This window comes from Oncorhynchus gorbuscha, linkage group LG08 (assembly GCF_021184085.1).
Source record: "Oncorhynchus gorbuscha isolate QuinsamMale2020 ecotype Even-year linkage group LG08, OgorEven_v1.0, whole genome shotgun sequence".
Taxonomy (NCBI): Eukaryota; Metazoa; Chordata; class Actinopteri; order Salmoniformes; family Salmonidae; genus Oncorhynchus; species Oncorhynchus gorbuscha.
The window spans coordinates 67,753,738-67,879,884 of record NC_060180.1 but is presented as its reverse complement, the minus strand read 5'-3'; the positions used below and the strand labels follow the sequence as shown (position 1 = coordinate 67,879,884).

The window sequence follows — 126,147 nt, the reverse complement described above, 5'->3', positions numbered from 1 at the left end:
GGGCATGGCCTTAGCTGGTGAAGTGAGGGCTATTGGAGAGCGAAATTGTCGCAGACACCAAAGGCTGCCTTTGGGAATCTCGCTCAGTCAAATTGGGCCCGCTCCGCTCACATATTCTGGTCACCACACATCAGTATCATCACAGCTGATAGGTGAAGGCCTGAGGGGTACATGTGATGTGATGGGTATCATTTAGAAACACCATAAGCATTGAGATATTCTCTATCCACTGGATGTGTACCAAACTCACTAAAAGTGGCAGTAATAAAGCCTCTCTTGAAAAAGCCAAACCTTGACCCAGAAAATATAAAAAACTATCGGCCTATATCAAATCTTCCATTCCTCTCAAAGATTTTAGAGAAGGCTGTTGCGCAGCAACTCACTGCCTTCCTGAAGACAAACAATGTATACGAAATGCTTCAGTCTGGTTTTAGACCCCATCATAGCACTGAGACGGCACTTGTGAAGGTGGTAAATGACATTTTGATGGCATCGGACCGAGGCTCTGCATCTGTCCTCGTGCTCCTAGACCTTAGTGCTGCTTTTGATACCATCGATCACCACATTCTTTTGGAGAGATTGGAAACCCAAATTGGTCTACACGGACATGTTCTGGCCTGGTTTAGGTCTTATCTGCGGAAAGATATCAGTTTGTCTCTGTGAATGGTTTGTCCTCTGACAAATCAACTGTACATTTCGGTGTTCCTCAAGGTTCTGTTTTAGGACCACTATTGTTTTCACTATATATTTTACCTCTTGGGATGTTATTCGAAAACATAATGTAAACTTTCACTGCTATGCGGATGACACACAGCTGTACATTTCAATGAAACACGGTGAAGCACCAAAATTGCCCTCGCTAGAAGCATGTGTTTCAGACATAAGGAAGTGGATGGCTGCAAACTTTCTACTATTAAACTCGGACAAAACAGAGATGCTTGTTCTAGGTCCCAAGAAACAAAGAGATCTTCTGTTGAATCTGACAATTAATCTTAATGGTTGTACAGTCGTCTCAAATAAAACTGTGAAGGACCGCGTTACTCTGGACCCTGATCTCTCTTTTGAAGAACATATCAAGACCATTTCGAGGACAGCTTTTTTCCATCTACGTAACATTGCAAAAATCAGAAACTTTCTGTCCAAAAATGATGCAGAAAAATTAATCCATGCTTTTGTCACTTCTAGGTTAGACTACTGCAATGCTCTATTTTCCGGCTACCCGGATAAAGCACTAAATAAACTTCAGTTAGTGCTAAATACGGCTGCTAGAATCCTGACTAGAACCAAAAAAATTTGATCATATTACTCCAGTGCTAGTCTACACTGGCTTCCTGTCAAAGCAAGGGCTGATTTCAAGGTTTTACTGCTAACCTACAAAGCATTACATGGGCTTGCTCCTACCTACTCTCTGATTTGGTCCTGCCGTACATACCTATACGTACGCTACGGTCACAAGACGCAGGCCTCTAATTGTCCCTAAATTTCTAAGCAAACAGCTGGAGGCAGGGCTTTCTCCTATAGAGCTCCATTTTTATGGAACGGTCTGCCTACCCATGTCAAGACGCAAATTCTCAACTTTAAGTCTTTACTGAAGACTCATCTCTTCAGTGGGTCATATGATTGAGTGTAGTCTGGCCCAGGAGTGGGAAGGTGAACGGAAAGGCTCTGGAGCAACGAACCGCCCTTGCTGTCTCTGCCTGGCCGGTTCCCCTTTTTCCACTTTTCTGCCTCTAACCCTGTTACGGGGGCTGAGTCACTGGCTTGCTGGGGCTCTCTCGTGCCGTCCCTGGGGGGGTGCGTCACCTGGGTGGGTTGATTCACTGTTGTGGTCGGCCTGTTGGGTTTCCCCCCTTTGGGTTGTACCGTGTCGGAGATCTTTGTGGGCTATACTACGGCCTTGTCTCAGGATGGTAAGTTGGTGGTTGTAGATTTCCCTCTAGTGGTGTGGGGGCTGTGCTTTGGCAAAGTGGGTGGGGTTATATCCTTCCTGTTTGGCCCTGTCCGGGGGTGTCCTCGGATGGGGCCACAGTGTCTCCTGACCCCTCCTGTCTCAGCCTCCAGTATTTATGCTGCAGTAGTTTATGTGTCGGGGGCTAGGGTCAGTTTGTTTATCTGGAGTACTTCTCCTGTCCTATTCGGTGTCCTGTGTAAATCTAACAAATTCTCTCCTTCTCTCCTTCTTTCTCTCTCTCGGAGGACCTGAGCCCTAGAACCATGCCCCAGGACTACCTGACATGATGACTCCTTGCTGTCCCCAGTCCACCTGGCCATGCTGCTGCTCCAGTTTCAACTGGCCTGGGCCCTAGGACCATGTCCCAGGACTACCTGACATGAGGACTCCTTGCTGTCCCCAGTCCACCTGGCCATGCTCCTGCTCCAGTTTCAACTGTTCTGCCTTACTATTATTCAACCATGCTGGTCATTTATGAACATTTGAACATCTTGGCCACGTTCTGTTATAATCTCCACCCGGCACAGCCAGAAGAGGACTGGCCACCCCACATATGCTCTCTCTAATTCTCTCTTTCTTTCTCTCTCTCGGAGGACCTGAGCCCTAGGACCGTGCCCCAGGACTACCTGACATGATGGCTCCTTGCTGTCCCCAGTCCACCTGACTGTGCTGCTGCTCCAGTTTCAACTGTTCTGCCTTATTATTATTTGACCATGCTGGTCATTTATGAACATTTGAACATCTTGGTCATTTTCTGTTATAATCTCTACCCGGCACAGCCAGAAGAGGACTGCCAACATAGCCCGGTTCCTCTCTAGGTTTCTTCCTAGGTTTTGGCCTTTCTAGGGAGTTTTTCCTAGCCACCGTGCTTTTACACCTGCATTGTTTGCTGTTTGGGGTTTTAGGCTGGGTTTCTGTACAGCACTTTGAGATATCAGCTGATGTACGAAGGGCTATATAAATAAATTTGATTTGATTTGATTTGATTTGAGATATTAGATACAGTAGGAAATATTAAAATTAATTTAAAAAAATGTTGCAACTGATTGTTTGTATACTAAAAAGCAAGACACCATTTCGAAGCTAATGTTATTGATGCAGATGTAACATCTAAAACTTCTACTTCAACATTATAAGGAAAAGTCACTTTGCATACAATGAAAGACATGGAGTTCATTGACCCTCAAGGTTGAAAACCCTACATTTTTGGTTCTCTATGGCTTAGTTTTCTAGAGCATTGCACTTGTAATGCCAGGGTTGTGGGTTCGATTCCTGGGTCCACTGATATGTAAAATGGATGCACGCAGGACTTTAAGTCATTTTGGATTTTTAAAAAACTGCTAAATGGCATATATTATTATACATTTCCATTTGTCACGACTCCTACCGAAGGTGGCTCCCCTTCCCGTTCGGGTGGAGCTCGGCGGTTGTCGTCACTAGCTGCCACTGATTATTTCCTCCCCCTCCTTGTCTGTTTATTGGTTACACCTGTTGTTAATTTGGTTATTAGTTGGGCTTTATTAGCCAGCCGGCCCGCCTGCTCTTTGTGCGGGATTGTTCTATGTGTACTTGTCGTGCACGCATGTATGTCACGGCTGTTTCGTGTACGTGAGCTGTTTTTTTGGATACCGTTTAGTTCTCCTGTGGTTTGGGGTATTTGTGTTGAGTGGCGTCTGCTTTTTCACCTGGTCGGTGTATTAACCCCTTCTATCTGTGATATTACTGTGTGAAAACGAATGCAAACAAATATACTGGAAAACCTGTTTTGTCTGTAATATGTTTAAATATATGCAAAGTTTTACCTAAAAAGGGCAAGCCCCTATGAACTCAAACCTGACAACCAAATGTCAAGGACATGTTATAACAACATTCCCTTTGTGCTGCTAACACTTTTAATTTAAGTATCTTTGGTAATATCTTCAAATTGGCATGTGCGCAATCTATGGTGTAATGTCCGGGGTGTAGTGGAGGAAGGAGTCAGACGCAAGAGACAGAGAGTTCAGAGTAGGCACGTCTTTAAACCTCTACAGGATCGGTGGGTAACCCACGGAACGGTTGAGCTAACATAGGCTAATGTGATTAGCATGAAGTTGTAAGTAACAAGACAATTTCCCAGGACATAGACATATCTGATATTGGCAGAAAGCTTAAATTCTTGTTAATCTAACCACACTGTCCAATTTACTGTAGCTATTACAGTGAAATAATACCATGCTATTGTTTGAGGAGAGTGCACATGTAACAGTTTTGCTTCCGTCCCTCCCCTCGGCCCTACCTGGGCTCGAACATCTGCACACATAGGACAACAGTCACCCTCGAAGCAGCGTTATACCTATCGCTCCACAAAAGCCACGGCCCTTGCAGAGCAAGTGGAACAACTACTTCAAGGTCTCCGAGTGAGTGATGTCACCGATTGAAACGCTATTAGCATGCACCCCGCTAACTAGCTAGCCATTTCACACCGTTTACACACAGTTATGAACTTGAAAAGTTAATAATAAACCAATTAGGCACATTTGGGCAATCTTGATACAACATTTTGAACATAAATGCAATGCTTAATTGGATCAGTCTAAAATTTGCACATACACTGCTGCCATCTAGTGGCCAAAATCTAAATTGCGTCTGGGCTGGAATAATACATTCTCTTGCATTTCAACGATGATGATACCAAAAAAATTCAAAACGCATGTTTTTTGCTTTGTATTATCTTTTACCAGATCTAATGTGTTATATTCTCCTAAATTAATTTCACATTTCCACAAACTTCAAAGTGTTTCCTTTCAAATAGTATCAAGAATGTGCATATCCTTGATTCAGGTCCTGAGCTACAGGCAGTTAGATTTGGGTATGTCATTTTAGGTGAAAATTGGGAATAAAAGGGGCGGATCCTTAAGAGGTATTTAAATATACATTTTCTAAAACGCATATTCCCATCGAAATGCAATGATTATGTTCTTCTAGTGACAAAGAACACTGTCTATGTCACAACCTGATGCAACGGCAGAAATATGTCAGACATGTTACGCAGACTATGCAGGGTTACGCAGTATTTCCTTTTTCAAATATAAGAAACCGGTGCATAAATATAAGTAATATAATTTTAAAATCCCCTTCAAAATTTAAACTAGAGATATATAATTTTTGCATGGGCTGTGTCTCAATCCACCACATCCTCCAATGGCAGCCTTCCACATCTGTGGTGGAAGGTGGCCGAGCTACCTGTTTGTCAGACCATGAGACATCCCAAAAATGGGGTTTCTCACAAAAACGGCTGTAGCATCAGAACGGTTTGGTCTACAAACTAATTTGACCAATCCACAAATGACTCCTCTGGAGGCAACCCCTACTTGGAAGTGCAGATGAAGTTTTGTGCCTACACCACAAAAGGGGTTAAATATGTGACAAAACATATATATACAGTACCAGTCAAAATGTTGGACACACCTACTCATTCCAGGGTTCATCTTTATTTTTTTAAATTTCTACATTGTAGAATAATAGTGAAGACATCAAAACTATGAAATAACACATATGGAATCATGTAATGACCAAAAAAGTGTAAAACAAATCAAAATATATTTTAGATTTTAGATTCTTCAAAGTAGCCACCATTTGCCTTGATAACAGCTTTGCACACTTTTTGGCATTCTCTCAACTAGCTTCATTAGGTAGTCACCTGGAATGCATTTCAATTACCAGGTGTGCCTTGTTAAATGTTCATTTGTGGAGTTTCTTTCCTTCTCAATGTGTTTGAGCCAGTCAGTTGTGTTGTGACTAGGTAAGGGTGGTATACAGAAGATAGCCCTATTTGGTAAAATACCAAGTCCATATTATGGCAAGAACAGCTCAAATAAGCAAAGAGAAACAACAGTCCATCATTACTTTAAGACATGAAGGTCAGTCAATCTGGAACAATTCAGGAACTTTGAAAGTTTCTTCAAGTGCAGTCACAAAAACCATCAAGCGCTATGATGAAACTAGCTCTCATGAGGACCGCCACAGGAAAGGAAGACCCAGAGTTACCTCTGTTGCAGAGGATAGGTTCGTTAGAGTTAACTGCACCTCAGATTCCAGCCTAAATAAATGCTTAACAGAGTTCAAGTAATAGACACAACTCAACTTCAACTGTTCAGAGGAGACTGCATGAATCAGGCATTCGTGGTCGAATTGCTACAAAGAGACCACTACTAAAGGACACGAATAAGAAGAGACTTGCTTGGGCCAAGAAACACAAGCAATGTACATTAGACAGGTGGAAATCTGTCCCTTGGTCTGATGGGTCCAAATTTGAGATTTTTGTGTCTTTGTGAGACGCAGAGTAGGTGAACGGACAATCTTCGCATGTGTGGTTCCCACCGTGAAGCATGCAGGAGGAGGTGTGATGGTGATTTGCTGGTGACACTGTCTGTGATTTATTTAGAATTCAAGACACACTTAACCAGCATGGCTACCACAGCATTCTGCAGCGTTCGCCATCCCATCTAGTTTCCGCTTCGTGGTACTATCATTTGTTTTTCAACAGGACAATGACTCAAAACACACCTCCAGGCTGTGTAAGGGCTATTTGACCAAGAAGGAGAGTGATGGAGTGCTGCATCAAATGACCTGGAATCCACAATCACCCGACCTCAACCCAATTGAGATGGTTTTGAATGAGTTGGATCGCAGAGTGAAGGAAAAGTAGCCAACAAGTGCTCAGCATATTTGGGAACTCCTTCAAGACTGTTGGAAAAGCATTCCTTATGAAGCCGGTTGACAGAATGCAAAGAGTGTGCTAAGCTGTCATCAAGGCAAAGGGTGGCTACTTTGAAGAATATCAAATCTATTTGGATTTGTTAAACACTTTTTTGGTTAATACATGTTTCCATATGTGTTATTTCATAGTTTGATGTTTCACTATTATTCTACAATGTAGAACATAGTAAAAATAAAGAAAAACCCCTGAATGAGTAGGTGTGTCCAACATTTTGACTGGTACGCTATATCTATATATTTCCTGAGCTGTCTTAGATTTCCTAGATATAGGACAGACACTAGAACCTAGATATAGGACAGACACTACAAAACCTTATTCCTTATTATGCATTTTTTGACAGTCTTATTTTTTTCCATGTATGAATCTGTTTTACAAATGCATTTCTATAGGATTTGGTAGTAAAGTCCAAATTCAATATTTTATCAAATATTTTTTAAATATATATTTTTTACACTTAAAGGATCCTAAAATTCTAAATCAAATCAAATAGCTAAATGATCCATGGGATGACCATCTTAAAACAATTCCATACGTCAGTTTATAACCCCCCTAATGTCTTAGACTATAGAGAATGAATCATGGGTTTTTCAGTGGAGGTTGGCTGTTCATAAAGTACCTAAAATGCTTCGATACAACACAATGATCAATTTGTAAAGGATATGAATATGACCAAGTCTGGTGATCAGAGAATCATCATTCATAAGGCTTTGCATATTGCTGCCGTGCCCCAAAGCAAGGCAAGTTACCATGAGCTAATTCAGTAAATAAGCATTTAAAGAAATAAAATATTACAGTGCTATGCAGACATTGTTGTTGGGAAACGTTTTCTCTGTAGGCTACAGTACATGTGTCTCATGTGGTCCCACCAGGAAAACGAGGTCTCATGGGGACATTACAGCTGAAATAAATGAAAAGAGACAACATTTTGAAGAAGCTGAGTAATATTATGAGCAATTCAATCATTTCAAACTAATAAAGCAAAAATCATCATGATATGCTTGGAATGTCCCTCTAGTTATACTGTGAACAAGGTCAGATCTAAATATCTTTAGGCAGTGGTTCCAACTTGCCCAGTGGTGGAAAAAGTACAACTATTTGAGTAAAAGTCTAAATGTATTTTTTAAACTTAAAGTATCGAAGGTAAAAGTACAAATCATTTAAAATTCCTTATTAAGCAAACCAGATGGCGCCATTTTCTTGTATTTTTCTATTAACAGAAAGCCAGGGGCATACTCCAACACTCAAGACATCATTTACAAAGCATGTGTGTTTAGTGAGTCTGCCAGATCAGAGGCAGTAGGGATGACCAGGGATGTTCTCTTGATAAGCCGTGAATTTGACCCTTTTCCTGTCCTGTTAAGCATTCAAAATGTTTTGAGGACTATTGGGTGTCAGGGAAAATGCATGGAGTAAAAAGTAAATTATTTTCTTTAGGAATGTAGTGAAGTAAAAGTTGTCAAAAATATAAATAGTACAGATACCCCAAAAACCTACTTAAGTATTACTTTAAATTATTTTTAATTAAGTACTTTATACCACTGAACATGCCAGATCCTAATGAAAAATATTTATCTAGGGATTCACACCAATCTATAATTCTATTGAACTTACTGAATATTTTAAGATTTGTATACATTGGTGTGCAGAATCAGAACCTGTTGAAAACAAAGACACACAGGGTTCGATGGAGAGGAATTGTTGCCAGTCCCTTCAATAGTGTTAATCACCCATCCATTGAGCGGAACAGATTGTAAGCGGTGGAGTTTATTACAAATGTTTTTTTTTACCCTTGTTTTACCAGGTAAATTGACTGAGAACACATTCTCATTTACAGCAACGACCCGGGGAATAGTTACAGGGGAGAGGAGGGGCATGTCAGCCAAGTGAGTAATAAAAATGCCGAATTCAAATGATGCCCCAACAAATAACAATCAGGTTTAAAATACATTGAGACATTTTGAAATTCATACAAAATGTAGTCTGTTAATGCCTTTCAATTAAGACAAGTTGTTTAAAAGCTACTAAACTCTACTACTACTACTAAAAGAAATGTCCCTTTTTCAGGACCCAGTCTTTCAAAGATAATTTGTAAAAATCAAAATAACTTCACAGATCTTCATTGTAAAGGATTTAAACACTTTCCCATGCTTGTTCAATGAACCATAAACAATTAATGAACATGTACCTGTGGAATGGTCATTAAGACACTAACAGCTTACAGACGGTAGGAAATGAAGGTCACATTTATGAAAACTTAGGACACTAAAGAGGCCTTTCTACTGACTCTGAAAAACACCAAAAGAAAGATGCCCAGGGTCCCTGCTCATCTGTGTGAACATGCCTTAGGCATGCTGCAAGGAGGCATGAGGACTGCAGATGTGACCAGGGCAATAAATTGCAATGTCCGTACTATGAGACGCCTAAGACAGAGCTACAGTGAGACAGGACGGACAGCTGATCATCCTCGCAGTGGCAGACCACGTATAACAACAACTACACAGGATTGGTACATCCGAACATCACACCTGCAGGACAGGATGGCAACAACAACTGCCCGAGTTACACCAGGAACGCACAATCCCTCCATCAGTGCTCAGACTGTCCACAATCGGCTGAGAGAGGCTGGACTGAGGGCTTGTAGGCCTGTTGTAATGCAGGTCCTCACCAGACATCACTGGCACCAACGTCGCCTATGGGCACAAACCCACTGTTGCTGGATCAGACAGGACTGGCAAAAAGTGCTCTTCACTAATGAGTCGTGGTTTTGTCTCACCAGGGGTTTGGTCGGATTCCTGTTTACCGTCGAAGGAATGAGTGTTACACCGAGGCCTGTACTCTGGAGCGGGGTTGATTTGCAGGTGGAGGGTCTGTCATAGTCTGTGGCGGTGTGTCACAATATCATCGGACTGAGCTTGTTGTTATTGCAGGCAATCTCAACACTGTGCATTACAGGAAAGACATCCTCCTCTCTCATGTGGTACCCTTCCTGCAGGCTCATCCTGATATGACCCTCTAGCATGACAATGCCACCAGCCATATTGCTCGTTCTGTGCGTGATTTCCTGCAAGACAGGACTATCAGTGTTCTGCCATGGCCAGCTAAGAGCCTGGATCTCAATCCCATTGAGCACGTCTGGGACCTGTTGGATCGGAGGGTGAGGGCTAGAGCAATTCCCATCAGAAATGTCCGGGAACTTGCAGGTGCTTTGGTGGAAGAGTGGGGTAACATCTCACAGCAAGAACTGGCCAATCTGGTGCAGTCCACAAGGAGGAGATGCACTGCTGTACTTAATGCAGCTGGTGGCCACACCAGATACTGACTGTTACTTTTTATTTTGACCCCCCCCCTCCCTGTTCGTCACGTCTGTGGAACTTGTACAGTTTATGTCTCAGTTGTTGAATCTTATGTTCACACAAATATTTACACATGTTAAGTTTGCTGAAAATAAGCGCAGTTGGCAGTGAGGGGACGTTTCTTTCTTTTTTTGCTGAGTTTATATCGAGAGAGAGAGAGAGAGAGAGAGAGAGAGAGAGAGAGAGAGAGAGAGAGAGAGAGAGAGAGAGAGAGAGAGAGAGGGAAATGAAATTCTCAATAATCATGTACGCAAATATTGTTGCGTATGTTACCCACGATGCAGTGCGGTCGTACATAACTAGCCTAGGCTAGCTAGCCATCTTGACAAGAATGAGGGAGGTAGCTGTTCGGAATTTCAGTTCCCTGAAGTGTAAACTAGAGACGATTTATTCTTGGAAATGGGTTACATATACCTTTGAAACGAGTGTTAGTATTGAATCGTTTTAAGTTCGTAAGTCAAGAGGGGAGAGGTGACTTGTTCCGAGAGATGTCTTACATACTTGTCCCAACGTAAAGGGAGTGTTGTTGTAGCCAGCTAGCTAGTTGAGTGGAGAGGTACGGGCCCGCTTCACAGTCTAAAGTAGCTGCCGCAGCTGGGCAACTATCTGCGACAGCCGCCATCTGACAACTGCGGGGTCCGGACATTACTTTACTGAACAGGCCAGTACGGACGGATCAAAGCTTTGGATCAGTTATCGAAGTACTACTTCTATTGGCAAACGCTGGGCTTGGAAGGGTTGGTCTTCAATGTTATGAACTCGTAAAATGCAACAGGAGACGAGAGGAGGAAGGAACAAGGATGACTCATACTCCTCTTGATAATAGTTTAAAAAACTTCCATCGATGCAAATTCGCTGTTTCAGATAGCCAGTTGTCAGCTGATATTAGCTAACTCACTTGCTTTTAACGCGAGACATTTAGACGGGAGTTGTGAACGCAGGCTCTCAAAATGTCTAAAATGCCGGCTAAAAAGAAAAGCTGTTTTCAGATCACAAGTGTGACACAGGCTCAGGTGGCGGCCAGCAGTGCCACGGACGACACGGAGAGCCTGGACGACCCAGACGAATCACGGACTGAAGACGTGTCGTCGGAAATATTCGACGTGTCCCGGGCTGACTTCGAGCCGGAGGTATGTGATCGAAGTTCGTCTGAGGAAACCCTAAACCATGTAGGGGAGCAAGAGGCACCTGGCGTTATGGTCCCACCGCGTAGTGTACCTAAAGTTGGGCAGATACCTGCAATGTCGGGGCCTCCAAATGAAGGTTTTGCTATTCGAAAGGCAGGAGTGGCAGGCTCGCCTCATGTTAGCCAGCAAACACTGGGAAGTGGTTCGTCAAGCGGCCTCCCTATTGCTCAGTCCGGGCTCATGCCACAGCCTGCCCCAGTGGCCAGTTGGGGGGCTACAACAGTGTCAGTGAGCACATCCCAGCCAGTAGTGACTAGTTTAACCCCTACTTCTGCTATGTCATCGACAGCAAGTTGCAGTTCACGTTTCAGGGTCATCAAACTTGACCATAGTACTGGAGAGCCCTTCAGAAAGGGCCGATGGACTTGCACAGAGTTCTATGAGAAAGACTCGGAGGGTAACACTGTGGTTAACAGGACTACGGATAATATTAGACATGCCAATGCGTTTGACCCCAGTGCTGACAGGGACAGTGGGCTGGGGTTGACGGGTGATACGGTGGTTGCACCGTCGACTCACTCCGGCCAGGGCCTAGACTCCATAGTGGATGCTGCTGCTCTTAATGCCTTGCACGTTCACCCAATGGACACACTGCAGCAGCAGCCTCACCACCAAAACTACAACATGGGGCAGCCTGGAACGGCCACACACAACACTTTCCCCACCAACAACCTCATGGCTGTCCCAGGTCAGCAGCCAACGCTGAGTACTATCCAACCTGCTGCCAACCAGAACCTCTTTCCTGTGGGGCTCAACGGTCTTCCTCAAAGTGGCATTCACATACAGAAATCCCCAAGCATGACCCCTGCAGCCCAGACCCAGACGCTGGCTTACCCTCCCCAGCAGCAGGCCATGCTACAGCAGCTTCCACTGGGACAGCACCTGCCCAACCAGCCCCCAGGCCTGCCCCAGAACCAGGCAGACTACTACCAACAGAACCAGCCGGGCATGCAGGCAGTGGCCTCAACCGGCCAGACCCTCTATGTGGGACAAACTGTGGGTCAGGGCCCTTCACTGGTCATGACTCCCGCCACTGGGGTTCCGATGCTGGGGCAGGTAGGGGGAGATGGCAGCCGTGGGGGGGGGGGGGGGGGTTCTTTACCTGTCAGTCAGCCAGCTTCAGGCCTGATGGGTGGAGGTGTGGGAGGTGTTGGGTCATCCATGGTACTGGGCGGAAGCGCTACTCTGCAACAGCTTGTAGGTCAGTATACCCCCACGGGTATTCGTCAACCCGTCGGCCTCCACCCTTCGCCCCCTGGCACCCAAAACATGCCCACCATTGTGCCCAGTGCCTCCAGCGCCACCACATTAGCCCCCACCGCCATGCCAAACCTGACTGCCTCCTTGTTGCCCGGGCAACAGGCCCGCGATGGCAGGGGGGCGCAGGGCCTCCCGGCGGCTGGGTTCAGCCATGTGGAGGAGGGCCAGCCTCCCGCCTTCTCTGAGAAAAACCTGATGAAGATCCCTGAGAGCCTGCAGCTGGCCAACAACCCCTCTGTGAACAGCCTGTTTGGAATAGCCATAGACGAGGACAGGTAAGCCACCACCTTTCACCCTGTCACAGTTCACCATTTATCATATGGAAGGGAATAACCTGGCTAGAAAGTCAACTAAATGCTGTCGGGCCACATACTGGAGACTCTTAGGGGCAGGGCCATTCAGACGCATGACTAAGGCCTAGCTAATAATAGCTATTGCGAAACAATAGCTCAATCTCATATGTTGAGGTTTAAACCATTTTGGCACTGTTTCTCTCTTTTAAGCAGTACAATTAAGGGCTTGTAAGTAAGCATTTCACTGTAAGGTCTGCACTTGTTGTATTTGGAGCATTTGACAAATAAAGATCGATTTGAATTGGCAGGCTTTTATAGCAGTGTGGAAAAATATTGCAGCTGTGGAGTGGTTTTATGAAGCGAGGGGGGGGCATAAGCATGTGTGTGTGTTCATAAGGGGGAGGGTCTGTGTTTGAAGTCATGGCTGCATGTAGCATCCAGTCAGCCAGCTCCCTGGACATGTAGATGGCCTGGAGAAGAGGAGAGAGCAGCGGGTGCGTTCTGGAGACCTCCCATGTCTTTCCTCTTGTCACGATGACGTCTTGTCATCAGTGGTTTGGTTGGCGTGGCTGGACAGACAAACGGGGCGTTCTTCCAGGGCTCTGTTCAAAAGTAGAGCACTATGTAGGGACTAGGGTGTCATTTGGGATGTAGCATAGCTATACATGGGAGCGGAGGGGCACACAGGCAGGAAATATGTTTCTCAGTAGGTAGACTCTCGAAAGGGAGCTGGAGTGTAGCCCAAGTAACCCCCCCCAACTTAACACCTGGGTTAGATAGCAATGAACATACATTACTAACTCCTTACTGGTGTACAGAAGTGTGTGTACTCGTGTTGCTTTGATGTATTCTGTTTTCAGTTGTTAGTCTAAATACAATGTTGCTGATTTGACCCAGGCTAATCTCCAGCTATCCTAATTCTGTTGCCATCACACGTTAAAGGTCCAATGCAGATGTTTTTATTTCAATATCAAATCATTTCTGGGTGTCGATTAAGTACCTTTACTATGATTTTATTATGTTGACGTGGTCAAAAATAAACAAAAATAGCTTCTTAGCAAAGAGCAATTTCTCAAGCAAGAATTTTGCTAGGACTGTCGGAGTGGGGGTGGGGAAAACTGAAAAGGGGCTGTTATTGGCAGAGGTTTGGAACTCTTTCTTATTGGTTTATTAACCACTTTATCGCCTGATGTCACCAGGCCAGCCAAAACTCCCGTTCTTCCAAAAAAAGCCAGATATTTCAGGTGTTTCTCCCCCCCCCCCCCCCCCATAATTTTCACTATTTCACAGTACACGCACATCACAGGAAAGTCACGTTTTTGACTGCACTCTGCCTTTAAGGCAATTTCTAAGTTGATGGCCTCTGTAACAAACTTGCAAAATAAGCTTATAGCCAGCCACCTTCTACACTGGAGGCCAGATATTCCTTTTGTCTTAGTCCTCCTGTGTGCTTGACCTTTTTATTTGTTATTTTTTTTATATTAGCTCTTGACCTAGAAAAAGGCTTCCTCGTTGAAGTATGGTGGAGGCTGGAGCTGGTGTTTTGCCACATTTCATGCTATCAGAATTTCCATTCACTTAGCTAGTAGACCCCACTTAGGAAAAGGTTCTGAGGGGATGGGCCAGGAGTTGGTGCAGTGTTGTTGGGTGTTTTTTTTTGGGGGGGGGGTAAATCTAGCCAAGTGGATTGCTCAGGGACTGTTAGGCTGTATGATGTGTGTACATTTGATACAGGAGTCAAGTTTTTTTTTTTTTGATAGGCCTACAAACAGATATATTGATGTATTGACTATAGTCTGGCATAGGAGCTTTACAGATGGTGAACTTTGATTGAAAATAGTCAATTTAGTGTATACAGTTTAGGAACGAGACTTCAATTTAGGATGTGATCATCTGCTTTTTTTGAAGGGGTTAGGATTGTGGGGTTGTTAGGGGTGAGAGGTGTCACTCACACTTCCTGTTCATATGCTAAAACTTTCAGTTCCTGAGTTGAGTGCTCGTCGGGGTCGGCAAGCATAAGAGGAAACCGTGAAGTGCCTCAAATCTCTTGGTGGTTTCCATATACCGGTTTTATAGACTGAAATATAGCCTAGACTAGTCAGTATATATGCAGCAGCACAGGCATTTTGTTTTCGGTCACATGTCCTAGATACCTACAATTGTTTGACCCTTTTTGTTGATTTACGAGCCCAACTTGCCTTACTGGCTTTTTCAAAAAGTAGTTGTGTGTTTTTGCAGCACATGTTTTACTTTATTTTGAAAGCTCTGGTTCTGCTCTTTGTTGATTCATGAGCTTAACTTTCCTTTTTGGCCTTTTGAAAAATAGATTTTAGTTGTGTGTTTGAACATGTAAGTTACACAGTTTTGCCTTTCCTAAGTTGCTGTGTTTAAAAACGTCAATGCAGAACCAGAAATCACTACTAGTTGTCACGTTCTTCTGCCATACATACTTTTTTCACTCTCTGTCTGAAACTTAATTCAAAAGCTTGTTGTCAGTCGTCCACCGTCCCTTGTCAGGAGCTGAGTGGTGTATGAAACTGCAGTGTCTCAACCAAAACCACACTGTGGCCATGGCTGGCGAGACTTGGCTGTAACTTTGCATCTGTTTCAGTGCTTCCAATGCAGTCGTATAGCTGTGGCGCTGTGTCACGGCAAAACCATTTTCACCACGGCCCAAAAATATGGAACATGAAAAACCATATTGCTGTTGAAGATGCTGTAACAGTCCACATGCATTTTTCCTCTGTAAACGAAACAAGTAATAAAATAGGAAAATCTGACAACCCCGTAGTAGAATAGTTGATCTATTTACCTCGTCGGCTTGTTGTGTGTTCTATGCCAGATAAATATTCAAGTTACGAGTGCCTTACGGAAACAATTACCTGACTCGAATATAGGCTGCAAAATATATAGGCTGAATATAGGCTGCTGTGACCTTTTTTTAGGCTCCGTGCTTCACATTTCTCCAGAGGAAATGCTCTTCTGTTCTGTGTATTACCACTCTAGTGTCTTTTCTGCCAGCGCGGAACATCCCATGTTGCAGTGTCTAGTGCCAGGCCCCTTGACTGACTGACAGGCATAGAGAGGCAAGGCAAACTGGCAGTTGTTGCACATCAGTTAAGTGTTGAATGACATTGCCATAAATGTTTAATGCTTTTCGACCTGTCCCCAAATTAATATAATTGGTTCAGAGTTTGTTTTGATATTTTAACCTGCGTGTCATGAATGCGTTTGGTGTGGGAAGACCAAATACATTTATGCGCAGGCGCGCAGCCGGTTTGGGTTCCGTGTTAGACGTTTAATGTATGCCTGATGGTCGAAAAACTTGTTGCAGAACATTTTGCAGCTTTATGCGGTGTTGTCAGAGTAACAGACATTTTAGGGGAAGATGTTTAACTAGATATACTTGTATAATGAACTGAGGCTATTTGCTTACAACAACAGTTTAACAACAATTGTAGCCAAATTGACCTTATGGTGTCAGTCAGTCTCTGTAAATCACCTGGTGGATGGAATGTGTTTTAGGTCGAAGTTAGCTGAGTTGTGCAACTTGACTCAGCAGCCCACTAGGAGACAAGGTGTGATTGACACTGAAATGAGCCAGTGTGGACAAGGAGGGATTGACACTGTGAAATGAGTCAGTGTGTGGACAAGGAGGGTGTCTGGAAGGGGGGTTGACATGGGTGTCTGGAGGGGGGGGGTGTGTGTGGACAAGGAGGTTTGTGGCTTGGGTTTGAGTGTGTGTGGAATGTGGGTAGAGAATGGGGGGTTGGGATGAACTTTTAAAAGTTTTGAGTACAATAGTCTGTTAGGGGAAGTATATGCATTTCATGTCAGGGTGTGTGATAACGAGTGGCACTTGGCCTTTAACCCCAGGGTGTCCAGTTGTATCCTGAGGGGCCTGGACCACCGCTGATCACTGTGTCCTGACTCGCCTGCAGCCTCTGCTACTCATTTACAATGTACCTGAAGACATTAGCCTGCATCCAGCCCCATGTTCTTCACTTTCATTCAGCAGGCCCTTTTGGCTAAAATGGGTGAACGGAATTAGCCTACCAATGGTGATCTTTGCATTCATCAGCCTCAAGTCCCGCTGCCTTTTTTAAAACATTTTATTGCTATTCTAAAAAAAAGGTGCATTGTTCCCTGCCGGTCTCTCCATTGTCGTATTTAGGTTCCCTTCTCAGTCATACAGCACTTTGAGATATCAGCTGATGTACGAAGGGCTATATAAATACATTTGATTTGATTTTGATTTGATCACCTCTGCCCCAGGTACCGATTCCCGCCATTGTTTACAGAGAAAGGCACGTCAGCCCTAGCTTCAGAAAGAAAGGCGCTTCAGAAAGAAATGCTCCTCAGCCCCCTGATTTAATATATTTACTGTATGTCACAAAGGGCTAAAGCAGAGGATGTTATTTATGCACAGTATTTAGGTGAGTGGTGTTTTAAGTGATGTATGTTTGAATAGTCAAGAGGCCTTTCCTTTGCTCCACTTTCTTATCTGTGTAACTCTGAAAGCGCTGATAGATTGTCCAGGTAGGTTAAAGCAATGTCACAAACTTCATATCTGTAACTTTTCTGCCTAGCCTATCCACATCCTTACAAGAGTAAGGGAAAACACGACATGGCCTACAGGACACACAGTGAGTCCAAGAAACCACAGTTCCACGAAAGTCAGTTCCCTCTCCATAGTTTTGTTTTCCATCACCCCTGCTTCCTGATTTAAGGGCCTACAGTACAGGGGAACATTCCCAGAAGTGTGGCCATATTTATGAATTTACAGAGTGGGCATTGAGCCCCGTTCTCTTACTCCCCAACACCCCACTGAATTAAACCTGTGGCGCAGGGGGACTCTAACAGAGCGCTGGAATCTAAATGGTCTTGACCTAGTTCTGCCCAGGCTCTGATGGATGGGACAGATGGCCTTATGAACACCAGGAGAGATTGCTTCTTTCTAGGGCTGGGAATTGCTAGGGACCTCGCGATACGATATCGCCATACTTAGGTGCCGATACGATATGTACTACAATTGTCACAATTCTATATGTTTTAAGATTCAGTGTTTCTAACATATTGCTCACCATGTCTGCTGCAGAGGAACAAGAGAAATCTGACTGTTTTGATCAGTCATGGAAATAAATTGCTAAAAATATCTTTGCTCATCATTTTCAAAATTGTATAGAGAACAAACTATAGATGAAAAAATACTGGCGTTTTGGTGGCAATACAGCTGACTAATATCCCAATTTATGTAACTGAATTGATTCCCTCCCCTTCAAAGTCCCTATGGCTTTTCACATGCTGAGTGAATTAGTGAGGTTGCTCCGAGGTCTAACACCCTGCAAGCAAACCAACCAGCCACCAGGCTCACTCAAGGCGGTTCTGTGTGTGCAGGGGTGTACAGCACTTTAGTGCGTTTTGCCAGCAGCTCTTCATTGTGCGTCAAGCGTTGTGCTGTTTATGACTTCAAGCCTGTCAACTCCCGAGATGAGGCTGGTGTAACCGAAGTGAAATGGCTAGCTAGTTAGCGCGCGCTAATAGCGTTTCAAACGTCACTCGCTCTGAGCCTTCTAGTAGTTGTTCCCCTTGCTCTGCATGGGTAACGCTGCTTTTATGGTGGCTGTTGCTGGTTCGAGCCCAGGGAGGAGCGAGGAGCGAGGAGAGGGACGGAAGCTATACTGTTACACTGGCAATACTAAAGTGCCTATAAGAACATCCAATAGTCAAAGGTTAATGAAATACAAATGGTATAGAGGGAAATAGTCATATAATTCCTATAATAACTACAACCTAAAACTTCTTACCTGGGAATATTGAAGACTCATGTTAAAAGGAACCATCAGCTTTCATATGTTCTCATGTTCTGAGCAAGGAACTGAAACGTTAGCTTTCTTACATGGGACATATTGCACTTTTACTTTCTTCTCCAACACTTTGTTTTTGCATTATTTAAACCAATTTGAACATGTTTCATTATTTACTTGAGGCTAAATTGATTTTTATTGATGTATTATATTAAGTTAAAATAAGTGTTCATTCAGTATTTATTGTTGTAATTGTCATTATTACAATTTTTTTATTTTTTTATTGTCCGATTTAATCTATCAACTTTTTTGATCCTCCAATAATCTGTATAGGCGTTGAAAAATCATAATCGCTCGACCTCTTCGTTCAACTATCAGTCATGTTGTAGCAAAGTTTACTAGTAGTTTTTCAACCAATTCAGGCCTAGGAATCAACAGCTTACCATGATATGGCTGTTATCTAGGCTACCTCAATCGTGCTGATGGGCATGTTGCTTCAGGGGTTGAGGTCTGTTATTTTAGGAGAAGGTTACAACCAGTCATAATTGGGCGAACGTTACAAGTCAGTCATAATTGGGCTAAGGTGTCCTTTCAGAGTCGGGAGATTTACAACTTGAAAACAGGAGAGGATAACCGCTCCAGTTCATCTGTTACATTGACGATGGTGTTCTAGAATCATGTGATCTAGGCCTGGCCGGTATACTGGGGTAGTTTGAAATACCGACGGTATGATTTTCAATATTGTCAACAACAACAAAAAAGCCCTGCATGCTTTTACCAGGTAAGTTGACTGAACATATTCTCATTTACAGCAATGACCTGGGGAAAAGTTACAGGGGGAATGAATGAGCCAATTGTAAGTTGAGGATGATTAGGTGTCCTTGATGGAATGTTGGGTCGGATTGTGAATTTATCCAGGACACCAGGGTTAACACCCCTACTCTTATAAGTGCTAAGGGATCTTTAGTGACCACAGAGAGTCAGGACACCCATTTAACATCCCATCTGAAAGACTGCACCCTACACAGGGCAACGTCCCTTATCACTGCCCTGGGGAATTGGGGTATATATATATTTTAGGCCAGAAGAAGAGGTGCCTCCTACTGGCCCTCCAACACCCCTTCCAGTAGCATCTGGTCTCCCATCCTAGGACTGACCAGGACCAACACTGCTTAGCTTCAGAAGCAAGCCAGCAGTGGGATGCAGGGTGGTAAGCTGCTAGGAAATGCTATGCCACTGCTTAAGTTAATTTATTTGGCACATCTTAGATAGTTATCTCCAGCTCAGGACTCCAGCTATGCATTTGGTTTGCTAACTTGCTAGCTATGTGGCTAATGCAAGATCAATCTTCTTGGTTCCGGCAGAGACGATCAATCCCCTCCTGGATCAAGATCCCTGCTGCCTAAATGTGTTTTGTGTGTACAGGAACAGTATGAAGGTATGCCAGTCTGGATATTGCCCAACACTAATCTAAGCCCAGCCGAGCCCACAAACGACCTGCAGCAACTCTCTCTCCTCAGCTTGACCGGTGATGTAACGTCCTCTTTTTACATGAGTGTGTGTAAACAGCTAATTGAGCGGCATCGGTTGAATTATTTGAATTACATTTCTTTTTCTGTGAGCTTAATGCGACATTGCGCAGTTTTCTCGAGATAAATCTGATCAGGCTGAACTGTTGTAGTTTCCAACAGGCCAATATTCTACATGTTTTCTGCACTAAACTGTGGTAATAAATGACAATGACCATAATCCATTGCTCACCTACTTGTCCGGTCTGGGTGTTTTCTTATCCGCCTGCTGTTCTAGGTGAATGTGAGCCAGACACGGAGGGGAAAAAGAGACAGAAGAATGCTTGATGGAAAGGGATAGAGAGTAGTTGCTTTGCGGTATCTACCTGAAAATACACGAGACAAGTTTATGAATAGTTGCTATTCAGCAGTCATAAAATAACGACTTAATTACTTTGAAGAACTACTAAAATATATATATATTTTTGGTTGTCAGATCGCATAGGCAGCAGCTCTATAGAGATGAGATGATTACTTGGAATGAAATAATAATAAAGTCATCAAATAAAACTGAAATATTCCATTAAAGTCATGTTAAATGATGAGCCGTAATGGACAGATGCTACCAACAGGAGATTTGTAATCCTTGTTTTATTATGTTACAGCATTGAACCCACCTAGTGCCTTTTGTGGAACACTTCATTTTTTAAATCAAAAACGATATAAAAAAATGTGAACCGAACAGACCTCAAAAAGCACTAATTGCTCCTCACTATTAGTACTGCATGAGTTTATGTATGTTGGGTTTTGTATGAAGCGAGACAAAACGTGAAGGTGGAGCTCCAAAAGTGTTGTGTGACAAAGAGAGTTTGTGCCAGAGATTTCTAGGAAAAGAGCCATGGCTCAATGTTCAGATATTCACACACATGCTGTACGGGAGGGGGGGGGTGCACACGTGTAGTTCAGTTTATGGACATGGGGCTTTGAGGGGGGGCATCTCTCTGTCCTCATGGAACATGGTGTGCTTGTGGCCTCCAGGGCCCCATGGGAGGGAATGGTATCCATTTGAGCTCACCCCCTATCAACACAGTGGTTGGCAAAATAACTCCTTTCCTTCTCTGCAGAACTCAACACTTAAGCCATTTTATAGTTTTTGCCTCAGTTGCCTGTGCTGCATTATACATATTTTTAAGAGTGTGGGGTTAGATGTACATGTATTGTTCTCTCAACAGGCACTTGAACCCCCCCCCCCCTAGCAAATTTTATTTGAATATTTGTGAATTACGTACTGTGTGCTCATCTTGAACTTGTGACAGCAGATTTACTGAAACACCTTCAGGCACAGCCTCTGTCACATCTAGTTAACCACGCACACAGAGTGTTCTTCTGATTTTAAGTAAATTTAACAATACGAGACGGGTTTCTCGTTTTCTCCTGTATTCTCTGATTCATCCCCTCTCCTTTTCTCTCCTGTTTTCTTTTGACTTTGGTTGACACAGGACCCCCTCCATGGTGTTCTACCGGGCCTTCCAGTCTGGCAGCAGGCTGCAGGACTCTAAGGCCCACAGTGATAGGTACTGTACTGGACTGGATGGGACAGGCCTTCCTGTGTGTGTTTATGGTGCAGTGCATAGCAGCTCAGTAACAGTGAGCTTTCCTTTGTGGATGTGCATGGATGGAAACCGCATGGCAGTGGGAATGTTGGCCAGCCAAACCTCTCACACTCAGCCAATAGGCCTACATCAGTACATTTACGTTTTAGTAATTTAGCAGACACTCCTATCCAGAGTGACTTACAGGATCAATTAGAGCAAGTGCCTTGCTCAAGGGCAAATCAATAGATTTTTCATCTAGTCGGCCCAGGAATTCGAACCAGCGACCTTTTGAGTTACTGGCCCAACGCTCTTAAGTGTCAGGCAACCTGCCTCAGTAACACTAAGACCTACTAAAGTGCATAAACTGTTGTTCCCTGAACCTCTACTGACTTAGTCATGGCCAAAGGTTTTGAGAATGACACAAATATACATTTTCACAGTCTGCTGCCTCAGTTTGTATGATGGCAATTTGCATATACTCCAGAATCTTATGAAGAGTGATCAGATGAATTGCAATTAATTGCAAAGTCCCTCTTTGCCATGCAAATGAACTGAATCTCAAAACATTTCCACTGCATGTCAGCCCTGCCACAAAAGGACCAGCTGACATGGCTGGAGATCACTCTGATTGAGTTTGAATAACAGACTGGAAGCTTCAAAAGGAGGGTGGTGCTTGGAATCATTGTTCTTCCTCTGTCAATCATGGTTACCTGCAAGGAAACACGTGCCGTCATCATTGCTTTGCACAAAAGGGCTTCACAGGCAACCATTTTATCGGATCATCAAGAACTTCAAGGAGAGCGGTTCAATTGTTGTGAAGAAGGTTTCAGGGCGCCCAAGAAAGTCCAGCAGCCTCCTAAAGTTGATTCAGCTGTGGGATCAGGGCACCACCAGTAGAGTTGCTCAGGAATGATAGCAGGCAGGTGTGAGTGCATCTGCACGCACAGTGAGGCGAAGACTTTTGGAGGATGGCCTGGTGTCAAGAAGGGCAGCAAAGAAGCCACTTCTCTCCAGGAAAAACATCAGGGACTGACTGATATTCTGCCAAAGGTACAGGGATTGAACTGCTGAGGTCATTCTCTCTGAATCCCCTTTCCGATTGTTTGGGGCATCTGGAAAAAAGCCTGTCCGGAGAAGACAAGGTGAGCGCTACCATCAGTCCTGTGTCATGCCAACAGTATAGCATCCTGAGACCATTCATGTGTGGGTTTGCTTCTCAGCTAAGGGAGTGGGCTCACTCATAATTTTGCCTAAGAACACAGCCATGAATAAAGAATGATACCAACACATCCTCCGAGAGCAACTTCTCCCAACCATCCAGGAACAGTTTGGTGATGAACAATGCCTTTTCCAGCATGATGGAGCACCTTGCCATATGGCAAAAGTGATAACTAAGTTGCTTGGGGAACAAAACATTGATATATTAGGTCCATGGCCAAGAAACTCCCCAGACCTTAATCCCATTGAGAATTTGTGGTCAATCCTCAAGAGGTGGATGGACAAACAAAAATCCACATTCTGACAAACTCCAAGCATTGATTATGCAAGAATGGGCTGCAATCAGTCAGGATGTGGCCCAGAAGTGAATTGACTGCATGCCAGGGCGGATTGCAGAGGTCTTGAAAAAGAAGGATCAACAGTGCAAATATTGACTCTTTGCATCAACTTCATGTAATTGTCAAAAGCCTTTGACACTTATGAAATGCTTGTAATTACACTTCAGTATTCCATAGTAACATCTGACAAATATCTAAAGACACTGAAGCAGCAAACTTTGAAATGAATGTGTCATTCTCTCAACTTTTGGCCACGGCTGTACACTGGTCAGTATGACACTGGTCAGTATGACACTGGACCGAGTGATGCTAGAAAGGAAGGTACTTATCAGTCATAATGTGAAGTCCTTTAGGGTAGCCTAGTGGTTAGAGCGTTGGACTAGTAACCGGAAGGTTGCAAGTTCAAACCCCTGAGCTGACATGGTACAAATCTGTCGTTCTGCCCCTGAACAGGCAGTTAACCCACTGTTCCCAGGCCGTCATTGAAAATAAGAATTTGTTCTTAACTGTCTTGCCGAGTTAAATAAAGGTATTAAAAAAAATTACACAAAAAAATAATCTGATTATTCCTATTGAACATGACACATCCGATACCTTTCCCCATCTCGCCTACGTACAGAACAGATGACTTGCCAGTATATTATGACCTCCCCTACCCCTTTCAGACAGCTAAGACGGAGGGTGCATTCAGGGGAGCATCTATAAAAATGAAAAGGGAACCACGTGCCTTCAAAGTATTCACACCCCTTGACTTTTTACACATTTTGTTGTCTTTATGAAGTGTGATTTAAAATGGATTACATTTTTTCATTTTTTATCAATGAGTTACACAAAATACTGTATGTCAACGTGTTTGAAAATTCTAACATTCGTAAAACAATTATGAAAAAGAATGATCTTGATTAGATAAGTATTTAACCCCCTGAGTCACGTTAGAATCCCGTCTGGCAGCGATTACAGCTGTGAGTCTTTCTGGGAAAGTCAGGAAGTTATAAAACACATCTTTCCATACCTGGATTGTGCAACATTTAATTTTTTCTTCCCACATCCTTTTTCTAAACAACAATTTTCAGGTCTTTGCCATAGATTTTCAAGCAGATTTAGTCACATCCACTGACTTCTTGGTAAGCAACTCCTGTGTAGATTTGGCCTTGTGTTTTACGTTTTTGTCCTGCTGAAAGATGAATTCATCTCCCAGTGTCTGGTGGAAAGCAGACTGAACTAGGTTTTCCTCTAGGATTTTGCTTTTGCCAAGCTCACGTCAGTTTCTTTTTATCCTAAAAAAACTCCCTAGTCCTTAATGATTACATACCCATAACATGCTGCAGCTTCCACTATGCTTGAAAATATGGTGAGTGGTACTCAGTAATGTATAGAATCTGCCCCAAATATAACACTTTGTATTCAGGACAAAAAGTTAATTGCTTTGCCAACATTTTTGCAGTACTTTGGTGCCTTGTTGAAAACAGGATGTGTATTTTTATTCTGTACAGGTGTCCCTTTTGACTCTGTCAAGTAGGTTCGTTTTGTGGAGTAACTACAATGTTGATATAGACGGTTTTCTCATATCAGTCATTAAACTCTGTTTCCTCTGTCAATTGAGTTAGGAAGGACACCTGTATCTTTGTAGAGACTGTGGGTGTATTGATGCACCATCCAAAGTGTAATTAAGAACTTCATGTTCAAAGGGATATTCAATGTCTGCTTCTTAAAAAAAAAATGTTTTACCCATCAACCAATAGGTGCCCATTGCGAGTCATTGTTAAACCTCTTCTCATTGTGGTTGAATCTGTGTTTGAAATTCACTGCTTGACTGAGGGACATTATAGATCATTGTATGTGTGGGGTAAAACACTGTCCATGCAACTTATTATGTGACATTTTAAGCAAATTCTTACTCCTGAACTTATTTAGGCTTGCCATAACAGAGGTTGAATACATGTTGACTCAAGACATTTCAGGTTTTTGTGGTTTTATTCATTTGTAAATATTTTTAAAAACATGAATCCCTCTGATATTATGGGTTCTTGTGTGTAGATCAGTGACAAAATATATTGAATGGATTTTAAATTCAGGCTGAAACACAACAAAATGTTGAAAAAGTCAAAGGGTGTGAATAGTTTCTGAAGGCGCTGTACATGGAACCATATCTGAGGAGAGGGCAGCACCAGATTGGAAATGAACGCACATCGTTAAAACAGCTGAGGAGAACTGCACACATACATATGCAGTCATTTCAAACACCCAACCTCCCACAATGCTGTGTGCCTGAGCCACACTAGTACTAAAGCATTGATTGGCTGGCTGACTGAGTGCTTTTTAACCGGGACGCTGCAGTAACATGCACTGCATCCGCCTGGACGAGTACATGTGGATTTCAGTTGTGCTGTGACTGTTTGGAGACGTTACTGTTACTGCAATCACCTGGAATGTCTATCTCTAGTTGGTTTCCATCACCACCAGCAGCACCACAGGATGGCGAGGGAGGAGGGATGCCCTCTGCCCAACTTTCTGGTTAACTCCCTGTTTCAAGAGGTGCTCCGTAGGCACACACACACACACCCATGAGTGCCGGGTTTCCATGGCAGAAGCACAAACAGGCCAGGCTCAGATCATCTGTAGATCTCAATGGTTCCCTTGGCGCGCTGAGTCTGTATTTCATGTCAAAGTTCCCCCTTAGGAGGCTGTAAAGATTAGTCTGCACTAACTTTTTTGACTTTTCACATACGCTGCTGCTACTGTTTATGATCTGTCACTTTATTCCTAGTTATCTGTACTGTACATATCTAACTCAACTTACCACGTACCTCTGCACATCAACTCACTACTGGTACTCCTTGTATATAGCCAAGCTATCAATACTCTGTACTGGTACTCCTTGTATATAGCCAAGCTATCAATACTCTGTACTGGTACTCCTTGTATATAGCCAAGCTATCAATACTCTGTACTGGTACTCCTTGTCTGTACTGGTACTCCTTGTATATAGCCAAGCTATCAATACGCTGTACTGGTACTCCTTGTATATAGCCAAGCTATCAATACTCTGTACTGGTACTCCTTGTATATAGCCAAGCTATCAATACTCTGTACTGGTACTCCTTGTATATAGCCAAGCTATCAATACTCTGTACTGGTACTCCTTGTATATAGCCAAGCTATCAATACTCTGTACTGGTACTCCTTGTATATAAGCAAGCTATCAATACAATCTGTACTGGTACTCCTTGTATATAGCCAAGCTATCAATACTACTGTACTGGCTATCAATACTCTGTACCTTGTATATAGCCAAGCTATCAATACTCTGTACTGGTACTCCTTGTATATAGCCAAGCTATCAATATACTGGTACTCCAAGCCAAGCTATCAATACTCTGTACTGGTACTCCTTGTATATAGCCAAGCTATCAATACTCTGTACTGGTACTTGTATATAGGCTATCAATACTCTGTCCTTGTATATAGCCACGCTATCAATACTCTGTACTGGTACTCCTTGTATATAGCCAAGCTATCAATACTCTGTACTGGTACTCCTTGTATATGGCTATCAATACTCTGTACTGGTACTCCTTGTATATGCTATCAATACTCTGTACTGGTACTCCTTGTATATAGCCACGCTATCAATACTCTGTACTGGTACTCCTTGTATATAGCCACGCTATCAATACTCTGTACTGGTACTCCTTGTATATAGCCACGCTATCAATACTCTGTACTGGTACTCCTTGTATATAGCCAAGCTATCAATACTCTGTACTGGTACTCCTTGTTATCATTACTCATTGCCTATTACTTTCATTCCGTGTTTTACTTTTCTATTATTTCTCCTTTCTTTGCATTGTTGGCAAGGGCCCATAAGTAAGTGTTTAGCTGTTATTTCACACCTGTTTTTACAAAGCATGTGACAAATATTATTTAAAAAAATAAGTTATTCAACCTAAATTTGAAACAGATTGTGTCCTGTCAACATGATTCCATAGAGATTTGTTCCGATGTCTCTCAACATCACGCTTCACCGTTTCCTCCTAATGTTTACTGTAATGTACTATGGATGGATGCCCCATTGCCAATTCTCCAGACTGGTGTATCTGTTCAGTTGTTTTCTAGTTCTGAAAGGAGTATGCTTCCAGTCACACATGGTTTTGAAAAGCCTTTCATACTAGTAGCAGGTATGTACTCTCAAAGGTGTTAAGGTAGTCAAGTCAACCTGCAGGTCCTGAACATGTGGACTGGCCTTGCCTTTTTGAGCTTCGCACTGGTTTTATCGTAAGCCAAGTTGAGCCAAAGGCCACAACTGGGCTTTTCTCCCTCACTGAAGCTCCAAAGTTACTGATCCTAGTGACACTGAGGCAACAGTGGCCAGGGGCAAGATATGACAACTAATTCCAGGTTCCCACTCAAGTCTTCATCAATGTCAGAGCGCTTCATGACTGTCCACTCTTCGGTGGGTAATGCGTCTTAGATACTTAATACACTTAATACCTACTCTTGAACCCTTGAGGTTTGAGCCGTCTCGGTCGTTCTGCTCGGAACACCAAACCCCAATTTGAGCTACATTAAGCTCTGTCCGGTGCTTGAGAAAAGGTCAGCTTTACAGAGTTGCGTAAGATGGGCGATAAGAACCCTTTTTTCCCCCCAGCGGCTTTTTGTTTGATCTCAGCCCAACACTTTTGCCCCTGTGGGCTCTGACGAACAGAGGCGAATTGACACCTTTACCCACGCAGAGCCGGAGAAGTAGCTTTATACCACCGACGGTACATGTTCGAAGTCAGTGTCTCGAACAAAGAGGGAGGCCTATGTGGCTTAACTAGAAACTATTGGCTTAAACTGTCAGAACAGGTTTGGGCGAACTTGTAACATCACCTGGCCACATTTGTTTTGCCTTACAACAAAAATATCACCACTTCTAAGTGTAATTTTGCTTCTTGGACAGTTTACTTTTCTTTCCTTTTTCTCTAATTTATTTGTTTTCCTTTCAGACACTCAAAGCTGCCATGGGCTTTGGTAACTAGTTTTGTTATTTTTCTTGGCCTATGTAGCAGTGTGTAACCAACCCTTCATGATTCAACACCAGCTTAATTCAAACCAGCTGATTTTGTTAAATCATTGGATGGACGAGATGCTTTTGAAGAAAGCTGTGACTGTTCCACATCCAACCATAAACGGCTGTAAGCATCACACAAATATTGTTGTTAGTGTCACAATAGATACTCTATGCACCTTCTCAGATTATACCAGGGGTGTCAAACTCATTTTGCTGCTGGGGCCAAATTCAAGACCTTCAGACCTTCGCTGAGTTTCGGGTGGTCGCACTGCAAGAATTATGCCAATGGAAGGATTTTGGTTTAGTTTTTTTCTATATAGATGCATAGGCCCACCAGAATGTCAAAAACGGTACGTACCGTATTAAAATAGGTTGATTTGAGTGGGCACTGCCCAGACTGATCTATGGTCTGCTGGTTTGTGGCAGCTCTGATCGGTGCTGAATTCCACCACGGGTGCTGATCCAGCACTAGCTATCTTTGGCAATCCCTCAATCCTTTACACTGAATAGCAGTATCTTCTATTCACTGTGTCTAATGGCCAGAACAGACTGTCCTCGTCGTGGTCAACATTGACTCTACCATCCCTCAACCACCAGTAGCTGGTTTTATCCAGGTTCATCTTGAGCAAACCTGGAAGAACCACATGACTGTTCTATTTTGTCCTGTAACCCAGGCCTGTGCTATGTCACGTTTGTTCCTTTCTGAGCAAATGAATAAACAAACTCTCCTTCAGTCTGTCCCAGCATCTAAATTAGTAATGCTGGTATTGCCCGTTTACGCCCAGTTAGGCAGTGTACATACTGTACACTCGCTAGCTAGAGAGCCCAATGTTTACATTAGTCATTTGGCAGACGCTTTTATCCAGAGCGACTTTCGGGAGCAATTAGGGTTAAGTGCTTTGCTCAAGGCCACATCGACAGATTTATTTTATTTATTTTTTTCTCACCTACTCAGCTCGGGGATTCGAACCAGCGAACTTTTGGTTACTGGCCAAAGCGCCCTTAAATGCTAAGCTGACATGTTTAATTCTGGTTGTTTTGATGTTGTGTAAGATTTTATTAAAGTGCCAAAGGACCAGTGACACCAGTGGCGACAACAGTGTTTGGTTTAGGCATAAGTCACATGATTAGGTCACATGATTAGGCCAGTCCATGTTCGCATTCATTCATTTAATTTAAGAATTTCAACTGATTTTAGTTTTTGGTCTCTCACTGGCATGGGACCAGTCTGGAGATATTTGGACTTGGGGCCCACGGCGAGGTCTGTGCTTTTACAGAGCAAGAGATCCGGTCAGACTTTTATTTTATTAAAAAAAAAAAAAAAAATTTACTTGCAGGAAACTTTTTTTTTTATAGAAGGCCTGTGTGTACACCTGGAACTAAACAATTAAACACACATTGAAGTTTGTGTTTTGCCTGCTTCAAGTTTTTTTTTGGCCTACGTAACAACTCCCTAACAGTGGGGACCTGCCTGGCTTCGAATGCTTTTGCTTTAGCCTGCCTGGTGGACCAGGTGGGCAGGGACAAATACTTTCAATATGTTTCTATTAGTTCCTTTGCAACAGGCAAGCACAGATGGAATTTTGACATTTTTTTTCTAATAGTATGTGTGTGGGCATTTTGTGTTTTTTAGAGGTTTTGGGGGGAGTGTGCCCACTACATCCACGCATGTGACATGTTTTGTCTTATTCGGTCTTCATTACCCATCATCCTCTTGTCAACAAGCTCAAAGAGGAGATTTAGTGGTACAAATGATGTCACTGGATTGGCTGCAGAGCTAGGAGGGCATTCCTCTGTGGAGAAGCCTGCTGATGTTAATCTGCTTGTACTTCCGCCCTTCTTGGACAACTAAATTGGATGGTGAAAGAACAGAATGTCTTGTGTCGTGCTCCAGGGCCATCCAACACTCATTTTGAGGGAAGCTCTGTGTGTGTGCTCATTAGAGCTTGAGATGTAAAAAAATCAGCAGCTGTCTTACCTGGTTCCTAGCCTTTTAAAGTGTGGATCACAACAATGTAATGACCGTTGTAGAATGGCACCGAATATCAACCTATGCAATCAGTCCTTGCTGATAAAGGCTACCACATATCTGGTGGTGAATACTACACACACACTGTGGGCAGTTTTAGGTACACCACCCGGTTCACGAAAATGCTTAAATCCTACAGACAGTCACGTGGCTGTGGTTTGCTATATAAAGCAGGCAGACGGGCATCGAGGCATTTAGAGACTGTTTGGTTGAACGTTAGAGGGCAAAACAAGTGACCTAAGTGACTTTGAGCGTGGTATGATCATCAGTACCAGGCGGTTCCAGTATCTCAGAACCGGCCTCCTGGGGTTAACACGCACAACAGTGTCTCGGGTTTACAGAGAATGGTGAAACAAACAAAAAACACCCAGTCAGCGGCAGTCTAGTGGGTGATGAGAGGCCAAAGAAGAATGGCAAGAATCGTGCAACCTAACAGGCGGACCACAAACAGGCAAATAATGGTGCAGTACAACAGTGGTGTGCAGAACAGCATCTCAGAACGCACAACTCATCGGTCCTTGTCACAGATGGGCTGTTGCAGCAGACGACCACACCGGGTGCCACTCCTATCAACTAGAAACAAGAAGTGGGTCCAGTGGAATCACCCACACTGGACAATTTGAGTGGAAAAACAAATCCCGGTTCCTGGTGTCATGCTGATGGCAGAGTCAGGATTTAGCGTACGCAGCTTGAGTCCATGGCCCAACATGCCTGGTGTCATGCTGATGGCAGAGTCAGGATTTAGCGTACGCAGCTTGAGTCCATGGCCCATCCTGCCTGGTGTCAACGGTACATGCTGGTGGCGGTGGTGTAATGGTGTGGGGAATGTTTTCCTGGCACACTTTAGGTCCCTTGATACTAATTGAGCAATGGTTCCATTCCCCGACGAATTCAGGCTGTTCTGGAGGCAAAGGGGGGTCCGACCCGGTACTAGATATGGGTGTACCTAGTAAACTGGCCACTGAGTGTATACTGCGCATTTAATTTAAAAAAAATCTATTGCATGTCTTTCAGATTATTTAATTGGCTAAGATAATAATGGAGATTTTATAGTTAGTCTTTCAAAGGTGTAGCCTTCATGACGCATCATGTGAACAGTTTTTGAAAGTAATGCTGTTTGTCAAATGTTGGCTGTATAGTTCATATGATATAGTATCAATGTCTTATTTCATGAAACCACACATCCCTTTTTTGGGGTGTGGGGAGGTGTGCCCCTTTACTAAACTTAATTTGAAGCTGCATTCTTGTGCATAGCCAGACTAACCAACTCTAAAATGCATGTGAGCTATAGGCATTTATGTTACTGGTACTCCAAAGCAAGGTGATAATTGCGGATCCATTCCATTTTACCACTTCCCCTGTTTTGTGGAGTCATTCTCACTTGGATACATGGCGTTGACCTGAGTCATAAACCACCATTGCCATTTGATTAATGATTAGTTGCGTAGTAACACTCGTTTTTAATTTTTAAAAACTAATTGTTTCTATTTGATTGACCTGATTTAAAAAAATAATAATAATAACTGGGTAACTTTTGCTCAGTACTTTAGTTTCACCGTCGCCCGTTTTCGATAGTGGAGCGTTGGTTTTAAGTGTGCCGTTAATGCGGACTGGGTCTGTAGTTGTCGCTGATATTTTATATTTTCTAAATTAGGTTTGGAAATGTGGTTTCAGTCGGATGTTTGGAATGTTTTGTGCACACGTTCGATACATGTAGACATTTCCAAAAAGGTCACGGTGCAGAATTCACACGTCATTGAATGAATGCATGTTAGTTTAGTTTTTTAATGTACATTTTTTCATGCATATAGATTTGCCTCAGACATGAGAGTACCACACACACACACACACACACACACACACACACACACACTTATCGAGGCATAAGACTTATTTTCATTCTGGTTCTCATAACTGATGGACAGGTGTCACAAGATGTGTTGTGTAGTTTTGTCTAACTTTTACGTTGCACGTTCATCTCGTGATATATTTTGATTGCACAGTTTAGGAATGTGAGTCGTCTCCATTTTTAAAGATTCACTATTAAGAAATCGCTCCGCCATTTCCTGGCTGCTAAAATTCAAATTGTTAGCCTAATTTCAGTTTGTCAAAACAAGTGTAGTGTAGATAATTATTGTTTGAAGCTGGTGTACAAAACCAAAAGGAAAAGATGCAAAAACAAAACTTAACAATGGGAAGCATAGAAATAGCGCATATAGATCAGCTCTATCGCTGCTAAGACTTGCTTTCAATGAGCATATATAACTCACATTTCTATGTGAATTTTGTCCGGTCGTCCAAAAAGTTGCAATGCAGTGTTAATGCGGCCATATGGCTGGCCTTTCTCCTGTAGGCTTTGCTGTGACCTACATTGAACTGTTGTCTAGGTCACTGCTAGTAGCTTAGCATGCTAGTAGTACTAGTAGCGTGGCATTCATATCTTAATAGGCTACCTTTTTTAATATCATTGTCACCAACGCTTTACTGAATTTACTGCATTTGAAGCACTTACGATGTATGATAGAGTTAGGATATTTGAGGAATAATATGGAAAAAAATTAATGACTAATCAACCTGATCTCAGAGCATTTCATATTATTCTGTACTTTAAATGGGCGGCAGGGTGTTGGGCTAGTAACCGAAAGGTTGCAAGTTCAAATCCCCGAGCTGACAAGGTAGAAATCTGTCGTTCTGACCCTGATGATGCGTCGAACTCACAATCTTTGCGTTGCTAGACATTCGCGTTACACATCCTCCCTACTTTAAGTTTTTGCTTTAAGTAACCATCTGTCTTTATGTAACACATCATACTAATTTCAGTGTCCTGGATATACATTTACTATGTTACGTTTAGTCTGAGACTAGGCTACCTTTCACTTTACTTTCATGATAAACTGGCCCATGGTATCTCTCAGGTTTCTAGTGTCAGAAATGTTCAAAGTTAAAGAAACCTTTTTTAAAGTGTATGAAAATTAATCAATAATTAGTTCCATAACCCTATGATTGTCTAATTTCTCCTCTATTCCTTTTACAGTGCCTCTGGAGCCAGTGTTGTTGCCATTGATAATAAAATCGAACAGGCGATGGTAAGTGTTTTTATTTAATCATATTTTATGGTATCATTTTGCTTTCATTCTTGTTTTAAACAGTCTCTTGTTGAAATCTCATTGTTGAAATGGAACTACTGTATTGTAAGGAACAAATCTCAACTCATGTCATGTTTTAGGTTCCTGGTTTAGGTCCCTCCTTGGTACTTAACTGATACTAAAGTAATTAAAATAATTTGCCATCTAGAGACTCCAACTAGTTTCCCTGGTGTGAGCTAATTGTTGACAAGGATGAATACAAGCATAAAATTGTGGTCTGACTTATCACTGACTTCATTGCCGCTCCAGGCCATTTTTGTTTGCGAAATCATCATGTGCCTACAGGGTTTGCTTTGTTCAGTTAATGTACATAGAGCAGAAAACAACTAGCCTGTATTCTCGCATTGGCTGTTAGCGAGCTAAAGACCTAATAGCTTGTTCTGTTCTTTTCCTCCCACTGAGCATGTTAGTGAGCTAAATACTAATAGCATGTCCCCTGTTTTCTCTCCCTTCAGGACTTAGTGAAAAGCCATCTGATGTATGCAGTGCGTGAGGAGGTGGAAGTGCTGAAGGAGCAGATCAAGGAGCTGTTTGAGAGGAACTCCATGCTGGAACAGGAGAACGCCGTGCTGAAATCCCTGGCCAACAGCGACCAGCTGTCTGAGCTCTCCGTCCGGCCGCCCGCCACAAACTCCTCCTGCAGCACGCCTCCCCAGCAAGGGGTGGGCCAAGGCCAGCCTCAGCTCCAGGCCCAGCCTCAAATGCAGCCTCCGCTCCAGGCCCAGCAAATACAGCCCCAACCCCAGCTTGACGCCAGCCATCCTTTGCTGCAACCGCAGCCCAACGGCAACTCCGCTTGAAGTGCATCCTCCCCAGCAGGAGAAAAAAAGCAGAAAAGCACCCTCCAATTATTCTAAATTAGCATACGAAACAACAAAATATTTATATTGTCTTGTTCTCCACCAGCTTGGCCATCACAACCAAGAGCAGTGCTTCTGTGCCTGTTTGGCTTTCCCAGTGTTAATGCAATCATTGCGTGAGAGAGACTGGGGCTTTCCTTATGGGGCGCCATACTGAAGCCTGGACTGGTTGAGTGCTGTGGACCAGATTCCCCCCCCCCGGCTACAAAGGAGTTGTGCAGCTCACATGAGGATGAATCGGAGCGTCCCAGAGATGTTTTGTTGTAAGAGATGTGTTTTTAGCCTTGCTGTTTCATGTCGTAAGTAAGAAGTGGGGGAGAGATCTATTTTCGGAGCCGCGCCGCCATTACTTCTTCGACATGAGTCCAATCCATGCATCAGTCTAAAGTTCTACGGTTAATGTTTATTTATTACGGGGCTGCTATTTTCATGAAAGGAACAATGTCACAAAAAAACTATTTAAAAAACAAATAGCCTTTTTTTTGTTGTTTATCAGTGTTTAAAATAGTCTGTACACACAATTGGCAGTGTATTACATTAACCAGTTGAATATGTAGGCAATAATAAAGAAACTCTGACATGCGTCTAACACTAAACAGGCAGTTTTACAATGGAATTGTTTATCCGCATCAGTCAAGATCCAGTTTGAATGTACATTTTGTATAGTGTAAAGTATTAAGAACATAGCAAAGTTTGTACAGGTGAACACCAAGTCTACGGACAGGAAATCTAAACGTGAATCTGCGGTAGACTATTTTTGTTTTTAACAAACTTCCAATCCAATTGCTAGTTTCTTTGTCTCCAAAATGGAACGTTTATTGTCATACTCGTGTCTTCTTGTACATGTGTTTTTGGGGTGGGGGAAAAAAAGCTGTGAAATCGTTCATACCTACTTTGTAACCAAAGATGCAAAGCTGTAATTCGATTTATTATTTTGTAATGTGCACTTCTGTATATTTTTTTTCTCTCACTTTCACAACAAAATGTTTTTGTTGCTGTTTAGCATGTTCTGCATGATCTGTAATTTTCAAACCACTTTCTTACCTCATATTTTTATTCAGCACTCTTATTGTAAGATAGTAGTCTGTGAACAATGTAAATGGGGGAAAAAGACATGGAGACAAAGAGCTAGGGTTTTGGTAGAGCGATACAAACAAGTGTTAAGTACACTAGCTACAGAAAATGAAGTGAGCCATGTTTTGTTCATTTAAATGGTGTTTGAATTTCATATGCCAATAGTTTTGTTACATTGCAAATTTAATGTATTTAAATAAATGCAATATTCAGATTTCATTTTTTTCTGTGAGATTACTACCCATTAGAAACTACAGGAGACTGAGACATCATTTGAATTGTCACAATTGTATGTGGAATTAGTTTCGCTACATAAATACAAAACGTAGTATTGTATTAGTTAGCTTCTAGCAAGCCTCACAACTTGACCATTGAGGAGTAATTTCCTACCAACAAGACTGGCTTGTTAACCTGGTAGTTTTCATTTGATTAGTTCCATCAAACATTCCCAGGCTGTTGTTACTGTTTAACTATTGTGATAGTCATGTTTGTCAGAGACTACCATTAAACAGTGCCACTCTGAAAGTGGCCTGAGTGAGAGGTGGAACATATACATTTTTTTTTTCTCACTTGCTGTATGATCTGCACTGAAGATGGAGTTCAACAGTTCTGTCTTATGAATGGATTTCCTACTGCCACAGTCAATGTTTAAGCTTTTCTTGTGGGATTCAAGTTGAGCTCCTTTACTAAGGGTTTGTTTTATCCTCTTAAAGATGAAGGAATCCTCCTGAATAAAATGAGTATCCAATATTCATTTATTCTGAACAAAATATATATGCAACAATATTACTGTGTTAGTTCATATAAGGAAATCAGTCAATTTAATTAATCCTTTAGGCCCTAATTTATGGATTTCACATGACTGGGCAGGGGCATAGGCCCACACTTGGGAGCCAAGCCAATCTGAATTATTTATTTATTTTCTCACAAAGGGGCTTTATTAGACACAAATACTCCTCCGTTTCATCAGCTGTCAGGGTGGCTGGTCTCAGACGATCCTGCAGGTGAAGAAGCCGGACGTGAAGGTCCTGGGCTGACGTGGTTACGTGGTCTGTCATTGTGAGGCCGGTTGGACATACTGACAAATTCTCCAAAAGACATTGGAGGCAGTGTATGGGGGAAAAATTAACATTCAATTATCTGGCCAACAGCTCTAGTGGACATTCCTGCATTCAGCATTTCATTTGCACACATGTGTGACACAACTGCACATTTTGGTGGGCTTTTGTCCCCAGCACAAGGTGCACCTATGTAGTGATCATGCTGTTGAATCAGCTTCTTGATATGCCACACCTGTCAATTGGATGAATTATCTTGGCAAAGGAGAAAAACTCACAAACAAGGATTTAAACAAATTTGTGAAGTTTGTGTATAGAACATTTTTTGTGATTTTTTTTATTTTAGCTCATGAAACCAACACTTTGCATGTTGCGTCTGGGCGAGGAGTATAGTTGATCCAAACTTTCTGACCTCAATGGCAGTAGAGCACCAAGCTAACTGTCTAAAGTTAGTTCGCTTGCCAGCTACTTCCAGACATAAATGAGAGAACACCTCACTGACCATTTTACTTGCCCTAACAGAGCTGGTTAAGCTGTTTTCATGTTATCCATAGCGTTGGTGACTGTTGCTGGCAACAACTTTTTTTGCTGATGTTTACTGACAACCGCTATATTCAACGGGTGTTGAGCGTTTGTAAATTCTTAAGTTATTCTGTGCTCTGAAAAAGGAGTAGATAGCCAGAGTGAATTTACTAACGCACCCAATAGGTGACTCTTCAATGTTGGTAATCAGAACAAAACAGCTGGAATATATTGTCCAATTTCCACGTTGAGGTAAAAAAAAAAAAGATCAATACTTTTATGTAGCTACCCCAAAACAAAAAAGGTTAATCAAAAACAATGCACATATAAACACTTAATACATTTCAATAAAACTAGCAGAGCAAATCAGTCTAGGCTACCATAAGGGCACCATGGCACCGATATTGCATTAAGTAACAATGAGAGTCAAGGATATCGTTACGATAAGACGGATTGCTCGAACTAGTCGTGGCTATTCAACAAAACAACACTTAAGTTTATTTCCAGCGAATTTCTTAGTTACATGATTGTATAGCTAGCAGTGGCGTTTTGAAGTTGAGGTTTAGTATTGAAGTTTCGCAATGACAAAAACTAGCATAGTTTAGCGAGGGAAAACAAGCACGGAAAGGGTTATAGTTGGGCGCACATGGGCACTATGCTAATTCAGGGAAGTGTCGTTTACATGCACCGAAACGTTCGATTAAACAATTAAGAAACAAACGAATAAATCAGATGACATATTTAAGGAGAGCCAATCGATATACAATCCCGAAATCATCTGTAACTGTCAATAGTAAAACAAAGCTTTAAATGATTTTTGAGTGAAATTGAATCCAGAAAATGAATGGTGGAGTGACTTCCGGACACGGTAGACTCCTCACAACTCTATTTCACAGGATTTGTGAAAGTCTACCGTAAAGGCCAAATAAAATACTACGGTATGTATAGTCGTGGCCAAAAGTTGAGAATGACACAAATATTAATTTCCAAAGTTTGCTGCTTCAGTATCTTTAGATATTTTTGTCAGATGTTACTATGGAATACTGAAGTGTAATTACAAGTGTCAAAGGCTTTTATTGACAATGACAGGAAGTTGATGCAAAGAGTCAATATTTGCAGTGTTGACCCTTCTTTTTCAAGACCTCTGCAATCTGCCCTGGGATGCTGTCAATTAACTTCTGGGCCACTGATGGCAGCCCATTCTTGCATAATCAATGCTTGGAGCTTGTCAGAAGCTGTGGGTTTTTGTTTGTCCACCCGCCTCGAGGATTTTTTATTTTATTTCACCTTTATTTAACCAGGTAGGCAAGTTGAGAACAAATTCTCATTTACAATTGCGACCTGCCCAAGATGAAGCAAAACAGTTCGACGCATACAACAACACAGAGTTACACATGGAGTAAAACATACAGTCAGTAATACAGTAGAAAAATAAGTCTATATACAATGTGAGCAAATGAGGTGAGATAAGGGAGGTAAAGGCAAAAAAGGTCATGGTGGCGAAGTAAATACAATATAGGAAGTAAAACACGGAAATGGCAGATTTGCAGTGGAAGAATGTGCAAAGTAGAAATAATGGGGTGCAAAGGAGCAAAATAAATAAATACAGTAGGGGAAGAGGTAGTTGTTTGGGCTAAATTATAGATGGGCTATGTACAGGTGCAGTAATCTGTGAGCTGCTCTGACAGTTGGTGCTTAAAGCTAGTGAGGGAGATAAGTGTTTCCAGTTTCAGAGATTTTTGTAGTTCGTTCCAGTCATTGGCAGCAGAGAACTGGAAGGAGAGGCGGCCAAAGAAATAATTGGTTTTGGGGGTGACTAGAGAGATATACCTGCTGGAGCGTGTGCTACAGGTGGGTGCTGCTATGGTGACCAGCGAGCTGAGATAAGGGGGGACTTTACCTTGCAGGGTGCTCCATCATGCTGGAAAAGGCATTGTTCGTCACCAAACAGTTCCTGGATGGTTGGGAGAAGTTGCTCTCGGAGGATGTGTTGGTATCATTCTTTATTCATGGCTGTGTTCTTAGACAAAATTATGAGTGAGTCCACTCCCTTAGCTGAGAATCAAACCCACACATGAATGGTCTCAGAATGCTTTACTGTTAGCATGACACAGGACTGATAGTAGCGCTCACCTCGTCTTCTCTGGACAAGCTTTTTTCCCGGATGCCCCAAACAATCGGAAAGGGGATTCATTAGAGAAAATGACTTTACCCCAGTCCTCAGCAGTCCAATCCCTGTACCTTTGGCAGAATATCAGTCTGTCCCTGATGTTTTTCCTGGAGAGAAGTGGCTTCTTTGCTGCCCTTCTTGACACCAGGCCATCCTCCAAAAGTTTTTACCTCACTGTGTGTGCAGATGCACTCACACCTGCCTGCTGCCATTCCTGAGCAAGCTCTGTACTGGTGGTGCCTCGATCCTGCAGCTGAATCAACTTTAGGAGATGGTGGACTTTGCTGGACTTTCTTGGGTGCCCTGAAGCCTTCTTCACAACAATTGAACCGCCCTCCTTGAAGTTCTTGATGATCCTATAAATGGTTGATTTAGGTACAAACTTACTGGCAGCAATATCCTTGCCTGTGAAGCCCTTTTTGTGTAAAGCAAAGATAACGACACGTGTTTCCTTGCAAATAACCATGGTTGACAGAGGAAGAACAATGATTCCAAGCACCACCCTCCTTTTGAAGCATCCAGTCTGTTATTCAAACTCAAGCAGCATGACAGAGTGATCTTCAGCCTTGTCCTCGTTAACACTCACACCTTTGTTAATGAGAGAATCACTGACATGACGCCAGCTGGTCCTTTTGTGGCAAGGCTGAAATTGCCATCATACAAACTGAGGCAGCAGACTTTGTGAACATTATTATTCGTGTCAAACTTTTGGCCACGACATCATCCCAATGTCAAAAGTAGTGTACAATGTAGGGGGTAGGGTGCCACTTGGGCAGTGACGGTCTTATATTTTTGCCATTTCTGTTGCATGCAAGGTCAAAGAAAAAAATCAACAATTGCTACAGAAGAACAATAATATGGCTGGGAGCCTACCAATTCCCCCCTCTCTCTGATACCTACCAAACTTTTGCAGGCTTAGGCTACTGCACTCCTAAAATAATAAATTGGGTAGCAAACATCAGGTGACTATCCTAGAGCAACTGCATCCGTGCAGGTATGGACAAGATAGACCTCTTACATTTTTTCCCCTAATTAATCTATTTTCTATATTTAACAGTAGATATGCGCTGCAGGCTTACCGTGATTATGCAGAAATAATTATTAAAAAAGCCTTTTCGTACGTTAATTAGGGGTTTATTCAACAAAATTACTTTGTAGTTAGTATGAAAACATTTTAAAGTATAACATTTCCTATAGAACCGTATCCCATATCTATACATATAAAAAACATTCTACCATAATTATTTTACATCAAAAAGGCGGTGTCCAAATCTGGTTTGCCTAATATTTACTCAAACGGCATACAATTTAGAACGTATGCCTACTGTTTTCATAAAAATGAATGCAAGTAAGCAACAAATATCAGCATACTAGGCTCATCCTACTGAGAATGCATCATTCTCTTTCTACCCCAAGTCTGCTCCATAAGGAAAATCACTCAGGATCCTTTTAAAACGGTTCTATATCATCAGATAGGTGGGGATCTGTGTGTGTGTGTATGTGTGTGTGTGTGTGTGTCTGTCTGGGACACAAAGCTTTTGGGGATCCCCCTTCTCCTTTGCGTCATTGTCTTAACCCACAGTGATGAATCGGCTGCCTTTGCTGGTCTGCGCAGTGGCGACGCGCTCGTCTTTCAGGATGCGGAATCGCTCATTCAAAGTCATCGCAGTCTGATGTGACAACAGTTGGGAGAGAAAGCTTGTCAGAAAAACATTCAATTCGCTTCACACAAAATCAAAATGTTTTAGTTGTGTACATGGACATTATTGCAGGTGCAGCGAAATGCTTGGGTTTCTAGCTTCAGCAGTGCAGTAATACCTATAAATAATACTTTTGAAAAAACATTTTTTAATTATAACTAGCAATGGTCAGAGACCAAAATAAAAATATATATCAAATCTTATTTGTCACATGCGCCGAATACTTTCAGGTGTAGACCTTACAGTGAAATGCTTACTTCCAAGCCCTTATCCAACAATGCAGTTTTAAGAAAATACAACAACAAAAAATAAAAATAGTCTGGGTAGCCATTTGATTAGCTGTTCAGGAGTCTTATGGCTTGGGGGTAGAAGCCTCTTGGACCTAGCCTTAGCACTCCGGTACCACTTGCCGTGTGGTAGCAGAGAGAAGTCTGACTTGTGCACATACTGTTCAAAAGGCACTTCAAACTTCTGTCTTTCCCAGTCACCCTCTTAATGGCACACATACACAATCCATGTCTCAATTGTTTCAAGGCCTAATCCTTCTTTAACCTGTCTTCTTTCTCATCATCTACACTGATTGAAGTGGATTTAACAGGTGACATCAATAAGGGATCATAGCTTTCACCTGGTCAGTCTCGTGGAAAGAGCAGCTGTTCCTAATGTTTTGTACATTGAGGCTCACGAGGACATGATCTGAAACAACTTGGGCTGTGTTTACACAGGCAGCCTAATTCTGATATTTTACCTAATCAGATTAGCTCTTTTGCCAAAAATGTGCAAAAACATCAGAATTGGGCTGCCTTTGTAAATGTAGCCTTTGTGTACGATTGCTCAATTCTATCTTATTCTCACCGGTTTCCACACACTGTTGATGTCAAACTGCAAGGGGACTCCTTTAGGTGGTTCCGTTTTCTTCTCCTCTTCCACCTTTATCTTGACTGGGGCAGAGCTGGTGGGGGCCGAGGGGTGCAGGGACCAAGCACAAGGAGGCCTGGGACAACAGAGAAGAAAATATGGCGAGTGTTTATGGACAATTGCAGAAAATATATAATGGCACCCATGTACTTTTCTTAAATTATTCCCTATTTATTCTAAAACTACATTGCAGAAACAATTTTAGTTTTTGTAATTGTAAGTTTAGATTTGAGAAAATAAAAGATGAATGGACAATTATTGGCACCCCGGAACTACTACTTGGTGGCACAGGTTTTGGACAAGAACTGCAGACAAACGCTTCTTGTAGCCATTAATGAGCTTGTAACACCATTCTACTGGCAATTTGGCTAACTTTAAAGCAGCAAACTGCTCTAATTCTTCAATGTTTGAGGAGTGCCCTCCACCAACGGCAGTTGTCAGCTCTTGCCATAGGTTATGGATGTGATTCCGATTGTAACTCTTCCCTGGCCACTCCAGAACAGTCCAGCATTTCTTCTTGAACCATTCCAGGATGCTTTTAACATTTGTTTGGGATTGTTTAACTGCTGGAAGTTCCACAACCATGAGACAGACACAGTTTTTGGACAGTGGGTTGAACATTGCACTCCAAAACACCCTGATAATCTGCTGATTTCATGATGTCTTGCACACATTCAAGGCCCCAAGTACCAGAAGCAGCAAAGCAACCTGCTTAATTTGGTTGTTGGAAAACATAGGAAGACCTCACTACTGAAAGAGACAAGAAAGCCTGATTGAACTTCTCAAAGACCCACCTAACAAGCTTTAAAATGTTCTGTAGACCAATGAAACAAAATGATTGTACATTGGCAATACAGATCAGCACTGTGTTTACTGATGACCAAATTAAATATTAAAAAAGAAAAGAACACCCTGCCTACAATCAAACATGGGGAGGTTTGATAATGCCGTGGAGTTTCTTTGCTGCCTCTGGTATTGGGGGGGGCCTTGAATGTGTGCAAGACATCATGAAATCAGCAGATTATCAAGGTGTTTAGAGTGCAATGTTCAACCCACTGTCCAAAAACGGTGTCTGTTGAAGGTTTTGGAACTTCCAGCAGGACAACAACCCCAAACACACATCAAAAGCACCCTGGAATGGTTCAAGAAGAAAAGCTGGACTGTCTTGGAGTGGCCATGGAAGAATCCAGACCTGAATCACATCCAAAGCCTATGGTGAGATTTGGAAAAAGTAGTTGGAGGGCATCCCTGAAACATTAAAATAATTTCTGCAGTTTCCTGCCGAAAAGTGGGCCAAATTGCCAGTCGAAAGGTGCAGCAAGCTCATTGATTGCTATAAGAAGAGTTTGTTACACTACATGACAAAGTATGTGGGCACCTGTTTGTCAAACATCTAATTCCAAAATAATGGGTATTATTATGGTGTTGGTCCCCCCCTTCGCTGCAATAACAGCCTCCATTCTTCTGGGAAGGCTTTCCACTAGATGTTGGAACATTGCTGCAGGGACTTGCTTCCATTCAGCCACTGGAACAAATGTTCCAAGCTCAAACCATGAAAAACAATCCCAGACCATTACTCCTCCTCCACCAAACTTTACAGGGAGCTCCCAAGTGGTGCAGCCGTCTAAGGCACTGCGCCTCAGTGCTTGAGGCGCTAATACATTTACATTACATTTAAGTCATTTAGCAGACGCTCTTATCCAGAGCGACTTACAAATTGGTGCATTCACCTTATGACATCCAGTGGAACAGCCACTTTACAATAGTGCATCTACATATTTTAAGGGGGGGTGAGAAGGATTACTTTATCCTATCCTAGGTATTCCTTAAAGAGGTGGGGTTTCAGGTGTCTCCGGAAGGTGGTGATTGACTCCGCCGCTGTCCTGGCGTCGTGAGGGAGTTTGTTCCACCATTGGGGAGCCAGAGCAGCGAACAGTTTTGACTGGGCTGAGCGGGAACTGTACTTCCTCAGTGGTAGGGAGGCGAGCAGGCCAGAGGTGGATGAACGCAGTGCCCTTATTTGGGTGTAGGGCCTGATCAGAGCCTGGAGGTACTGAGGTGCCGTTCCCCTCACAGCTCCGTAGGCAAGCACCATGGTAATACAGACACCCTGGTTCGATTCCAGGCTCTCACAACCGGCCGTGATTGGGAGTCCCATAGGTCTGTGCACAAATGGCCCAGCATCGTCCGGGTTTGGCCGGTGTAGGCAGTCATTGTGAATAAGAATTTGTTCTTAACTGACTTGCTTAGTTAAATAAAGATTACATTTAATTATATGCATTGGGGCAGGTAGTGTTCTCCTGGCATCCGCCAAACCCAGATTTGTCCGTCGGACTGCCAGATGGTGAAGTGATCACACAGGAGAACGCGTTTCCACTGCTCCAGAGTCCAATGGCGGCAGCTTTACATCACTCCAGCCGTTGCTTGGCATTGCGCATGCTGCTCGGCCATGGAAACCCATTTCATGAAGCTCCCGACAAACAATTCTTGTGCTGACGTTGCTTCCAGGGGCAGTTTGGAACTCGGTGGGACAGACAATATTTACGAGCTTCAGCACTCGGCAGTCCCGTTCTGTGAGCTAGTGTGGCCTACCACTTCGCGGCTGAGCCGTTGTTGCTCCTAGATGTTTCCACTTTACAAGCATTTCGCTACACCCAGAATTACAGCTGTCAATCATGATTACGTGACGAAGAAGATTTGATTTGACAACAGCACTTACAGTTGACCGGGGCAGCACTAGCAGGGCAGAAATTTGCAGAACTGACTTATTCAATTATTTTAGAAGAAGTAACGAATGATGTAAGAAAAGTCCAAGGGTGCCAATATATTTGGTCGCCACTGTATACATAGGGCCAGGAGTATTTACATTTTTTTGTCATTTAGCAGATGCTCTTATCCAGAGCGACTTTCAGGAACAATTAGGGTTAAGGGCAATACTCAAGGGCACAGAGATTCTTCACCTAGCCAACATGGGGATTCGGACCAGTGACCTTTCGGTTAATGGCACAAAGCTCTTAACTACCTGCCACCCTCGCACCACTTGAACGGACTAGGTAAAACTACTGGCACTTAGTTAATATGAGGTTCTTTGGTATGGTAACTACTGGCCCTATGTATTTAGTCAGTCTCTGCTCATATAATGGTATGTGTGGCTTCATAATGTGACTCACTCAGACTGTGTCATGGCAGTGGGGTTGTTGATGGAAACGGTCAGGATCCCACTGCTGTTTGTTGACGTGCGCCACCTGGTGGACAGACAGACACACATATGGTTAGACAACTTGTGGATAATGACGAGCAAAGGTTTGTGTAGTCTTCAAGAATGATGAAGGTGCACTATATTATAGAGTGGAATGCCGTCTGTCAAGAGGCGACAGTCTCACACCCATCCACACACACACACACACGTCAAATACTCACTGGCGGGTTCTAACTGGGGCAGGGGATATAGAGGTTAAAGTCGGCTTCGGGACCTGGGCGTGAACCTGCAGTATGGAAGAATGTACAGGTGAGACAAAGACAGGACTTTCCATGCACTGTGTCCAATACATTTTTAAAAGTCTACATACGGTCAGAGACACCTACGGGCCAATAGAGTGTACCTTGAGGCCCCTGCGGGAGAGAAACGTGGCCTGGCGGGCTTCTCTCTGGGTTTGGACAGGGGGCAAGGGCCTACAAGGAGAAGACAAAATAGACGGTTGGTCTAAGGATGGAGATGGAAATGTTCCATGATGTCCTTTGTTTGTGCAATGTTATTGGAGAGCACTTGGAACAACGCTTCAGTGATTCTCAGCGTTAAACAGAGCCAGGGCCAATTTGTTCCCTACCACTTTGCTTTGATGTTAACCCTTCGATATTTGCAGATCTTATAGGCCTATATAGGTATAATCAGTGTATATGGCACTTCCCCCACATTACTTAGAGGACATCTGCAGTTGCTACATCCCTTTTTGGACTTGTAAATGAATTATATGTACCCATCGATTCTTGAATATAACTTATAAAGGCCTCATGAGTTTAGTTCAACAGTCGTACCCCCATCAGAACCCAAAATATAAGCTTGTTTTATGTTGTCTCCAATGTTCGCAAACAAAGTAAATGTAAACAAACACCATATAGCTTCAACACATGGTTAAAACTATACTTTTGATATAATGGATGGTCAGGTCCTTGCATCCCATAGCTGTATGCATTTTAGAATGGTTACATTTCTTCACCCCAAATCCCTCAGCTGTTCATTATTAACAGTAGCAGGGAGAACACTTTGTTATTGTTTCAACGGCTGCTTTGTCCTTTAATACATACAGGTCTACAAACATTGAACGGTTATGGCCAAAGGGAAGAAGGGGTAGATAGCGGTCTGGGACCGGCTGATGGTGTGACAGTGATATTCCATGGAGGGGAGTCATCCAGGAGTAATGCTGCAAATGTTATTTCCTCACCGTCTCCGCTGCTGAAAGGGTCTCGTCGAGTCGGCGTCTCTGTACGTCTGTCTGTCTGTAGGGCCTCCTTTGGCCTTGCACCTGTCTGTATTGGGCTGGTTGGATAAAAGGCCGTGATTGGTTGTTGAAGGGCCGTGATTGGTTGTTGAAGCTCCATGATTGGTTGTTGAAGCTCCATGATTGGTTGTTGAAGGGCTGTAACTTCTGAGAGAGAAAATGTAAATAGAGATGGTGAACAGAGGAGCACAGTCTTCTTTGGAAACTAACTCTCTCCTCTTTGATCCCAACAAGGGTCATGTTAACTAGGCATGAAACGGAGGAAAACAGTTCGAAACAGCGAGGTATTATCTTAACTTGTCCAATAAGGGATGCTCATTTTGGTTCTGATGCACGTTTTGCTACAGTGTGCCCTAATGAAAATGTCCCAGATGTATGAGTCCTTAGTACCCGGTTGATAGCAGGTCGGTTGAGCGGACTGATGCCTTTCTGTAGTGCTGCAGTCTTCCGGGCTGCCAGTCCAGTGATAACCCCTTGATCCCGGCGTCGACCAACCGGAGGGGGAATCTTTCGGCCTCTTCCAAAACCCGCTCTCGTTATCGCACCTCTTGTTATACCACCTCCTGGAAATGACACGACTTCTTATTCATGTGGAGAATTCAATTGATGTGATATATTGGAAGGTCTAACTAGTTCACTGGCATTTCAAATATCCCAGGCATGATTATATTAATTATTTAAGCAATATTTAAAATGTATATATGTATATTTAACTAGGCAAGTCAGTTAAGAACAAATTGTTATTTACAATCATGTCCTAGGAACAGTGGGTTAACTGCCTTGTTCAGGAGTAGAAGTCTACATACGGTCAGAGACACCTATGGGCCAATAGAGTGTACCTTGGGGCCCCTGTGGAAGAGAAACATGGCCTGGCGGGCTCTGGGATTTGATCTAGCAACGTTTCGGTTACTGGCCCAACACTCTAACCACTAGGCTACCTGCCACCCAAGGGGTGTGGTATATAGCCAATGTGGCTAAGGGCTCTTACACATGACGCAAAGCGAAGTGCCTGGATACAACCCTTAGTAATTAGAGAAGTAAAAATAAATATTTTGTCATACTCGTGGTATATGATCTGAGATACCACGACTGTCAACCAAATCAGCATTCAGGGCTCGAACCACCTAGTTTATGGTCAACAATGGAGAACTAGTTGCAGTGAAGAGCACCACAAACAAAACTACTGTACACACGTCTTTGAGTCTGTCCCCTGGTCCTCGCTCCAACTGGCTTCCCTTGGACAAAGACCTTCCCCTTCTGTAGTGGCCTGCGGTTCCCCGGGCCCGGCCTCCTTGCTTGTTGCCCTTTCTTGTTCAAACGAATTATATCATCTAGGACAGTCAGATGAACAAAACAATACGTTTACTTGTCAGTGAGCTCTTTCAGTCAATCTAACGTTATGTATGCCATGCTTATGAATTAAAGTTTGTCTGGCTCTTGGAAGTCTTGGCTGAATTTGTACATTCTAGTTAACCAACTACCGAACTACATTAATCATTCTCGCTGACATTTGGATGGGCCAATAGACCTGCATAACAACTAACGTTAGCTAGCAGTTCGTTAACTGAGTAGTAGTGGCTAATTGGCTTGATCGCATTGAATGAACGCAGCTAACTAGCGGTTAGCAAACAAAGTTGCCCAGAGTAGTATGTAAGTCGTTTTAAATATATAGTGTAATGTATCTAAAAAAATGCATATAATTAGCTATATAACGAAGCATATTATGATCCCTCATATGCGAACATTTAGCAAACTAGCAAGCAAGCTCGAGCTGCCGGTGACCCACCCACATCAACGGTGTCGCGAGCGGCCTTACCTAAAGACATGTCGACCTTATCAGGTCCGCCGGAGCTGATCCCCCGTGTAGCCGAAAAACCAACGTTGCTCATACTGTGGAAATCTGTAGCTACACACAGGAAAATATTCTGGATAAAATTCACAAAAATTAGCACGCTAGCTAGCCAGCCTAGCTATCTAGTGACGTCAAATATCCCCCCGGTCTAAACGGTTGTCACTAGATACAACAGCCACAAAGACAAAATGTGCTTTTTCGTTTAAAAAAGGTGCTATTTGGTCTTAATTTAGGGGTATGTATAAGGTTAGGAGTGTGGCTAATGTTAGGTTTAAAATCAGATTTTAAGAATATCAATTTTAGACATGGGGAGCTTAAGACTTTGTGACTGTGGTAACTAGTGACGACGGCAAAAAATAGAGACACGAATGGCATTTTGGGATGTGTAGTTGTCATAATATCCCCCCACCCCCCACCAAAGGATCTGCTCTTACAAAACAAAAAGAACACGACACGCGTGTAGATGTGTACGTATCTGCTGTTGTTTTGAATACATACATATCAAGAAGCCTCAGTTTAACTCTGAAGAGGACTGCGATACACGTTTACAATAATCTATGCATCGCAGGTAAGGCATTTCTTGCCAAACATTTCAGTGCGAGTGTCATTTAATTATTTCCTGGCTTACATCAAATGGTGTCTTGGTCTGCATGATAACATCCTGTTTTGCCATGATTGCTTGCATTATTAGAAAATGTATTGAAGATGAAAAAGTGATATTTCTTTAGTAATTATCATCCAATGCTTCCCTCTATCCAGTTTGTTGCTCATTCCAGCATCCAAGCACATTTGGAAGTTTGTGACACTCGAGAGCCAAAGACACTGCTCCTTTACCAAATTAGTAGGTCCAAGCAGCATTAATAATCGAACCACCATGCCAGCAGAAAAACGCAAGGCAACATTTGTCAAAATGGACAACACCAAACGGCAGAAGCTGCAGGCTGTAAAAGAGGGGAAGAGGGAGAGAGTAGAGGGCTGGCTGCAGGATGTGGTGGCAGAGCAACGGAAGGAGAAGAAGGACTTGAAATTCAACAAGCAGCGCCTCCGTTTTCTGTCCCAAACCCAGAAGATAAAGCAAGGTTCAGAGGGAGTAGTCTACTGGATGAACCGGGATCACAGGGTCCAAGGTGAGAATCTCCAGTATATCCACTACCAATATACAGTGGGCTCCCAAGTGGCACAGTGGGCTCCCAAGTGGCGCAGTGGTCTAAGACACTGCATCTCATTGCAAGAGGCGCCACTACAGTCCTTGGTTCGTTTCCAGGCTGTATCACATCCGGCTGTGATTGGGAGTCCCATAGTGGTGCACAATTGGCTCAGCGTCATCCCGGTTTAGCCGGAATAGGCCGTCATTGTAAATAAGAATGTCCAATAGAAAGTGCATTGAATGCAGCCTTTTCACACTGCTGAGCTGTGTTTTGGCCTGGTTTGCATCCACCATGCTCGAAATGACAATGGAAAAATAAACTATTCAAGCCAGTATAGTTTGGGTTTGGACATTGTAGTGGGAATTTTTTTTGTGGATTCTTTTCAGTATTTGCAGCCATATTCACCAGTAACAGAATGTTTGCTTCTCTCTTTGAATTCTGTAGATAACTGGGCATTGATCTATGCCCAGCTGCTTGCCCTCGAAGAGAAGCTGCCCCTGCATATTTGTTTCTGTTTGGTGGTACCACAAAACTCAGAGTTGGCCACCATCCGCCATTTTGGCTTCATGCTGAGGGGACTGGAGGAAGTTGCAAAGGTAGAGAAACCCTCCATTGTTGTCTGGGGTGAAAATGACTTGTGTGTTCTCTTCCCTGTTCTTTCTATCTAGGGAGTAGGTTGACTTTTATTGCCATGAGTCTTTCCCTGGAGGCAGAACTGAGTACATTTGTATTTTATTTATGTAAATGTAATTTGCCTGATGGAGTGATAGAGGAGGACAGACTCACAAGTGCATTTCTTTCCACGTTTCCTCCTCCTATTCGAGTGGATGCTGGGGGGTGAAAGGAATCAAGATATTCCAATTGAGATTCTCCTCTATACCTGCTTCCTTCTTGTCCCATGCACTTATTTGTCCCCCCTTTCACAGGACTGCAGTGCCCTGGATATTCAGTTCCACCTGCTCCAGGGCTCCGCAGGAGAATTGCTGCCAGGGTTTGTGGCGGACTGGAGTTTTGGGGCAGTAGTGACCGACTTCTCCCCTCTAAGGACACCGTTGCAGTGGGTGGAGGAGGTCAAAAAGGGGCTTCCGTCAGATATCCCCTTCATACAAGTATGAAGATCAGTCGCTTCAGGAATACTTAGCATTTTTTGTGTGATATCCCTTTCATACAAGTGTGAAGGTCAGTCCCTTCAGGATTACTTACATGCTGACCAGACCGGACATGTCGCGTGCGCGAGCATTGCGTTGCCATGGGCTAAACTAGAAGTCATTCCTATTTCTGACGCAGATCGCGCTGCAAGACCTGCCTCTCCCATCCCCTCATTGGTTTATAGAAGCAGGTACCCACGTGCCATCTTCTATTTGGTTATACCCATGTGGGTGATTGAAAGACAAACTTTTTTGCCGGTTGTCGTGGTAATACTATGAAAGTGTAGATGGATCACCATATAAATTCAAAGATTAAAAAGCCTGGAAGGAGGAGAGATGACTAGAGACAATTCGGTTGACCGTTTTATGTGTGGATTAATTGACGGAGTAGAGGACCTTGTGCATTTCAGATAAAATAACAACTCAATGTTTATATCCCAGGACAAATTAGCTAGCAACAGCAAGCTAGCTAAAAAGGACAAATTAACTAGCAAGCTAACTAGCTAAATTGGCATACATGTTTAATGCTTTTCGACCTGTCCCCAAATTAATGTCATTGGTTGAGAGTTGGTTTTGATATTTTAACCTGTGTGTCATGATCGCGTTTGGTGTAACGGGAGAAATACATTTATGCAAGATGGCGCACGTGCGCATCCGGTTTCGGTTCATTACTTTGCTTTTTTTTAAAAAATGTGATAGTTGCGTGTAAAAGTGCTATATTTTGCTGCAACAATTCTGATATTTTGCATGGCAATTTGCGAACATTTTTGTCAAATGTATCACAAAAATGCACAGACGGTGTGTTGTGGCTTGATTTAACATTATGGGGTAAAAGTCAGATAAAAGTCGCACCCAGATGCATTTATTTTTCTGGGTCAGTGTTATTTGGGGCCGGAGCTTCTAGAGTATCATTTGTGCAAAAGATTTGTGTTAGAAGGTTTGTGTCCCGTGTTGGGTAGACAGGGATGGAACTCACTCTGTTATACCAACACTGAACACCTATTGAATTCCTGTATAGCTTTCTTCCTTCAATTTCTCAGGCTATATTAACAAAGGATTTCCAGTCTGTCAACTACCACGTCTCCCCGTCACTACCGCAGGTCGATGCCCATAATGTGGTGCCCTGCTGGGTGGCATCAGACAAGCTGGAGTATTCTGCCAGGACGTTCCGTAACAAGATCACCAAGCTTCTGAAGGAGTTCCTCACAGAGATGCCTTTAGTGGACAAACACCCACACGCTGCTCTCCGAACCACCAAAGTAAGAGGTTGCTTATAGAAGGTGGGCCTCATTAAGATGAGGGATTCCTTAATGGTAATTGTATTGACACAATCCCCTAAACTGGGTTGGTTAATGAGTTGGTTAAATTCTTGCCTGATCAGAAAATAACCCATAGCCCCCACCGTCTCCCTTTCACCGTATTAGCAGAATGCACAGGATAGGTGTAAGCAATAAGGTGATGACTTTGCAAAACCTTCCAATGGAGCTTCTGTTGTATTGCTTACACCTATCAAGTCCCTCCAGACCTGCAAACACCAAAGTGGAAGTAAGTTTGATGTTGTTTTTAGAGAAGACCTAAGTTCTTCCTCATATCTTTCCCATCGTCTTTCCTCCTCTGTTGGTATAGGCCACTCCATATATATTAAACTTTTCACAACCTTAAATAAATGAAGCTCTTCTCTCCTTCCAGCCAGTAGACTGGGCAGAGGCATTGTCCTCTCTGGAGGTGGACAGTACGGTGGAGGAGGTGGATTGGGCCAAGTCTGGCACTGCAGCAGGCATGGCCATGTTGGAATCTTTCATCGACCTGCGCCTCAAGAACTTTGCCACTCAGAGGAACAACCCTAATTCTTCTGCCGTTAGTCAGCTCTCGCCGTGGATCCGCTTCGGTCAGTTGGGGAAGCCGCTTACTGGAATTTGTGCCAATACAAACTATAGTGTTATTTCAGCCTATAATCACACACCCACTATGAGCCTGCAATACACACCTGTGTCAGCTCTCTCCTTTCTAAATGTTGAATTGAATTCAACATGCCAACTCAAAACACAGTGTTCACCTGATACCAGCCTACAAACACACTTCTTATGACCTTATACATCTAGCACCCACCCGGTGTGAAGCCCCAATCCCACGCACCCGGTGTGAAGCCCCAATCCCACCCACCCGGTGTGAAGCCCCACTCCCACCTAAAGAAACACAGGCTTTGCAGGCCTGCTCGTATCCAGTGTTATTTGTATTCAAATGTTTTTAAAAACTTATTTCTGAAGCTCAAGGTGGACTCTACTGACTGTCCCTCCTTCTCTTCTTCCTGCTCTCTATCCCTCTATCCCTACCTCCATCCCTACCTCCATCACTACCTATCTCCAGGTCACTTGTCTGCCCAACGCGTGGTGCTGCAGGTAAAGTGCTGTGGGAAGAGTGCCGGCGAGTCCGTTTCCTCCTTCACAGAAGAACTGGTGGTGCGCAGAGAGTTGACCGATAACTTCTGTTTCTACAACCCCAGCTATGACAGTGTGAAGGGTGAGTGAGGAGGACTGAGTTCTCTTGAGTTAAGATGTGATCGGCATCCAAAATGGCACCCTATTCTCTATGTAGTGCACTACATTTGACCAGAGCCCCAAGCAAATACCTGATTAGAATTGCGCTGCGATGGATACAGGTTACAGGCCTGTTCTACAGGCTCATGACCAGTTCAACTATTTTTTTTTTTTTGTGCTGATCATAGTTTACTATTCCCGAAAAGAGCTTCTGGACACCAGAACAGCAATCGCTAACCTTGATTTGGATTCAGATTTCTACTTCAACGAATCTGAGGAACAGGGCATACTGCTCACCCTGGATCAGGCCCTAATCCCAGTGACTCGGAAAATAAACAAATCTGTGGAACAGGGCATACTGCTCACCCTGGATCAGGCCCTAATCCCAGTGACTCGGAAAATAAACAAATCTGTGGAACAGGGCATACTGGTCGTCCTGGATCAGCCCCTAATCCCAGAGATTCGGAAAAGAGACGGCATAAGGGAGGCCGACATGCGAGCACCCTGACGAATAAATAGTCCGCCTTTACCCTCTGTTCTATTGGCGAATCAGGAGAACAAACTGGATGGCTCCGTTCGAGACTATCCTATCAACGGGACCAGAAGAGAAAAGAGTCGGTCTGAGAATGGAACCCTGTGGCACCCCCATAGAGATTGCCAGAAATGAACTTGGTATTTTACCAAATAGGGCTATCTTCTGTATACCACCCCTACAATGTCACAACACCAGTGATTGGCTCAAACGCATTAAGAAGGTTAAGAAATTCTACAAATTAACGTTTAACAATGCACACCTGTTAATTGAAATGCATTCCAGGTGACTACCCCATTAAGCTGGTTGAGAGAATGCCAAGAGTGTGGAAAACTGTCAAGGCAAAGGGTTGTTAATTTTTAGAATCTCAAATATAAAATATGTTTTGATTTGTTTAACACTTCTTTGGTTCCTTCATGATTCCATATGTGTTATTTCATAGTTTTGATGTCCTCACTATTATTCCAGAGTATAGTAAATAGTAAAAATAAAGAAAAACCCTGCAATGAGTAGGTGTGTCCAAACTTTTGACTGGTACTGTCTATGTTCATATCTACGTCAATTACCTCGTACCCTGCACATCGACTCGGCACTGGTACCCTGTGTATAAAGCTAAGTTATCGTTACTCATTAAATTTTTATTATTACGTGTTATTACTTTTCTCTATTTTTTTCTCTCTGTTTTAGGGCCGGTAAGCATTTCAAATAACATTTGATTAGTATCTACATGGTAGATTATGTGCAGGGTTTTAGACATTGCAACAATTTAAAGACCATTGTGACATTTTAAAGGGGAAGGGATGTTTCCATTCTGTTTTGCGAAGTTAACATTAATGATCCTTATATTTGATCTAGGTGCAAATGACTGGGCCCAGAAAACGTTGAAAGATCACGCCAAAGACCCCAGGCCATACGTCTATACCCGCGAGCAGCTGGAGAAATCCCAGACCCACGACAAGCTCTGGAACGCAGCCCAGGTATCGTTTACAGTGCTGACCGCCCATAGACTATCAACATGCAAACCAGCCAATTCAGCAAGTCTCAGAATAACAACAAGACTTGTATTTATTTATTAACATAAATCATGTAATAAAATCTGCAGTTTACACGTTTATCCAAAGCAACTTATAATATAGTGAGTGCATGAAAACAACTCCAATCACTTTGACACATATTCATGCACTCACTACTGTAAATTGCGAAGGATTAAAGAGAATTTTCGACTTCCATCTGGTGTCGTTAACTACTAACCGTTTGCTGGTTAGCAATGCCCAGAAAAACTACACCGGGAAGTCGAAAAGAAGCTCAGTCTTCAATCAAGTCAATTCACTAACCCCATTTACGATTGTTTTGTCGATAAGCTTTTTGGTCGACAGAGATTGCTACTGCTTCGACTGAAAAAATCAGTGTACAAGACACCTGTCTGAGTGGACTAATCCATTGTGGAGGCCGTGGGGATGGCAAAGTCCATCACGCTAAGACGTGCACGACTGAAATTGTATATGGTTATGTTAAATAAAAACAATGGCGCAACACTAAACAAATGCACTTCCGCGTTGGATAGCGGTCCCTGGCAGGTGGAGTCCACCTGTGGTAAATTCAATTGATTTGGAAAGGCACACATCTGTCTATATAAGGTTCCACAGTTGACAGTGCATGTCAGAGCAAAAACAAAGCCATGAGGTTGAAGGAAGTGTCCGTAGAGCTCCGAAACAGGATTGTATTGAAGCATAAATCTGGGGAAGGGTACCAAAACATTTCTGCAGTATTGAAGGTCCCCAAGAACACAGTGGCCTCCATCATTCTTAAATGGAAGAAGTTTGGAACCACCAAGACTCTTCATAGAGCTGGCCGCCCACCTGGCCAAACTGAGCAATCGGGGGAGAAGAGCCTTGGTCAGGAAGATGACCAAGATACCGATGGTCACTCTGACAGAGCTCCAGATTTCCTCTGTGGAGATGGTTGTCCTTCTGGAAGGTTCTCCCATCTCTGCACCACTCCACCAATCAGGCATTTTATAGTAGAGTGGCCAGACAAAAGCCACTCCTCAGTAAAAGGCACATGACAGCCCACTTGGAGTTTGCCAAAAGGCACCTAAAGGACTCTGACCATGAGAAATAAGATTATTTGGTCTGATGAAACCAAGATTGAACTATTTGTCCTGAATGCCAAGCCTGGCACCATCCCTACAGTGATGGCAGCATCATGCTGTGGGGATGTGTTTCAGCGGCAGGGACTGGGAGACTGGTCAGAATTGAAGGAAAGATGAATAGCACAAAGTTCAGAGCGATCTTTGATTAAAAACCTGCTCAGGACCTCAGACTGGGGTGACGGGTCACCTTCCATCAGCCAAGACAACACAGGAGTGGCTTCGGGACAAATCTCAATGTCCTTGAGTAGCACAGCCAGAGCCCGGACTTGAACCCGATCGAACATCTCTAGAGAGACCTGAAAATAGCTGTGCAGCTACACTCCCCATCCAACCTAACAGAGCTTGAGAGGATCAGCAGAGAAGAATGGGACAAAATCTCCAAATACAGGTGTGCCAAGCTTGTAGCGTCATACCCAAGAAGACTTGAGGCTGTAATCGCTGCTCAAGGTGCTTCAACAATGGACCGAGTAAAGGGGTCTGAGTACTTATGTAAATGTAATATTTCAGTTTTTAAAATGTTTTGAATAAATTTGCTAAGATTTCAAAAAACGTGTTTATGCTTGGTTGTTATGGGCTTGGTTGTATGTAGATTGACGTGGGGGGGGAAACAATTGAATCCATTTTAGAATAAGTCAACGTAACAAAATGTGGAAAGTCGAGGTATGAATACTTTGCAAATTCACTGTATATGAAAAAATACACGTATTTAAATTTAGACTAATCGATTGGTTGAAAGAACGACGACTCGGTCAACCAATATTTTTTTTGTTGTTGACCGGGACAGCCCTATATCACTGTAAATAAGTTCTCCATCTTGTATCCTAAACTCCTGTAGTACCAGATGGTGATTGAGGGTAAGATGCATGGCTTCCTAAGGATGTACTGGGCCAAGAAGATCCTGGAGTGGACCTCTTCACCAGAGGGAGCGCTCTCCATCGCCATCTACCTCAACGACCGATACGAGTTGGATGGGCAGGACCCCAACGGATTCGTAGGTAAGTGACTCACTGGTGGTTGGTTCAATTCTTACCCAAAGCACCTATTATTTTGGTTCCATTTCTGCACCTAGCCCCTTCCTACACCCCTTCAATGTTCCTAGATCTGATAGAATTGCCTAGTTAAATAAAGGTAAAACAAATATATTATATATTTTTTAAATAAGGTGAATGGGCAATACCTACCTTTGAACTAGGTATGGTAATCGGTTTCAGGCGCATCAGTTTGTGTCGAGAAATGCAGTGCTGCTGGGTTTTCACACTCAATAGTTTCACGAATGGTCCACCACACCAAGGACATCCTGCCAACTTGACACAACTGTGGGAAGCATTGAAGTCAACTTGAACCAGCATCCCTATAGAATACTTTCGACACCTTGTAGAGTCCAGGGATTTTTTTTCTCCGGCCTAAAGAGGAGAGATGGAGGGGGATCTCCGGCCTAAAGAGGAGAGATGGAGGGGGATCTCCGGCCTAAAGAGGAGAGATGGAGGGGGATCTCCGGCCTAAAGAGGGGGATCTCGGCCTAAAGAGGAGAGCTGGAGGGGGATCTCCGGCCTAAAGAGGGGGATCTCCGGCCTAAAGAGGAGAGCTGGAGGGGATCTCCGGCCTAAAGAAGATCAGGGGGATCTCCGGCCTAAAGAGGAGAGATGGAGGGGGATCTCCGGCCTAAAGAGGAGAGATGGAGGGGGATCTCCGGCCTAAAGAGGAGGGGTATCAGGAGGGATATTAGTCTCATTCCAAACGTCGTAAATTGTTTGGTTATCTGCACGAACCCAGTCTTCACCATGAGTCATCCATACATCAATTGTCTTAAATCATTTATTTATTAACTAAGTAATTCACAGAAATGCATAAACACAGTAAATATGGTTACAAGAAATGATAGGAGAATGTGCCCTAGTGGGCTAAACCGGAATGGCGGCTTGTTAGACAGAAGGGAAGTGGGGGTCGACTAAGATGAGACACTACAAAGTTGATAATTATAACATTTGAAATGCTAATACTTTGCACATGAAGCTCACTCATACAGTCATTGCAATCATACATTTTACACTCAGTGTGTGGTCCATTTTTGTTGAAAAGTTAGTTTCTGTTGGAGAGCGCCATGCTCTCTCTCTGTTGTGGTTAAAGATGATTGTTCAGATGAGATAATGAATGATAATTATAACAATTGAAATGCTTCTTTGCACATGAACGCTCACTCATTCGAGAACTAGCAATTAATATCAAAGACTTTTCTTATTCTGTCGTCATCGATAGTTTTGTTTAAAAGTTTGTTTCTGTTAAAAGATTCAGCAATGGTCTGCAACCTTTGTTTGGTTAAAGTTGATTGTTCAGAGAAACTTGATATAATGAATTCTCAAGATTGGGGTTTTATTTGGAATTGACACGAAAGGGGCTGTCCCAATGATACACTGTGTTCTTAGCTGCAGACTAGTAATTAATATCAAAGACTTGTTTCTTATTAAACAGTCCAAAATCACATTACACAATTTTACAAACAGTATCATCCTCACCACGTGGTCATCTTATAAACAATTAAACCAATATCTGCAGGCTATTATATAAACGAGCGTTATGGTAATGTGACCACACGGGGCTCCCATGAGCTTACCCAAAGTTGTAACAAACGGACCAGTTCTACCTGCTTCTTCGTGCTGATCTTTTTACCTTCTCCGAATGCTACCATGTCTGTTTGGACACTCAAGTTCTTGAGGTTCCCCCAACCCTTTGTTCTCTATGGAACTTCACTCTATCTCTACTGTGGGGCCATGACCAGATCCTGGAATTTAAGACCCATCTTCTGACCAAGAGCCTAGTTGAAGGAGGAAAGGGGCTGCAGGGAAGGGGATGGGGCACAGTACCCAAAGAGGGCAACGTCATGACAACCTCAAAGACCTGTAATGAGGCTGAATCTTTGAGGCAAGTTGGGGGAAGTCTGTATAGAGTCTGGAGGCTTTTATCCCAACCCTCTCTATCTCTCTGTAGGTTGTATGTGGTCCATATGTGGGGTCCATGACCAAAAAGGAAAATAACCCATCTTCGGAAATTATTACATGAATTCAGGTGGCTGCACCCGCAAGTTTGACGTGGCACAGTTTGAGAGGAAGTACTGCCCCAAAGACCTGTAATGAGGATAGGAGCTGAGGCAAGTTGGGGGAATAATGTTTATTAGTCTACATATTCAGGTATCCCCCCATACCTGGGTCATATTCGTAAGGGCAAAAACATATCAAAATGTTGTTTAATGCAAAAAGGAAAAGAATCCTTTATTATTACATATTCAGGTGGTCCCTCCCATACCTGGGTCATATTCGTAAGGGCAAAAACGTATCAAAATGTTGTTCAATGCAAAAAGGAAAATAATCCTTTCTTATTACACATTCAAGGTGGTCCCTCTGTTTCTTTCTGTTTTGGTGCCTGGTGAATACTACCTTGTTCTCGAACCTACTCCAGACTTTAAGATGGGGTCAAGTTCGGCACAGTACATGTATCTTTATCTGTGTTCTTATTGTTCAGGGCCCGTATCCACAAAGCATCTCAGGAAAGGTCCTAGGAATCCTGTTCACTTGTTTTAAGACTACAACAAAAAACGACTCTTAATTCTTGCCTAATATGTTGGCATGCATAACTTCTTCTTTTTGAAAGGCATTGCACTGAATCATACAATATGATGGTTGTTAAAAGCGGAATTTTCATTATATTACTGTTATATCAACACACTCATCTCTCTCCTTCAACAACTCTGAATCTCTTTTAGCACAGTAGGCATCAAGTCACTTGCCGATAATTTTGCCTAAAACATTTTGAAAGGTCTATCATTAACCACCAAAAGCACAGCCACTAGATGCTGTCAATTGCCAAACTTATAGGCATGCCCAATTTAGGAATATTGCACTCTAAAGGGACAACTTGATATACATGTAGGTTAATGAAATAGTCAAAAAGAAAATGTGATCAAGTATTTAGGCATATCATAATGTGAATTAGGCCTCGTGTAAAATCATTGTCAAAATCGCAAGAAATACCTACTGTTGCATGAAGGTCTATATTATTTATGGGTTGATCGTATAGAACCTATTGAGTTGAACAAACTTTCAACTCCAGATCATTGCTTGTCTATGGCGCACTGTCCTTTACTGTTTTCAAGACACCTGCTGGTAACTCTTAACTGGTTAGGACAGCTCATGAGGTCTCCTAAATATCTGCCGACTAGGTGGGACTCTTGTGACTAAAGAGGCTTCCCATAGCTTTTATTTTTACCCATGAGAGGAGAAAAAAGTCTCCATTCTCGGCACCTGCGACCAATGTTCTACTCTGAGACGCTTTGTTGATACGGGCCCAGGTAGTACCTCTCCGTTTCACTCTGTTTCAAAACGTTTTCCCCCTACTGAGCACAGCTGGGGGTTTTCAGCCACAGCATGCTGCTATTTCAGGTTTATATATAACTACATGGACTGCAGAAACAATGTATACACACAACTGTAAGTCGCTTTAGTTAAAATAATCTGTTAAATGGAACATACTGTAGCTATATCAATATATCAATGTGTGTTTGGTTGGGAAGCAGATCAAACATGTCAAATAGGATGTCAAACACTCTTCTGAGGTCAAAGGTAATAATACTCCATTTAATTTGTATCTGGTATCTAAGCGACTATGCAAATTATGCTAGTGCATGTACATGTATTACGGTTTTGCGTGATTGATATTCTTTGGCTTGTCAAGAACATCACTGATGTTTTATTTCACGTGTATTTCCTAGTGTTATTTTGGTAACACTTTCCTTGACACCCAGCGTGGTAACACTTTCCTTGACACCCAGCGTGGTAACACTTTCCTTGACACCCAGCGTGGTAACACTTTCCTTGACACCCAGCGTGGTAACACTTTCCTTGACACCCAGCGTGGTAACACTTTCCTTGACACCCAGCGTGGTAACACTTTCCTTGACACCCAGCGTGGTAACACAATATATGTCGCAACACGTGTAATTATATTGGTCATGACAGTGTTATGGCGCTTGGTGTCAAGTAAAGTGTTACCATTATTGTTTTGTGTCACAGTTGTCTTACAACGCACAATGCTAATCTCTTTGTATTTTTGAATAGTTGCCATTTCTTTTTAGTATAGTGTTCTGTGTCCAATAAATGTATTATTTTATAATGTTAACCCAACATCCAACTCTTTATATAACATTTGTAAAACTTCAAAACCTGACGAATTCACAGCTGAAATATTTTCTCTACAATAATTGTCATATCCCAAAGCCAGTATGATTTCAGAGCTAAACATAGTATAATCAGCTGTAACCAAGGTGATCAGTGATCTTCAGGATGCACAAAAAAGAGCATTGCGTATCACTTTTTATTGACTACCTGGAAGTTTTCTACGTTGTTGACCATGCCCTGCTGTTACATAGACAACAGAAAATAAGTTTAAAGATAGTCAGTCAGCGATGCACAAAGTAATCAGCAATATTGGGTCGATTTCCACAACAACTAAGAGCGTTGCCAGACTGAACTTCTCTTGTTTCCGGTCCTGCAGCCATCGTGTAGCTTTTGAAGCGAACCCACATGTGCAGATACACTCAAGGATTATCACAAAGTATGCGCTCATCTGTGGTGCTGCTTGTGGCAACGTCATATCGCTGAGTAAAACAAAGATCTATATAAGGACAAGATGCAGGACTCGATGGTCTAACAATACTAATGTCTGCAAACCGGGTGGAGGTGGGAGCATGTGAACAATGGGCACTAATTGTGCACTACTAACTATTTTTTTACCGTTAACTAGGCAAGTCAGTTAAGAAGAACAACAATTCTTATTTTCAATGACGGCCTAGGAACAGTGGGTTAACTGCCTATTCAGGGGCAGAATGACAGATTTGTACCTTGTCTGCTCGGGATTTGAACTTGCAACCTTTCGGTTACTAGTCCAACGCTCTAACCACAAGGCTACCCTGCCGCCCCAAAACTATGATAACATTAGTTTTCTCAAAGTTGCTGGGATGCCACGTGCCTGATTTGTAACAACCTAACCATTTGGAGACTTCGATCAAATAAGACTTGCATCTAAAATGTAACTTCATTCTATTGACCCATTTTGACACTCCCATTGACCTCCATACAAACATTCCCACTTCCACTGGTTAGTGCCAGAGATGTAGAGGCAAAGCGGGAGACTTCACTCCACGCTAAATCTGTCCACGTTAAGCAGATAATTCATTATTAAGCAAGTGAAGAGTGTTTGTATGTATGTGTGGCAATGAGAGTTGAATTTAGTCAAGAAGGCAATACATTTTTATTTCTGATACGTGAGGCTTATTTTAGCTAATATAAGTTTCATAAAGGGTGTTATCAGAACAGCCTTAATTTGTTGTGGCATGGACTGAACAAGGTGTCGAAAGTATTCCACAGGGATGCTGGCCCATGGTTGACTCCAATGCTTCCACAGGGATGCTGGCCCATGTTGACTCCAATGCTTCCCACAGATGTGTCAAGTTGACTGGATGTCCTTTGGGTGGTGGACCATTTTTGATACACGGGAAACTGTTGTGCGTGAAACCCAGCAGTGTGGCAGTTCTTGACTCAAACTGGTGCGTCTCTCACCTACTACCATATCCTGTTCAAAGACACTTACATTTTGGGGTTTTGCCAATTCACCCTCTGAATGGCACACACACACAATCCATGTCTCAAGGCTTAAAACTCATTCTTTAACCTGTCTCCTCTCCTTCATCTACACTGATTGAAGGTGACATCAATAAGGGATCATAGCTTTCACCTGGCTTCACCTGGGCAGTCTGTCATGGAAAGAGCAGGTGTTCCTAATATTTTGTACACTGTAGATGAGGCCTTGAGTTTGACATGTGTTGTGTGGCCATCTAGTGGAGATGAGTCATTAGCACTGGCCTAGGTAGACTTTGCAACGTGTCCCACAGAGAGCGATATTTTGAAATATGATCCTCTTACTTTTCTGTACATCAGGACAGTTATTTTTATATTTTCCCATAAATGTATAGTTACGGCCATTGTAAATCAAAAACACTTAAGGGATAGTTCAAAGATTTTACGAATTTACATGGGATCAATTTCCTATGCTAGGCAATCTAGACTGCTGGCAATAATGTATTTTACTTCAGCAATTAAAGTGGGAAATTCAAACATTGCAGATTGTAAAATAGATTTTCGATGCAACAGCATACTAATCAGTAACTTATTATTATTTTAAAAAATACAACTGTCCTGTAGGCCTATAGCCTGCCACTGGAAAATAGGCTAATTAGATGCATCACAACTATATTGTTTGTCTGCCTCACCTACTACCCAAGTAGACTGGACATCACAAACACTTCACCTACTACCCAAGTAGACTGGACATCACAAACACTTCACCTACTACCCAAGTAGACTGGACATCACCAACACTTCACCTACTACCCAAGTAGACTGGACATCACCAACACTTCACCTACTACCCAAGTAGACTGGACATCACCAACACTTCACCTACTACCCAAGTAGACTGGACATCACCAACACTTCACCTACTACCCAAGTAGACTGGACATCACAAACACTTCACCTACTACCCAAGTAGACTGGACATCACAAACACTTCACCTACTACCCAAGTAGACTGGACATCACAAACACTTCACCTACTACCCAAGTAGACTGGACATCACAAACACCTCACCTACTACCCAAGTAGACTGGACATCACAAACACTTCACCTACTACCCAAGTAGACTGGACATCACAAACACTTCACCTACTACCCAAGTAGACTGGACATCACAAACACTTCACCTACTACCCAAGTAGACTGGACATCACAAACACTTCACCTACTACCCAAGTAGACTGGACATCACAAACACTTCACCTACTACCCAAGTAGACTGGACATCACCAACACTTCACCTACTACCCAAGTAGACTGGACATCACCAACACTTCACCTACTACCCAAGTAGACTGGACATCACCAACACTTCACCTACTACCCAAGTAGACTGGACATCACCAACACTTCACCTACTACCCAAGTAGACTGGACATCACCAACACTTCACCTACTACCCAAGTAGACTGGACATCACCAACACTTCACCTACTACCCAAGTAGACTGGACATCACCAACACTTCACCTACTACCCAAGTAGACTGGACATCACCAACACTTCACCTACTACCCAAGTAGACTGGACATCACCAACACTTCACCTACTACCCAAGTAGACTGGACATCACCAACACTTCACCTACTACCCAAGTAGACTGGACATCACCAACACTTCACCTACTACCCAAGTAGACTGGACATCACCAACACTTCACCTACTACCCAAGTAGACTGGACATCACCAACACTTCACCTACTACCCAAGTAGACTGGACATCACCAACACTTCACCTACTACCCAAGTAGACTGGACATCACCAACACTTCACCTACTACCCAAGTAGACTGGACATCACCAACACTTCACCTACTACCCAAGTAGACTGGACATCACCAACACTTCACCTACTACCCAAGTAGACTGGACATCACCAACACTTCACCTACTACCCAAGTAGACTGGACATCACCAACACTTCACCTACTACCCAAGTAGACTGGACATCACCAACACTTCACCTACTACCCAAGTAGACTGGACATCACCAACACTTCACCTACTACCCAAGTAGACTGGACATCACCAACACTTCACCTACTACCCAAGTAGACTGGACATCACAAACACTTCACCTACTACCCAAGTAGACTGGACATCACAAACACTTCACCTACTACCCAAGTAGACTGGACATCACAAACACTTCACCTACTACCCAAGTAGACTGGACATCACAAACACTTCACCTACTACCCAAGTAGACTGGACATCACAAACACTTCACCTACTACCCAAGTAGACTGGACATCACAAACACTTCACCTACTACCCAAGTAGACTGGACATCACAAACACTTCACTTGCTACACATTGAAGTTTAAAAGGAGGGTTAATGTCAAAATGATTTATTTAAAATGTAGACAGGTGTGTGATGGGGAGCACATGGGCCCCCGGAGTTTGTGGGACCCTCCACCTTCCGGGGGTTGCAAGAGTTTCCACTATGGCAGTGATGCTACACTCGCATTAACATCTGCTAACCATGTGTATGTGACAAATAAAATTTGATTTGATTTTTACCCCCTAATCCTAATATTAGGGGGTACCATCACTGGTACTTACAGAAAACGTTTGACCTCTGTCATTGCCAACAAAGGGTATATAACAAAGTATTGAGAACTGTTGTTATTGACCAAATACTTATTTTCCACCATAATTTGCAAATAAATTCATTAAAAATCCTACAATGTGATTTTCTGGAATTGTTTTTCTCATTTTGTCTGTCATAGTTGAAGTGGACCTATGATGAAAATTACAGGCCTCTCATCTTTTTAAGTGGGAGAACTTGCACAATTGGTGGCTGACTAAATACTTTTTTGCTCCACTGTATATACTTACAGTTGAAGTCAGAAGTTTACACACATTTAGGTTGGAGTCATTTAAAACTCGGTTTTCAACCACTCCACAGATTTCTTGTTAACAAACTATAGTTTTGGCAAGTCTGTTGTTAGGACATCTACTTTGTGCATGACAAGTCATTTTTCCAACAATTGTTTACAGGCAGATTATTTCACTTATAATTCACTGTATCACAATTCCAGTGGTTCAGAAGTTTACATACACTAAGTTGACTGTGCCTTTAAACAGCTTGGAAAATTCCAGAAAATGTCATGGCTTTAGAAGCTACTGAGAGGCTAATTGACACCATTTGAGTCAATTAGAGGTGTACCTGTGGATGTATTTCAAGGCCTACCTTCAAACTCAGTGCCTTTTGCTTGACATCATGGAAAAATCAAAAGAAATCAGCCAAGAACTCAGAAAAAAAATTGTAGACCTCCACTAGTCTGGTTTATCCTTGGAAACAATTTCCAAATACCTAAAGGTGCCACGTTCATCTGTAAAAACAATAGTACGCAAGTATAAACACCATGGGACCACGCAGCCATCATACCGCTCAGGAAGGAGACGTGTTCTGTCTCCTAGAGATGAACGTACTTTGGTGCGAAAAGTGCAAATCAATCCCAGAACAACAGCAAAGGACCTTGTGAAGATGCTGGAGGAAACGGGTACAAAAGTATCTATATCCACAGTAAAACAAGTCCTATATCGACATAACCTGAAAGGCCACTCAGCAAGGAAGAAGCCACTGCTCCAAAACTGCCATAAAAAATAAAAAAGATTACGGTTTGCAACTGCACATGGGGACAAAAATCGTACTTTTTGGAGAGATGTCCTCTGGTGAAACCAAAATAGAATTGTTTGGCCATAATGGCCATTGTTATGTTTGGAGGAAAAAGGGTGGGCTTGCAAGCTGAAGAACACCATCCCAACCGTGAAGCACGGGGGTGGCAGCATCATGTTGTGGGGGTGCTTCACAAAACAGATGGCATCATGGGAAAGGAATATGAAGTGGAAAAATTGAAGCAACATCTCATAACATCAGTCAGGAAGGTCGCAAATGGGTCTTCCAAATGGACAATGACCCCAAGCATAATTCCAAAGTTGTGGCAAAATGGCTTAAGGACAACAAAGTCAAGGTATTGGAGTGGCCGGCCATCACAAAGCCCTGACCTCAATCCTAAAGAACATTTGTGGGCAGAACTGAAAAAAGCAAGGAGGCCAACCAATTTGACTCAGTTATACCAGCTCTGTCAGGAGGAATGGGCCAAACTTCACCCAACTTATTGTGGGAAGCTTGTGGAAGGCTACCTGAAACGTTTGACACAAGTTTAACCATTTTTAAAGGCAATGCTACCAAATACTAATTGAGTGTGTGTAAACTGGTAATGTGATGAAAGAAATAAAAGCTGAAATAAATCATTCTCTTTACTATTATTCTGACATGTCACATTCTTTAAAAAAAAGTGGTGATCCTAACTGACCTGAGATAGGGAATTTTTACTAGGATTAAATGTCAGGAATTGTGGAAAAACTGAGTTTAAATGTATTTGAATGGATATATATATATATTTTTTTGTAATTAAAAGTCTGGCTACATTTTCAGGCGGCTCTCCCTCATGTTAGCATCAGTTTTGACATGACCGACTATAGCCAATACACATAGACTACCACCTACACTTAATTATTTATGTACATTTATATGCCTTCTTAACAGAATAGCTAGTGTTTTTTTCAGTTTTCAAATACATTTAATTTGATATTTTTGCTAGTTGCCTGGCAGATTGGGCACATCTTAAATGCCAAATGGCCTTGCCCCTAAAATCACAAAATTACAGGCCTGGTTTCTATGCGATCGCATGACACGCTTGCTTGTATTATGTCTGCGTTAAACTACTCATAAGGTATGATAATCCCAGATTCTTCCTTTGGAGGTATGTCTTCGAGTTGTGAAGGATGACCATATATGGACATCTTAACTCAGAGGCATGCAACCTACTGACTTGAATAGATGGTTTTATTTCATGTAATGAAGTGTTATATTAAAGCGTAATGCTGCGTGGGTTTACACACAGAGTGGATGTGATGCCAAAGGGGTTAGAAGCCACACATAATGTATTTTCATTATCACGTGCCTTACATTGGTGGTGTGCTTTAAAATTCTTTGAGGTGCTGTTTATTTCATAGAGTGCAGAGGGTTCTGGTAGAATGTTTTATAAATGGGTTTTTCCAGCCATCCGGGGCCGAGAATAGCCCTGTTGGCACTAATAATGTAAACAGAGAAGCTTCATCCCAGCTCCTCTCTTATACCCGTCTCACCCCCTTTTACAAACTCTACTGTACAGTGCAGAGGCTCTGATGTTTTCCTTTCATGTTGTCTTCTCCAGCATTGTTTCAGCAAGTATGCTGGATGTCTGACCAGGCCACACAATACAGTTGGGCACAGCTCAGTAGTGTGAGAGGGTAGCTGATGGCTCTTTCTTGTGGGCACCAAGCAAGTTGATTGTAAAAGTCTGATTCAAAGATCTCTGGTTTTCACCAGGCTTAGAAGAACCCTTCCATGTATAGCGATTTGAAGATAAAAATCGAATTTGAAGAAAGTTCTCTCTTTTGGCACTGAGCAAATTCTTTCCTCACCACAGAAGTTTTGATGAGTGTAAGTTTATAGACCGTACAATGACAGCAGAATCTTGATGGTGCCCTGGTGAATCCTAAAGTTTGCCTCCGCAATGTCTAAAATAAGCATGCTTAAATATATGAACGAGATACTCTTATAGGGAGAATATTAGGTATTATTTTCTTATTTTCTTATTTACACTCCGATGTTCGGACTCTCCAGAGAGTGTACTAATGCATTTTGTAAACAGGCCTTAAGTGATAAAGGAGGTTACAGCTTCTGGGGTTAGAAGTAAATTCATAACAGTGATGTTCAGCCAACCACCTTTAGCTGAAAGTGATTAACTTTAGCCAGTTCATTGTGTGATTGGTTATTGCTATCTCACTGTGATGGTATTGCCTCTGGCCCATGAGTCTCGTAGACAGGACAGCTTTAACTTTCAGCTTAAAACCTTCTGGAGTTGGTACCTGTCAATCAATACAACTGGCGTTCAGTGTGTGCAGTCATTAAGATGAGCAACTTCAGCCAGTTGATGACAGAGATGGAGAGAATATCGGCTCTGGCACTTACATTTCCAATTTCCTGAACTCTTAACAATGTGTAGTACACAGACTATACTTTAGTGCTGTTCTACAGTTTTACTTCATCGATGTGTTTTTGTTCTTGCTGCTGTCTGTGAGGTCATCATTGTCCATGAGAGTTTGTTTTCAACTTACCTGGGAAAATAAAGGTTAAAATTATTATCAAATAAATCTAATTAATCATGGTATCTCCATGCACATCACATGACTATAATAATTATGATAAACTACTAATAGATTGTGATAATTTTCTTAACCAGGTTACACTTCTCCTTGTCAAACCACTGACGGAGCACGCTATCGCCAGACAAAAACTAGCAGACTTCCACAGCTACACCTGCACTGTGTTTCAATGCTATTGGTTTTGGCTTCATTGTTATATTTGTTATTAAATTCCTAGGTCACCTCAACTTGTGCCAGACGCACATTTTCATCATTATCCGTAACTTGCACTGGACTCCTATTGTAATTCCCCAGGGACTGTGTGGATTTCTGAAGTTCGCTCCACACACACGTCTGAGTGGTAAGTATTCTGCCCCAGAGCACAGTGAAGCCAGACGAGGCAGTCAGTGGAGTCATTACCCCAGATGGCTCAGGGTAAAAAGTCACAATCCCGGGAACTTTGGGACATTTTATATTGTGTCCTCGGTCATTCAACCAGTTGGACTGTGAATCTGAGATGCTACGATTGTCGTTAGCTAGAAAGCGAATAAAGAAGTTTGATTAGGAGAGTAGAAAGTCAGCAGAGCCGTCACTAGCTCATTATCCGGATGGATCCGGGTCAAATGTAATAATGGGGAAGTGTGTGAGATTCATGCTGCACTGTTCACTCAGAGCTGTCATTCAAACAGAGAGATTGTGAATATAATTAGCTATTCCTATATTAAATGAAATATTCTCAATGGCACACAGAGAAAGCTCAAGAGAAGTCTTATTTGTCTTGAAGAAATGTGTTCCTATTTGGCTTTATAATATCCCCACAATTTTTCTATAAAATGTCAATTATACTGTTGCAATTTAAACCGATTTTTCATTTTTCAAATAATGTTCAGATTTTACAGTAGGCTACTTAAAAGCAACATAACACATGAATTTGTATTCTACTAAAAAAAATCAAGTCCTTTCTGAACCCACATGACAACATGACAGGTTACTTCTAATATATCATCTAGAACTATATATTTTCATAATCGAGACCATTCAAAAACATTTGAGACGTTATGGGAGCATGCAAGTAATGACTAAATACTGTATGATGGAACTTCTGTTTAGCAATGGAAATGTACGTATTATATTAATTTGAAATCAGTTTACACAGGAATAAAACAATTTTCAGAAAGCACTTGAAGCAATACTGTGCATTGTGGAGCATTACTAGAAAGGCACACGGCATTTGTTTGGCATACGTATCTACTTACTGCTGATGGAAATCCTGCCCCATTTCCATTTCTTTAAGGACGTCATACTTACATCACATTTTCCAAGTCTGTGTCATGACATTTCTATCTCCCATATACTTTCAATATTGCCTGTGATATACATTCATAGTGAGTGGGATTTTGATAGTGTACCGAGTACAATAACGCATGGAAGAAGACTGTTACAATTTAATCGTGTCTCCTGAAACATATGAACAGAATAAGATCAGTATTATATTAATAAGATATTTTACAAAGCTGGGTATCGTTTCTTTTTCAAAATAAGCTTCTATAAATAACGTGTTCAATCTGAATATTAATATCCGGTTGAAGAACACGTTCATCTGCACAGAATAAACATTTGAATATCCCACATATAACTAACTGTATGTGTGTGGGAAAACCATTTAAATTCAAAGTCGAAGGACTAAACTTTATTACTTTCTCTCTATTCACTCTGGAGGTACACAGTCGCTGGTTGATGTTTCTCTATTCACTCTGGCTGTACACAGTCGCTGGTTGATGTTTCTCTATCCACTCTGGAGGTACACAGTCGCTGGTTGATGTTTCTCTATCCACTCTGGCTGTACACAGTCGCTGGTTGATGTTTCTCTATCCACTCTGGAGGTACACAGTCGCTGGTTGATGTTTCTCTATCCACTCTGGCTGTACACAGTCGCTGGTTGATGTTTCTCTCTATTCACTCTGGAGGTACACAGTCGCTGGTTGATGTTTCTCTCTATCCACTCTGGAGGTACACAGTCGCTGGTTGATGTTTCTCTATTCACTCTGGCTGTACACAGTCGCTGGTTGATGTTTCTCTCTATTCACTCTGGCTGTACACAGTCGCTGGTTGATGTTTCTCTCTATTCACTCTGGAGGTACACAGTCGCTGGTTGATGTTTCTCTATCCACTCTGGAGGTACACAGTCGCTGGTTGATGTTTCTCTCTATTCACTCTGGAGGTACACAGTCGCTGGTTGATGTTTCTCTATCCACTCTGGAGGTACACAGTCGCTGGTTGATGTTTCTCTATCCACTCTGGCTGTACACAGTCGCTGGTTGATGTTTCTCTATCCACTCTGGAGGTACACAGTCGCTGGTTGATGTTTCTCTATCCACTCTGGCTGTACACAGTCGCTGGTTGATGTTTCTCTCTATTCACTCTGGAGGTACACAGTCGCTGGTTGATGTTTCTCTATTCACTCTGGCTGTACACAGTCGCTGGTTGATGTTTCTCTATTCACTCTGGAGGTACACAGTCGCTGGTTGATGTTTCTCTATTCACTCTGGCTGTACACAGTCGCTGGTTGATGTTTCTCTATTCACTCTGGCTGTACACAGTCGCTGGTTGATGTTTCTCTATTCACTCTGGAGGTACACAGTCGCTGGTTGATGTTTCTCTATTCACTCTGGCTGTACACAGTCGCTGGTTGATGTTTCTCTATTCACTCTGGAGGTACACAGTCGCTGGTTGATGTTTCTCTATTCACTCTGGCTGTACACAGTCGCTGGTTGATGTTTCTCTATTCACTCTGGCTGTACACAGTCGCTGGTTGATGTTTCTCTATCCACTCTGGCTGTACACAGTCGCTGGTTGATGTTTCTCTCTATCCACTCTGGCTGTACACAGTCGCTGGTTGATGTTTCTCTATTCACTCTGGAGGTACACAGTCGCTGGTTGATGTTTCTCTATCCACTCTGGCTGTACACAGTCGCTGGTTGATGTTTCTCTCTATCCACTCTGGCTGTACACAGTCGCTGGTTGATGTTTCTCTATTCACTCTGGAGGTACACAGTCGCTGGTTGATGTTTCTCTCTATCCACTCTGGCTGTACACAGTCGCTGGTTGATGTTTCTCTATCCACTCTGGCTGTACACAGTCGCTGGTTGATGTTTCTCTCTATCCACTCTGGCTGTACACAGTCGCTGGTTGATGTTTCTCTATTCACTCTGGAGGTACACAGTCGCTGGTTGATGTTTCTCTATTCACTCTGGAGGTACACAGTCGCTGGTTGATGTTTCTCTATCCACTCTGGAGGTACACAGTCGCTGGTTGATGTTTCTCTATCCACTCTGGCTGTACACAGTCGCTGGTTGATGTTTCTCTATCCACTCTGGAGGTACACAGTCGCTGGTTGATGTTTCTCTATCCACTCTGGCTGTACACAGTCGCTGGTTGATGTTTCTCTATCCACTCTGGAGGTACACAGTCGCTGGTTGATGTTTCTCTATCCACTCTGGAGGTACACAGTCGCTGGTTGATGTTTCTCTATCCACTCTGGAGGTACACAGTCGCTGGTTGATGTTTCTCTATCCACTCTGGCTGTACACAGTCGCTGGTTGATGTTTCTCTATCCACTCTGGAGGTACACAGTCGCTGGTTGATGTTTCTCTATCCACTCTGGAGGTACACAGTCGCTGGTTGATGTTTCTCTCTATCCACTCTGGCTGTACACAGTCGCTGGTTGATGTTTCTCTCTCCACTCTGGCTGTACACAGTCGCTGGTTGATGTTTCTCTCTATCCACTCTGGCTGTACACAGTCGCTGGTTGATGTTTCTCTATCCACTCTGGCTGTACACAGTCGCTGGTTGATGTTTCTCTATCCACTCTGGCTGTACACAGTCGCTGGTTGATGTTTCTCTCTATCCACTCTGGCTGTACACAGTCGCTGGTTGATGTTTCTCTCTATTCACTCTGGCTGTACACAGTCGCTGGTTGATGTTTATTGAGATGTCGTGTTCTGGAGGCAGAGCTAAGCGATTTCCACTAGATGGGCCGGCTGCAAAGTCAAAATTGGCTATATGTTAGGGTTAGGCATAAGGTTAGCAGGGTGGTTAGGGTTAGGTTTAAAATCTGATTTCATGACTTTGTGGCTGTGCCAACTAGTGTATACTCTACAAAGCTGCCTTCAGTACATGAGTCATCCCAATAAATACCTACCTGCTACACATTCAATCAGTGATCGATTTAATAATTACATTTTGGTACCTCATCCTGGTTAATTTTGGTATCGCCCAGTGAGAATTCCACTTAAAATCCAAAGTCTAGGGCTCAACTTCAACTCTGTTGCTTTCCATCCAAACTCTCGCTGTACACGTTCAATCAGCTACACATTTTCTCATTTTGGTACCCAATCTTAGTTAATGTTTGTACATTGTTTTGGTACCCCCACCCCATCACCCTCTATCTAATCAGGGCTTGTATTGCCATATACATGCTGGCCGTGGGGGTTTACGTACACATTCTACTCCTCTCTGTCTGGGGTGATTCTCTCTGGGGTCCCATTATGTTGTGGCTTCTCATAGACGATACTACGTAGGGTCATTTGGGTGCTACGGGCGTTCAGCATGCGCACGTCGCCGCCACAGAGGCCGGAGCGACACGTGATCTGCTGGAACATCTCCCGGAAGCGGGTGGACATGAGGTTGTAGAGGATGGGGTTGACCGCCGAGCTGAGGTAGAAGAAGACCCCGGAGACGACGTGGACGTACTCGAAGACCAGGTGGTGGTGGCCAGTCCAGGAGCTTATGAAGCTCCACGTGAGACGGTCAATGTGGAAGGGAGCCCAGCAGATGCCAAAAACAATCACCAGTACGCCTGCGTAGACAGTTGGACAGACAAGACAAGACATCTGCAGACTTTGAGAGCAAGAGCAATGTTTAAGTGACAACAGACATGTTTAGGAACTAATCTTTTGGTTTGTACTTTAGCACATTTTAAGTCCCAATTCAAAATAAATATTGGACTATAATTTGTCGCATTTCCAGAACATCTTATCTTTGAGAGCAAGAGCAATGGTTAAGTAACAACAGACATGTTTAGGAACGGTTGTACTTCAGCAAATCATTTTAAATCCCTATTCAATAGAGAGATTGGTCTGTAATCTGTAATTTCCTGGACATCTCCTCTCTATCCTTCAGGCACTATAGAGAAAGTGGATGAGGAACTCACAAAGCATCTTGGTGACTTGTCTGTGGCGCGCCCTCTGCTGGTGCCTGCAGTGGCGAGCAGGACCAGAACCCTGCCCGATCCCGACCCCCTGCATGCCCCTCTCCATCCTGAGCTGCAGGCCGATGCGCAGGTACAGCACAGTGATGGTGAGCATAGGCATCAGGAAGAAGACCACCGTGGTCACTTGAATAATCAGGTTGTACATCCACATGGGCTTGACCATCATGCAGACGGCCGACTCGGGGTATTGGCGGCCAAAGCGAGGCCTCAACACGGCCAACCCGTGGAGGCTGGTGTTTGGCATGGCGCACACCATGGACATGACCCACAGCATCAGGATGACACGCTTGGCATGGGTGTGCGTGGCCACGTGCTTGACTTTCAACGGGTATAACACGGCGATGTAGCGCTCCACGCTCATTGCCGTTACATTGAGAATGGATGCAAAGCAGACCGTCTCAAACAGGAAGGTCTTGAAGTAACAGCCACCAGCGCCGAACAGGAACGGGTAGTTGCTCCACATCTCGTAGAGTTCCAACGGCATACCCAGGACTAAGACCAATAAGTCGGATACGGCCAGACTGAACAGGTAGTAATTAGTTGGCGTCCGCATCACCTTGTAGCGCACGATGACGGCGCAGGTGAGCACGTTACCTAACACTCCCACAGCGAAGATGATGAGGAAGGTAATGCAAACCGGCAGGAAAACAGGCGACCGCCGGAAGCCTCTCAACTTCTCCAGGTACTGACTCAGATTCAGGCACATGTTCTCCATGTCATCAGCACTGACGTTGCCCAGGGCCCAGGACACATTCCAACCAAGCTGGTCAGGAGTGGTGGCAGGTAGACGCAGAGAGGAACAGTTATACTGAGCCATTGGTTTATGGGGACACAACACCTGAGGGGGAGAATGGAAATAATAGGAATGGAATGTTTTGCTTGGTTCAGTGTAGGTGACAGTTTAGCTGCAGTCTGAACAAACAACATTTGGCAGTTGGTGATTATGACGTGACCTATTACGGGCATGCTCATATGTCAGTCATATGTCACAATGAGGGTGTCTTGTCTCGCTTCTGAATTCATCCCATTCATCAGCAAATGAGCATTGGTAGGTACTGTATGTCTAATATCAGTGTGTGTGCAATTACAATGCTAATTCCAGGAAATGTTATCTAACAAAGCCTACTACAAGTTTGGTGTAATTGAATGGTTTTCCTTGTGTGCTAGGTTTTTGTGGGTTTTGACACTTATGTAGGTGTCATAACCAGGTTATAAAATATCACAATATGCTGTATCGCACAACATTAACATGTACATTTTATTCAACAAAACGTCTGTGTGAAAACAGTGTTACAGTGTTATGTACGACAGGCTATGACAGCTGTTATGACATGGTTATGAGGTGTTATAAAGTGTTATGACGCAGCCTGGTCTCAAAAACTAGACGAAACATAGTAAATGTAAACCTGGGACATTCAAATTAGTTTGAAATGTTAGGTTTGGTATGGTTATATAAGACTGAAGGTTAGTTAAGGGCAAAATGAAAGGATGTTGGTTGGTCGGGATGGGTGGGCGTGTAACGCTAAAGTTGTGTGTTCGAATCTCATAATTTTAGCTAATTAGCAACTTTTCAACTACTTACTACTTTTTAGCTACTTTGCAACTACTTAGCATGTAAGCTAGCCCTAACCCTTTAAACTAACTCCTAACCTTAACCCCTAGCCTAGCTAACGTTAGCCACCTAGCTAACGTTGGCTTTAGTGACCTAGTCACCTAGCTAACGTTAGCCACATCAAATTGGAACTCGTAACATGTCATACTTATTTGTAAATTCGTAAGATATTGTACGAATTGCAATTAGAAAAAAATATCATTGTAATTGTAATTCGGAACATATTATACAAAATGTGTGATGGACATCCACAAATGAATACATGCCATATTAAACTTGACATATAATAATAATAATATATGCCATTTAGCAGACGCTTTTATCCAAAGCGACTTACAGTCATGTGTGCATACAATGGTCGAACAACCAGCTTTTAAAGATTTTGCAATTAGACAAAAAATATCATTGTAACGTTCTGTACATTAGTTTGCAAGAGATTGAGAGGAACATTTATTATACAAAATGTGATAAGATGGACATCCACAAATGAATACATGACCCATTTTCCATCCCAGTGGCCTAGAATTAAACTTGACATATCTTACTAAGTGGAGTGTCTCGAATTTACACTGCCGTTCAAAAGTTTGGGGTTACTTACAAACATCCTTGTTTTCCATGAAAACATACATGAAATGAGTTGCAAAATGAAGAGGAAATATTGTCAAGACGTTGACAAGGTTATAAAACATTTTTTTAAATTGAAATAAAAAAGTCCTTCAAACTTTGCTTTCATCAAATAATCCTCCATTTGCAGCAATTACAGCCTTGCAGACCTTTGGCATTCTAGTTGTCATTTTCTGGGGTAATCTGAAGAGATTTCACCCCATGCTTCCTGAAGCCTCTCCCACAAGGTGTACAAATTTGTTTAAATGCCTGTTAGTAGTGAGCATTTCTCCTTTGCCAAGATAATCCATCCCCTGACAAGTGTGGTTTATCAAGAAGCTGATTAAACAGCATGATCATTACACAGGAGAACCTTGTGCTGGGGACAACAAAAGGCCATTCTAAAATGTGTAGATTTGTCACACAACACAATGCCACAGATGTCTCAAGTTTTGAGGGAGCGTGCAATTGGCATACGGACTGCAGGAATGTCCACCAGTGCAGTTGCCAGAGAATGTAATGTTAATTCCTCAACCATAAGCCGCCTTCATTATTTTAGAGAGTTTGGTACGTCCAAACGGCCTCACAACTGCAGACCACATGTATGGCGTTGTGTGGGCGAGCGGTTTGCTGATGTCAATGTTGTGAACAGAGTACCCCATGGTGGGGTTATGATATGGGCAGGCATAAGCTAACGACAATGAACACAATTACACTTTATCGATGGCAATTTGAATTCACAGAGATACTGTGACTAGATCCCGAGGCCCATTGTCGTGCCTTTCATCCGCCACCATCACCTCATGTTTCAGCATGATAATGCACAGCCCCATGTCACAAGGATCTGTACACAATTCTTGGAAGTTGAAAATATCCCAGTTCTTCCATGGCCTGCATACTCACCAGACATGTCACCCATTGAGCATGTTAGGATGCTCTGTATCAACGTGTAGGACAGCGTGTTCCAGTACCCGCCAATATCCAGCAACATTGTACAGCTATTGAAGAGGAGTGGGACAACATTCCACAGGCCACAATCAACAGCCTGATCAACTCTATGCGAAGCCCATACTTATTTTTTAAGGTATCTGTGACCAACCTGTCATAAATCATCATTACACATTTTTCTAAACAAAGCTAAAAGATACAAATGGATTTTGTCACTCCAAATAACCAATGTAAACTATAATAATCATAACAATAGTAACAATTCAGTTAAAATATTTGGCTCCAAACCAACCACGGATCCAACTGCATAAACACAGCCTGGACAAAGTCATGATTAATTCAAAACAACAACCTACTGCTCTCTCCCCTCCCGCTCTCTCCCATCCAAATTCATATCAAGTTCAAGATAATTAGCTATGAGAGGTATTAAAATACATACATGAAAATGGATGTAAAAATATGACTATTCCCATATTATTTATACTGTATAAATGTATAAAGTATACTGGTCATTTTGACATTCTTTTAGCGATATAGGTACTATAAACAGTGTTGAACCCATAGCTGTATATATTTGGGAAAGTACAGTGGGCCTGAAACACTAATGTACACTAATGCACCTGGGCATTTGTTTATAATAAGCATTCATGGTAGTCATTGCAGAAATGTTCCATGGATGTTCCATGTGCCATGGATGGAAAGATGGAAAACTTACCTTGTCTTTTTTAAATGTCCTCTTCTTATTTCTCTTCAGACACGGATGTATGTAAAGGGGAGGGGAAAAAGGTCACATTGATGTTCGTCATTTGTCCTCCACTGCTTGGATTTCAACTTTGCAGCGATGATGTCCTCCTATACTTTACCAGTTAGGTTCCCCATGTTAAAACCTCCTGAACTGCCGGAGTGAAGAGACAAAGAGCACTGCTCTCTCCTCTGTCTTCGTGAATTGGAGAGCATAGCACCAAAAATAAAATCTCTCTCTCTCTCTCTACATATTCTCTGGGAGAGTAAATGATGCTCAGCTCTCTGTCCTCCTCCTCCCTCTGGTCACATCCCCTATGTACATCTCCTAACTGCACCACACACCTTGTAAGATTGAGTCCTTGACCTGCAGTGAACCACTGACTGTGTCAATTGACATCTGATGTAGTGATGTTTGATAGAGCTTTTGTTCACCGTGGCAACCAATTTAAAAAGGTTAAACTTTTATTACCCCCCACACACACACACACACACACACACACACACACACACACACACACACACACACACACACACACACACACACAGAACCCAGCCCCAGTAAAAAGGGCAGTGATGTCACACACAAAAAGAGTTTACCTTGACAAGATGGCCTCTATTATTTTACCTCTTCAACACGTTGTCCAGGGTGAAAGCTAATGTTCCGACTAAACACTCACCCAATGACCGCTTCTATACAACAACAGCCAAATAAATAAACAAGAGAAGAAGACGTGAACTGTAAAACATCAATCGTGAAAATACTTAGAAAAAAGTTGTCTCTGTACTGCAAGTCCAATGTTCCATTTTAAATATCACTTAAACACTCGTTTAAAACACTTCAGTCCACCGTATGCTGAGGTGATGTGGACAAAATGTACCAAAATGTGGAGGGGAGGCAGGAGGCCTAGTGGTTAGAGTGGAGGGGAGGCAGGTGGCCTAGTGGTTAGAGTGGAGGGGAGGTAGGTAGCCTAGTGGTTAGAGTGGAGGGGAGGTAGGTAGCCTAGTGGTTAGAGTGGAGGGGAGGTAGGTAGCGTAGTGGTTAGAGCGTTGGGTTAGAGCGTTTGGCCAGTAACTGAAACGTTGCTGGATCAAATCCATGAGCTGACCAGGTAAAACCTACTGTTCCCGGTTGGCCGTTGTTGTAAATAAGAATTTGTTCTTAACTGACTTGCCTAGTTAAATAAAGGTTAAATATAAAAAAGTAACATGTCGATAAAGTCAAGGTGATCACATTTAAAATGTAACGGGATAGTTCGGATACCATGTTTATGTACTTGAATGCAGATTGAAGGAAGTTGCTAACTAGCATTAGCGCAATTGCTAGAGCTGTTCCTCTAGACTTCCAGTCATTGCGCTAATGCTAGTTAGCTTAGGTTCTAAAAAACTACCTCTTAACTTCCTTCATATCAAATAACACATTTATTTGTCACATGCGCCGAATACAACAGGTCTAGACCTTCCAGTGAAATGCTTACTTACAAGCCCCGAACCAACAATGCAGTTTTAAGAAAATACCCCCCCAGAAAGTAAGAGATAAGAATAACAAATTATTAAAGATCCGCAGTAAATAACAATAGTGGTGCTTTATACAGGGGGTACAGGTACAGAGTCAATGTGGAGGCTTTATACAGGGGGTACCGGTACAGAGTCAATGTGGAGGCTATATACAGGGGGTACCGGTACAGAGTCAATGTGGAGGCTATATACAGGGGGTACCGGTACAGAGTCAATGTGGAGGCTATATACAGGGGGTACCGGTACAGAGTCAATGTGGAGGCTATATACAGGGGGTACCGGTACAGAGTCAATGTGGAGGCTGTATACAGGGGGTACCGGTACAGAGTCCATGTGGAGGCTATATACAGGGGGTACCGGTACAGAGTCAATGTGGAGGCTATATACAGGGGTACCGGTACAGAGTCAATGTGGAGGCTTTATACAGGGGGTACCGGTACAGAGTCAATGTGGAGGCTATATACAGGGGGTACCGGTACAGAGTCAATGTGGAGGCTATAGACAGGGGGTACCGGTACAGAGTCAATGTGGAGGCTATATACAGGAGGTACCGGTACAGAGTCAATGTGGAGGCTATAGACAGGGGGTACCGGTACAGAGTCAATGTGGAGGCTATAGACAGGGGGTACCGGTACAGAGTCAATGTGGAGGCTATAGACAGGGGGTACCGGTACAGAGTCAATGTGGAGGCTATATACAGGGGTACCGGTACAGAGTCAATGTGGAGGCTATATACAGGGGGTACCGGTACAGAGTCAATGTGGAGGCTTTATACAGGGGGTACCGGTACAGAGTCAATGTGGAGGCTATATACAGGGGTACCGGTACAGAGTCAATGTGGAGGCTATAGACAGGGGGTACCGGTACAGAGTCAATGTGGAGGCTATAGACAGGGGGTACCGGTACAGAGTCAATGTGGAGGCTATAGACAGGGGGTACCGGTACAGAGTCAATGTGGAGGCTATATACAGGGGGTACCGGTACAGAGTCGAAGTGTCAATGTGCGGGGTCACCGGTGTCGAGGTAATATTGAGGTAATTATGTACATGCAGGTAGGGTTATTAAAGTGGCTATGCATAGATAATAACAGAGAGTAGCAGTAGCGAAGGGGTGCAAATAGTCTGGGTAGCCATTTGATTAGCTTTTCAGGAGTCTAATGGTTTGGGGGTATAAGCTGTTTAGAAGCCTCTTGGACCTAGACTTGGTGCTCCGGTACCGTTTTCCCATGTGGTAGTAGAGAGAACAGTCTATGACTAGGGTGGCTGGAGTCTATGACCATTTTAAGGGCCTTCCTCTGACACCGCCTGGTATTGAGGTCCTGGATGGCAGGAAGCTTGGCTTCGGTAATGTACTGGGCCATACGCATTACCTTCTGTAGTGCCTTGCGGTCGGAGGCCGAGCAGTTGCCATACCAGGCAGTGATGCAACTGGTCAGGATGCTCTCGATGATGCAGCTGTAAGAACTTTTGAGGATTTGAGGCCCCATGCCAAATATTTTCAGTCTCCTAAAGGGGAAAAGGTTTTGTCGTGCCCTCTTTACGACTGTCTTGATGTGCTTGGACCATGTTAGTTTGTTGGTAATGTGGACGCCAAGGAACATGAAGCTCTCAACCTGCTCCATTACATCCCCGTCAATGAGAATGGGGGCGTGCTTGGTCCTCCTTTTTCTGTAGTGCACATCTCCTTTGTCTTCATCACGTTGAGGGAGAGGTTGTTGTCCTGGCACCACACGGTCAGGTCTCTGACCTCTTCCCTATACACTGTCTCATTGTTGTCAGTGATCAGGCCTACCACTGTTTGTTGTGTCATCAGCAAACTTAATGATGGTGTTGGAGTTGTGCCTGGCTGTGCAGTCATGAGTGAACAGGGAGTACAGGAGGGGACGCACATACATGAAAATGGATGTAAAAATATGACTCTTCCCATATTATTTATACTGTATAAATGTATCACGACTAGAAATTCCATAAAACTTATGCAAGAACCCCCTATTAAGTCTAGAGCTTCTAAGAAATTATCCTATGTTTCTCTCTTCCTGTTTTCCTGTTGTCTCAAGTACCGACGGAAGCCACTTAATGGCCAGGCCATCACTGTAAATATAAGTGAATTAACTTGCCTGGATAAATAAATGTTGACTCGACTGCAGCACAGGATTAAGACCTAGTGATTGAATACACGTAACTATGTACAGAACTGAGGGTGAGTGGAGATAACAAGACTTGTGTTTGCAGGCACTCATGGTCCTACTGGGCAGAGTGAAATCACAGTCAGGAGCGTGTCCTCTTCCTGGCTGCAACTTCTCTAGCCTGGATCATTTCTTAGAAGCTCTAGACTTAATAGGGGGTTCTTGCATAAGTTTTATGGAATTTCTAGTCGTGATACGTTATACTTAGCCTGGTTAAACCAGACCAGTGGTGAACGTAGCGTTCAGTCTAGTATAACTGCCAGGATATGTGTCATATTGATTTGGGTAATGAGGCCCTTTACCTAGTCAGATTAACTCATGGAGACCATTTTTATGTATCTAAATCCAGTGACACAGGGGGGGAATAGTTCTTATCACGACATTACAATAAAAAAAACCAGTCTAAGCAAATTTTTCCCCTGAGTTCACAGTTATCTGAAATACACTGATGTCAGAGATTGCCGAGTTCCAAGTTGTTTTGAATGCGCCGCTAGAGACCTAGGCTACCTCATCTCTGAATAGGGCTACCTCCAACAAAGAAGCCCTTGTGTCTGTATTGATGTGAGAAATAGGCATATCTACACAGTAATGGTATCTGGCTGCAAATAGCCTAATCATTTTTGTATTGAGGTGATGTCTATTTTAGCTAAATTGAGAAATGAAATTGATTCGATTACTCTGGAAAATATTTTTAACAAAATAATGAATGGTGTTCATGGTCAGATCTTTAAGAATAAACTAAACCATTACTTACATCACTTACACATGACGCGTAAGTGTCGCTTGTACACAAAGTGAAAGCCGATGTAGATGTCATGTAGACGGTTAAGGCATTCATGGTGAGATCTTTCATAATAAACTTACAACTGACAGTGACATGTCAGTGCCACTTTACACAACGTGAACACTACGTGTCACGTGACATGAACGTGACGCGAACGCTTCGGCAGTTTGACGCCTTAAAAAACTTGTCTCCATTGATAGTCCATGTTAATTCATGCCGGTATTTTATGGCGCTGGGAAGACGTTAGCTGACTTAGTGAGAGGTATCAGTAGCTTCACTAGGCTAAATTATGGCCTGAATCACCCCCCATACACACAACCCTCTGGCCCTCCCCACCAATCACTCACTCAGCAACAGCTGCCTGACAGCAGGTCACAGTCAAATATATATACTTTTATGAGAAATGCTATAGCGGCCACGGTGCAACTTAGAAATAACCACAAAAAAACGCAACCCGCGACCAATACATTTTCACCCATGACATCATTTTCAATGTAGCCCAATTCTCCCGGAAAAAATCAAACATGGCAACACAGTCCATCACAGACAAGCAAGTGCCCAAGTTACCATGGTAACAGCCTGCAGCGGAACATTTTTGTCCCACCTACTGATAGTGCTTGAGTAAGCATGGATTACCCACGAAAAATGTTATTCATTCACTTTTAGTTAACATACTCAAATACTTTAATTGTTCTCCTTGATTTATTAGTGTACTTCTATATTTCTACTTATGATCACATCATGTACTCCTTATGTCAGGGTAGGCACTTTGTTGATTATTGATGTTCAATTGTAGAACTGTTAATCTGTTTTTACTATTGCATCTAAATGATTTAATTGAACATACAATGATTAAAAGATCAGAAAGCAATAATACCACATTACTTCTTACTAGTAATACATTTCCTGTTTTAGAAACATTAGAAAACAGACTCATCTTTTTGTTTTGTGTGGGGGGAGGCGGATAACAAATCTGAGTGGCTGGTCGTTTTTTTAATCTACAGTACTAGTCAAACGTTTGGACACCTACTTATTCAAGGGTTTTTCCATTAAAAAAAACTATTTTCTACATTGTAGAATAATAGTGAAGACATCACAACTATGAAATAACACATATGGAATCAAAAAAGTGTTAAACAAATCAAAATATATTTCAGATTTTACATTCTTTAAGTAGTTACCATTTGCCTTGACAGCTTTGCATACTCTTGGTATTCTCTCAACCAGCAGAACCCAGAATGTTTTTCCAACAGTCTTGAAGGAGTTCCCACATATGCTGAGCACTTCTTGGCTTCTTTTCCTTCCCTCTGCAGTCCAATCCCAAACCATTTCAGTTGGGTAGAGGTGGGTGATTGTGGAGGCCAGGTCATCTCTTGCAGCAATCCATCACTCTCCTTCTTGGCCAAATAGCCCTTACAGACTGGAGATGTGATAGGTCATTGTCCTGTTGAAAAATAAATGATAGTCTCACTAAACGCAAACCAGATAGGATGGCATATAGCTGCAGAATGCTGTGGTAGCCATGGTGGTTAAGTGTTCATTGAATTTTAAATAAATCACAACGGGCAGCCTAGAACACACTAGTGGAATAGGATAAATGGCATGTGATTAACAACGTTAGCGGTCACACTAATGAAGGAATATGAAAAGGTCATCCCTGTTTACGTGAGTAGCTAGTGAAGGGTTGTCTGAAGGTGCAGCAGTGGTGGCAGTGTTGCTTTGGGTGTCATGAGACTGGAATACACACGAGGAGCTCAGATAAGTGGCATGTGAACAGAAACGCTACATGACAGTCACGCCAATGAGGAAGTATGGATAAAATTTGTCCTCTTTACAGGGCTTCCTCCTGGGAGGCGTCCTGCCATTATCTCTGTTGCCTCCATTCTTATTGCAGATAAGATACCAGCCAATTACAGGCCACCAGGTGGGTAGGGCTGCCACTGCGTCCGAGTCAGGTCACATGAATATAATGAAAGCTACCAAAACACAGCACATCCAGTGGCACACAATAACATTAACACTGGAGCAGTATTCATAGTTCGTAGTTCAATTCACACTCAATTTCCAATAACTACTCACTCTGTCATGTTGAATAGTTATGTTGCAGCTGTGACAGTCACACCTGCAGAAGGGAGAGGGAAAGGACACATACACACACACACAGGTGATTATGTGAGCATTTTAAAGAAATGATAAAGGAATGGTCTGTCTTGGTTTGAACCCCACTCACCGCGTCAAGGTACCGACAATGAGTGGGTTGTCAGCAGACAAAGACGATGTTAGTTAAGAACATAACATGCGGTAACGAGACCAGTGGAACGAAGGATGCCGTCCTTGGTGCACATTCAACAAATCTAAAACGTAACAAAGTGAAAATGTGTTTTTTCCTTCTACAATTTTGAACTTATTTCTAAATGTTTACAGTTTGTCTCCTACTGACCTCAAGTTACGGTTCAGTGTTCTGGGTAATTCCATCACATTGTAGTTGTGTTCAGGAACACAAGTGGTTTCCTGAACGGCATAACCACGATCGATAGAGTCTGACACCACATTTTCCTCACATACATCCACCGTCACAGACATATCATTGTGATGTAACCATACATCTGACACAAAAGTAATATCCTCATGCATACCCAGTGTCACAGTGATGTCGCTTCATCATTATCAGCTACCTCATCAAGATCCTCAACCTCAGCACAGTAAGTGTATTTGTAGGATAGGATAAGTATTCCCCCCCCCCGCCCCTTTAAGATTTAGATGCACTATTGTAAAGTGACTGTTCCACTGGATGTCATAAGGTGAATGCACCAATTTGTAAGTCGCTCTGGATAAGAGCGTCTGCTAAATGACTTAAATGTAAATGTAAATGTATTTATTAAGGATCCCCATTAGCTGCTGCCTTGCAGCTACTCTTCCTGGGGTCCAAACACATTACAGGCACTTACATTACACATAAAACAAAAGATAAAACAGTACATCATATAACATTACTACACCGCTACATATCTACAATACAGAAATGTACCATACAAAATGTATAATACAGTGTGTGTGCTAGCGCTTGTTTGCGTATCCGTGGTCCTTCTGTAGCTCAGTTGGTAGAGCATGGCGCTTGTAACGCCAGGATAGTGGGTTCGATCCCCGGGACCACCCATACGTAGAATGTATGCACACATGACTGTAAGTCGCTTTGGATAAAAGCGTCTGCTAAATGGCATATATTATTATATATTATTATATTATTATTATTATATTGATCATGTGTAGCATGATAAACATGGCCAATTACCTCTGTACTTACCTTACTTCTTTGTTTTTCCCTGGGGTCTTGTGATCGCTTTTGTAGATGATCTGGAAAAGGACACAATAGTGGGCACAGCAGTCTAGTGAAGCTGACTCTTCCCATGTCACCACGGTCAAAAACACTCATCTTCAAAGTGTAGGGCACAGAGTTGAGTGTTGGGTGGGTTCCCAATACATCCACCTGATATTTTCTACCCACTGTTGCAGCTTTGGCCTGTCATGAAACGGAAACCCATTGAAAACATAATGTATTTAATAGTAGGCTAGAGAAGGATGAAATTTATTTTTTTATTTCACCTTTATTTAACCAGGTAGGACAGTTGAGAACAAGTTCTCATTTACAAATGCGACCTGGCAGTTAACTACAATGACCATAATCCATTCCTGCCCGGCCTGTGCGGAGCTGTCCACCGGATGCATCACTCGCTTTGTGTTCTGGTGGAAGTCATACCTTTTCAATGGAGCAGTCTGCAAGGCTATGTTGGGGGTGCAGCACTGGGCTGCGGTGTGTTCTGTGTACCGCATTAGTTCAATATTTTAAATCATGTGTTGTTTTACCATGTATTGGTACAAAAGGAAGTAGACTCCAACTAGCTAGTTTTTTAGCAAGATGAAAAGTGCAGCACATATGCATCAAGTATGGAAAATGCAGGCTCGACATCCAGAAAAACACAAGAGAAGAGAGAACGCAGGATGGAAGGAGCTGCTTCGCCTGCCTGAAAATATAGATATGTTCTAAGTGATTGATAGTTGATATTCAGTAGTCATAAAAGTTTGCCTTATTTACTTTGAATAACTACTAAAATTGTGATTTTTGTCAGACAGAATGCGCAGCAGCTCTATAAAGATGAACTGTAATTAAACAAATATTTTATTGAAGTAAATGATTATTAATTTAGCAATAACACACGAGGGGGTGTGGTATATGGCCAATATACCATGGCTAAGGGCTGTTCTTATGCACGAGTCCCTGAAAACAGTCCTTAGCCGTGGTATATTGGCCATATACCACAAACCCCAGAGGTGCCTTATTGCTATTATAAACTGGTTACCTACGTAATTAGAGCAGTAAACATAAATGTTTTGTCAAACCCGTGGTAGATGGCTTTGAGCCAATCAGTGTTCAGGGTTCGAACCATCCAGATGATAATAAGTGATACGCAGTAACGGGCAGTCACTACCGTCATGGGACTTGTATTAATTGTATTCTGTGTTATAGCATTCAACCCACATAATGCATTAAAAAAATATTTGAAATCGAAAACCGTGATATTTATTCATAATCAACCAAAACAGAACCGACCTCAAAAAGCACTAATCGCTCAGCACTAATAATGGCAACAAAACATTTGCCTTCCTTTGGAAACCAGTCATGTACAGACACATGACATAATACTCTGCCCTCTCTTCCTTCAGTGATCATAAAATATTCTCATCTCTTTCTTTACCCAGGTTCAAATTGATGAGATGGAACCAGGCCCTACATTTCCATTGTGGATAGCTTGAAGGAATCATTTTTTTTTTATTTTATTTATTTCACCTTTATTTAACCAGGTAGGCTAGTTGAGAACAAGTTCTCATTTGCAACTGCGACCTGGCCAAAATAAAGCATAGCAGTGTGAACAGACAACACAGAGTTACACATGGAGTAAACAATTAACAAGTCAATAACACAGTAGAAAAAAAATGGGCAGTCTATATACAATGTGTGCAAAAGGCATGAAGAGGTAGGAGAATAATACAATTTTGCAGATTAACACTGGAGTGATAAATGATCAGATGTCATGTACAGGTAGAGATATTGGTGTGCAAAAGAGCAGAAAAGTAAATAAATAAAAAACAGTATAAAAACTGTATGGGGATGAGGTAGGTGAAAATGGGTGGGCTATTTACCAATAGACTATGTACAGCTGCAGCGATCGGTTAGCTGCTCGGATAGCTGATGTTTGAAGTTGGTGAGGGAGATAAAAGTCTCCAACTCCAGCGATTTTTGCAGTTCGTTCCAGTCACAGGGAGCAGAGTACTGGAACGAAAGGCGGCCAAATGAGGTGTTGGCTTTAGGGATGATCAGTGAGATACACCTGCTGGAGCGTGTGCTACGGATGGGTGTTGCCATCGTGACCAGTGAACTGAGATAAGGCGGAGCTTTACCTAGCATGGACTTGTAGATGACCTGGAACCAGTGGGTCTGGCGACGAATATGTAGTGAGGGCCAGCCGACTAGAGCATACAAGTCGCAGTGGTGGGTGGTATAAGGTGCTTTAGTGACAAAACGGATGGCACTGTGATAGACTGCATCCAGTTTGCTGAGTAGAGTGTTGGAAGCCATTTTGTAGATGACATCGCCGAAGTCGAGGATCGGTAGGATAGTCAGTTTTACTAGGGTAAGCTTGGCAGCGTGAGTGAAGGAGGCTTTGTTGCGGAATAGAAAGCAGACTCTTGATTTGATTTTCGATTGGAGATGTTTGATGTGAGTCTGGAAGGAGAGTTTGCAGTCTAGCCAGACACCTAGCTACTTATAGGTGTCCACATATTCAAGGTCGGAACCATCCAGGGTGGTGATGCTAGTCGGGCATGCGGGTGCAGGCAGCGATCGGTTGAAAAGCATGCATTTGGTTTTACTCGCGTTTAAGAGCAGTTGGAGGCCACGGAAGGAGTGCTGTATGGCATTGAAGCTCGTTTGGAGGTTAGATAGCACAGTGTCCAATGACGGGCCAAAAGTATATAGAATGGTGTCGTCTGCGTAGAGGTGGATCAGGGAATCACCCGCAGCAAGAGCAACATCATTGATATATACCGAGAAAAGAGTCGGCCCGAGAATTGAACCCTGTGGCACCCCCATAGAGACTGCCAGAGGACCGGACAGCATGCCCTCCGATTTGACACACTGAACTCTGTCTGCAAAGTAATTGGTGAACCAGGCAAGGCAGTCATCCGAAAAACCGAGGCTATTGAGTCTGCCGATAAAAATATGGTGATTGACAGAGTCGAAAGCCTCGGCGGGGTCGATGTAGACGGCTGCACAGTACTGTCTTTATCGATGGCGGTTATGATATCGTTTAGTACCTTGAGTGTAGCTGAGGTGCACCCGTGACCGGCTCGGAAACCAGATTGCACAGCGGAGAAGGTACGGTGGGATTCGAGATGGTCAGTGACCTGTTTGTTGACTTGGCTTTCGAAGACCTTAGATAGGCAGGGCAGGATGGATATAGGTCTATAAATGTTTGGGTCCAGGGTGTCTCCCCCTTTGAAGAGGGGGATGACTGCGGCAGCTTTCCAATCCTTGGGGATCTCAGACGATATGAAAGAGAGGTTGAACAGGCTGGTAATAGGGGTTGCGACAATGGCGGCAGATAGTTTCAGAAATAGAGGGTCCAGATTGTCAAGCCCAGCTGATTTGTACGGGTCCAGGTTTTGCAGCTCTTTCAGAACATCTGCTATCTGAATTTGGGTAAAGGAGAACCTGGAGAGGTTTGGGCGAGGAGCTGCGGGGGGGGGGGGCAGAGCTGTTGGCCGAGGTTGGAGTAGCCAGGCAGAAGGCATGGCCAGCCGTTGAGAAGTGCTTATTGAAGTTTTCGATAATCATGGATTTATCGGTGGAGACCGTGTTACCTAGCCTCAGTGCAGTGGGCAGCTGGGAGGAGGTGCTCTTGTTCTCCAGGGACTTCAGTGTCCCAGAACTTTTTGGAGTTGGAGCTACAGGATGCAAACTTCTGCCTGAAGAAGCTGGCCTTAGCTTTCCTGACTGACTGCGTGTATTGGTTCCTGACTTTCCTGAACAGTTGCATATCACGGGGGCTATTCGATGCTATTGCAGTCCGCCACAGGATGTTTTTGTGCTGGTCGAGGGCAGTCAGGTCTGGAGTGAACCAAGGGCTGTATCTGTTCTTGGTTCTGCATTTTTTGAACGGAGCATGCTTATCTAAAATGGTGAGGAAGTTACTTTTAAAGAATGACCAGGCATCCTCAACTGACGGGATGAGGTCGCTGAGATCCTGGTTGAAGACAGTGGAGGTGTATTTGGAGGGCCAGTTGGTCAGGATGACGTCTATGAGGGTGCCCTTGTTTACAGAGTTAGGGTTAGGGTTGTACCTGGTGGGTTCCTTGATGATTTGAGTGAGATTGAGGGCATCTAGCTTAGATTGTAGGACTGCTGGGGTGTTAAGCATATCCCAGTTTAGGTCACCTAACAGAACAAACTCTGAAGCTAGATGGGGGGCGATCAACTCACAAATGGTGTCCAGGGCACAGCTGGGAGCTGAGGGTGGTCGGTAGCAGGTGGCAACAGTGAGAGACTTATTTCTGGAGAGAGTAATTTTCAAAATTAGTAGTTCGAACTGTTTGGGTATGGACCTGGAAGGTATGACATTACTTTGCAGGCTCTCTCTGCAGTAGACTGCGTCTCCGCCCCCTTTGGCAGTTCTATCTTGACGGAAGATGTTATAGTTGGGTATGGAAATCTCTGAATTTTTGGTGGACTTCCTGAGCCAGGATTCAGACACGGCAAGGACATCAGGGTTAGCAGAGTGTGCTAAAGCAGTGAGTAAAACAAACTTAGGGAGGAGGCTTCTGATGTTGACATGCATAAAACCAAGGCTTTTTCGATCACAGAAGTCAACAACTGAGGGTACCTGGGGACATGCAGGGCCTGGGTTTACCTCCACATCACCCGCGGAACAGAGAAGGAGTAGTATGAGGGTGCGGCTAAAGGCTATCAAAACTGGTCGCCTAGAGCGTTGGGGGCAGAGGATAAGAGGAGCAGGTTTCTGGGCATGGTAGAATATATTCAGGGCATAATGCGCAGACAGGGGTATGGTGGGGTGCGGGTACAGCGGAGGTAAGCCCAGGCACTGGGTGATGATGAGAGAGGTTGTATCTCTGGACATGCTGGTTGTAATGGGTGAGGTCACCGCATGTGTGGGAGGTGGGACAAAGGAGGTAACAGGGGTATGCAGAGTGGATCTAGGGGCTCCATTGTGAACTAAAACAATGATAACTAACCTGAACAACAGTATACAAGGCATATTGACATTTGAGAGAGACATACAGCGAGGCGTACAGTAATCACAGGTGTTGAATTGGAAAGCTAGCTAAAAATAGTAGGCGAGGCTAATCAGCTAGCATAACAAACAGCAGGTAAAATGGCGTTGACTAGGCAACTGGGCCGACAGATAAAACAAACAAGCAGAATGGAGTACCGTGATTAATGGACTGTCCAGTGTGCGTCAGCTATGTAGCCAAGAGATCAGTGTCCAGGGGGAAGCGGTGGATGGGCAGGGAAGCTGGACTGGCGAGTGTTATCCAGGTTTAAAAAGAAACTAACAATGACTAAATAGCTTGTAGCTAGTTAGCTGGTTAGCGTCTGGAGGTTCTTGAGTGAGTCATAAAAATAAAATTAAAATTAAAAGTAATAGCGATTCCGTATCACAGTGGGTGAGGCAGGTTTCCGGAAGGTATAAACAAAATAAAAATCAAAAAGAGATAGAAAGTAAATGGGTTCAGAGAGTGTTTGGGACGCGGGGTTTCAGATGGTTAGCAGGCCTGTGCTATCAAGCTAACAGTTCGTAGGCCCGGGCTAGACAAGCTAGCCGTTAGCAGGCCGAATTAGCAAGCAGGGAGATAGCGAGGGCTAGAGAGTTAACCTTTGAGGGACGTCGTGATGGGGTGAGTCTGTTTATTCCTCTTCATGCGGTGACATCGACAGACCGGTCGTGGGCCCGGGTAATTGTAGCCCAGGAGTATGCTACAGGTGCTCTAGTACGCTAGGTGAGCTGGAGACACAGCGTTTCAGAAAGCTCGCGGGCCTTGGCCAGCAGATGGATCTTTGGCGATGTCACAACGGAAAAGCCTGTTGAAACCACCTCGGACGATTATGTCGGTGGACCAGTCGTGATGGATCGGCGGGGCTCCGTGTCGGCAGTAAAGGGTCCAGGCCAATTGGCAAGAGAGGTAATGTTGGACCTCTTCGGCTAGTCGGGAGATGGGCTTAGCTCGAGGCTAGCTCAAGGCTAACTGGTGCTTGCTTTGGGGCAGAGACGTTAGCCAGGAGTAGCCACACGGATTGCAGCTAGCTAGTTGCGATGATCCGGTGTAAAGGTTCAGAGCTTGCGGTAGGAATCCGGAGATGTGGTAGAGAAAAAGCAGTCTGATATGCTCTGGGTTGATGTCGCGCTGGTGTCCTAGTTAGCTTTGAAGACCGCTAGCAGTGGCTAACTGAGCACTAGCTAGTAGCTAGTTAGCTGGCTAGCTTCTGATGGGTGTTCCGGTTCTAAAGTATAGAAAAAGCAGATCCGTACCACATTTTGGGTGATGCGGGTTGCAGGAGAGTATATTCAGCCAATAGTTGGAAAGTGAGATTAAAATATGTACGAAATATATACAGAAAAAAACGAGGAAAACTATATTTACACCAGACAGGACGGGACAAGACAAAACACACGTCCGACTGCTACGCCATCTTGGAATGGCCATCCTGGTCAAATGGGATCGTTGACACAGCAACTCACTTTAAATGTTTCCTTTTTAAAGTAAACTTAATATTTTATCCAGTGACAGAAGTTATTGTTCAATGTCTCTGTCTGGTTCACACGGAGTGTACGAAACATTATACCTGCTCATTCCATGAAAAACACTGAACAGGTGAATCCAGGTGAAAGCTATGATCACTTCTTGAGGTCACTTGTTAAATCCCCTTCAATCAGTGTAGATGACGGAGAAGAGATAGGTAAAACAAATATTTAAACTTGAGACAGTTGAGACAAGGACTGTGTATATGTGCCATTCAGATGGTGAATGGGCAAGACAAAAGATAAGTGATTTGAACGGTGTATGGTAGTAGGTGGCAGGCAAACCGGTTTGAGTGTGTCAATGCAATGCTGCTAGGTTTTTCATGCTCAACAGTTTCCCTTGTGTATCAAGAATGGTCCACCACCCAAAGGACATTCAACCAACTTGACACAACTGTGGGAAGCATTGGAGTCAACATGGGCCATGCGCCGACGATTTGAGGCTGTAACTTTGGTTTCAGGGCAAAAGGGGGTGCAACTGAATATATTAGGAAGGATTGCCGTAGTTTTGTACACTCAGTGTAAATGTCCATGTTTGCTGTGATGAGGCAAGCAACCATAAGGAGACAGGTGTCAGTGCAGGCAGGGTTGGGGTAGATGTGAGTGAGAAGAATTGTTCTCAAAGTTATAACAAAAAGTTAACTAGAATCTCTTTCAGGGTCTATAAACTCCCCAAATACAGGTGTGCCAAGCTTGTAGCAACATACCCAAGAAGACTCGAGGCTGTTGTCAGAGTTGTGTGTATAGGTGGTGTAACGGCTCTCTTCTATCTCTCCTCTGATGAAGAGGTGGAACAAGGATCGGACCAAAATGCAGTGTGATGATGATTCATGAGATACACACACACACACACACACACACACACACACACACACACACACACACACACACACACACACACACACACACACACACACACACACACACACACACACACACACACACACACGAAGAAACTACAAAAATAATGAAATGAAATAATGAAAACCGAAACAGCCCTATCTGGTACAAAGACAGGAACAAGGACACTAAGGACAATCACCCACGAAACACACAAAGAATATGGCGGCCTAAATATGGTTCCCAATCAGAGACAACGATAAACACCTGCCTCTGATTGAGAACCACTTCAGACAGCCATAGACTTAACTAGAACACCCCACTAAGCTACAATCCCAATACCAACACACCACATACAAAAACCCCATGCCACACCCTGGCCTGACCAAATAAATGAAGATAAACACAAAATACCTTGACCAGGGCGTGACAGGTGGCAGGGAGGTCAGGTGTAATGTAGTTATTTAATAACAAATAACAAAAACATACTCCAAACACTAAATGTAACAAATAACAAAATGGGTACGAGGACCAGCCGCGCACCAATGCATACTCAATACAACACTGAATAACAAACAATCTCTGACAAAGACATGAGGGGAAACAGAGGGTTAAATACACAACAGGTAATGAATGGGATTGAAACCAGGTGTGTAGGGAGACAAGACAAAACCAATGGAAAATGAAAAATGGATCATGATGGCTAGAAGACCGGTGACGTCGACCGCCGAGCACCGCCCGAACAAGGAGAGGCTTCAACTTCGGTAGTCATGACAGCTGTAATCAAAGTTGCTTCAACAAAGTATGAATGCTTATGTTAATGTAATATTTCAGCTTTTTTATCTTCATAAATTTGCCATAAAATCTAAAAACCTGTTTTTGTTTTGTCATTATGGGGTATTGTGTGTAGATTGAGGGGAACAATTTTTTAAAATACATTTTAGAATAAGGCTGTAACATAACAAGGTTATTGTACCTCCAGGCTGTGTAAGGGCTATTTGACCAATAATGATTGCGATGGAGTGCTGCATCACATGACCTGGCCTCCACAATCCTCCACAATCCCCCGACCTCATGGTTTGGAATGAGTTGGACCGCAGAGTGAAGGAAAAGCAGCCAACAAGTGCTCAGTATATGTGGGAACTCCTTCAAGACTGTTTGAAAAGCATTCCTCATGAAGTTGGTTGAGAGAATGAGTGTGTAAAGCTGTCATCAAGACAAAGGGTGGTCACTTAGAAGAATATAAAATGTTTATTGACACTTTTTTGCTTACTACATGATTCCATGTGGGTTTTTTCATAGTTTTGATGTCTTCACTATTATTCTACAATGCAGGAAATAGTATAAATAAAGAAAAACCCTTGAATGAGTAGGTGTGTCCAAACCTTTGACTGGTACTGTATGTGATGCTCAACCTTTCCATTACATAAATCACACATCTACAAACCATGTTGGTTTTTTTCACCCTGATTATAAATCATGAGATGGAACAGACCCTACTTTTTCAAGTACTAGACACATGTGATTGTTGACAGAGCAGCTCACTCTAAATGTGTCCTTTAAAGTAAACTTCACTGGTTATCCTGTAACACAGGACATTGTTCACTGCCTCTGTCTGCCTCACTGTATCGGTCCATGTCTGCTGTGACAGAGAGTTAGAGAAGCAACTGATAGGAATATTAGCTAGGCTAATTAACTTGTTATCATTTATTATTATTATTTGTTAAAATTCATTTATTATTTGAGCTTACTCAAATGCTTTAATTAACTAGTATAGGCCTGCTATTTATTTATTTAAACAAATACTTTTATAACCTACTGGACTCATAGAGAGCTACTCTATCAAATTATTTTGTAGGGGTAAGTGACTTCTTGAACTTACAATGGCTAGCCCCAAGTCGTTATATTTTTTTCTTGTGATTTATGCTATGTGTCTCATGACTCCTGAGTGCTTTGTTGACTATGAACTTGCTTGTTTACCCAACCGTGGGATTGAATATGTTTGTTCCCACACTCGGGACTCGGACTCTCTATTGGATACACAGACTCTTGGCCTCCCATCCTATTCTAAGCACCTCTCACCAGCTTTGTATTCATGTTATCTAATGAAATTGCTGTACAATATGATTTTGTTGCCATCTGATGCACGTTCAAATGTCATAAAAAATCAACACTGCAGATCTCTCCCTGGCCTCTGCCGTGCCCTGATTGTATTACTTCTGATGACATCTGGAAATGTGCATGTACAGTTGTGGCCAAAAGTTTTGAGAATGACACAAATATACATTTTCACAAAGTCTGCTGCCTCAGTTTGTATGACGGCAATTTGGATATACTCCAGAATGTTATGAAGAGTGATCAGATTATTTGCAATTAATTGCAAAGTCCCTCTTTGCCATGCGAATGAACTGAATCTAAAAAAAAAACATTTCCACTGCATTTCAGCCCTGCCACAAAAGGACCAGCTGACATCATGTCAGTGATTCTCTCGTTAACACAGGTTTGAGTGTTGACGAGGACAAGGCTGGAGATCACTCTGTCATGCTGATTGAGTTCGAATAACAGACTGGAAGCTTCAAAATGAGGGTGGTGCTTGGAATCATTGTTCTTCCTCTGTCAACCATGGTTCCTGCAAGGAAACACGTGCCGTCATCATTGCTTTGCACAAAAAGGGATTCACAGGCAAGGATATTGCTGCCAGTAAGATTGCACCTAACTCAACCATTTATCGGATCATCAAGAACTTCAAGGAGAACGGTTCAATTGTTGTGAAGAAGGCTTCAGGGCACCCAAGAAAGTCCAGCAAGCGCCAGGACCGTCTCCTAAAGTTGATTCAGCTGTGGGATCGGGTCACCACCAGTACAAAGCTTGCTCAGGAATGGCAGCAGGCAGGTGTGAGTGCATCTGTACGCACAGTGAGGCGAAGACATTTGGAGGATGGCCTGGTGTCAAGAAGGGCAGCAAAGAAGCCACTTCTCTCCAGGAAAAACATCAGGGACAGACTAATATTCTACAAAGGTATGAATCCCCTTTCCGATTGTTTGGGGCATCCTGAAAAAAGCTGAAAAAAACATCAGTCCTGTGTCATGCCAAGGGAGTGGGCTCACTCACAATTTTTGCCTAAGCACACAGCCATTAATAAAGAATGGTACCAACACATCCTCCGAGAGCAACTTCTCCCAACCATCCAGGAACAGTTTGGTGACGAACAATGCCTTTTCCAGCATGATGGAGCACCTTGCCAAAAGTGATAACTAAGTGGCTCAGGGAACAAAACATCAATATTTTGGGTCCATTGCCAGGAAACTCCCCAGACTTTAATCCCATTGAGAACTTGTGGTCAATCCTCAAGAGGTGGATGGACAAACAAAAATCCACAAATTCTGACAAACTCCAAACATTGATTATGCAAGAAGGATGTGGCCCAGAAGTGAATTGACTGGATGCCAGGGCGGATTGCAGAGGTCTTGAAAAAGAAGGGTCAACACTGCAAATATTGACTCTTTGCATCAACTTCATGTAATTGACAATAAAAGCCTTTGACACTTATGAAATGCTTGTAATTATACTTCAGTATTCCATAGTAACATCTGACAAAAAAATCTAAAGACACTGAAGCAGCAAACTTTGTTGAAATTAATATTTGTGTCATTCTCAAAACTTTTGGCCATGACTGTACACGCTGGCCCATCTACTGCTACTGAAGATGGCGGACTGACCACAGTTATGTAGACCACCTCAAGATAAAAACGTAATACTCTATTTCGGTAAGTTAGACTAAATATTAGCACTACACAATCTGTTGGGTAATAACCTTCAATCTGGATAATAACACAAAACAAATCATAAGACGAGAGAAATTAATTGACAAATATTACGAAGACAAGCAACACCCAAACATGACTGCGAGTAAGACAGGGGAACCTGTGCTGGGCTGTGTATAGGTGCAATGATTGGTAATCTGCTCTGACAGCTGATGATTAAAGTTAGTGAGGGAGATATAAGACTTTTTAATATAAGATATAAGAAGATTTTTGCAATTCGTTCCAGTCATTGGCAGTAGAGAACTGGAAGGAAAGGCGGCCAAAGAGGAGTTGGCTTTGGGGATAACCAGTGAAATATACCTGCTGGAGCTTGTGCTACGGGTGGGTGTTGCTATGGTGACCAGTGAGCTATGAGAAGACGGGGCTATACCTAGCAAAGACTTGGAGCCCGTGGGTTTGGCGACGAATATGAAGCGAGGGCCAGCCAAAGAGAGCATACAGGTCGCAGTGGTGGGTAGTGTTTGGGGCTTTGGTGACAAAACGGTTGGCACTGTGACAGACTAAATCCAATTTGCTGAGTAGTGTTGGAGGCTATTTTGTAAATTACATCGCCGAAGTCAAGGATCGGTAGGATGGTCAGTTTTACAAGGGTATGTTTGGCAGCATGAGTGAAGGATGCTTTGTTGTGAAATAAAGAAGCAGATTCTAGATGAAGTTTGGATTGGAGATGCTTAATGTGATTCTGGAAGGAGAGTTTACAGCCTAATCAGACACCTAGGTATTTGTAGTTGTCCACATATTCTTAGTCAGAACCGTCCAGAGTAGTAATGCTAGATGGGCGGGCGGGTGAAGCAGCGATCGGTTGAAGAGCATGCATTTCGTTTTACTTGCATTTAAGAGAAGTTGGAGGCCACGGAAACGGAAGGAGTGTTGTATGGCATTGAAGCTCATCTGGAGGTTTGTTAGCACAGTGTCCAATGACGGGCCAGAAGTATACAGAATGATCATCTGCGTAGAGGTGGATCAGAGAAGCACCAGCAGCAAGAGCGACATCATTGATATATACAGAGAAAATAGTTTGCTTGAGAATTGAACCCTGTGGCACCCCCATAGAGACTGCCAGAGGTCCAGACAACATTCCCTCCAATTTGACAGACTGAACTCTATCTGAGAAGTAGTTGGTGAACCAGGCCATGCAGTTATTTGAGAAACCAAGGCTGTTGAGTCTGCCGATAAGAATGCGGTGATTGACAGAGTGAAAGCCTTGGCCAGGTCGATGAAGATGGCTGCACAGTAATGTCTCTTATCGATATCGGTTATGATATTGTTTAGAACGTTGAGCGTGGCTGAGGTGCACCCATGACCAGATCGGAAACCATTTTGCATAGCGGAAAAGGTACGGTGGGATTCGAAATGGTCGGTGATCTGTTTGTTAACTTGGCTTTCAAGGAGTTAAGAATGGCAGGGTAGGATAGATATAGGTCTGTAACAGTTTATGTCTAGAGTGTCTCCTCCTTTGAAGAGGGGGATGACAGCGGCAGCTTTCTAATCTTTTGGGATCTCAGATGATACGAAAGAGTTGTTGAACAGGATAGTAATAGAAGTTGCAACAATTGCGGCAGACAATTTTAGAGAGAGGGTCCAGATTGTCTAGCCCAGCTGATTTGTAGTGGTCCAGATTTTGCAGCTTTCTGGATTTGGGTGAAGGAGAAATGGGGCAGGCTTGGGCACGTTGCTGTGAGGGGTGCAGAGCTGTTGACCAGGGGTAAGGATAGCCAGGTGGAAAGTGTGGCCAGCCGTAGAAAAATGCTTCTTGAAATTCTCGATTATCATAGATTTATTGGTGGTGACAGTGTTTCCTAGCCTCAGCTCAGTGGGCAGCTGGGAGGAGGTGCTCTTATTCTCCATGGACTTTACAGTGTCCTAGAACTTTTTGGAGTTTGTGCTACAGGATGCAAATTTCTGTTTGAAAAAGCTAGCTTTGCTTTCATCACTGCCTGTGTATATTGGTTCCTAACTTCCCTGAAAAGTTGCATATCGCGGGGGCTATTCGATGCTAATGCAATGGATGTTTTTGTGCTGGTCAAGGGCAGTCAAGTCTGTAGTGAACCAAGGGCTATATCTGTTCTTAGTTCTACATTTTTTGAATGGACATGCTTATTTAAGATGGTGAGGAAAGCACTTTTAAAGAATAACCAGGCATCATCTACTGACGGAATGAGGTCAATATCCTTCCAGGATACGATTAGAAAGGCCTGCTCACTGAAGTGTTTTAGGGAGCGTTTGACAGTGATGAGGGGTGGTCGTTTGACCGCGGACACATTACATATGCAGGCAATGAGGCAGTGATCACTGAGATCCTGGTTGAAGACAGCAGAGGTTTATTTAGAGGGCTGGTTGGTCAGGACGATATCTATGAGGGTGCCCGTGTTTACGGAATTAGGTTTGTACCTGGTAGGTTCCTTGATCATTTGTGTGAGATTGGGGGCCTCTAGTTTAGATTGTAGGATGGCCAGGTTGTTAAGCATATCCCAGTTTAAGTCACCTAACAGTACAAACTCTGAAGATAAATGAGGGGCAATGAATTCACATATGGTGTCCAGGGCACAGCTGGGGGCTGAGGGGGGTCTATAACAAGTGGCAACAGTGAGAGACTTATTTCTGGAAAGTAGATTGCAACTCCACCCCCTTTGGCAGTTCTAAATCTTGGCAGAAAATGTTGTAGTTGGGGATGGAAATTTCAGAATTTTTGGTGGCCATCCTAAGCCAGAATTCAGACACGGCTAGGACATCAGTGTTGGCGGAGTGTGCTAAAGCAGTGAATAAAACAAACTTTGGGAGGAGGCTTCTGATGTTAACATGCATGAAACCAAGGCTTTTACAGTTACAGAAGTTGACAAATGATAGCTCCTGAGGAGGGGGCTACAGGGCCTGGGTTAATCTCTACATCACCAGAGGAACAGAGGAGGAGTAGGATAAGGGGACGGCTAAAGGCTATAAGAACTGGTCGTCTAGTGCGTTGGGGACAGAGAATAAAAGGAGCAGATTTCTGGGCATGGTAGAATAGATTCAGGGCATAATGTACAGATAATGGTATGGTAGGATGTGAGTACAGTGGTAGCAAGCCTAGGCGTTGAGTGATGATGAGAGAGGTTTCGTCTCTGGAGGCACCAGTTAAGCCAGGTGAGGTCTCTGCCTGTGTGTGGGGTGAGACAAAAGAGCTATCTAAGGCATTTTGAGCGGGACTGAGGGCTCTACAGTGAATTAAACAATACAAACTAGCCAAGACAGCAGTAGACAAGGCATATTGACATTAGAGAGACATAAAGCAGTCACAGGTTTTGATCAGGAGAGCTAAGACAACAACGGGTAAATGGTGATGAATGGGCAGAGAGGGTCAGTTAGATACATACAGGACCTGAGTTAGAGGCTGGGGCCGACAGGTAAACAAAATGAGGTACTGTGTTATTGAAACAGTCCAGGGGGCATCGGCTGTGTAGCCGAGTGATCATAGGGTCAAAAGAGCAGCAATAGGTGAGTCAGGGTGCTGTTCAGTAGTCACCACTACGCTAAGTGAGTCAGGGTGCTGTTCGGTAGTCACTATTACGCTAGGGTGAGTCAGGGTGCCATTCGGTAGTCACCACTACACTAGGTGAGTCAGGGTGCCGTTCGTTAGTCACTACTACGCTGGGTGAGTCAGGGTGCCGGTCGGTAGTCACTACTACTCTGGGTGAGTCAGGGTGCTGTTCGGTAGTCACTACTATACTGGGTGAGTCAGGGTGCCGTTCGGTAGTCACTACTACACTGGGTGAGTCAGGGTGCCATTCGGTAGTCACTACTACGCTAGGCGAGCAGGGGATGGATGGTGTGGTGTGAGGTTTTTGGTGTTTGGGAAAGTGTGGCATTGAGTGAGAAAGGAAATGGTTGCATATCCCAGAACCAATGTATTTCTGTGAGCGGAGGTGTGAGAGAGCTTCAATGTTGTGCAGATGAGGGGTATACATTTTATAATGAATTATACATCTTATTTATTTATGTATTGTCCTATCATGAGGAACTACATTTAAAAAAATAAATTATACATCTAATTTATTTATTTATGGTCCTATATTGATGGAACGGTCCACAACCTTATACCCTAGAAACCCACCTGTACGACCCAGATACTAAGGAGAAGTCCCTATCTGTTTTTATGGGCCTGCTGTAAGTGGCCTGTATGAAGCCAAAATGCAGTCAGAGAGGTTCTAGAGCAGCACTGCCCCCTCAAGATTCTGAGCCTGCTTTGGCAGGTTTGGTCCTGAAGCACCCTGAAGGGAGAGCATAATATACAAGGAAATTCTCAAAGCTGCTAATGAGAACCTTGACAACCTTGTACCTAGCCGGTGAGGATTCCGGTGGGGTGTCCCCACCCAGGCAGTGGCAAGTGCTGGTTAATCAAATCTCCTCATTTCTGCCCATTTTTATGCACAGTTTTGCAGGCCTTCTCATACAACTGTATATGCATTCGTAAATCAAGACATTTCTTGATCTGGGATGGTGCAACTGTTGAGAATCTGAGTCTATGTTTATTGTGGGGGAAAGGGTTGAGTGTGTATGTGTGGGTGTGTGTGTGTGTGTGTGTATCCCACAACTGTTGAGAATCTGAGTCTATGTTTATTGTGGGGGAAAGGGTTGAGTGTGTATGTGTGGGTGGGTGTGTATGTATCCCACAACTGTTGCGAAGGAGTAAAAGATGTTAGGGACAATATAGGATGATTCACAATAATTGTTTACTAATATAATAATTGCTTGCCATAATGTAATTTTGGTAATGGCGAAACTAGTGAGAGGTAAAAATCCTTTGCATAAATTGCCTACATTAATACAAATATTAATAGCTAATTATGGAAAATAAGATAAACAGGATTTTTAAAATATATATTTTTTGATGGCTATATATAATACAAATGGAGGTGAGGGCGATGGAAATGCATTTGGCGGTTGTTCTGCTTCTGTTCTGTGGGTGGCACTGTGTGCTCTTTTCAAAGCAGGAATCCCTCTCTCTCCGGGGCTATGGGATCAGGGGGGTCGGGGGTGCTCTGCCGGGCATTGGGATGACAACCCAACTCGGGATGAGGAGGGCTTTTAGCGGGTGGAGTAATGGGGACCAATTGGAGGTTTACTTAGTAGCAATGCAAATATCATGGTACAGCTATATAGACACTCAATCATCATGTTACTTTTTAATTGTATGTTTATAAACATTTATTTTGATAAATTGAATTGAAAGTTGTGTCTCATTATGGTAAGTGGTGAAATAAGTATAGACAGTTATAAGTTATAATCGTAATGGCTTAGCAGATAATAAGAAAAAACGATCGGTATTTACCTGGCTAAAAGAGAAGGAATATAATATATTTTGTTTACAGGAAACTCATTCAACAATTTTAGATGAAGTTTTGTGGAAAAAGGGCTGGGCGGTGAAATATATTTCTCCCATGGGCAAAGAAATTCAAAAGGGGTGATGGTTTTAATTAATAGTAATTATGATCCAAATGTGCAAATTACCCAAACAGATCCTCAAGGTAGATGGATTATTTTAAATATGTTATTGGACAATAAACAGGTATGGCTTATTAACCTATATGGTCAAAATAATGATAATCCAAGCTTCTTTGAAAATATATTTAAGAATTTATCAACTCTACAAGCAACACTAGACTCTATTATTTTGGTGGGATATTTTAATATGGTTTTAAATACCTCTATGGACCGTAAAGGAAATCACACTACAAACTATCACCCTCAGGCACTTAAGGAAATCAAGAATGTCATGGATCTATTGGAATTAATAGATATATGGAGGCTTAAATATCTTGACCTAGTGAGATATACATGGCAGAGGCTTAATCAAGCTAGTCGTCTTGACTACTTTCTAATGTCATTTTCTCTGGCACCAAAACTTTAAAAAGTGTTGATAAAGGACATAATGTTGTCGGATCATCACATAATTGGCATATATATTACTCTTACAGAATTTCCACGTGGGCGTGGATATTAGAAATCTAATCAAAGCCTACTGGATGACTTGTTTAGAACTAGGACAGAATCATTTATAACTGCCTTTTTTCAGACATAACAGCAGATCCTCTTATTGTATGGGACACTTTTAAATGTGCCTTTAGAAGCCTTGCAATTCAGTACCCATGTAAGGGCTGTTGGAAGGAGAGGACCAAGATGCAGCGTGGTAAGTGTCCATGTTAGATTTATTCGATAACTGAACAAAGTAAACAAAAGAACAACCGAAATAGTCCTGTCTGGTAGAGAGACAGAAAACAACCACCCACAACTCAAGTGGGAAAAACAGGCTGCCTAAGTATGGTTCTCAATCAGAGACAACGATTACCAGCTGCATAGAACACAAAAGATAGAATGCCCACCCCAACTCACGCCCTGACCAAACTAAAACAGAGACAGAATCAATTTAGATCAAGAGTCCATATTAACAAAGAAAATTGAAGGACCAACAGTACAGTTAGATAGCAATAAAAACTGTACCATAGAGGCACAGAATAAGTTAGAGGAAAAACTAAAAGAAATGGAGGAACGTATTGAAGAAAGATCCAGTGTAATATATTATAAAAATAAACAAACTGGATGGAACATGAGGAAAAATTCAGATGACCATCCTACCTATTTTAGATTACGGAGACTTAATTTATGGATTGGCAAGTAAGGGTGCGCTCGAGCAGCTAGATGTTCTTTACCATTCGGCCATCAGATTTACCACCAATGCTCCTTTGTAAACTGGTCATCTCTGTATACCCGTCGCAAGACCCAGTGGTTGATGCCTATTTATAAAACTCTCTTAGGCCTCACTCCCCCCTATCTGAGTTATCAACTGGAGCCCTCATCCTCCACATACAATACCGTTCTGCTAGTCGCATGCTGTTAACGTTCCCCAAAGCACATACATTCCTGGGTCGTTTCTCATTTCAGTTCACTGCAGCTAGCGACTGGAACGAGCTGCAAAAAAACATCTCTTCATTCAAAGACTGGACATTCTTACTGACAGTTGTGGCTGCTTGACGTGATTTCTTGTTGTCTCTACCTTCTTGCCCTTTGAGCTGTTGTCTGCGCCCAATAATGTTTGTACCATGTTTTGTGCTGCTGCCATGTTGTGTTGCTACCATGTTGTTGTTATGTGGTGTTGCTACCGTGCTGTGTTGTCATGTGTGTCATGTTTGTCATTTATTATCATGTCTTGTCCCTGTGCTCCCCATTCTATTCGTTTCCCTCTGCTGGTCTTATTAGGTTCTTTCCCTCTTTCTATCCCTCTCTCTCCCCCTCCCTCTCTCACTCTCTCGCTCTCTCTTCTCTCTATCGTTCCGTTCCTGCTCCCAGCTGTTCCTATTCCCCTAATCATCATTTAGTCTTCCCACACCTGTTCCCGATTCTTTCCCCTGATTGGAGTCCCTATTTATTCCTTTGTGTTCCGTTCCTGTCCCGTCGGTTCCTTGTTTAGTATTCACCGTGCTGTGATTGTGTTTCGCCCTGTCCTGTCGTGTTTTTTGCCTTCATCAGATGCTGCGTGTGAGCAGGTGTCTCTGTCAACTACGGCCTGCGCCTACCCGAAGCGACCTGCAGTCTGTGGCCGCTTCTCTTGTTATTCCCCTCTACAGACTAGAGGATTTCTGTTATTCCCTGTTTGGACTTGAATAAACTCTGTTTCTGTTAAGTCGCTTTTGGGTCCTCTATCACCTGCATGACAGAAGGAACCGACCGAGGAATGGACCCAGCGACTTCAGACGCTCGTTACACTGCCGTCGAGATCCAAGGAGCCATGCTCGGCAGACACGAGCAGGAATTGTCTGCTGCTCGCCATGCCGTGGAGAACCTGGCCGCTCAGGTTTCCGACCTCTCTGGACAGTTCCAGAGTCTACGTCTCGTGCCACCTGTTACTTCCTGGCCTGCCGAGCCTCCAGAACCTAGGGTTAATAACCCACCTTGCTACTCCGGGCAGCCCACTGAGTGCCGCTCCTTTCTCACGCAGTGTGAGATTGTGTTCTCTCTCCAACCCAACACATACTCTAGAGAGAGAGCTCGGGTTGCTTACGTCATTTCACTCCTTACTGGCCGGGCTCGAGAATGGGGCACAGCTATCTGGGAGGCAAGGGCTGATTGCTCTAACAAGTTCCAGAACTTTAAAGAGGAGATGATTCGGGTTTTTGACCGTTCAGTTTTTGGTAGGGAGGCTTCTAGGGCCCTGGCTTCCTTATGCCAAGGTGAACGGTCCATAACGGATTATTCTATTGAGTTTCGCACTCTTGCTGCCTCTAGTGAGTGGAACGAGCCGGCGCTGCTCGCTCGTTTTCTGGAGGGACTCCACGCAGTGGTTAAGGATGAGATTCTCTCCCGGGAGGTTCCTTCAGATGTGGACTCTTTGATTGCTCTCGCCATCCGCATAGAATGACGGGTAGATCTTCGTCACCGGGCTCGTGGAAGAGAGCTCGCATCAACGGTGTTTCCCTGCTCCGCATCGCAACCATCTCCCTCCTCTGGCTTTGAGACTGAGCCCATGCAGCTGGGAGGGATTCGCATCTCGACTAAGGAGAGGGAACGGAGGATCACCAACCGCCTGTGCCTCTATTGCGGAGTTGCTGGACATTTTGTTAATTCATGTCCAGTAAGAGGCCAGAGCCCATCAGTAAGCGGAGGGCTACTGGTGAGCGCTACTACTCTGGTCTCTTCATCTAGATCTTGTACTACTATGTCGGTCCATCTACGCTGGACCGGTTCGGGTGCTACATGCAGTGCCTTGATTGACTCTGGGGCTGAGGGTTGTTTCATGGACGAAGCATGGGTTCGGAAACATAACATTCCTTTCAGACCGTTAGACAAGCCTACGCCCATGTTTGCCTTAGATGGTAGTCATCTTCCCAGTATCAAATTTGAGACACTACCTTTAACTCTCACAGTATCTGGTAACCACAGTGAGACTATTTCTTTTTTGATTTTCCGTTCACCGTTTACTCCTGTTGTTTTGGGTCATCCCTGGCTAGTATGTCATAATCCTTCTATTAATTTGTCTAGTAATTCTATCCTATCCTGGAACGTTTCTTGTCATGTGAAGTGTTTAATGTCTGCCATCCCTCCCGTTTCTTCTGTCCCTACTTCTCAGGAGGAACCTGGCGATTTGACAGGAGTGCCGGAGGAATATCATGATCTGCGCACGGTCTTCAGTCGGTCCCGAGCCAACTCCCTTCCTCCTCACCGGTCGTATGATTGTAGTATTGATCTCCTTCCGGGGACCACTCCTCCTCGAGGTAGACTATACTCTCTGTCGGCTCCCGAACGTAAGGCTCTCGAGGATTATTTGTCTGTGTCTCTTGACGCCGGTACCATAGTGCCTTCTTCTTCTCCGGCCGGGGCGGGGTTCTTTTTGTTAAGAAGAAGGACGGTACTCTGCGCCCCTGCGTGGATTATCGAGGCTGAATGACATAACGGTTAAGAATCGTTATCCGCTTCCCCTTATGTCATCAGCCTTCGAGATTCTGCAGGGAGCCAGGTGCTTTACTAAGTTGGACCTTCGTAACGCTTACCATCTCGTGCGCATCAGAGAGGGGGACGAGTGGAAAACGGCGTTTAACACTCCGTTAGGGCATTTTGAGTACCGGGTTCTGCCGTTCGGTCTCGCCAATGCGCCAGCTGTTTTTCAGGCATTAGTTAATGATGTTCTGAGAGACATGCTGAACATCTTTGTTTTTGTCTATCTTGACGATATCCTGATTTTTTCTCCGTCACTCGAGATTCATGTTCAGCACGTTCGACGTGTTCTACAGCGCCTTTTAGAGAATTGTCTCTACGTAAAGGCTGAGAAGTGCTCTTTTCATGTCTCCTCCGTTACTTTTCTCGGTTCCGTTATTTCCGCTGAAGGCATTCAGATGGATTCCGCTAAGGTCCAAGCTGTCAGTGATTGGCCCGTTCCAAGGTCACGTGTCGAGTTGCAGCGCTTTTTAGGTTTCGCTAATTTCTATCGGCGTTTCATTCGTAATTTCGGTCAAGTTGCTGCCCCTCTCACAGCTCTTACTTCTGTCAAGACGTGTTTTAAGTGGTCCGGTTCCGCCCAGGGAGCTTTTGATCTTCTAAAAGAACGTTTTACGTCCGCTCCTATCCTCGTTACTCCTGACGTCACTAGACAATTCATTGTCGAGGTTGACGCTTCAGAGGTAGGCGTGGGAGCCATTCTATCCCAGCGCTTCCAGTCTGACGATAAGGTTCATCCTTGCGCTTATTTTTCTCATCGCCTGTCGCCATCTGAGCGCAACTATGATGTGGGTAACCGTGAACTGCTCGCCATCCGCTTAGCCCTAGGCGAATGGCGACAGTGGTTGGAGGGGGCGACCGTTCCTTTTGTCGTTTGGACAGACCATAAGAACCTTGAGTACATCCGTTCTGCCAAACGACTTAATGCCCGTCAAGCTCGTTGGGCGTTGTTTTTCGCTCGTTTCGAGTTTGTGATTTCTTACCGTCCGGGTAGCAAGAACACCAAGCCTGATGCCTTATCCCGTCTGTTTAGTTCTTCTGTGGCTTCTACTGATCCCGAGGGGATTCTTCCTTATGGGCGTGTTGTCGGGTTAACAGTCTGGGGAATTGAAAGACAGGTTAAGCAAGCACTCACGCACACTGCGTCGCGCGCTTGTCCTAGTAACCTCCTTTTCGTTCCTGTTTCCACTCGTCTGGCTGTTCTTCAGTGGGCTCACTCTGCCAAGTTAGCTGGTCATCCCGGTGTTCGAGGCACTCTTGCGTCTATTCGCCAGCGCTTTTGGTGGCCGACTCAGGAGCGTGACACGCGCCGTTTCGTGGCTGCTTGTTCGGACTGCGCGCAGACTAAGTCGGGTAACTCTCCTCCTGCCGGTCGTCTCAGACCGCTCCCCATTCCTTCTCGACCATGGTCTCACATCGCCTTAGACTTCATTACCGGTCTGCCTTTGTCTGCGGGGAAGACTGTGATTCTTACGGTTGTCGATAGGTTCTCTAAGGCGGCACATTTCATTCCCCTCGCTAAACTTCCTTCCGCTAAGGAGACGGCACAAATCATTATTGAGAATGTATTCAGAATTCATGGCCTCCCGTTAGACGCCGTTTCAGACAGAGGCCCGCAATTCACGTCACAGTTTTGGAGGGAGTTCTGTCGTTTGATTGGTGCGTCCGTCAGTCTCTCTTCCGGGTTTCATCCCCAGTCTAACGGTCAAGCAGAGGGCCAATCAGACGATTGGTCGCATACTACGCAGCCTTTCTTTCAGAAACCCTGCGTCTTGGGCAGAACAGCTCCCTGGGCAGAATACGCTCACAATTCGCTTCCTTCGTCTGCTACCGGGTTATCTCCGTTTCAGAGTAGTCTGGGTTACCAGCCTCCTCTGTTCTCATCCCAGCTTGCCGAGTCCAGCGTTCCCTCCGCTCAAGCGTTTGTCCAACGTTGTGAGCGCACCTGGAGGAGGGTGAGGTCTGCACTTTGCCGTTACAGGGCACAGACGGTGAGAGCCGCCAATAAACGCAGGATTAAGAGTCCAAGGTATTGTTGCGGCCAGAGAGTGTGGCTTTCCACTCGCAACCTTCCTCTTACGACAGCTTCTCGTAAGTTGACTCCGCGGTTCATTGGTCCGTTCCGTGTCTCCCAGGTCGTCAATCCTGTCGCTGTGCGACTGCTTCTTCCGCGACATCTTCGTCGCGTCCATCCTGTCTTCCATGTCTCCTGTGTTAAGCCCTTTCTTCGCACCCCCGTTCGTCTTCCCTCCCCCTCCCGTCCTTGTCGAGAGCGCACCTATTTACAAGGTACATAAGATCATGGACATGCGTTCTCGGGGACGGGGTCACCAATACTTAGTGGATTGGGAGGGTTACGGTCCTGAGGAGAGGAGTTGGGTTCCGTCTCGGGACGTGCTGGACCGTTCACTCATCGATGATTTCCTCCGTTGCCGCCAGGATTCCTCCTCGAGTGCGCCAGGAGGCGCTCGGTGAGTGGGGGGTACTGTCATGTTTGTCATTTATTATCATGTCTTGTCCCTGTGCTCCCCATTCTATTCGTTTCCCTCTGCTGGTCTTATTAGGTTCTTTCCCTCTTTCTATCCCTCTCTCTCCCCCTCCCTCTCTCACTCTCTCGCTCTCTCTTCTCTCTATCGTTCCGTTCCTGCTCCCAGCTGTTCCTATTCCCCTAATCATCATTTAGTCTTCCCACACCTGTTCCCGATTCTTTCCCCTGATTGGAGTCCCTATTTATTCCTTTGTGTTCCGTTCCTGTCCCGTCGGTTCCTTGTTTAGTATTCACCGTGCTGTGATTGTGTTTCGCCCTGTCCTGTCGTGTTTTTTGCCTTCATCAGATGCTGCGTGTGAGCAGGTGTCTCTGTCAACTACGGCCTGCGCCTACCCGAAGCGACCTGCAGTCTGTGGCCGCTTCTCTTGTTATTCCCCTCTACAGACTAGAGGATTTCTGTTATTCCCTGTTTGGACTTGAATAAACTCTGTTTCTGTTAAGTCGCTTTTGGGTCCTCTATCACCTGCATGACAATGTGTTGCTGCCATGCTATATTGTTGTCTTTATTTTTAAACCCAGCCCCCGTCCCCCTATGTCACGAATTCTGCCGAAGTCGGTTCCTCTCCTTGTTCGGGCGGTTTTCGGCGGTTGACGTCACCGGTCTTCTAGCCATCATCAATCTATTTTTCATGTTCCATTTGTTTTGTCTGGTTGTCACACTCACCTGGTTTCAATTCCCTCTTGTATATGTTCCCTCTGTTTCCCCCCATGTCCTTTTGGGAATTGTTTATTGTAGTATGTGTGCTTTATGTGACTGGTGCGATGCGGGTTTTTGTGCCCATGTGTTTTGTTACTTTTGTAGGCCGGTAGTTATGTACATTAAATGGCTCCGGCTATTTACCAAATGCTGCTCTCCTGCGTTTGACTTCCATGCCACCAGTTACACACACCTTGACAACCTAGGAGGCCTTTTGCCTTTTGGTAGGCCGTCATTGTAAATAATGATTTGTTCTTAACTGAGTTGCCTAGTTAAATAAAGGTTAAAAAAATAAAAGTGACAGTGAGGAGAATGAAGTCAGTGCAGGCATGAGCAGCAGCAGTGTTGATCTACAGGTGAGTGAGTGATTGTGATGACTTGTCCTCTAAAGTGAAAATAAACAGTCATGTCCATGATACTACAGAATGCAGTAGTTGAACATCTTAGATACTACAGGGGGGGGGGTGGAGCTCCACACACTCAAACAGTTGTAGATGGTGTTTATTTCTTGTTTTCAACCAGTTCCCAGAGTTGGAGCCCAGGGTGTTGCACGTGCAGCTGGACATGCTAGAGTCTAGCTACACACAGCACCTGCTGTATTTGTCGATATCATTAAGAACATGGTACCAGAGGTGAGAAGTATCTTCAAGCAAGTAGAAACCTGGGTGAGACTTCTACCTGTTCCTGCTGAGTTTGAAAGAAGCTTCAGTGCCCTGAGAATACTGATAATATGGCTCAGAACATCAATGACACAGAAGAGATGTGGCTGTTTGCCATGCTCACCAGAAAATGTTGGACAAGATAGACAGGACAACATTTATTTGACTCCAGTCCAGTCTCTGGCAGACACCTTCAGAGCCCAGCCAATGTCTGCCTTCTTCCAAGTTTAATCCAATCTCTGTCAGATATCTTCAAAGTTCAGTTGATGTCTGCCTCCTAGAAAGGTCAAGTCCAGTCTCTGTTAGCCACCGTCAGAACCCAGTCAATGTCTGCCTTCTTCGAAGTTTAGTCCAGTTTCTGTGAACGTCTTCAACGTCCAGCTACTGTCTGTCTGCTAGAAAACTCCAGTCCAGTCCTGTCAGCTGCATTGAGGCCTGCCAATGTCTGCCTCCATCAAACTCCAGTCCAGCCTCTGTCAGATGATTTCAGATTATATCAACCCTCAAGCTTCAGTAGCAGTAAGTGAAATATTACTCCTGGATTAATTCACAGCTTCAATGGTGTTTTCTTTATTTTATTTTTTAAAATGTATTATTTTTTCTCTGAAGAGAGGCATAATAAGTCATGTCAAACTGTGTTGAATTGCAGGAAATTCGTTTGAAAAAGTAAAAGAAAAACATGTAGGGGGTAGAACACCCGGACCCCCCAATATCTACACCTGAATTCCAACCTTGGAAGACCCTAACTATGACACAGTCTGTGATGACATAATACAAAAACACGAGACAGGGACAAGTATCACCTAGCTTGCCACAATGCCATGAAACACGAAGAACAGAATCACACTGTTATGCTGGTGAATGAGGACCCAAAAGCGACTTAACGAAAACAGAGTCTTTATTCCAGTATATGACAAAAGTAATAATCCTGGAAAAATCAAGAAGAAAACAAAACAGGAAAAAACTTAAATCCACTCGTAGTAACGAGGACAGACTGGAGACTCGACCATTGACTGCAGGTTGCTTCAGGAAGGCACCGACCGTAGCAGACTAAGACACCTGCTCACACGCAGCATCTGAAGGAGACAAAACACGACAGGGCGAGACAAGGACACAGCACAGCGAACATCATACAAGGATCCGACAAGGACAGAAGCGGAAAACAAGGGGAGAAATAGGGACTCTAATCAGAGGGCAAAATAGGGGACAGGTGTGAAAAGAGTAAATGAGTGAGTTAGGAGAATGAGGAACAGCTGGGAGCAGGAACGGAACGATAGAGAGAAGAGGGAGGGGGAGGGGGAGAGAGGGATAGAAAAAGGGAACAAACCTAATAAGACCAGCAGGGGGAAATGAACAGAAGGGAAAGCACAAGGACAAGACAATAAATGACAAAACATGACACACACTCCTTCCAAGACGTAAAGCTTCAAATACAGTCCAAACATCTGGCCTTTTATAAATGCATTTCATGCAATGCAAACTGAGATCAATAAAAATGACCTTGTATTGAATACAACCAGTAGCCTAGGCCTATGAAAAAAGAGGAGACACACACATTGTACAGTATGACGCCCATCTAGACTGAAGGATGAAGTTATTGTATCTATTTTATCTGCTGGTCACTGACAGCCCCAACTCAACAATCAGCTGTTCAAAACAATCCAACAATAATACCAAACTACCCCATTATACTACAGGACACATCCCTTTTAATCAATAGTTCTGTTTTTCATTTTGTGTTGGCAAGCAGATGCGCTTCAGCCTGGCTGATGAACTGAACTGTTTGAATTTACCCTGATTGAAAATGTACCTAGTAACCCTTTTATCTTGTTTACGTAGAACCGCCCACCCAAATGTACCTGGATTGCTAAAGTGCCTCCTTCTCAGTCCTTGGTGTTTTCTCCAGTTTCCAGTAAGTGCTACTATTAGCAGAATTTCAGAACTGGACACTTTGGGGACTAACGATGCATAACTGACCTTTTTTTCCACGCAAACAAAATAATAGAAAGCTGGTGACATCACTAAGCGATGTCCAAGAGTGGCGCAGTGGTCTAAGGCACTGCATCTCAGTGCAGGAGGTGTCACTACAGTCCCTGGTTCGAATGCAGGTCTGTATCACATCCGGCCGTGATTGGGAGTCCCATAGGGCGGCAATTGGCCCAGCGTCGTCCAGGTTTTATCCAGATTAGGCCGTCATTGTAGCTAAGAATTTGTTCTTAACTGGCTTGGCTAGTTAAATAAAGGTAAAAACATATATAGAACAAATAAAAGTGGTATTAAAACTGCCCTTTAGAGTGAGTGCCTTGTTATCATCTCTAGAAACACGTACCTGGACTGCTAGAATAATAATAAATAAGTGCATTTTAATTATCAACACAATTTTCCTAAATGTTTCTAGAGATGATAACAAGGCACTCTATAGGGTAGTGTTAATACCATAATAAGGCATTAAGATTGAGTCCATGTGACAATTAAAGCTCTTGTACTGCGTGTGTATTATTGAGCAGTGTCCACACACGTAATGCAGTGTAGTTCATGTGGGTGATAAAGGAGTGCAAAGTCACGTAATGCAGTAATAGTTCCTGTGTGTATAGTAGGAACCGTGTATAGCACTGATGTTTGAGCTGCCACAAACGTGACACGTTTTCCATGTTTTTTTATGTGCATTTCTTTACACATTATTTTTTTAAATATACTGTTTACTTTTTCAGGCTGACCTAGTGGATGGCAGCATATCTGTAATCACAATTAGAAGTTTAACGAGGCAGACAATGGTTATTGGAGATGATATGACCATCAGAGTAAGTACTAATCATCTCTGATGTGTCTTAATGTTTCCCTTGATGCTTAACTGTCAAATAATGAGAGACAAAATAACATTATTCTCATTATTTTACTAGGAACAAGCCACTATCACTACCACCACTATCACTATGGTAACCAAGAGGTTGTTGACCTAAGAGCTCTGTGGGGCTTTGCCTAAACAAAGCTGCATAACTGATGGAGATCATGCAGAACCTCTTGGAACAGATTCAGAACATTCTACAGATATATGACATTCACATCACAGGAAGTAGAGAGGTATGTGATGAAGAAAATAAATAATTGTCAAAACGCATCAGGATAATGTGCCAGGTTACAATTTGCTTTTTGAAAGTCCTGCATCTAGAAAACTTGATTGCTGACATGCTGACATCTGTAATCAACATTGGACAGTTCCTGTACTGTCTGTGAGAGGGAAAACGACGAGGCAGAAGAATAAGGATATCAACACAGTGTAGTGTTGAGGGATCATCAACAACTTGATCTCACAAGCTCACCGCGATATCTGATGTTCATCCAACGGCTGCCAAACAACACAAGCAGGGTTGATGTTTGTTATAGTCCTTTATACATGTACAGGGTTGATGTTCGTTATAGTCCTTTATACATGTACAGGGTTGATGTTCGTTATAGTCCTTTATACATGTACAGGGTTGATGTTCGTTATAGTGTGTCCAGTCCTTTATACATGCACAGGGTTGATGTTCGTTATAGTGTGTCCAGTCCTTTATACATGCACAGGGTTGATGTTCGTTATAGTGTGTCCAGTCCTTTATACATGCACAGGGTTGATGTTCGTTATAATGTGTCCAGTCTTTTATACATGCACAGGGTTGATGTTCGTTATAGTCCTTTATACATGCACAGGGTTGATGTTGGTTATAGTGTGTCCAGTCCTTTATACATGTACAGGGTTGATGTTCGTTATAGTGTGTCCAGTCCTTTATACATGTACAGGGTTGATGTTCGTTATAGTGTGTCCAGTCCTTTATACATGTACAGGGTTGATGTTCGTTATAGTGTGTCCAGTCCTTTATACATGTACAGGGTTGATGTTCGTTATAGTGTGTCCAGTCCTTTATACATGTACAGGGTTGATGTTCGTTATAGTGTGTCCAGTCCTTTATACATGTACAGGGTTGATGTTCGTTATAGTCCTTTATACATGCACAGGGTTGATGTTCGTTATAGTGTGTCCAGTCCTTTATACATGTACAGGGTTGATGTTCGTTATAGTGTGTCCAGTCCTTTATACATGTACAGGGTTGATGTTCGTTATAGTGTGTCCAGTCCTTTATACATGTACAGGGTTGATGTTCGTTATAGTGTGTCCAGTCCTTTATACATGTACAGGGTTGATGTTCGTTATAGTGTGTCCAGTCCTTTATACATGTACAGGGTTGATGTTCGTTATAGTGTGTCCAGTCCTTTATACATGCACAGGGTTGATGTTCGTTATAGTGTGCTCAGTCCTTTATACATGTACAGGGTTGATGTTTGTTATAGTCCTTTATACATGCACAGGGTTGATGTTCGTTATAGTGTGTCCAGTCCTTTATACATGTACAGGGTTGATGTTCGTTATAGTCCTTTATACATGCACAGGGTTGATGTTCGTTATAGTCCTTTATACATGTACAGGGTTGATGTTCGTTATAGTGTGCTCAGTCCTTTATACATGCACAGGGTTGATGTTTATTATAGTCCTTTATACATGCACAGGGTTGATGTATCCTCTCTCTCGGAGGACCTGAGCCCTAGGACCATGCCCCAGGACTACCTGACATGATGACTCCTTGCTGTCCCCAGTCCACCTGGCCATGCTGCTGCTCCAGTTTCAACTGACCTGAGCCCTAGGACCATGCCCCACGACTACCTGACATGATGACTCCTTGCTGTCCCCAGTCCACCTGGCCATGCTGCTGCTCCAGTTTCAACTGTTCTGCCTTACTATTATTCGACCATGCTGGTCATTTATGAATATTTGAACATCTTGGCCATGTTCTGTTATAATCTCCACCCGGCACAGCCAGAAGAGGACTGGCCACCCCACATATGCTCTCTCTAATTCTCTCTTTCTTTCTCTCTCTCGGAGGACCTGAGCCCTAGGACCGTGCCCCAGGACTACCTGACATGATGACTCCTTGCTGTCCCCAGTCCACCTGACTGTGCTGCTGCTCCAGTTTCAACTGTTCTGCCTTATTATTATTCGACCATGCTGGTCATTTATGAACATTTGAACATCTTGGCCATGTTCTGTTATAATCTCCACCCGGCACAGCCAGAAGAGGACTGGCCACCCCACATAGCCTGGTTCCTCTCTAGGTTTCTTCCTAGGTTTTGGCCTTTCTAGGGCGTTTTTCCTAGCCACCGTGCTTCTACACCTGCATTGCTTGCTGTTTGGGGTTTTAGGCTGGGTTTCTGTACAGCACTTTGAGATATCAGCTGATGTACGAAGGGCTATATAAATAAAATTTGATTTGATTTTGATTTGATGTTCGTTATAGTGTGCTCAGTCCTTTATATATGCACAGGGTTGATGTTCGTTATAGTGTGTCCAGTCCTTTATACATGCACAGGTTTGATGTTCGTTATAATGTGCCCAGTCCTTTATACATGCACAGGGTTGATGTTCGTTATAGTGTGTCCAGTCCTTTATACATGCACAGGGTTGATGTTCGTTATGGTGTGTAACGTGTCCTATATACAGTTGAGTGTGGCTGGTGATAATGTTATGCTTGTGTACCTCCATATGGCATACTTGATGCTTATCCTAGTTTTTGTTCATTTGCCTGGAGGCAATTTGATTTGGATAACAAGGCAATACAGATGGAAAATCTCAATTTAAAAAGCTCCACTTCATCACGTTTCCTAAGAAGAAGAAGAACTCAAGTATGTTTTTTCCTACTTTGCTGATAACTACTTTATTGAGGTATTTATTTAAAATGTACTTACTATGAATGTGATACGTGGTTGCTTCGCCTAGCTGTCTTAAGATGAAGGCACTAACTGTAATAAAACTAGATAAGAGTGTCTGCTAAATGACTAACAATTCCAAATGTAAAGATGTTTCCCAGAGAAAGCTATACCTGTAAGGGTTTTCTGGTGAAAGAGAAGCGGACCAAAAAGCAGCATGGTGGTTATTCATTTTCTTTAATTTATAAAGAAACTACACATGAGATAACTAACAAAAACAACAAACGTGAGAAAACCTAAAACAGTCCTATCTGGTGCAATCACAGAGACAGGAACAATCACCCACAAACACACATTGAAACCCAGGCTACCTAAGTATGATTCTCAATCAGAGACAACTAATGACACCTGCCTCTGATTGAGAACCATACTAGGCCGAAACATAGAAATTCCCAAAACCTAGAAAAACAAACATAGACTGCCCACCCAACTCACGCCCTGACCATACTAACTAAATACAAAACACAGGAAATAAAGGTCAGAACGTGACAATACCATTGTTTTCTTGCAGGCTGCTTAATTCACAAACCGTCTCTTAGGAGAATATATTATTTGTATTGGTTTTAGTGGATGAGGAGATGGTTGCAGTTCAATGTCCTTTGGTGTATGTTTCTCCACTTCTATCCTCCTTATTGTTCTGGGTAAAATACATAATATCATGCATCATGTCTCTGTGTCCAAGACGTCATATCTCAATCATGTTTAGGTACTCAACACGCACAGAGAGATGGAATGCACGATAAATGCACCACACACACACACACACACGTCACTATTTTGAATCCCTGAGTCAACAAGGTGAAACATCTGGCAATGTGCCCTTGATCAAGGCACTTCACCCTAATTGCTCCATGGGCACTGGGCAATGGTGACACCGGCCGTGACTCCACTCTCAGGAGGAGTTGGGATATGCAAAAAAAAAAACATTTCCATTTCACACGTGTATTGAGACACACTTGTACACGTGTGAAATAGGACAAATAGGACAAATATAAGCACCCGCCAAATTATTATTGCATTATTATTACACACAGACACACCGGTTTTCTACAATTGTATAAAATAAATGACCCTTGGAATATTCATGTACATTTTCACATTTGATTGACGTCATGTCCAGCAGTTAAACAGTGGGCTGCCCTTCAGTCAAATATATTCTCATTATGAACACACTTTGATAAAAGGCCTAATTAGTAGACTAATGGACAGTCTGTGGATATAATTTATCAACTCTAAGTGAGAGGATTTACTTCCTTCCAACAGAGAAGATAATTGAACAAATCTAAAATGTAAAAAGTTAGTTGAACATCTACTTTACAACTCCACCTACAGATGTAGGATCTTCATTTGCCCAGTATTGTCGCAACAACAGGATTTGAATGTTTTGTCCATAATGTTTCTTGATTGGTGGTTAGGCTATTATTAGCTGGCCAAAATTAGGTTACATGAGAAGTGCAATACTGTTAATATAACCATGTCTTAGTGCAGGTTTTTAGTTAATTCATGTCAATCACGAAGCTCATCTGCATTCCTTGCAGTGCAGGAAAATTCTTAGCGACAAAAGAGTGATCAAATTGTGTATTTGGGACTAAAACTAAAACTAGCTGAAAGATAATTGCATTCACCCACTTTTCCTCTACAACTGAATGGATGCCAGAGGTAAGACTAACTGACAAAACATACTTAGATCATATAGCATTGTATATTTTGTTATTGTAAGCATTGTACGATGATGTCCATTGCACTTCCTCCCACTCTGTTTCTGGTGTTTACATGGTCCAGTAAGTGAGTTATGTTTTCCAGGAAACCAATAGGTCATGTTAAATTCCCATGGAGTGTTAGTGGAAAAGCAACAGAACAAGAGAGTTCATGGGAAAAGCAGCAGACTTGGAATAAACAACATTCTATACACAATTCAGAAGAGACAAAGAGGAACCAGATATTATTCCATATCCTCCCTGAGTTCTTTACACCACTTGACTCTCAGATCCGTCCATAGACTTGGATAGATAACCATCAGAGAGGTGCAGTATTTCTGAAACTTGTATTTGAAATACATATTTAATTACTATTGAAACCATTGTTTTCTATTTTGTCATTTGTGTTACACTTTGCCTGAAATATAATTTGTATTTTCATTGTTTTTTATGCAGTTCACAATTTTGTGGCCCCCTTTCACCCTGCATTGGTATCAGAAGTCTGATGGCACTACCGTGCGATGAGCGCATCAGCAAAATGACCAAAATGTACATGTAAAAACACCTGCAAAGTACGCTGGATATTATTCTAATGAGCTCTGGCCCTGAAACAAGGCCAATGCTAATACATAGTGTGCTTTGCAATTGTACATTTTTAGATTTACATTTAGATGTTGGTCATTAGTAGATGCTTTTATAGAGAGCGACTTACAGCCAGTGCGTTCAGCTAAAGTAGATTACACAGGTAGATCAGTCATAGCAACTAAAGAGTATTTTCTTACTGAGAATGTTGTTGTAGTTAAGACATGTACTTGTAAATGTATTTTGTATTTTGAAAATACAAACGATCTAAAATACCAATACAATACATTGCAAAAGTATCTTGTATTTTATTTCAATACATCGGCCTGTTGGGTATATTGTATTTGTAATCAGATCAGCGGTGACAATCATTTTGATTCAAGGCTTCATCAGCTTTTCAAATTCAGTGGAGGGCCGCAGAGATTTGTTTCTAGACCGATTTGTTTGTCAAAAGCATTTTGCGGGCCAGACAATCGGCAGTTATTTGAGAATACACTGAGTGTACAAAACGTTAAGGACACCTGCTCTTTCCATGGCAAAGACTGATAAGGTGAATCCAGGTGAAAGCTATGATCGCTTATTGATGTCACTTGTTAAATCCACTTCAATCAGTGTAGATGAAGGGGAGGAGACATGTTAAATAAGTATTTTTAAGTCTTGAGACAACTGAGACATGGATTGTGTTTGTGTGCCATTCAGAGGTGAATGGGAAAGACAAAAGATTTAAGTGTCTTTGAACGGGGAATGGTAGTAGGCGTGTCAAGAACTGCAACGCTGCTGGGTTTTTCACGCTCAACAGTTTCCTGTGTGTATCAAGAGTGGTCCGCCACCCAAAGGACATCCAATCAACTTGACACAATGTGTGGGGGGAGCATTGGAGTCAACATGGACCAGCATCCCTGTGGAAAGATTTCAAATTGAATTGAGGATGTTCTGAGGGAAAAGGGAGGTGCAACTCAATATTAAGGTTATTAAGGTGTTCCTAATGTTTTGTATACTCAGTGTATATAGGTCCATTATACACTGAACAAAAACATAAACACAACATGTAAAGTGTTGGTAAATTCTGCCTCATCTGGTTGCAGAACAGTTAATGAAATTAAAAAGAAATGGTTTGATTTGAAAACAAATGCATTTTTTAAAAGTGATAAGTGCAACAGGAGGAGGGCAGAGTAACTATTCACTGTCTGCTATGGACCAGCACACTGTCTGCTATGGACCAGCACACTGTCTGCTATGGACCAGCACACTGTCTGCTATGGACCAGCACACTGTCTGCTATGGACCAGCACACTGTCTGCTATGGACCAGAACACTGTCTGCTATGGACCAGAACATTGTCTGCTATGGACCAGAGCATTGGCACCATAATTGGAGAGACCTCAGTGTCTGGTATCATTAGTGATGGTGGAACTGAGGACCCTCTCCCAGACCATGAAGGAATACCAGACACACCAAGTGATGGTAAGTCAAGCTTTATTTTCGCAACCATATTCAGACATGGACCACATCTAAATATTTTTTCTTGACAATAAATATAACTAATATATATATATATATATATAAAATAATTGCCTGTCCCCTCATCCCAGGCCTACCAGAAGGGTGTCCTCTTTAGTGAGCGCTTCAGCTGCGCTGCATGTTTTGACTGACGCAGTCCTGAAACAACAGCAAGAGATTATCAACACATTAATTATTGGATTCAAACAGCAGCTGGAGGATGTACACAACGGCCTGAGAGAGAAATCAATCATTGAAACAACTTGTGTATTGTGTCAAAAGTGAAACAATACATTCTGGTGCAATGTAAAGGTTTTTCCTTGTCGATTTTGATTACCATGTTTGGAAGAACAGATACTTAAAACCGTTGTATGATACTTGTCCTCAGTGCCAGAGCTATGGGTGGTGGGAAACACTCCCTATTAGGCATGGGCTCATCGGGTCTGGGTGGATCATTCAGTGGGATGCCATTTTTGACCGCAATGTTGTGGAGCACACTGCAAGCCTTGGCAATGTAGCAAACCTACAAATTAATTTGCATATTGTATTGCATTCACGTAATGGCATTTGAAGGAATGTCATTTCCGAGGCAAACCTTGCTACGCTGGTATTGCAGTGTGCCTCCTGTCCCAGACAAGCACAGCCAACGCCCTTTCAGCAGGCCTATGGTGCGCTCCGCTGTTGGTCTGGTGTGTGCGTGGGCTTGGTTGTACCTTGTTTCTTGGTTTGAGGGGTTTGGAGGAGAGTCATCATCCATGTTTTTAATGTGTAGCCCCGGTCTCCTGCAGTTATGAACACAACATTCAGGTATTGTTTCCCAGTAGAGGTCTAATATGGCAAATAAAACCTTGAAAATAAAACATGTCACTTACCAATAAGCCATCCGTCCTCAACAGCTCCTTCCTGGAGGTTAAGGCCGACTGAACTGTTCTGCACAATGAATGAATCATGTGTCCCATTTGGCCACTACATTCAACAAAGCCAAACGTGAATCACAGATGACCTGCACATTGACAGGATGGAAATCTTTTCTGTTGACGAAGTTTAATTCGTTCAATGATGGTGCTTTTATTGCGATGTGGGTGCAGTCAACTGCTCCAATGACATTGTGAAATCCAGCAATGGAAATCCCTTTTCCCTCTGTCCTGTTGCACAGCAGTGTACGGAAACTGGATGTATTGTGGGGTCAATTAAATAATTCCATGAAGGACTGCAGGCAATAGTCGGCTCATGGTTGGTTGTGAATTGCCAGATCGATCTGCAATCTCCAGTTGGAATGTTCCAGTGGACAAAAATCCCAGGGTGGAGAGGACTTGGGTGTGCACTGGGATGGCATTGGTGCATTTCATCTCCCTTTCTAATACTGGAGAGAATTGGTTGCAGAGATACAATAAAACATGCCTTGGAAAACGACTACTAACAAGCCAAGTGATGCTCTCAGAAAATGAATCTGCATGCTCATTGAAAACAAACTGGTTGCGGAATGCAGCTTGTGCCTCATCCTCTAGCAATGCAAGATTTGCAATTTGGGACATGTCACAATGCCTCAGTATTGACTTTCATAATATTTAACAGCTTTAACTAGATTGCCTCCAATCTTACATACCACTGTCTTTCTAATGGACTTTATTATTCAATTAGGCTTAAATGGTTTCATATTTATGAATTCGATAGTATACTGAGAAAACTATTAGTAGCTTAAGTGTCTATAAAAGAAATACAAGAATAAGCTATTAATGTATTATCTTTTTTTCTTCATAGGTGATGATTTGGTCCAGTATGTCAATCCTTTCTCCATTTATTGGATAGTATTTCATTTAGCAGTTGGACTTTTCGACCACATGGTGCTGTGTGTACACATGGTCAGAGGTGTACTTAAATTCACACACATTCTCAAGTATAAGTACAAATTGATAAATCCCACACTTTGCTTAGAAATGATCTCACGCATGGTTTAGAAACATTTCTATTCGTACGCAACATTGATAAATAAGGGCCCATGCCCATCCATGGTTGTGTAACCGATGTGAAATGGCTAGCTAGTTAGCGGTGGTGCGCGTTAATAGCGTTTCAATCGGTTACATCACTTGCTCTGAGACCTTGAAGTAGTGGTTCCCCTTGCTCTGCAAAGGCCGTGGTTTTTGTGGAGCAATGGGTAACGATGCTTCGTGGGTGACTGTTGTCTGTGTGCAGAGGGACCCTGGTTTGAGCCCGGGTAGGGGCGAGAGGACGGTCTAAAGTTATACTGTTACAGTTGTGCCCCTGCCCAGTCATGTGAAATCCATAGATTAGGGCTAAATTAATTCCTTTCAATTGACTGATTTCCTTAAATTAACTATAACTCATTAAAATCATTGAAATTGTTGCATGTTGAGATGATATTTTTGTTCAGTATAATTTACACATTCTCTATGTCTAGTTTTAGACATTCAAGGGTGGCCTATAATCATTTGCCAATGATATTATGAATATCCTGGGTTGTGATACACACAATTCCAACCAGGTCAGTAGGAGGGTTGTCCAATGAATTATACAACTTGGCAAACATTCCAGAACTGCAGGTGGCAATATATCACTTTATACCTGTTCAGACAACGCATTCCGGGTGGCAGTATGCACCATTTGTTTGTTTCCTAGAAGTAAAATAAGAAAAGTACTACGTTAGAGTGGAGAAAGCCCTCAATGGTGCTGTCCATGCTGTCACAGAAGCCATTATGGCAAAGAAGAGCCCTCTATTGATTCGTCCCATATTTAAGCCATTAAAATCCCCCAGTTCACTGGTATGAAATGTATTGATATACAACCGACTGGTACCTCTGGTTTAATTTCATCTGCATTGTGCCCTTCACATTTTCCAGTTTGTGTAGAGGCTTGCATACCCTAATGTCAACCATGCAGAGTCCATGTCACATTCATGACGTGTTGTGCCTCATGCTGATGTATACTGGCACAGTAGAATTAATTTGCAATGGAGACTGATATACTACTACTTAGGACTTGTATTTACTGCATTAGGGTAAACCAGGGTCACACAGAGTGATTCTTGGTAGTCTTAAACAAATCTACTTTTAAACAAAAGTATACACTTCACACACATGGTTATGAGCTTTAAAAAAATAAATAATGTACCATGTCAGATATAATATTTACATTTCTAAAATTGAGTTTGCATCCCAATGTTACACTATATATACATCACCGAAGACTGAAATATAACAACTGTTCTCTTAAAAAACATTTTTTTAAATAATGTTAATTATGAGGCCAAAGAGTGCACTTTTGGTCATTATATTTACCTTTATTTAACTAGGCAAGTCAGTTAAGAACAAATTCTTATTTTCAATGACGGCCTAGGAACAGGCCGTCAGGGCCTAGGAACAGCCCGTCAGGGCCTAGGAACAGGCCGTCAGGGCCTAGGAACAGCCCGTCAGGGCCTAGGAACAGGCCGTCAGGGCCTAGGAACAGCCCGTCAGGGCCTAGGAACAGGCCGTCAGGGCCTAGGAACAGGCCGTCAGGGCCTAGGAACAGCCCGTCAGGGCCTAGGAACAGGCCGTCAGGGCCTAGGAACAGGCCGTCAGGGGCAGAACGACAGATTTGTACCTTGTCAGCTTGGGAGTTTGAACTTGTCCAACTCTCTAACCACTAAACTACCCTGCCGCCCCGTCATTAAGGGCTACTACTCACGCCCATTGATTGTTAGCTAGTGGTGGCTTAAGTTAGCGGAAGTTTGTAGTGGTTGTTTAAAGGGGACATTTGCAGTTTCTACATAAATGTTTTGAATAATGATACATACAGTATGTACCCATTTCATTATTGAGCTTAGTTCAGCGTCCGAAGCCTACTACCGAAGATCGATGAGATACGCCTGTTTGTTTGCAAATCAGAGGTGGGTGTCTTATGTTTTACTGAGACATGGTTGGATTCATCTGTTTGTGATGTGATGAGAAAATGAGATGGGTAATTACTGTGTTGTCAGGAAGGATCGGAATCGGAACGGTGGGGGGATATGTCATGCTGGTGAATGAGGACCCAAAAGCGACTTGGCGAAAACAGAGTATTTAATCCAGAATAAACTTTACAAAACAAAAAGCATAATACTACACGTAAAGACGAGAACAGACTGGAGACTTGATCGAGAACTGCAGGTTGCCTCGGGAAGGCACTTGAACCTAGCAGACTCAGACACCTGCTCACCACGCAGCATCTGAGGGAAACACGACACGACAGGGCAAAACATAGACACAGCACGGTGAATTATAAATGAGGATCCGACAGGGCAGGTACGGGAAACAAGGAGAGAAATAGGGACTCTAATCAGGGAAAAGGATCGGGAACAGGTGTGGGAAGACTAAATGATGATTAGGGGAATAGGAACAGCTGGGAGCAGGAACGGAACGATAGAGAGAAGAGAGAGCGAGAGAGTGAGAGAGTGAGAGAGGGAGGGGGAGAGAGAGGGAAAGAAAGAGGGAAAGAACCTAATAAGACCAGCAGAGGGAAACTAATAGAATGGGAAGCACAGGGACAAGACATGATAATTAATGACAAAACATGACAGTACCCCCCCACTCACCGAGCGCCTCCTGGCGCACTCGAGGAGGAATCCTGGCGGCAACGGAGGAAATCATCAATGAGTGAACGGTCCAGCACGTCCCGAGACGGAACCCAACTCCTCTCCTCAGGACCGTAACCCTCCCAATCCACTAAGTATTGGTGACCCCGTCCCCGAGAACGCATGTCCATGATCTTATGTACCTTGTAAATAGGTGCGCTCTCGACAAGGACGGGAGGGGGAGGGAAGACGAACGGGGTGCGAAGAAAGGGCTTAACACAGGAGACATGGAAGACAGGATGGACGCGACGAAGATGTCGCGGAAGAAGCAGTCGCACAGCGACAGGATTGACGACCTGGGAGACACGGAACGGACCAATGAACCGCGGAGTCAACTTACGAGAAGCTGTCGTAAGAGGAAGGTTGCGAGTGGAAAGCCACACTCTCTGGCCGCAACAATACCTAGGACTCTTAATCCTGCGTTTATTGGCGGCTCTCACAGTCTGTGCCCTGTAGCGGCAAAGTGCAGACCTCACCCTCCTCCAGGTGCGCTCACAACGTTGGACAAACGCTTGAGCGGAGGGAACGCTGGACTCGGCAAGCTGGGAAGAGAATAGAGGAGGCTGGTAACCCAGACTACTCTGAAACGGAGATAACCCGGTAGCAGACGAAGGAAGCGAGTTGTGAGCGTATTCTGCCCAGGGGAGCTGTTCTGCCCAAGACGCAGGGTTTCTGAAAGAAAGGCTGCGTAGTATGCGACCAATCGTCTGATTGGCCCTCTCTGCTTGACCGTTAGACTGGGGATGAAACCCGGAAGAGAGACTGACGGACGCACCAATCAAACGACAGAACTCCCTCCAAAATTGTGACGTGAATTGCGGGCCTCTGTCTGAAACGGCGTCTAACGGGAGGCCATGAATTCTGAACACATTCTCGATAATGATTTGTGCCGTCTCCTTAGCGGAAGGAAGTTTAGCGAGGGGAATGAAATGTGCCGCCTTAGAGAACCTATCGACAACCGTAAGAATCACAGTCTTCCCCGCAGACAAAGGCAGACCGGTAATGAAGTCTAGGGCGATGTGAGACCATGGTCGAGAAGGAATGGGGAGCGGTCTGAGACGACCGGCAGGAGGAGAGTTACCCGACTTAGTCTGCGCGCAGTCCGAACAAGCAGCCACGAAACGGCGCGTGTCACGCTCCTGAGTCGGCCACCAAAATCGCTGGCGAATAGACGCAAGAGTGCCTCGAACACCGGGATGACCAGCTAACTTGGCAGAGTGAGCCCACTGAAGAACAGCCAGACGAGTGGAAACAGGAACGAAAAGGAGGTTACTAGGACAAGCGCGCGGCGACGCAGTGTGCGTGAGTGCTTGCTTAACCTGTCTTTCAATTCCCCAGACTGTCAACCCGACAACACGCCCATAAGGAAGAATCCCCTCGGGATCAGTAGAAGCCACAGAAGAACTAAACAGACGGGATAAGGCATCAGGCTTGGTGTTCTTGCTACCCGGACGGTAAGAAATCACAAACTCGAAACGAGCGAAAAACAACGCCCAACGAGCTTGACGGGCATTAAGTCGTTTGGCAGAACGGATGTACTCAAGGTTCTTATGGTCTGTCCAAACGACAAAAGGAACGGTCGCCCCCTCCAACCACTGTCGCCATTCGCCTAGGGCTAAGCGGATGGCGAGCAGTTCACGGTTACCCACATCATAGTTGCGCTCAGATGGCGACAGGCGATGAGAAAAATAAGCGCAAGGATGAACCTTATCGTCAGACTGGAAGCGCTGGGATAGAATGGCTCCCACGCCTACCTCTGAAGCGTCAACCTCGACAATGAATTGTCTAGTGACGTCAGGAGTAACGAGGATAGGAGCGGACGTAAAACGTTCTTTTAGAA

General features: G+C 43.3%; 4 protein-coding genes across 7 annotated transcripts; 2 read left to right on the top strand and 2 right to left on the bottom strand.

The window, feature by feature from the left end:
• Window positions 1-10,366: 10,366 nt before the first annotated feature.
• Window positions 10,367-34,548, top strand: LOC124042091 (TSC22 domain family protein 2-like). Of its 3 annotated transcripts, none has more exons than XR_006840044.1 (4): window positions 10,367-12,785; window positions 20,036-20,138; window positions 33,386-33,437; window positions 33,953-34,025. XR_006840044.1 is itself a non-coding variant. In XM_046360417.1 (4 exons), the coding sequence occupies exons 1-4, from the start codon at window positions 11,014-11,016 to the stop codon at window positions 34,295-34,297; spliced, it is 2,244 nt and encodes a 747-aa protein (XP_046216373.1). In that variant the 5' UTR covers window positions 10,367-11,013; the 3' UTR covers window positions 34,298-34,548. The 3 variants fall into 3 exon arrangements, 2 of the variants coding, with proteins under 2 accessions (XP_046216373.1, XP_046216374.1); XM_046360417.1 differs by lacking the exon at window positions 20,036-20,138 and adding an exon at window positions 21,618-21,692 and having other exon boundaries at window positions 33,953-34,548; XM_046360418.1 differs by lacking the exon at window positions 20,036-20,138 and having other exon boundaries at window positions 33,953-34,548.
• Window positions 34,549-40,299: 5,751 nt separating this feature from the next.
• On the bottom strand, window positions 40,300-48,494 carry LOC124042090 (UAP56-interacting factor-like). The gene is given in 10 exon segments (XM_046360416.1): window positions 40,300-40,851; window positions 41,737-41,875; window positions 44,970-45,044; window positions 45,220-45,284; window positions 45,402-45,471; window positions 46,242-46,277; window positions 46,279-46,445; window positions 46,689-46,861; window positions 47,492-47,629; window positions 48,115-48,494. Coding segments are annotated over 10 exon segments (1,035 nt in total). The 5' UTR covers window positions 48,188-48,494; the 3' UTR covers window positions 40,300-40,752.
• Window positions 48,492-58,795, top strand: LOC124042089 (CPD photolyase). Its single transcript, XM_046360415.1, is given in 10 exon segments — window positions 48,492-48,718; window positions 48,910-49,277; window positions 49,743-49,894; window positions 50,225-50,407; window positions 51,547-51,705; window positions 52,136-52,334; window positions 52,814-52,966; window positions 54,371-54,492; window positions 56,503-56,662; window positions 58,653-58,795. Coding segments are annotated over 10 exon segments (1,650 nt in total). The 5' UTR covers window positions 48,492-48,707.
• Window positions 58,796-72,368: 13,573 nt separating this feature from the next.
• LOC124042088 (neuromedin-U receptor 1-like) lies at window positions 72,369-78,023 on the bottom strand. 2 transcript variants are annotated; one of them, XM_046360414.1, is made up of 4 exons: window positions 77,703-78,023; window positions 73,765-74,662; window positions 73,053-73,410; window positions 72,369-72,592 (listed from the first exon to the last, which is right to left on the bottom strand). In XM_046360414.1, exons 2-3 carry the CDS (start codon window positions 74,639-74,641, stop codon window positions 73,058-73,060), a joined length of 1,230 nt encoding a protein of 409 aa, XP_046216370.1. In that variant the 5' UTR covers window positions 74,642-74,662; window positions 77,703-78,023; the 3' UTR covers window positions 72,369-72,592; window positions 73,053-73,057. The 2 variants fall into 2 exon arrangements, with proteins under 2 accessions (XP_046216370.1, XP_046216368.1); XM_046360412.1 differs by having other exon boundaries at window positions 72,369-73,410.
• Between the last annotated feature and the right edge of the window lie 48,124 nt (window positions 78,024-126,147).

Bases quoted from the DNA above. Each gene is read 5' to 3' on its own strand.
- LOC124042091 (XM_046360417.1), top strand. From the start codon at position 11,014: ATGTCTAAAATGCCGGCTAAAAAGAAAAGCTGTTTTCAGATCACAAGT. The intron at 21,693-33,385 runs GTACTGTACTGG...TTCCTTTTACAG, and splicing joins TCTAAGGCCCACAGTGATAG to TGCCTCTGGAGCCAGTGTTG. The intron at 33,438-33,952 runs GTAAGTGTTTTT...CTCTCCCTTCAG, and splicing joins ATAAAATCGAACAGGCGATG to GACTTAGTGAAAAGCCATCT.
- LOC124042088 (XM_046360412.1), bottom strand. From the start codon at position 74,641: ATGGCTCAGTATAACTGTTCCTCTCTGCGTCTACCTGCCACCACTCCT. The intron at 73,411-73,764 runs GTGAGTTCCTCA...CTGTCTACGCAG, and splicing joins ACAAGTCACCAAGATGCTTT to GCGTACTGGTGATTGTTTTT.